The sequence below is a fragment of the Triplophysa dalaica genome, chromosome 3 (genome assembly GCF_015846415.1).
Source record: "Triplophysa dalaica isolate WHDGS20190420 chromosome 3, ASM1584641v1, whole genome shotgun sequence".
NCBI classification, from domain to species: Eukaryota; Metazoa; Chordata; class Actinopteri; order Cypriniformes; family Nemacheilidae; genus Triplophysa; species Triplophysa dalaica.
The window spans coordinates 2,299,485-2,426,572 of NC_079544.1; the positions used below are offsets into that span (position 1 = coordinate 2,299,485).

The 127,088-nt window shown below is 38.7% G+C and overlaps 12 protein-coding genes and 2 long non-coding RNA genes across 28 annotated transcripts; 11 read left to right on the forward strand and 3 right to left on the reverse strand.

The window, feature by feature from the left end:
• Positions 1 to 1,163: 1,163 nt before the first annotated feature.
• Positions 1,164 to 9,113, forward strand: LOC130418011 (CMRF35-like molecule 1). Of its 5 annotated transcripts, none has more exons than XM_056743933.1 (11): positions 1,164 to 1,228; positions 1,372 to 1,683; positions 1,778 to 2,056; positions 5,200 to 5,478; positions 5,580 to 5,613; positions 5,706 to 5,759; positions 5,882 to 5,979; positions 6,089 to 6,135; positions 6,552 to 6,599; positions 6,696 to 6,767; positions 6,848 to 9,113. In XM_056743933.1, the coding sequence occupies exons 1-11, from the start codon at positions 1,168 to 1,170 to the stop codon at positions 6,893 to 6,895; spliced, it is 1,332 nt and encodes a 443-aa protein (XP_056599911.1). In that variant the 5' UTR covers positions 1,164 to 1,167; the 3' UTR covers positions 6,896 to 9,113. The 5 variants fall into 5 exon arrangements, with proteins under 5 accessions (XP_056599911.1, XP_056599907.1, XP_056599910.1 ...); XM_056743929.1 differs by lacking the exons at positions 1,164 to 1,228; positions 1,372 to 1,683; positions 1,778 to 2,056 and adding exons at positions 4,284 to 4,405; positions 4,568 to 4,689; positions 4,794 to 5,105; XM_056743932.1 differs by lacking the exons at positions 1,164 to 1,228; positions 1,372 to 1,683; positions 1,778 to 2,056 and adding exons at positions 4,284 to 4,405; positions 4,568 to 4,689; positions 4,794 to 5,105 and having other exon boundaries at positions 6,851 to 9,113.
• A 5,164-nt stretch (positions 9,114 to 14,277) lies between these two features.
• On the reverse strand, positions 14,278 to 19,573 carry LOC130418034 (cerebellin-1-like). Its single transcript, XM_056743970.1, has 5 exons — positions 18,376 to 19,573; positions 17,484 to 17,546; positions 17,206 to 17,268; positions 16,998 to 17,129; positions 14,278 to 16,913 (listed from the first exon to the last, which is right to left on the reverse strand). Exons 1-5 carry the CDS (start codon positions 18,527 to 18,529, stop codon positions 16,630 to 16,632), a joined length of 696 nt encoding a protein of 231 aa, XP_056599948.1. The 5' UTR covers positions 18,530 to 19,573; the 3' UTR covers positions 14,278 to 16,629.
• On the forward strand, positions 17,582 to 24,933 carry LOC130418053 (uncharacterized). 3 transcript variants are annotated; one of them, XR_008906258.1, is made up of 4 exons: positions 17,582 to 18,233; positions 22,373 to 22,925; positions 23,169 to 23,244; positions 24,796 to 24,933. It is a non-coding gene; the product is annotated as an uncharacterized LOC130418053 (long non-coding RNA). The 3 variants fall into 3 exon arrangements; XR_008906256.1 differs by lacking the exon at positions 17,582 to 18,233 and having other exon boundaries at positions 20,733 to 22,925; XR_008906257.1 differs by lacking the exon at positions 17,582 to 18,233 and having other exon boundaries at positions 20,733 to 22,925; positions 24,679 to 24,806.
• On the reverse strand, positions 23,251 to 27,577 carry LOC130418027 (cerebellin-2-like). Of its 2 annotated transcripts, none has more exons than XM_056743958.1 (6): positions 26,842 to 27,577; positions 25,866 to 25,928; positions 25,584 to 25,646; positions 25,306 to 25,368; positions 25,098 to 25,229; positions 23,251 to 24,998 (listed from the first exon to the last, which is right to left on the reverse strand). In XM_056743958.1, exons 1-6 carry the CDS (start codon positions 26,993 to 26,995, stop codon positions 24,718 to 24,720), a joined length of 756 nt encoding a protein of 251 aa, XP_056599936.1. In that variant the 5' UTR covers positions 26,996 to 27,577; the 3' UTR covers positions 23,251 to 24,717. The 2 variants fall into 2 exon arrangements, with proteins under 2 accessions (XP_056599936.1, XP_056599937.1); XM_056743959.1 differs by lacking the exon at positions 26,842 to 27,577 and adding an exon at positions 26,580 to 26,826.
• A 357-nt stretch (positions 27,578 to 27,934) lies between these two features.
• zgc:66427 (uncharacterized protein LOC406256 homolog) lies at positions 27,935 to 32,287 on the forward strand. Its single transcript, XM_056743957.1, has 5 exons — positions 27,935 to 28,683; positions 29,840 to 29,935; positions 30,038 to 30,143; positions 30,223 to 30,315; positions 30,396 to 32,287. Exons 1-4 carry the CDS (start codon positions 28,179 to 28,181, stop codon positions 30,278 to 30,280), a joined length of 765 nt encoding a protein of 254 aa, XP_056599935.1. The 5' UTR covers positions 27,935 to 28,178; the 3' UTR covers positions 30,281 to 30,315; positions 30,396 to 32,287.
• A 1,968-nt stretch (positions 32,288 to 34,255) lies between these two features.
• Positions 34,256 to 39,148, forward strand: LOC130418019 (protein lifeguard 1-like). The gene is made up of 7 exons (XM_056743947.1): positions 34,256 to 34,409; positions 35,007 to 35,242; positions 35,367 to 35,449; positions 35,522 to 35,722; positions 37,474 to 37,602; positions 38,066 to 38,209; positions 38,394 to 39,148. Exons 2-7 carry the CDS (start codon positions 35,008 to 35,010, stop codon positions 38,544 to 38,546), a joined length of 945 nt encoding a protein of 314 aa, XP_056599925.1. The 5' UTR covers positions 34,256 to 34,409; position 35,007; the 3' UTR covers positions 38,547 to 39,148.
• Positions 39,149 to 42,454: 3,306 nt separating this feature from the next.
• Positions 42,455 to 48,149, forward strand: LOC130415777 (protein lifeguard 1-like). Its single transcript, XM_056741713.1, has 6 exons — positions 42,455 to 42,824; positions 42,976 to 43,058; positions 43,610 to 43,810; positions 44,497 to 44,625; positions 47,510 to 47,677; positions 47,952 to 48,149. The coding sequence occupies exons 1-6, from the start codon at positions 42,455 to 42,457 to the stop codon at positions 48,147 to 48,149; spliced, it is 1,149 nt and encodes a 382-aa protein (XP_056597691.1).
• Positions 48,150 to 58,978: 10,829 nt separating this feature from the next.
• Positions 58,979 to 71,610, forward strand: LOC130415782 (protein lifeguard 1-like). Its single transcript, XM_056741724.1, has 6 exons — positions 58,979 to 59,174; positions 59,365 to 59,447; positions 64,842 to 65,044; positions 66,261 to 66,387; positions 66,689 to 66,832; positions 71,461 to 71,610. Exons 1-6 carry the CDS (start codon positions 58,979 to 58,981, stop codon positions 71,608 to 71,610), a joined length of 903 nt encoding a protein of 300 aa, XP_056597702.1.
• Positions 60,760 to 63,266, forward strand: LOC130418056 (uncharacterized). Of its 2 annotated transcripts, XR_008906264.1 has the most exons (4): positions 60,760 to 61,850; positions 61,926 to 62,054; positions 62,314 to 62,425; positions 62,843 to 63,266. It is a non-coding gene; the product is annotated as an uncharacterized LOC130418056 (long non-coding RNA). The 2 variants fall into 2 exon arrangements; XR_008906263.1 differs by having other exon boundaries at positions 60,760 to 62,054.
• Positions 71,611 to 77,869: 6,259 nt separating the features above from the next.
• LOC130415789 (protein lifeguard 2-like) lies at positions 77,870 to 82,642 on the forward strand. Its single transcript, XM_056741735.1, has 5 exons — positions 77,870 to 77,945; positions 78,185 to 78,264; positions 79,812 to 80,012; positions 82,250 to 82,378; positions 82,637 to 82,642. Exons 1-5 carry the CDS (start codon positions 77,870 to 77,872, stop codon positions 82,640 to 82,642), a joined length of 492 nt encoding a protein of 163 aa, XP_056597713.1.
• A 2,595-nt stretch (positions 82,643 to 85,237) lies between these two features.
• On the reverse strand, positions 85,238 to 90,619 carry parp2 (poly (ADP-ribose) polymerase 2). 2 transcript variants are annotated; one of them, XM_056743894.1, is made up of 17 exons: positions 90,557 to 90,619; positions 90,215 to 90,298; positions 89,803 to 90,006; positions 89,552 to 89,719; positions 89,390 to 89,460; positions 89,211 to 89,261; positions 89,028 to 89,124; positions 88,872 to 88,947; positions 88,514 to 88,616; positions 88,297 to 88,441; positions 87,999 to 88,137; positions 87,714 to 87,912; positions 86,865 to 86,992; positions 86,634 to 86,733; positions 85,980 to 86,078; positions 85,765 to 85,889; positions 85,238 to 85,668 (listed from the first exon to the last, which is right to left on the reverse strand). In XM_056743894.1, the coding sequence occupies exons 2-17, from the start codon at positions 90,285 to 90,287 to the stop codon at positions 85,509 to 85,511; spliced, it is 1,938 nt and encodes a 645-aa protein (XP_056599872.1). In that variant the 5' UTR covers positions 90,288 to 90,298; positions 90,557 to 90,619; the 3' UTR covers positions 85,238 to 85,508. The 2 variants fall into 2 exon arrangements, with proteins under 2 accessions (XP_056599872.1, XP_056599871.1); XM_056743893.1 differs by lacking the exon at positions 90,557 to 90,619 and having other exon boundaries at positions 90,215 to 90,354.
• Positions 90,620 to 90,699: 80 nt separating this feature from the next.
• Positions 90,700 to 96,095, forward strand: mettl17 (methyltransferase like 17). The gene is made up of 14 exons (XM_056743916.1): positions 90,700 to 90,840; positions 91,851 to 91,989; positions 92,074 to 92,223; positions 92,590 to 92,677; positions 92,770 to 92,851; positions 92,939 to 93,012; positions 93,147 to 93,241; positions 93,335 to 93,405; positions 93,501 to 93,608; positions 93,720 to 93,788; positions 94,013 to 94,063; positions 94,185 to 94,277; positions 95,585 to 95,784; positions 95,900 to 96,095. The coding sequence occupies exons 1-14, from the start codon at positions 90,769 to 90,771 to the stop codon at positions 95,991 to 95,993; spliced, it is 1,386 nt and encodes a 461-aa protein (XP_056599894.1). The 5' UTR covers positions 90,700 to 90,768; the 3' UTR covers positions 95,994 to 96,095.
• A 540-nt stretch (positions 96,096 to 96,635) lies between these two features.
• On the forward strand, positions 96,636 to 102,468 carry LOC130415797 (methyltransferase-like protein 17, mitochondrial). The gene is made up of 15 exons (XM_056741745.1): positions 96,636 to 96,647; positions 96,879 to 96,971; positions 97,660 to 97,798; positions 97,883 to 98,032; positions 98,399 to 98,486; positions 98,579 to 98,660; positions 98,748 to 98,821; positions 98,956 to 99,050; positions 99,144 to 99,214; positions 99,310 to 99,417; positions 99,529 to 99,597; positions 99,822 to 99,872; positions 99,994 to 100,086; positions 101,396 to 101,595; positions 101,711 to 102,468. The coding sequence occupies exons 1-15, from the start codon at positions 96,636 to 96,638 to the stop codon at positions 101,802 to 101,804; spliced, it is 1,419 nt and encodes a 472-aa protein (XP_056597723.1). The 3' UTR covers positions 101,805 to 102,468.
• Positions 102,469 to 102,876: 408 nt separating this feature from the next.
• Positions 102,877 to 120,686, forward strand: LOC130417975 (NACHT, LRR and PYD domains-containing protein 12-like). Of its 6 annotated transcripts, XM_056743864.1 has the most exons (14): positions 102,877 to 102,976; positions 103,226 to 103,283; positions 103,680 to 103,790; positions 103,966 to 104,023; positions 104,612 to 104,816; positions 105,144 to 106,911; positions 111,610 to 111,783; positions 111,960 to 112,133; positions 112,429 to 112,602; positions 112,853 to 113,026; positions 113,993 to 114,166; positions 114,627 to 114,800; positions 119,500 to 119,673; positions 119,900 to 120,686. In XM_056743864.1, exons 2-14 carry the CDS (start codon positions 103,258 to 103,260, stop codon positions 119,916 to 119,918), a joined length of 3,405 nt encoding a protein of 1,134 aa, XP_056599842.1. In that variant the 5' UTR covers positions 102,877 to 102,976; positions 103,226 to 103,257; the 3' UTR covers positions 119,919 to 120,686. The 6 variants fall into 6 exon arrangements, with proteins under 6 accessions (XP_056599842.1, XP_056599839.1, XP_056599841.1 ...); XM_056743861.1 differs by lacking the exon at positions 119,900 to 120,686 and having other exon boundaries at positions 115,064 to 119,637; XM_056743863.1 differs by lacking the exon at positions 119,900 to 120,686 and having other exon boundaries at positions 104,615 to 104,816; positions 115,064 to 119,637.
• The last annotated feature ends 6,402 nt before the right edge of the window (positions 120,687 to 127,088 follow it).

Below are 127,088 nucleotides of genomic sequence, written 5' to 3' on the forward strand. Positions count from 1 at the left end.
TTGAAACCCAATAGAAACCATCACAAACATTTATTGATGGTTTATATTATAATACCCTTATGAACCATCAGCTTTTTCCATTTAAACCATTACAAAATTAATTTCTAGTGTGTTTTGGGCATTATTCCAGTGGAATTAAACATCCCACCAATAGATTTCATCATACCAGTAGACACCATTACAGATTACATTAAAACCAATACAAATCCGTTTAAAACCAGTTAAACCATCACCATTTCTTTAATGGTTTCTATGGTTTTTCTCAACAGGGATGAGATTTGTCTCAAAATGCTGGTTGTCATCTGCCAAAATCACAAAGGTTTAGATAAATAATTTGTTGTATTTTCTATGCTTTCTGATTATTTATCAGTCTGTATAGTAAAATATATGTGTGATTTTAGTCATCTCTAATAACTTATTGTGTGGATTATTCTTCAATTCAATGTAATTTCCCATTCAAACTAAATGTGTAAACACAAGCTTCACATGGAAAACAATTCTGTTTAATAAATGATTGTTCAGGAAAATTATGTGCATTGTGTGTCTTTCGTTTTCAGATTTAATTTATCACTCATAAAGTAACATGTCTCTTCGATGTGATAGCAAGAGTTCGATGTTTCATTCCCCAAAACATTCAAAAAGTGCCAAAAAGAAGCGATAGCTGTCTGCATCAAAAGTCTGTGACCCTATAACCTCAACATCATTTCTTATTCTAAAAGGTGTATTTATACTATTGTCTCTGTGAGATCTGTCACTGTAAATGCTTGTATAAAGATTTTTTTTATAGATTTTAAATTGTTTCACATGTTACACCTCTGTTTAATGCACCATCAGGATCTCACAAGAGTTCAGTGGTTGACAGTTTTTGACTTCTTGTGAGACATTAGACTGCTGCTCCGCACGCAACGAAGAGCTCATGAATCTGAATATTTACATAAACACCGATTTTTTATTTACATAAAAAATTGACATGCCTACCAAATTACAAAAAAATAGAATTGACTACACAAATGACTTTCGTCTATATTCTCTGACTGTAGTTAAATGGCTCATAACGTTTTTTTGCTGTGGCTTACAAAAATTACATGATGACAAAAGGGGGAAGTATTATCACTTCTTGTATTCACAGTTGAAAACCAGGATAGAGGAAGGAAATTAAATAACAAAATGGTTGCATACGGAAAAGCAGCTCTTTTCTGCACCCTGATTTGCTTTTGCCTCATTTCAGGTGAGTTTGTTTAATGTTTGCTTTTCAAGACACATTATTAATTCATCATTTTCATAGATAGATATACAATATTTTTTCATGTGATTTATTTGAGGATTGTTCCAGTGCCAACTATGATAATAGTTGATGTGTTGTTTGTTTAGGTACTGAATGCTTAACTAGTGGATCAAACAATACATTTACTGTCCAGCGTGGAGGATCAGTCACTATCCCGTGTTATTATGACAGTAAATACACACAGCAGAGAAAGTTCTGGTTCTCAGAGGCTGATAACTATGCAATATACACAAACTTTACGAGTGAAACTGTGTCAGTAATTGATCATCCTGCTCAGAGTCTCTTTACTATGACTATGAGAAACCTGAAGATGAATCAGTACGGAGAGTTTTATTGTTTTGTGGAGACATATGAAGGAAATAAAACCACCTATGAAGGTCTTCTCGAGATTAAAAATGGTATTTTAAAAGCTATTCATTTTTACAATTCAATGTCAAACTCTCATCTTTTTCTTATGTAAGTTATGATCTCAATCATTTCTTTCATGTTCAGCTCCTGATGTGTCTGTGGTGTCCAGCAGTGTATCTGGAGATGAAGGTGGTAATATCAGTGTAAAGTGTCTCTATAGTTCTGCATATAAGAATAAACACAAACAGTGGTGCAGATATAAAGACAAGAGCTGTTACACATCCCAGAATTCATCAGTTCAGATCAGTGATGATGAGAGAGAATCTTTCACTGTGTTGATGTCTGGACTGATGCTGAGTGATTCTGGCTGGTACTTCTGTTCTGTAGGAGATCGACAGGCTCCTGTTCAACTCACAGTCACTGGTAAAACTCATTCAGTGATCAGTACTTTCTGCATACACAATAAGAAATAACTGAAATTTTCTTTTACTTTTTCTACTTGAAATAGCAGCTATACCCGAAACCCAGAACGACTGGTTAGTATTCAGATTATATTGAGAATAATGTAATGCTTTAGCTGATCATTTCAAGGATGTCTTTTCATGCTTCAGGTGGAGTGTTTCTGTCTGTCTCAAGACCACATGAGTTGTGTTTAGTTAAATGACAGACAGGTAAACTTCATTCTGAGAAGATCTCAGGAGTTTTCCATCTGCATCTATAAATGTGAGGACAGAATGCTACAGGACTCCAAATACACAGTTTATGATGTCACATGTGAATTTTGTGTGATTTGTCTTAGAATGATGGTAAACATACAGCCGTGAAGGATTAGATCAATAGAGAATGTATTTTATCATTATTTTCTGATTTTTTTAAGTTATCAGACCAGATTTACTGTAAAATATTCTTGAAATACTTTCATTTAGCAAATGGTTGGGATTCTGTTTTTCTTTGAAATCAGCAGCATTTACATACAATATGAGTTATATAAAGGAAGTTCTTCATTTTCAGGAAAATAAAAACCAAATAACAATGTCCAAACAGATCTGCTGTACAGTGAGTTTTTTTTACAGAAGTTGATTAATATGAATCGTTCTGACAATCTCAATGATGGTGAGAATTTTAGGAAGTACATAAAAGACAAGAATATCTTTTACATTGACCAGAAACAAAAGTAATGAAGTGTGACTCTAAATTATTTAAAGATTTGCTCTGTCCACCCCTGTTAAAATTTTCTGGGGGTCCCACTGCAAAGATGTGAATTTAATCAACCAATTCAAAGTACATTTGGTGTCAGTGCTGTTAACCGATGTGTTTCTATACAGCGCACATATTCTATGCTTTTCTCATTTTATGTTTGTGTTTCATCTCATGTAGCACCATGGGGATTTAAGAAACTGTGTGTTCACTTACTGTGTAAAGAGCTGTGAGATGAGAATACAGTTTTATCTTAACAAGATGCAATTCTGGATCTAATCTGTACTAATTCTTACACTGCAATGTATTCATCATGTGTATCATTCAGAAAAACTCTCAAAACATAGTACTTCAGAGCTGATCAAATGTTAGGTGTAACATTTACTCTGACTCGCCTTCAGATAAGTATATTGACCCAAGATAGTCAGCAAAGATTCTCTTAACTTCGTAATGTTTCCATTGTTAAAATGTGTAATTCAATGTATCGTTTCTGGTAAAATGCATCATCAGGATCTCACAAGAGTTCGGTGATCGACCATTTTTGATCTCTTGTGTGACATTAGACACCCTCACCCAGTGAGGAGCTCATGAATGTGAATATTAACACAGAGATTGATGTATGTGCACAAAACATGCTTACAGATTTAAAACAAGTTAGAATTTGACTTAAAGGCCCCTAAACTAACCCTGTGACATACATCTTAGAAGTGCCGAGGATGTGTCTGTGAAGTTTCAGCTCAAAGTACACAACAGATCTTTTATTATACGGTGCCCTATATGTAAATTTTTGCCTGCGTGTAAAAACAGGCTGTTTTGATGTGAGTCTCTTTAAATGCAATTCAGCAGCTGTTCACTCCTTTCAAGCGGAAAGAGCAGGGCGGTGTGAGCCGGTGCTTCCAGTAAGAACAAGAGTGAAGAGAATGGCCACTAAGCCAATGAGAGAGACTGTCTCATCTTTAAAAACCAAACACATTGTTTTGTAAAAGTGAGATTACATAACACAAACGCGTTATTTGTTTAAAAGCTGAGCTGTTTTCTGTATGAATGCACAAACAGCTTAAGTCTTTAAATCCAACACATTGACCCTATATTAGTGAAAGTTAACATGATAAATGCATCATATCTATAAAAACTTTTTGTCTTTACAGCTTGCAGATTGTTTCATAAGTGACAATAAATGACCCATTATGAATCCGGCATTTCACTAACATTTGATTTACTAAGTGACTTCACCCGATGTCTTCTGCACATCCCATTGAGAAATAAAACTAATCCACAGCGTCTTCAGAGTCTCAGATAATGGGAGTAAATAAAATACTTATCTTGCATTCAACAACAAACACCTTGTTTTTTTACAAAACATTTGTGTAGCTCAAGTAGTCCAGCGTGAAAACAATAGTGGACAGTGTTCAACTGGATGAGGGCGGAGACAGCAGTCCATAAGCAGTCATAGGCAGGGCTCAATGTGATGTCATGTTACTGAGAAAACACCAAGAGGACAGTTGAGGGTTTATTGGGGATTATTTTTATTTTTTTATCATTCGGTGGTTCTGTATCCACGCTCCTGACACACAGGTATGTTCAAACAACATTTAAAAGTGCATTTTCTGGATAAGGGGGCCTTTGAATGTATATACAGATAACTGGTGTCCATCCTGTCTGAGTCACTCCATTGAGCAATGCATGTTTGAGTATTTTGTCTGCTGTATCTTAAAAATGTTATACGATCACTAAAAGGGAAGTGTCAGTGACTGAAGTCACAGTTAACAACTCAGACACAGGAAGACAAAGTTGCAAAATGGTTGCGTACGGAACAGCAGCTCTTTGCTGCACCCTGATCTGCTTTTGCCTCATGTTAGGTGAGATTCATGTTTATTGATTTACAGTCTTTTTTTTTCATGTGGTTTATTTGAGGGTCTAACCAGTGCCAACTATGATAATAGTTGATGTGTTGTTTGTTTAGGTACTGAATGCTATACTGGTGGATCAAACAATACATTTACTGTCCAGCCTGGAGGATCAGTCACTATCCCGTGTTATTATGACAGTAAATACACACAGCAGAGAAAGTTCTGGTTCTCAGAGGCTGATAAATGTGCAATATACACAAACTTTACGAGTGAAACTGTGTCAGTAATTGATCATCCTGCTCAGAGTCTCTTTACTGTGACTATGAGAAACCTGAAGATGAATCAGTACGGAGAGTTTTATTGTTTTGTGGAGACATATGAAGGAAATAAAACCACCTATGAAGGTCTTCTCGAGATTAAAAATGGTATTTTAAAAGCTTTTAATTTTTACAATTCAATGTCAAACTCTCATCTTTTTCTTATGTAAGTTATGATCTCAATCATTTCTTTCATGTTCAGCTCCTGATGTGTCTGTGGTGTCCAGCAGTGTATCTGGAGATGAAGGTGGTAATATCAGTGTAAAGTGTCTCTATAGTTCTGCATATAAGAATAAACACAAACACTGGTGCAGATATAAAGACAAGAGCTGTTACACATCCCAGAGTTCATCAGTTCAGATCAGTGATGATGAGAGAGAATCTTTCACTGTGTTGATGTCTGGACTGATGCTGAGTGATTCTGGCTGGTACTTCTGTTTTGTAGGAGATCGACAGGCTCCTGTTCAGCTCACAGTCTCTGGTAAAACTCATTCTATCATCAAAACTATCAATTTTATTTCTTTAAAGATAGAATTTGTTAAACGTGTTTTTCTTTTTTCTCACTCTTTGATATTGGAGCAGCTCACACCATAGAGAACAACACTGAGACCACTAAGTTAGTATTCAGATTTTTTGTCTATATTGTGATTATTAAAATGCTTCTGGTGTTTTCAATCCCACTCATGATTTTTTCTGTTTTTGCTAAAGTGATACAGGAAGTTCTGACGGCAGTGGAGAATCAACATTAAATGATCAGCAAAAGTATATGATAGTTTAAATATGATTGTTAAAAACATGAATAACCAATTTACTTCACATGAAAATCTTAATCTGATATATTTTATTTCTAGATTTGTATAAGAATGTTTCCTTCTTTCTGACAGAGAGAAAAATATGTCGCTGTGGCTTCCAGTTTCTGCCGGTCTAATGATGATAATAATTATGGTTGCTGTTTGCACCTGGAAATGGAAAAATAGATCCGGTCAGTTTGCCCTACATATTTGCTACATATTCATTTTTCTTTAAATCCATATTGTACAATGTTATCTAGTCTCTTTGTGGGGTTTGTAAAATTCTTCCACTTTTAACAGCAGAAGATAAAAAACTGATGAAGAATAATGCCCCAGACACTGTCACAGTGAGTCCTTTTATGAGAATTTATAACAATGTGAAATATGTTTTGACAACACATTAATAATTTAAAATGTTCTTTAGTCTTAGCCAAATGTTGAACTATATATGGCTGAATTGCTTATAAAAATTATACGCCGTTTGAAATACTAACTTCCACTCCATTGTTTCAACCCAAAATTCTGGAATTTTTTAATCCATTATTCGTTCAAATATAAACAGTTTAATTAATTTAACCCAACGGTTTGTTCATACTTTTTGAACCAATGGAGAAATGAACCATTTTTACTTACATTTATATATTTGATAAATATTTAAAAGTAGCTTTCTACTATACATTTGTTTCTGACTGTGTGTGATCCCAGGATCAAACCCAAGACCTTGGGGTTGTTAGTACCATCTTGTTTTTTTATTTATTTTCAGGTTGAAGAGACAGTGATATACAGCACTATAAATGATGAAAATCCAAATGTAAATAGACCAGACATTCATTAAAAATTAAGCCATGTCATGAAAAAATATGCCACATTATGCAAGTTAAAAGTAATGAGATATATTTCATTACAGAACATATCTCAGCTGCAATTTAAAGCAAACACAATTTACAGTTCTATGGAAGACCCAGCTGAGTGTGAAGGAGTAAGTTGTACAGACATATTCTAATAGAAATGTATTTGTTAGGAATGTGATGACCATATGAATTGTTTTAATATTTCCAGCAGTCTCCAGCAGGTGGCACTGTCTACAGCACTGTAGCGCCACATTGATCAGCAGCACAGATTCACAGTACAGGAACACAAGTTTGAATCCTACCATAAACCTAATGTTTTGACCCAAAAAATCATCAGGGCCCGTTTCAATAAGGAGGTTCAACCAAGTCTAGGTTAAACCTTGAACTCAGAGTTGGTTTACATAGAAATTAGAAACTTTGCCATCATCATTGAATCTCCGATATGACTTTTAAGCAACATAAGTAACAGGCCAGTGAGCGTTGTGGACCTTTTGGGAAAGGGTTTGAAGGTTAATCCGGAATTTAAGGCAGTTTTAACGTTGTTAGAGTTTACAGGACTAGACCACAGGGTTTAATGTATGAGGATGAGGGTCATGATGCTCCTGCCCCATCTAAGAGGTTGAGGAGACCAGTGCGGAAACTGGAGGAGCTGAACAAGCAGCGCCAGATGAAGCTTGGGCTCTGATCCTCTGAGATGGATGGGGCGTTACAAGGTCCTTTTTTAGCAACACAGATTCATCACCCATGTGCGCAAGATATACAGTAGGTGGCGTTAATACTCCTAAAGAGTGAACAGCCATTCAACCAAAATAAGAAGAAGACTCTCCGATACGACGATTCACCATGGCTACGGCACCAAAAAAAGCAACATGGCGGCAGGAAGCACTTGAGATCGAGGCACACTTTCCTTACAGTGGATTTACTGATGTGCTGAAAATGAATTAAGTTTAAATTAATAAATACATAATTGTACAATTTAACAAATCAATTAATCAATTAATCATTACATGAATGAAACAACAGAAATAAGACAAAATAGATCGTATGTCCTCACTCGCCATCAGTGCTCTAGTTATACAAAAGAAACGTCATAGTGTATAATACGCCTGTAGGGGAAATGACAAAGTTCCACAGGGGTCCTAAATTGCTCTGCAATCAAAGTACACCCTGATGAATTAATGCGGCCTCTTCATGTACTTCCTCTATAAAAGCACATATGACATCTTAGTCAGTGAGATGGTCTCTGTGTGATCAACACGTGTGCCATATTAATGAATGAGGAACACCACTTTCTCTTTAAAAGGGGGAGGAGATCCCGACCAGGTTAGGTTCAGAGTAAGTTACTATTGTTACTGACTCTGAGTATGAGTGACCTCTCCTTTAGAAACGGGCTTGAGTTCCCTCGCTTTCTCGGATTTGACATACCTCACATTCTGAGTTTCCCTCATTTCAGGGTCAATATACTCAGAGTTTCACTAAACCTCCTTTCTGAAACGGGCCCCAGTTTGTCATCATAACAATTCTTGTTCCGGTTACTTGTTCCTATTAAACAGCTCAGCAGCTTTGCTTCATCAGCGGCATCTGCAGCCTAATCTGTATTCAAGTACCTGAATATATTATGCTTTTTTATATTATTTATAATTGGATGTTTTATGTACCCACTTTAATAAAAGACCTATTTTGACATATTAGCGATCACAAATCCAAGGACTGAATGCACTTATGCAGTTAATTTGTTTGCTTTATTTGTACTTGCTAAAAGGTCAAAGTGCACTCTAAAAATGCTGAGTTGTTTTAACACATTGTTGGGTCAGATAAAACATATTTTCTTAAATGAATGTCCCTTTCGAACCCAACATTTTTAGGAAACCCATTTTTTCATATGTCTTTGCACATATCCTTTCTCTTTTTATAAGTACTTTTACTGTTTCATTGCTTTATGTTGAAACTGTCAATGTTTCTGGTTGTGTGCTTTGATTTCATTAGGTGGATTTAACGTTCTTAACAGCTATTCCATAACAACAACACTTCTGGTCCTCCAAAGAAACTTTTAGTTAAAGATTCCCCAAAGAACCATTACTTTCTTATGTTTTTTGCAGTGTGAAGAGCCTTTTTCCACAACAAAGAACCTTGTGTGGAACAGAAAAGTGTGTGAAAGCGTCTTGGAATCATAGCTTAATAATAGAACCTTTTAGCAACATTTATTTTTAGTATAAACCCTCATATATAGTATCTGTATATATAACAACATTATATTTTGTTTGTTTTTTATTCTTGTATTATTTTTGTTGTGTTTATTTACTAGTTGAATTCTTTTGGATGTATTCTTTAAACTTTTTAAACTCTACTTTTTCTCACTTCACACATGAAAGTCACGTCTTTTATGTATGCAATAACATGAAATGATTGTCATTTTAAAACTGTTGAAAGATATTTACAGCCATTTGCTTTAAAATAAATCAGTTTTGTGCTTTCATCGCCCTCTAGTGAAAAAGTTTGGCTTTGCAAAGTTATTTACAGAAGGTCAAACATTGACAGATGCTTTTAATTTTAGCTGGAAAATTATCTCACCACACTGTAAAATAGCGGTAGCTGTATTACCTAGAGGAGATATTTTTACATGACCTAAACATTTAGCTACTGATTGCATTTAATTGGTGAATTTACATAGCATTGGAAAACCAACTTATTTAAAGTTACCACATTTTTACTGAAGTGAAGTAAAAATATAAATGTCATAATGTGCTCAACGTTTAAGTAAACATGATATCTATACGGTGTGTAGTAGTAATATGTGTCTGAGCATGTGTGCGTGGACCAAAGTCTGAACGTCACTGTTGGGAGCAAAATTGAGGTCCCCACTGACAGAAAAGCTTACATATTGTACAGAACGATAATATTTGAAAATCTAAAAATGCTAAAAGTTTTCTACGATCTTTATAGGTTTAGGGGTAGGGGATAAAATATACAGTTTGTACAATACATCTCATTACACCTATAGACTGTCCCCACGGAGATATGTTCTTGTGTGTGTGTGTGTCCATGCTAGTGTGTGTGTGTGTGTGTGCTTGTGCTAACCAACTGTAAAAAAAATAAGTTCAGGTTCCCTGAAAATTTTGATTGAATCTAACTCAAAAATACTGGTCAACACAACTATAAGAATTGTCCTTCCTTCTTCTTAGCTTGTTTTAATCACATCAAGTCAGTGATGAATTAAACAGGAACTGTGTGTTTCTTTTTCCTTGCAAGAAGTGTGTGAAATGTTAATTTGAAGTTCTGTCTTTGACCAACCCGGACCCTCACATGGCTCATCATCTGATTCTCTTTGCTATTTCACTTGTGACAGCAGGTATGTAATTATGTCATTTCTCTTAAAGATCTTAAATCTTTCATGCATGAACTACAACCATGTGGTTTCATTTCTCCTTGCGCACGATCTGAACTTATACCTTAGCTTTACATATTTGTCATGAAGTAAAAGTAAATATCTCTGTTTAAACATGTACTAAAATCATGTTTTTTATTATGTTATTATGTTTTATTGTGTTTAAATCTGTTTTTGAACATGAGTTCTTCAAATATTCCTCATGCTGCTTACTTTAATTCATAATATGCCTATAGTCTCCACATCTGAGTGAAAATGTATGCTATAATGACAAAAGTACAGTGGTTCTTCTTACTTTAAACACTTGTGTTGTGTTGCAGATGCTGAGAGCATTAGGACACTAAAACACATTACTATAAGAAAGGAGGAACAGTAACTATCCTGTGTCTGTATGACAGTCGCTATAAACTAAACCCAAAGTACTGGTGTAGTGGAGCGACATGGGCTCTGTGCAGCATACATGGACATACAAACAGAACTGGGAAATGGCTGATAACTGATGACCCGTCTCAGAACACTTTCACAGTAGAAGTAAAAAAATCTGACAACATCAGACTCTGGAACTTACTGGTGTGCTGTGGACAAGAGCAAGAAACTAGATCACAGAGAACATCTGTATTTAACAGTTGAAGCAGGTAAGAAATATGGTGCTACGCACCTTTTGACTAGTGAGTACAAATTTTAACTATAGTCTGTGTTCTTCTCACCCAACTGTTAAGAATGTTACAGTTAAGAATGTAACTGCTTTCAAATGCATAGAGACTGTGTCTGTCCCCCGAATAATACAACCAAATAATACTTTATTTAAAAGTCAGAGAAAAAATCTTATCATGATCAAACCAAAAGACAATATATTTAATGAGCAAAACCAACGCCTAAAGTTTGGGTTACTTAATATTACATCACTAAATCCAAAGGCAGTTATTGTTAATGAAATGATCACAGACAACATCTTGATTTACATTGCCTCACTGAAACCTGGCTTAAGCCAAATGATTACTTCGGTCTAAATGAGTCTACTCCACCAAGCTACGGTTATATTCATGAGCCACGTCCGGTTGGTCGAGGTGGTGGTGTCGCAACAATCTTTAGAGACTTTCTTACCGTAACTCGGAGAACAGAGCATACATTTAAATCATTTGAAATGCTTGCGTTGACATAACAGTTCGAATCAAAAGTAAAAAACCATTGGTCTCTCTTACATTGGCTACTGTGTATAGACCCCCTGGGCCTTACACTAATTTTCTGATAGAGTTCGCAGACTTCTTATCGGATCTATTGGTTAACGTCAATAAAGTACTAATTGTTGGAGATTTTAATATCCACGTAGATACTGCTAACGATCCATTAGCTGTGGCGTTTAAAGAACTACTTCTCTCTTGTGGTGTAACACAATACATCAATAGACCTACTCATCGACTTAATCATACGCTAGACTTGATTATATCTCACGAGCCGATCTAACCAATATCGATATTATACCTCAAAGCGACGACGTTTCCGATCACCATCTTATAACATGTACACTGCGCACTGCTGAAATCAGTTGTATATCTCGTTATCCACAGGGTAGAACAATCACCTTAACTACTAAAGATAGTTTCGTAAAGAACTTGCCAGATCTGACTCCTTTAATAACCTTTCCAACTAATATAGAATCGCTCCAATACATGACTAGCAACATGGGCACTATTTTCTCTAACACATTAGAAGCGGTCGCACCTATGAAGTCAAAAAGGATTAATGAAAAGATCATAGCACAATGGTATAATAACACCACTCGCGCCCTAAAAAGAGAAACACTGTAACTTGAACGAAAATGGAAACTTTAAAATTGCATGGAAAGAGAGTGCAAGCAATTACAAAAAGGCACTAAAAGCAGCAAAAGCCGAGCACTTCCGTAACATCATAGAAATTAACAAAAACAATCCAAGGTTTTTATTTAGTACAATTGCTAAATTAACAAACAAACAGACTCCACCTGACCTGGGTATTCCGCCGCACCTCGGTAGCAATGAATTCATGAAGTTTTTTACCGAGAAAATCGAAATAATACGAGACAACATAGCTAAAACCAAATCTCCAAGTGTGTCGGAAGAATTAGTATCGACCATCACCCGAAAAGAAAAGCTAGAGTGTTTTTCTCCTATAAATCAGGAAGATTTAATTAAAATTATTGCAACATCCAAACCGACGACATGATTATTAGACATCCGACTACTTTATTAAAAGAGTTACTACCTGCTGTAATTGAGCCCATTTGTAACATAATCAACATGTCCCAGGACCCTTTAAGCTGGCTGTAATAAAGCCTCTTATCAAAAAACCAAACTTAGACCCCAATGAACTTGTAAGCTATAGACCGATTTCAAATCTCCCGTACTTGTCTAAAATACTAGAAAAAGTACTGTCAACTCAACTGTGTACCTTCCTACAAAATAATGACATGAACGAAAAGTTTCAGTCTGGCTTTAGACCGCATCACAGCAATGAAACTGCGCTTGTTAGAATTACAAATGACCTCCTTATTGCTTCAGATAAAGGTAACATCTCACTCTTAGTCCTGCTTGACCTTAGTGCTGCTTTCGATACTGTAGACCATAAAATACTATTAGATCGTTTACACAATTATATCTGTATTCAGGGACAGGCACTGCAATGGTTCAGATCTTACTTAACAGACAGATATCAATACGTCCATACGACCATCCCAGCTCAGACCACTACATCCCCAACCAAGAGCAAAGACGGACTATTTGTCTTATTAATGCTGAATATTTGGTATTAAATGCTAAACCTAAACCACACGTCAGCAGTCTGAGTGCAGCTATGACACGTCAGAGGGGATCTGGCCCTCCCGGTTGAGCCTGGTTTTTCCCGAGGTTTTTTTCTCCATTAATCAATCATTGGAGTTTGGGTTCCTCGCCACAGCAGGGCAGTGTTGGCCTGCTCACCGGGAGACTGCATTCATTCATTTATTTATTTATTTAGAAATTAGATGTTATTTATTAGAATGAACTTACTCGTTGTATAAATACCATGAACTGTGCTGTGTTCTAACTTTTCTGCTTTTCCTGTTTGCCCCTGTAAAGCTGCTTTGAAACAATACACATTGTGAAAAGCGCTATATACATAAACTTGAATTGAATTGATGTAAGAAATGATTCTTGTGTTGATCAAAAGCATATTTATATTAGTTAATCTGAGGTATGTGATATTCTGCTGAAGTCTGACGTAAGCAGCACCAAACAGAGTTGTAATATGGAATCGTGCAATGCCTGTTTCAGAATTCTGCTTTAAGCTTTCCTGTAGCTCAGTAGTCAGAGCATTGCGTTAACAACGCCAAGGTCATGGGTTTGAACAACGGGGATTGCACATACTCAGAGACAAATGTATAGTATAATGGAAGGGAAGTCGCTTTGGATAAAGGCATATGCCAAATGCGTAAATGTAATTTGGAGAATTCAGAATTTAAAGGCTCTTAACTTCCAGAAACAGGCCATTGTCATTTTATTTCCTATTTTATTGGAAGAACTAGAAACGTAATGTCAATTTGACTGTAAGACGATAGACACATTCTTAAAAATAGAGGTGCCTATTTTATAAGATAAGCTGCACTCAATGAATGAGACCTGTCGGGGATCCCTTTGAGTTTCCAGGTGCAGTTGACCGCTATTGGAAGTGCTTCTGGTTTGGATTGATCACTGTTTTCCCTACCTTTTATTCCTTTTGAGATTTGGGTTTTTTATTTTGTTTCTTTGATTATTAATTTTGTTGTGGGTCCATGAACACATTATTAGTCGAACTACCAGGTCAGAGGAAATCCGCTGTGAGTAATACCGTTATCGCCAATAGAGGGGGGAGTTAGTAATTTAAGTCCACGTGTGGGGGTAATGAAGTGACATTTTAGTTGTTTTAACTGTGATACTTGTTGTTCTTTGAAGTGAGTTGTACGTTTTATTTAATTTTTAGAGTGTCTGTACCCTCTATATTGGATGTCATGGTATGTGTCAGCTTTGGCCAAATCTGGACTGATGTTGAACACCAAGAGAATTAACTCAATGATTGTGTTATAGTGATGCTGGCCTAAGTTCATTCATTTGTTTGTGTGGGAACCCGTGATCTCCTACACATTTAACTTGGAGTGGCGTAGTCATAATTAGCTAAACCAGATGTGCATGTGCATATATGTTATATACATATATAACACGGTTACATTTACATTAATCATTTGGGAATTTCCTTTTCAATAATTAATTTATTTAATTACTTTAATCGGTCTCGGACATCCTGTGCATGGCAGGTGATGACAAATACATTTTTAATCGTTCACAAAGATGAAAATAATGGGCTACCTTTTTTGAGCTCCATCCACAGATCTCTATTAATCTGTGCAACAGACATAGAGAAAGAAGACCATTTTGTAGACATGAAATCCCAACCGCTGACCATCACCAATTGGAAAGAAAATGAACCAAATGATCACAATCGGACAGAGGACTGTGTAGTTGTCCTAGTTGGAGAATAGGGTGACATTAACTGTGCTCATAACAGGCTTGTGGTGTGTGAACTATAAACTAAATGGTGAAACTTAAGGATTTGGAGAACTCTGTAGGCTATCTTTGCACATGTCTGAATAGCAGTAGATGATGAAAATTACATTTCATGTGGTGTGTTATGTTGCCGTGTTTGAATGTCTGCCAAGTTGTAAGTCTTACAGTGAATAAATAACAAAGTTATTGGTGAGACGACTCTGAATCACTCAAACGAGACGCGTCTCGACCGCCGCGTATCTACGTCACTGGACATAGTCCCCGCCTACGTTTTGCTGGGACTGCAGCGAAAACTTCACTCTCTCCTTCCCCAAACACTGTCGCTCGTTCGTGATGCGTGTGCCATCTGAAACCAGTGTTGTACTTGCGTATAAATAACACGCGCTGTGCATTATCGTATAATACGGACGCCAAATTGCGATTTTTTTTGCCAATTAGTGTGTTTGAACAGCAATTTGGCTCATCACCCTGTCCCCTAACCCAAACCCTTAACCTAACAGTATTACTTTAATTATTTCAGTGTTCCTCTTCATGTACGTTTTAAAATGGCTGTTCTCCACCCAGGTACAAGCAAACATTGGCGTATCATATGCACGCAAAATCGCAACTTGGCGTACATATTCGATAATGCAACAGCGTGTTATTTATACGCAATTGGTGCGACCAGGTTGGTTCTACGTTGTGAAACTAAGTGCGTATTATTTAAACTACGAAAGGAAGAACTTCTGAGGGGAACAATGGTTACAATTAATTTTCAAATGACACCAAAGGAGTATAAACCCCAGGGTTTTACTGTGCGCAAGTCATTTTACCAAAGATTGCTTCAATAATCTTGACACGTTGCAGGAAATGTTAAAAGACTATCCTTCAAAGGAGGAAATACCAACCATTAGCACCACCGAATCACAATCTGTAAGTGTGACTATTTAATTTTGTCAGAACTTCAAAAAATATTTGTGTACCTTATGTCTGTGTTTAACTAATGCATATAACGTTATCGTTAACATGTACCGTTATTTATCGGGTATTACAGTTTGTTTATCTATTAACTATGCTAATTTAAGTATTCAATCTGTTATTGTCTATCTATTATTTACTATCATATTCGGATGATTCTTCGTCAGTCTCGGGCTCAAACAAAAAAAAAAAAAGTAAAATCCCTCCCATCTCTCTACTCAGTATAATATATAACCTTTAAACCGTAATCCGATGGTTGGCGTTCCATTTGTAAACCGTAAACCGATGGTTGGCATTCCATTTGTGATACATGATGGACGCTGTAACGAATTCAGGGAATGGGAAGGGGGCGGTCACCGGCGAACGTTCAACAACTTTTAATAAAAAAATAGACAAACCACAAAACGAAAGTAAAATGCCTGCAGCTCCCGCACGGTCGACTGCCGGCAAGACAAACATAAAACATAACATAAAATCCAGGCCTGGTCCTCTATCCGGTCGCTCGTCCTTTTATGCTTCCGATCTCCTCCAAAAAGATGTGATACCTGTGCAATGCGCAGCTTACACTTATTATCATAACTCCCTCTCGTCCCGCCTTGCTCGTTACAAACGTGTTTGACCAATCACAGCAGACTTCCCCTCCTGACCAATCACATGACACTAGGCTAGCGGATAGGAGGGGATTCGACGGATGAATCGCGGAACGAATCATTTGAGATTTAGTCAAAGTAATGTTAGAATAATTACCTATTATTACGACATAAGTGTTTTTACCCCTTGTTACATCATGATGGACACTCCATAGACCAAAGTAGTACCTTTAAAATCATTTGCTACTTACTCTTTAAAGGCGTGATCAATTAAAATCTTAAATTTAACCCAAGCTATTGTTATATAAGAGGGAATCATATTCACGCAATATGTAAGTGTAAGAACTGAAAACGCCATTGTTAATGAGATCCGATCTGTTTTTGACACCATGACTTTGGATTTTAATTAGCAAAGCTGTTTTATTGTTTATGTAATATATAAACATTGTTTATATTGTTTATCCAGAATTATTTGCATCCTCTGGTGGGCTAAAGAGTTTGAGATTTATAAAGGGAAAAGCATGAAACCACTGAAACTGGTGAAGCTGGCCTCATCGTCATAAACCCAGCTGTCTTTCCACAGCTCTGTGTGCACCTTATCGGCCTTCTCCAGTGTAAGAACAACACCATTGCTGCCGTTACCATTGGGAGCGCTCTGGGTCTTGTGAAAATACACGGAGCATTGCTGTTCATTATTCTTATAAAGACTGACCGCCATTGTGTTCCCTACATGTGAATGACCATAAAATCTGAAGAAATAGACTCCTTTTACTGGTGCTGTGAAAATGCCTGCAATGACACAAATATGTGAATTTAGAAACCCTGCACAATGCATTTTATTATGTTTTTATCTGTATTTTAAATAAAGATTACCAGTGTTTGAATCATATGCATTTCCAATGTTACTGAAGATTTTTTTGTAGATCAGAGTTCTTGATTCTTCAAATGGTCCAGTGTGTTGTGGTCCAGAGTTTAAAAGTCCAGCGGAAAAGGCAACCTTTCTGGCTGTGAACGGACAAATGAATATAATGGTTTTCTATCAGAAAAATAAAAACATTACAGTAGAATTAATTTTACTCACCTGTATTTTCTGCTTGTAAAGACTGAAGCTTGATTTCTGAGGCTTGTGTTAAACTCCTCAAAGCTGTTCAGAATAAACACATTGTCAAATCTTAAGGTCTTTGCACATACAGTCCGAAATTTTCATACGCAATTTTTCGTATTTGACGCTTGTTTGTACGGTGTCTCTGAATTGTCAAAACGCCTCTCAAAATGCTTTCTGGCTGTGAACAGAGAAATTAATATAATGGTTTTCTCTCGGAAAAATAAAAACATTACAGTAGAATTAATTTCACTCACCTGTATTCTTTGCTTGTAAAGATTCAAGCTTGATCTCTAAGGCTTGTGTGAAACTCCTCAAAGCTGTTCAGAATAAACACATTGTCAAATTTTAAGTTCTTTGCAAATACAGTCCGAAATTTCCATACGTTTTTTTTCGTATTTGATGCTTGTTTGTACGGTGTCTTTGAATTGTCAAAATGAATCTCAAAATGCTGGCTACGGATGTGAAAAACCCAGAAAACCGAATCCTTTCCAAAATTTTTTATGACTGACGAAAATATCGGAGGCAGTATGAAAATGTGATTCACACAACGTGAGGTCGTATTTATTTTTTAACGTTAGACAATTTGTGAGTGAAGTACATTAAATCCTAATGCACCTGACAGCCAGAGGACGCTCTCGTGTAGAAACTCCAAATACGCACTGCAGAAGAAGAACATAACACATGTTCGTGGAAAAGCCTGAGGACATGTACAACTGATCCTCAAGACTCCTCGGGTATTTTCATGATGATAAAGTATTTTTATAATAATCATGTTTGACAGGTGTTGCTTTTTTAAATGCAGGTTACAAGGGACTCAAACTCAATGCTTTTTCTTCTGATCCCAGAGCCTTGCTATGACAAGCAACATGTCAATAAAATAATCAATACCTTGCATCATCGCAGCCAGCTCGGTTTCAGTAGGATTTAATGGTGACCGCGGTTAACCGTGCACTTGTGTGGCGGAAATTTCCGACGCAAATTTCGGACTCAATGTGCTTTACAAGGTAATCCTTGGATTTTATCATTTGAATAATAGAGATTAAAATAAGATTACAATTAGTTTAGATTTAGAATAATTAAAGAAAAGGAGAAAACCTAAACATACATGAACAATAAAGATAGATAATGTTAATTATTTTTATTTACCTTCGTTCTCTCTCTTCAATTCACCCAGAATGGTCTCTGTGACTCTCAGTCTTTCTTCAATATTGTTAAGTTTTTCTGGCGTAATTAAACCATGAGCAAGCGAAGCACCAAAACAGAGCAATAAGAACATATTTAGAGCCGCAGGGATCTTCATTGTTAGCTTACTTTTTCAACTCTATGTCTATCGAAAGTGCTTGTGGTATAAATTCACATTTATTTGGGGCAAGGGGGGTTTAAAGTATGCCATGCTGCTAAAAGTAAACATGAACCTTGCATTGCTGACTGAGAGAAATGTTGGATTACTTTCCTAGTAAACAGACGTTTGGTCAAATCCAGCATGGATTTATACATTTAGTAGACAGGTTTTATCCAAAACGTGCATTGAATACTGTAGTAGGCTATATCTTTTAAGTATGCATTCTTTCTGGTACTCAAACCGACAACTGTGCATGTAGCTTGTTTTGCCCTTTCCAGTTAAATAAGTAAATAACTGTGTACAATGATATTCTTTAAGTTTAACGATCAAATTTACCGAACGATAACAGTACTTTTCAAACGCTTCCCGAACGCGCTCTGTGATTGGTTGAAAATAATTTAATACTGTGACGTCAAGGGATCGGTTGCGTGGAGAATGCGAACTTCCGGTGTGGTCGGTGGTAGAACCACGGGAGTTAACTGGCAGAGATATGCGGTAGACAGTTGTCATAACTAAAAGAATAAATAATAGCGAACATCGCAGTGCTATACGGTTTATAATTCAATGTGTCATGTGATCATATATGGACTGAGGGCTCGAGACGGAAGCGATCGTGTTAGCCGAAAAGTCGATTCGCTATTGAGAAGCGCGCGAGCTCTGTGCGCGGTGAAACATGGGGACGAAATCGAGCCGTTTACACGAGGAGGCGGTTTCCACAGCCTTCCATAAAGATGGCATCAAATGAGTCATCAAACCTGAGTACACTTTTATAGCACTCTTTAAATATAAGAATAAAATGGTTACAATGAAGATGTTGTAATGTACATAAGTGTACGTTTTACTTTTGAAATACCTTTAGTTAAAACAACAGCTTGAACCGATTGTGAACCGGACAGACCGAGTGTATGGAACCCATTCAATGATGATGAAGTCATAAATGTTTTAATAGATTGATGTTTGTCCTTCACATAGATGCCATATTAAAAAAAAAATCTGTCCAGTCTATTAAATGAGTTATAATTGATCTCTTCACAAGGTTTACTTTAAAATTATTTCTAGGAAATGCATACTGTACAAATAATGTAAAAGAACATAACATTTGTAAATCTGTGACTAAACTTAGTCATTTTATTTTTTAAGGTTATCCAACAATTAATTTTAAAAGCAGAACTAATGTAAATAGTCATTTTTGGTTGCTTCACAAAATACTTTGTTGAATGCTTCCCTCACATAAAGAAAAAAAAAATCCCTCACATAATTCACAGAGGAAACGTTTCATGTATTGCTCAATTTTTTTTCTGTTGTCCGTACTGGAACCAATGCTATCTGATAAAAATAAATTAAAATGTTTAACCTGAAGAAAGTGTTTAGAAAGATTGAAAGTATTCCATTGTTTCCGTGTTGAACTGCAGATGGCGATTTTAAAGCAATATTTATGTTCTGCTCCTGATAGCGTTTGGGTTGGATGAACTATGAAATAAAACAGAAAAAATATAATTTTTTAAAGATTTTATATTTAATGTCAATTGAAATACAATGAGTAAAAAGTATGTTTTATGTACTAATTATACTGTTCATCTTTTTAGCCTTAACAGAATGTAAACATGAAGACAACACATGTAATATGTTAACAACACAATCTCACGGCAAAAACTTGATTTTTGAAACTGAATTTACGATGTGGCTCATTTTGGCTAAAGGCCATTGCACATCGCGCGTAATAATATTAATACGACCTCACGTTGTCAATTACATTTTCACACGCTCTCCGATATTTTCGTCTAAAAAAATCCGGACTGGGTTAGATTTTCTACGTTTTTCGCAGCAGTAGAAAGCACTTTGAGAGGCATTTTGACAACTCACACACCGTACAGACGAGCGCCAAAACACAAAAAAAAATTATGTTAAAAGACTATCCTTGAAGTATCCATTATTTAATATCGTCTTCGGATGTTTCTTCGTCAGACTATGCGTTACGTCACCATTAAATGCACAGAAAATGGTATAACATAACATATAAAGAGACCATAGAGACGCAATGATGGTACAAAAAGTTAGTTTAATAAAAGGTAAGATTTTGACAAACAGAGCATGGTGAGGAAAACAACAACAAAAAAAACCCGACTACACATTTCTGAAAGGAAAGATAAAACTTGCCTACCTCCAGTCCAGAACAAAAGTCCGTTGTGAGTCTTCCGGTTCCTCTAGCTGCTACACCAAACTACTGCTAAGATAAACAATATGAAACCCATCACCAAAAATCCCACCAGCTCTCACATAGAGTATAGCAAGACGTACAAGCGAGCCTCCCACGGAACATACATCCGTCTACCGGAAGGAGATGGTAGTTAATGAGAGCGAGCCCTTCCGCCTCCGGACATCAAACAGGGCGTCTTTAAAGCGGTTGCCCAATCAGCGGGACGCAGCACGGCCCCCAGGGGAACAGAAGAAACTGCAGCAGCATAACCACATATAACAGCATAACTACAGTTCACTTCACTCTGCATAGGGCTTAAACTGGTAAAGTGAAATCCCCGCCATTTCTATCTATACACTGTATATAATATACAACCTGTAAACCGTAATCCAGCAATGATGGTTGGCGTTCAATTTGCGACACATGATGAACGCTGTAACAAATTTAAGGAATGAGAAGGGGGCGGTGACCGGCGAACATTCAACAACTTTTAAAAAACGAAAACAAAAACAAACGAAACTAAAATGCCTGCAGCTCCCGCACAGTCGACTGCCGGCCAGACAAACATAAAACATAACATAAAATCCAGGCCTGGTCCTCTATCCGGTCGCTCGTCCTTTTATGCTTCCAATCTCCTCCAAAAAAATGCGATACTCATGCAACGCGCAGCTGACACTAATAATAATAACTCGCTCACGTCCCGCCTTGCTCGTTACAAACGCTTTTGACCAATCACAGCAGACTACTCCACCTGACCAATCACATGACACTACACTGTAAAAACATGTGAAATCTAATAAGGAATTCACTGTGTTCATGCACTGGAAATAACTGTATTAGGGGTCACAGTGAATTACTGTTGTTTCAATGAGAAATTACAATACTGGTCAAAATATTGTGGAAATCACATAAAAGAGGAAATGCTGTACAAAGTCATGGTAATCAGTGCTGTCCTGTAGAAAGTCACAACAAACAAGTACTATGTGAAATTTACAGTAATTCCCTGTGTTCATGCACTGTAAATAACGTATTGGGGGTCACGAGCATTAAAGTGTAAAATGTCTACCTATGTAAAATGTTTAGGATAAAGCAATGTAAGTCGCTTTGGATAAAAGAATGTGGAATTGAGAAACTTTTGTGTGATATTCAGGTCACCTCTGAAATGGGACTTAATCCAAAACAAAGTATGATCATTATTTAAAGGATAAAAATGTCTTGCACAAGCTTTTAATAGCTTTTTTTCTTTTGAGTCTAGCAGAACTAGACATTAAACATTGAACTGTTTTATAAACTTCTGTGAATTGATAGCACCTTTTGACGTGACCAAGTTTTCCGACCACATATTGCGTAGTAGCGGTAAGTTTCTTTGTTTTCTTTGGACTAATCATTGTCACTTCATAACAGAAACAAAACAGTAGTAAGTCGTTGACAGTGCTGGTAGAAGTTTTATCGTTAGGATGTCATCATGGTTTATACGTATAAAGTTTCTGCGTTCAATGCAGCTTCGATTTCTGCAATTATTTGGCATATTAAAATTCACAGAAATCTTGCAAGCATCAGATTTCAGTGTGGGCATGCAGAATGTCCTGTTGCATTTCTAACAGGTTCCTTGTCAGGATTAATCCAGAGTACAGCAAGTCTAGTGCCAAGGTTCAGAGAAGCCAGAAAACTGGAACGTCATTACACCGAAAGAGGTCTTACAATAACCCACGTTTCATTTCCTTCATCAGGGACTTCACAGAGTTTGACTGGCAAAATAACTAGATTAAGGTCAATGTTTATTTTATCTAAATATTTTTTAAATGTATATATTATAATTTACCATTTATTTTTCAGAAATCTTCATGTGGAACAACCCGTTCAGCGGTGAATTATTATTATGTTTCTTTATTATATTTTAGCGTTTTGTTGTTTGTTTAGGAAATGTTTTCAAAGTGTGTTTTACGTTAAAATAGAGACAATGTTTTTGTCATACAGTGTGATCTACTTGTTTAAGTCCAACCATAAAGTGCTGGAACTCCATTGAATTTGTACCGTGTTTTTTTTTTAATGGAATTATTCTTACAGTCAGAAACTTTAGGTCATAAAGATACCAAACCAGAATAAGTGATCTGTGATTCATTTCGGTTTTGGCTGTAGGTTCATCATCCTAAGAATGTAAGTAAACTAAAAGCACATTAATAATTATATTTTAAGTCAGGGGCTGTTTAAAAATCGTCTACATTATCTGTAAAAAAGCACAGTAACTAACTGACAGCCATTGACAAGTATCTTACTGTAAAAAACCATCACAGTAACTGGCAGCCATTGACAAGTAACTTACTGTATTTTTATTATAGTGTATAACTTGTCAATGGCTGACAGTAAATTACTGTTATTCTCACAATATATTTCTTACAGTGTAGGCTAGCGGATAGGAGGGGAGTAGACTTATGTATCGAGGAACGAATCATTTGAGATTCAGTCAAAAAGTAAGGTAAGAATAATTTACTACTATTACAACATAATAGTGTTTGTACAACTTCTATGTACATAAACTTGTTGTTGGACTCTCCATAAACCAAAGTAGGACCTTATCATATGCTACTTACTCTGTAAAGGAGTGATGAATTAAAATCATAACTTTAACCCTAGCAATTGTGATATAAGAGGGAATCGTATTCACACGATATTTAAGTGTTATAACTGAAAAGCCCCTTGTTACTGAGATTACATCTGTTATTAACACCAGGCCCAGCGAGCACCAGGTTCTGGAATGCACCTATCTATGACGACATTAATAGGTTGAACACCCTCTCTATAGAAAAATATCAACGACTACTTCTCCAGTCACGCTCACTGGTTTGCGCATGACAATTCTGACATGACGCAGAACTAGATATAGCGAGCAAGCAATAAACAAACATGCCGTTAAAGATAGCTGAACATTGTGCCATCCCTGGTTGTGGAAAAATACAGTCGTTGCATAACCTTCCTTCAGATTCCGATATTAGTAATAGCTGGTTAAAGTTTATTTTTAAAGACGTTCCAGCTCATGTGGGAAAAACATGAATCGTTTGTATGTTTAACTTCTCCGAGGATTCCTTCGTGAACAAGGCAGAGATCAACATTGGAATTGTGGAATGAATAAAATTAAAAAACAGTGCTGTCGTGAATATTGGATCCAATAGGAATGGTGCAGCAATCTTATGTGAGTAAAATATGTTTGACCTTGCGTCACTTTACGTTGTTAGACATCACCTGATGTGCCCTGCACTATTCACCCAAGATTAGTATTATGGGGACCTCTAGTCATTTGTAATAATTGCAGATGTTGTCTGTGATCTTAAGCCTGTGCGAATATTACGTCTCTAACCATATTTACAGAAGGCTCCAACTACGCAAACTATTATGCAATCAAAGCAGTGGGCGTTTACTTCCCATTAAAACGAAGCGTTTGTAGACCTGGCCTCAAAACCTGGGTAGAAAATAGCCTATTGTTTATTGATTTTGATGTTTTTGGATGTAAAAACCACACAAACGTCATAAGTAGACCTCATATAACAGCATGAAACCATACTGATAGGCTAGATGTTTAAAATTTGTGGTTAAAAAAAACAAAGTTAAGTGTCTCTTTAACGATACAAAAGCATTGTGGGTTTTTAGTTTTTTTTTGTAATAAGATAAGGGAATTGTCACATCATTAGCGGTTCACATCGCTCATAAATGGGCACACGCTCATTCAGTTGTAATAAATACATTCTTTGAGAATTTATTTTTCAAGTTTTGACCGAAAATGTCACATCCATAACGCTGGAATTCATTTATTCATCAACGGTAATAATAAGATGATGCTAAATTAGATTTTTAATTTGCAAGGCTGTTTTATTGTTTATGTAATATATAAACATTGTTAATATTGTTTATCTAGAACTTTTCACATCCTCTGGTGGGCTAAAGAGTCTGAGATTTATAAAGGGAAAAGCATGAAACCACTGAAACTGGTGAAGGTTTGTTCATCGTCATAAACCCAGCTGTCTTTCCACAGCTCTGTGTGCACCTTATCGGCCTTCTCCAGTGTAAGAACAACACCATTGCTGCCGTTACCAATGGGAGTGCTCTCGGTCTTGTCATACACTGAGCATTCCTTTTCATTATTCTTATAAAGACTGACCGCCATTTTTTTAATTGAATGTGAATGACCAGAAAATCTGAAGAAATAGACTCCTTTTACTGGTGCTGTGAAAATGCCTGCAATGACACAAATATGTGAATTTAGAAACCCTGCACAATGCATTTGATTATATTTTTTTATGTGTTTTAAAAACATGTAGGAACACCATAGATTACCAGTGTTTGAATCATATGCATTTCCAATGTTACTGAAGATTTTTTGGTAGACCAGAGTTCTTGATTCTTCAAAGGGTCCAGTGTTCTTTGGTCCAGAGTTTAAAAGTCCAGCTGAAAAGGCAACCTTTCTGGCTGTGAACAAACAAATGAATATAATGGTGTTCTATCAGAAAAATAAAAACATTACAGTAGAATTAATTTTACTCACCTGTATTTTCTGCTTGTAAAGACTGAACCTTGATCTCTGAGGCTTGTGTTGAACTCCTCAAAGCTGTTCAGAATATACACATTGTCAAATTTTAAGGTCTTTGCACATACAGTCCGAAATTTTTATACGCGTTTTTTTGTATTGGACGCTTGTTTGTACGGTGTCTTTGAATTGTCAAAACGCCTCTCAAAATGCTTTCTGGCTGTGAACGGACAAATGAATATAATGGTTTTCTCTCGGAAAAATCAAAACATTACAGTATAAATAATTTTACTCACCTGTATTTTCTGCTTGCAAAGACTGAAGCTTGATCTCTGAGGCTTGTGTTGAACTCCTCAAAGCTGTTCAGAATAAACACATTGTCAAATCTTAAGGTCTTTGCACATATGGTCCGAAATTTTCATATGCAATTTTTCGTATTTGACACTTGTTTGTACGGTGTCTCTGATTGTCAAAACACCTCTCAAAATGCTTTCTGGCTGTGAACGGACAAATGGACGTAATGGTTTTCTCTCGGAAAAATAAAAACAGTAGAATACAGTAGAATTAATTTCACTCACCTGTATTCTTTGCTTGTAAAGATTCAAACTTGATCTCTAAGGCTTGTGTAAAACTCCTCAAAGCTGTTCAGAATAAACACATTGTCAAATTTTAAGGTCTTTGCACATACAGTCCGAAATTTTTATACACGTTTTTTTTCGCATTTGACGCTTGTTTGTACGGTGTCTCTGAATTGTCAAAATGAATGTCAAAATGCTTGCTACGGATGTGAAAAACCCAGAAAACCGAATCCAGTCCGAATTTGTTAATGACTGACGAAAATATCGGAGACAGTGTGTAAATGTGATTCACACATCGTGAGATCGTATTTATTTTTTAACTGGAGATGGTGGTCTGATGGGTTAAACCACTGAACTGGTAAATCAAAGGTTTCCACCACCAGTGTGTCCTTGAGCAAGACACTTTACTCCATGTTGCTCCAGGGGGATTCTCCCTGTAATAAGTGCCACGTAAGTCGCTTTGGATAAAAGCGTCTGCCAAATGATAAATGTAAATGTAACGTTAGACAATTTGTGAGTGAAGTACGTTAAATCCTACTTCTTGGAAAAGCCTGAGGACATGTTTTTTCAACTGGTAAAGTATATTTATAAAAATCATGTTTGACAGGTGTTGCTTTTTTAAATGCAGGTTACAAGGGACTCAAACTCAATGCTTTTTCTTCTGATCCCAGAGCCGTGCTATGACAAGCTACATGTCAATAAAATAATCAATACCTTGCATCATCGCAGTCAGCTCGGTTTCAGTAGGATTTAATGGTGACCGCGGTTAACCGTGCACATGTGTGGCGGAAATTTCCGACCCAAACTTTGGACTCAATGTGCAATGGCCTTTACAAGGCAATCCTTGGATTTTATCATTTGAATAACAGATTAAAAAAAGATTACAATTAGTTTAGATTTAGAATAATTCAAGAAAAGGAGAACAATCTAACCATACATAAACAATAAAGATAGATAATGTTAATTATTTTTTTACCTTCGTTCTCTCTCTTCAATTCACCCAGAATGGTCTCTGTGACTCTCAGTCTTTCTTCAATATTGTTACGTTTTTCTGGCGTAATTAAACCATGAGCCAGCAAAGCCCCAAAACAGAGCAATAAGAACATATTTAGAGCCGCAGGGATCTTCATTGTTAGCTTACTTTTTCAACTCTATGTCTATCGAAAGTGCTTGTGGTATAAATTCACATTTATTTGGGGCAAGGGGGGGTTTAAAGTATGCCATGCTGCTAAAAGCAAACATGAACCTTGCATTCTTTGCATTGTTAAATGAGAGAAATTTTGGATTATTTTCTTAGTAGCAGACGTTTGGTCAAATCCTATTGAAATGCATGTATTTATACATTTAGTAGACAGGTTTTATCCAAGTGTCGAAGTTTTTATTTAGGTATGCATTCTTTCTGGGACTCGAACCGACAACTGTGTGGCTTGTTTTGACATTTTCAGTCAAATAAGTAAAGAACCGAGTACAATGATATTCTTTAGATTAGATTAGATGCAACTTTATTGTCATCACACATATACAAGTACAGTGTAACGAAATGTAGTTTAGGTCTAACCAGAAGTGCAATTAGCAAGTGCAGGATATACCTTGTGAATAAATACAGAATACAATATTAGGAGAATACTGTACAATGGGCATGTACTATGAAAAAACTTTACAGAAGGAATGTTCTATGACAATATGACAGTCGGTATGTACTAGAACAATATATACAGAAGGCTATATACGGTGAACATTAATGTACAGGTGGTTATGAACAGATAACAATATAGACTATACAATAGTGCAAGTGATTTAAGTGTGTATTAATTACAGAGATAGCTATTAAGTTGCAGTGAAATTTGTCTCGATGATAATAGAAATCTACGATGAACAGTTAAATTGTGAATGTAATGTAATATACAAAAAATGATTATTCTGTGTACTATGTTATTGTATTATGTATTTTGTTATTCTTTAAGTTTAACGATCAAACGACAACTACTTTTCAAACGCTTCCCGAGCGCGCTCTGTGATTGGATGATAAATAATTTAATACTGTGACGTCAAGGGGTCGGTGCGCGGAGAAGGCGAACTTCCGGTGTGGTGGTAGAACCACGGGAGTTAACAGGCAGAAATATGCGGTAGGGAATTGTCATAACTAAAAGAAGACGAAGAAGAAAGAAGAAGAACGTACGTCGCAGTGTTATACGGTTTACTATTCAATGTGTGATATGATCATATGGACTGAGGGCTCAGAGACGGAAGCGAGAGTGTTAGCGGAACAGTCCTCCATCGATCGGTATTAAGGAGCTCCGTGCACGGCGAAACATGGGCACGAAATCGAGCCGTTTACACGAGGAGGCGGTTTCCACATCCTTCGATAAAGATGACATCAAACGGGAGACATGTCGCAGCATCCGAAGCGCCAGGCCCACCAGCCTCATGGTGGAGTTTTCCGCTAGTTTCGATCATGATTCGGAGACGAATCGCAGCCGGTCGGAGGAGGGCAGCGACTCGGACACCGGGCAGCAGGCGAGCGGTGACGGCAGTCCCGCCGACCGCACTGCGTCCCCGTCGCTGAGCAGCCAGGCCTCGCCGACCGAAGACAACAGATCCGGTGAGAAACGCGAGGATGACGCCAGTCCCACGGTCCCCGCGAACGGGGAGGAAATAGGCCGCGCACCGCAGCGCACTTTCTCGGAGCGTCTGCCCGGTGCTCGACATTCTTCCGGGAGCGGCGTCACGGCGAGATCCGCCCGGGTGAGAGGGAGTCACGCGCGGCCGGTGTCTGAGGCGTGGATCGGCCTCTACAGAGTCAACAACCGTCACGGTGGTAGGTTTAAAATATGACCTTTATGATGTTTAAATAGTCATTTGAGACGTTAAATGGTTTGACTTCCTCTCGGCTGTTTTGTCACGATAGTCAATAACAACAAAGCAGTCTAGACTCTCGATCATTCAGGAAGTCCCCGTTAGGAAAATATATCATAGTAAACGTGTATAAACCATGTTTCTTCTAGTTAATGTGTATTAATAATGTTTCTTATTCAGGTTGATTTTCATTTATACTAATTTAGTTAAAGAGTAAACTAAAATACAGTTTATGCGAGTAGGCCTTCACTTGGTATACTTCTATATTGTGCATCTAATTTCAGCCATTCAATGTGTACTTAATATACTGAAACGTATTCTTTCTATTCATGGTGTCTCCAGATAGCACACTTCTTCACTTTATCTCAATATATACAGATGTGTGCACAACAAGAGACCACTTTAAGTACATTGAAGTGTACTCCGTTTTCACCTTAGTACAGGTGTCATGGTCAAACGGTGGTTGTTTTGGTGTTATTACAAATTAAACCAATATCCTAGTAACTGTACTTAAAGTGATAGTTCACCCACAAATTCGGTCATCATTTATTGACCCTCTTGTCATTTTAAACCTTTTTAGCTTCTGCATGACACAAAAGCAGATATTTTGAAGAATGTTGGTAACCAAACAGCACTGGCTGTGCATCACCAATGCAAGTGAATGGGGGCCGCTTAACAACATTCTTCAAAATATCATCATTTTATGTTCTGCGGAAGAATGGCAAACGGGTTTGAAGAGCGGGAATTAACGATAACAGATTTTTGTGTGGGGCGAACTGTCACTTTAAACCACAACTTATTTTGCTTCAAACAAGCCTTTCAACAAGACGTTTTTAAAGTTGTTGTCTTTTCCGCGAATGACTCGATTCAAAGCTTCACAATGCACTGATGTGTTTAACATCGCGTCAGAGTCGTGGCCTTGAGCTGGAATGCGGCTTTAGCTATTATGCATTTCATGCATTCATGACAGGATTGATTTGTGGGCGAAGTCCAATCCGCTTTACTGTATTTCACGCCATGATTCAGAAAAATGGACCATGTAGTAGTATACCGACCCATTTGTTGTGGAAGTCTCGAATTACTAAAGTATAATGTAAAAAACATTGCTTTTGTTTCAGCTATTCGTTGCCCTTTCTGTACCAAACCGTTCCCTGGAGGGAGGATCGAGGACCACCTCTTAAGTTGTCTCACCTCCCCACCTCTTCCTTATAACAGTAAGTGTCCCATTTCTTCAAAAACCGTCCGGCCATCATTCTCTCCGGCTTATAAACAAAGTCTTCATTCTGATTCATTATGTTTCTTGTTTTGCACAACAGCGGACGTTCTTGCTAAGGACAGTGGGGAATGTTCCATCTGTCTTGAAGATTTACTGCAAGGAGAGACCACTGCACGACTGGCCTGCCTGTGTGTCTACCATAAGAGGTAATCCAAAATGACACTCACCATATAATAATGTAATCTGTTCATTGACACGCATAACATTGTTGTTTTTATTGAATAGCTGCATTGATAGATGGAGTAAAGTGAAGCCGTGTTGCCCTGAACATCCCTTTGATTGATTCGTATGTCCGTGTGCAATAGCACTTCGACTCAGGTGAGCTTGTGCATTCACTAAACATTTTTATTAATGTTTCGTATCTATGTTGATTCCCCTGTTTGTTTTGTTTTGTTTAGGACACCGTATCCCCCCTTGGCAGGAGCCTATATTTTATGAAATGATTTGCAAGCATCGACACTTGTTGCCAACTGAATAAGTTTGGCTCTGATGTGACTCTTGGCTTTTCTCCGCTCTACGGCACCTGTCTGAACAGCGGGTTTCGCACGGCTTGCCTTTTCTCTCTTAACTCTTTACTAACTAAGCTCGAAGCGAGCCTGTCAACTTGGTCCATCCTATAAGGAAATGTAACCGGAGAGAATGGTACACACTGATCGTCTGGCTTCGTAGGCTTGGGGTTTGGTTTCGTGCGGCATGCTGGGAAGACTGCGGTCGGAGTTGCGCTAGCTTGAATGAACTGATTCTTTAGAGTTTAAGCAGATCCCTGGACGAAAAGAGTTGTACATGCGTAAATATTGCACACGTGTTACCTACGAGCCATGGTGTTTTATGTTTTGGGTGATGCTTAAGATGTTTTTGGGGCTTTTTTGCTATTGGGGACAACACAAACGCACAAAGGCAGAGTGAAAATACCAGAGAGAGTTCATTAAACAAAAGTCATGGTTTTGCGGCGGTAAAGACTCGCTCTTGTTTCCTCAAAGCTTTTTTCGGTTCTCGGTCTGAATACTTCGGCTCAGTTGAACTGTACATTATTTCCAGACCGACTAGTTAGAATAATGGAGGTGTCATCGGTTGAGGTGCAGTGTGTGTGTGTGAGTTTGTGCTAATGTATATCAAGATTCAAGAGTCTGTGTTTTGAGAACAGGTTTGTCAGATTCGTGTGCAGGAGATGAAATGGTGAACGAACATTGTGCTGAAATAGAAATGGGCGATGTAGTAGACTAAAGAAATCCAGTCACTCATCGAGCGCGTGGGAATCCGGCCATCTGTGTGTCGCCATATGGCTCATAGCTTGCCAGAGATGGAGACTAAGAACAGCCGATGGGAAATTATGACTTAATCATCAGCCCTACGGAACAAGTACAGTGGAAATGCTCTATTTTTGGGAGGGATAGGTTTCAAAAAGTCTCGCACAGATATGTTGGTTACATTTGATTTGTGAGCGTTACGTTGATGATTCTCTTGTGTCTTGAAGTGTTGAGTTGGTCTGTTACCGGGGTTTTTTCCTTAGCTTAAGGGTTTATATTTTGTGTGGTAATGATGTCAACTTTCTGGAAAGTATGGAGAAAGGCCTTCAGGGCTTTCCTACCTTACCAGATGCGTTTCATCATCTCGACTTGCTTCTGAAAAGTATTGTAATAGGTTTTGTTTAAAGGAGAGGGTTCTTTTCCGTTTGAAAATGCCAAGTGTGTGTGCGCGAGTCAAGAATCCTCTTTACGGTTACATTTGTTTTGTTTATGGTATCGTGCATTGTGGAGTGGAGGAGTAATGTCCGGGTATTTTGACAATCTTTTGAGCTCTGAACGTTACAGCTTTCACCCTTTGTTTAACTTCTATGGTGCCATACCTCAATATCCATATTTACTATACTATTCTGGGGCTGAGCTAACTCCAAAAGGGGGATTTCCTTGAAAAAATAAAATATAAAGATATATATATATATATATATACATATAGTATAAAAACAAAGTTATGTCATGAATTCAGTGCTAAGGTTTTTTTTACCCTGTTGATCCTGTGTGTTTTGACAGTTGTCTGTCAAATATGAGTGAGTTGGGGATGTTTTTAGGTCAATATGATTTGCATATATACACAACCCCTGACAATCTGCCTTCATTCTGCTAAAGGACAATTGAGTATTTATTTATTAAAAAAAAGTGTAAATATGTATTGCATTACAAAATGGCGTTGTCTTTTGTTTGTCCATGATGCGGTTTCTATGCCAAAATCTTTTGTATGTCTGAAAAAATTGTTTTATATGTATTTTTTACAATAAATATGCTTAAGTGTGCTCGCTAGTTTTCTTTCTTGAAGTGACATTCGCTGTCTTTGAAATGTATGTTAATCTTTCAGACAGCAAACTAACAGATACAAATCATTGAATCATTGTTGAATATGTTTTTTTCAATGTTAACTGCATTGAAAATATCACTTTTGCGCCTGCTATTAATGTTGAAATTTTAACAAACAACCATTATTTACCACCCTCGTTTATCTGAAGCGAATAACAGAGAGTTTAGGGAGCAATAGGTGCAAGTTTTATTGTGATGGGTGTTTGCTTTAGTTGGGCTCTTGACTCTGGACTTTCATTAAGTTCTTGTAATGGTGTTTAATAAAAACGTATACGGTGATGAATCCTAATGAAATCTAAGTTTGTGGTCGTTTGCTTCTATAATATTAGCTGTGATCAACTACACAACCGGCTTCAAATAAAGTAGAAGTTAAGCTTTTTTGCCATATTTGAAATTGTGAGGTTTGTAAAAGCACTGCGAAATAAGTAAACAAAAAACCTCACTGACACTCACACCAGACAGAACAGATCAACTGCAATGCGTGGAGATGCATTGCATGGAGGTACTATGATGTTACCCAGCATGCATCGCAGCATGGAAGTTTCTTTTGTTGATTGTCACCATTGTTGAGTTTCATACACTGATTCATGATATTTTCTAAATTCATTAGTTTAAGAAAACTTTGAATATATTTCGTTCATTTCTAATATGACAGCCATAACACAGCTTTGTTCTCACACTGGTGCACCAGACAACTTCCCCACATCAATACCTCAACACAACCAAAAGTATTTGACTAAAATCACAATAACCTCTCATCCAATTCTCTTTGCCACAACAAATGCATTTTAACACACTGACGGCCAAAGAAAACTTAACATCACAGTACAAGAGTCAAGAGCCCATTTAAAGCAAACACTGATCACAATTATGTTGATTTATTGAAATCTCAACATTTACTCGACATTAATAGGGGGTGCAAAGTGATATCTATTCAATTCAATTAACAATGACATTTCAACAAATTCTAGCTGTAAGCTTGCTGTCTGCTTTGTGAATGAGAAATATCATTTTAGCATCTAATCCTGAGCGCAATATGATCTGAACCTGATTTGTTTTTCAGACAGAGCCACAGTAAAAGTGCGTTTACAAACAGAGTTTTAAAACGCAGCCAATGCAGTTTGCAGCTTCAACCTGGAGCAAAAAAAGAGAAAAGTGAGCAAAGTTGGGTTTTGCCAGGTTGTGTCAAAATCTTGTGTTTCCTGTATTTCAACAACTCGCCACCACCCTACGCGGTGACAAACCTATTTGAGTTTCTTATGTTAGACATTGCAGGACATGTAGGACATCTGTGGCATTCACGCCATGCAATATATTTATGAACTGTCATACGTGTGTTTTTGTTTTAAGTATAAACTCTCAAGGATCTGTTTATTGTTAACACGTTGTGTTATGCATTGTAACACGTTTCATTTTAACACAACATGAGTTGTTTTGTGTCGATTTGCAGTTAAATAAATTAAAGGTCCTAGAAACAACAAATTTAGTTGTTTTAACAAATGTTTTTAGATCATACTCACTGTAAATGGGTTATTGCACCCCTGGGCAAAAACTGACACCTTCTCTTCAGTCATCATTCAACTGCATTATGATTAAAAAATTTAATTAAGTGAAAGGTGACGGAGGCTGTGAGTAGCATGAGCTTTCTCACGTATCATCCAGTAAAATCGACAAGTAAACCAACAAACAAATGATGGACAAATGATCCCCTTAAGTAATTGAATATAGTTTTTGACAGTCATTCTATACCACCCGCTTCTGTACCTCTGTTGAAAATACATAAGAAAATTTATCTAAATGCATCTGAATGTGTGCTTGGCTGTTTGTGAGCAAACTCGATCAGTTTAAACCCATGGGAGAGGAAGCCACTCGTGTGAACTTCTCTGTTCACTTGCACTTTGTAACCAGAACTACTTCACCACAGATTTTCCACACAGGGGTTTTTGTAAGTGACGTTACAAACGGATGCAAAACTTCAGTCTGTGTGAAACAGGTGAAGCCTTGAACATCAGAAACCTCGGTGTGATCAGACCTCAAACTGAACCGGACGGAGGAAGAGAGGTGAGCATTTTACTCAGGTTTACATAGAGCAAATAAATTAAATTACGGTGTTTTGCCAGAAAACATGATCTTATTTTATTGATTCAGTTAAGCTGTTTGAAGTTATCGTCTCAGTTTTTATATTAATGAGAAAAGACAAAAATAGTTTGTCTTAAGTCTTTTATCAGCTTTCAGTCAACAAATTGTGACTTTGTCATTCAATCAGTATTTGATTTATTCAGATGAAATTCGATTGAACGAGAGTGACACAATGTGAAATGCTTTTCATACCATTCAGAATATAAAAATAAAATGTAAACGGAGAAACACTGTAATGAGATGTTGTCTAAAGATACAAAGTGATATCATATTTTATGCAAAGTTATTTTTTTGGGTGGGGGTCAGTTACAGACTTTAGATAAGATAACTATTACAAATTAAATCACAATTTTTTTTAATAATAATTATTTTAATAATATTTATTCTCGGTGTGTTCTACCACTTTTAATTTCTTTAAAACTGTATTTACAATTTTTTGTTTATTTAATTAATTTCTTTAATGAAGTTTCTACCGATGTGTCATCTAAAATTGCAATGTTAACCAACCATGTTGTGTAGGATGACGGACATGGAGAGCCACAATCCAGCATCAGATATTTACCCCAGCTATGGAGTGGCCGGACCGGCTGGACCCGCGTACCCTCCTCCTCCTCCATACATGCCCCCTCCTTATCCCACAGGTCCTGTCACGTACCCTCAACCCATTCCAGCACAAGTTGGCTTTATTGTACCCGACCTCCCGCCGGAGGAGGCAGGCTTCAAGAAAGAAGAAGACCCGAATTCAGTCGTGACAGGTGGTGCACTTTTAATAAAGATCAAATCAAGCAACTTTACAACTGTAAAAGATTTTCGATCTACTGACATACTAAATATTTCACAGGGAATAACAATGTTTTTTTTTTGTGTCCTTTAAAACAGATGCATTGAATCCAGATCAAGAAGGTGAAATCTTCGTATCAGGATTTGAGGACGACACCATCCGCAAAGCGTTTATCAGAAAGGTGGGTATAGTCGGAAGCGCAGGTGTACAATTCTGCATGTCTGGTGTCTTCATTGTCTTTTCAATTGCGCAGGTGTTCAGCGTGGTAACAATTCAGTTACTCGTCACCTTCACTGTGGTGTGTGTGTTCACCTTCTCGAGCACAGTCAAGATGGCGGTTCAGAGGAACTTCTGGGTGTACTTGAGTTCATACATCGTGTTTTTAGTGGTGGCCACGTGTATTGGCTTTTTTTCCACATGTAGCCGCACTCATCCCTGGAATCTGATAGGACTGGTGAGTTTATATCCATACATCATCATACATCGCATTAGATAGGTTTGAAGATGTTACGGTCAACATCAAATTCTGGTTCTCTATTTTGACGAGGATTACTTAAAATAACCAGTTTCATATTTTACCTCTTTAACCTTTAAAGATTAAAAGGAGTTGTTCACTTTCAAAATAAGTGTTCATGATCATTTAATCACCCCATGTCTTCAAAGATGTTTGTATTTGTTTCTTTAGTCGAAAAGAAATGAAGGTTTTTGATGAAAACATTCCAGGATTTTTCTCCATATAATGGACTCTAAATGGCTGAAGGTCAAAATGAGAGTTTCAGTGCAGCTTCAAAGGACTTTAGATGATACCATACAATGAATAAAGATCTTATCTTGCGAAACAATCGCTCATTTAAAAAAAATAAGTATTTTTATTATGTGAAGTCATGATCGCGCATCACAGAACAGAGCAATGAGAGCATTCGTTTTTATAAAGCGTATACATTTTTATTTTAGAAAATGACCAATCGTTTCGCTAGATAAGAACTTTATTCATTGTCTGGTATCATTTAAAGTCCTTTAAAGCTGCACTGAAACTCTCATTTTGACCTTCAGCCGTTTGGAGTCCATTGAAGTCCACTATATGGAGAAAAATCCTGGAATGTTTCATCAAAGACCGTCATTTCTTTTCGACTAAAGAAACAAATACATAAACGTCTTCGATGACATGGGGGTGAGTAAATGATCCTGAACATTTATTTTGAAAGTGAACTACTCCTTTAAGCGCACTATTAACTGAACCTGATTCCTCTTGTTGGTCCCTTTTTAAGTTTTGTTTTGATCTACATTGCTTGACCCATAGACAACATCTCCCACTTCCTCCATGTCAATCATTAGATTTAGCAAGATTGTAATTTCCTTTTTTATGACAGACGGGTATAGCACACTTCCTCTTCACTATGTGCAGTGGCCTGAATGTGTGCTGTACACGTTTGTGTAAGTGATGACAGGATCAACCTGTAACATCAGGCAGAGCGAAAATGTATGTTTATAAAATACATATTTGTATTTATTTATGTAGGCTGTACATTGTGTACTCTGTAAAACTGCTTTGGATATTAATTGTGAAAATCGCTATATAAATAAAATTGAATTGAATTGTAGTTAAACAAGAAATATTCTGTCACCACCAAGATTGGTTCAAACTTGTGTAAATGTCTCCTTTTTTTGCCAAAATGCTAAGTAAGATATTTGTAGGAATTTCAGGAACCCAACAGATCTCATCCACCCACCGCATAGTATTTATTTTACCTACTATGGCAGTAAATGTGAGACTAGTTCTGTTTGCTTACCGGCATTCTTACAAATTTCTTCCTGTGTGTTCAGCAGAAAGACATTTATACAGATATAAAACAACCCAAGGGTGAGGAAATGATGACATAATTTTGATTTTTGGGTGACCTATCCCTCTAAATATTTTTCTATAATGGTTATTATTTTATAATTTACCCAGTAAATTGGTACCTGGCCAATAATTGGTCATTTTATTGTGCATGATTTTAACACAAAAAGAAACAAGGGTCATGAAAAAACCTTTGGAGAAAATATGGTTAAGCAGCATCACACACACTTTGTTGGATGACAAAAGAAAAAGAAGAAAAAAGCTTTACAGTGAGAGATGTATGGAGGGAATTCTCTCTGTGTCGTCTCTGCTTTTCCAAACTAAACCTGTCACCTAAAATGCAACATTTTCTTGTGTGTGTACAGTCAATGGTTACACTGAGTCTGTCTTACATGGTGGGGACTGTGGCTTCATATCACGACACAGCTGCGGTGATCATTGCTTTAGGATCAACTCTGGTCATCTCGTTCACCATCATCATTTTCTCTGCCCAGGTATATCCAGTTTGTCTATGAGTCTAAACAAAAATCTCACATCATGTGATCATGTATATCAAAGCAGAGCAGCAGAGGGCGTTATAACAAACCTGTTTCTTCTTAGCAACGGCCTTCTTCTTTAAAGGCCATTTTCTCAATATTTTGATTTTTTGCACCCTCAGATTCCAGGTTTTCAAATAGTTGTATCTCGACTAAATAGTGTGTTATCCTAACAAACCTTACGTCAATGGATAGCGTATTTATTCAGCTTTCAGACCGGTTCTGTGGTTTGGGGTCACATTTTACATTTAAAATAGACTCTTACTTAATTGTAGTTCCGGGGTATATTAGAATCAGAATGAGCCTTTAACTACAGTTGTTGACCACCAATGTGTTTCATACTAAAACTTACTATGATTTTTCATCTCTGAGGTCAGTTTGTGACTTGTTATGATAATTCTGTGTTGTGATCTGCTTTCAGACGCGTCTGGACTTCACCGTGTGTAACGGCATTTTGCTCGTGCTGTCTGTCGACTTACTCCTGTTTGGATTCTTCAGCATCTTTTTTTACTCCAAGGTCGTGCAGATTGTTTACGGATGCCTAGGAGCTCTTCTGTATGCCATGGTAAGGAATGACAACAAATATTCTTCAGCAACAGCCTCCAATAATACTGACAGCATGCAAGTGCCTCATTTTGGCCCCTTGTGCATGACTAACTATAGTCCAATGGATATTATATTGTATATGTGTTTGTCATTGGATAAAAGCATTTGCTAAATGACCGAATGTGTTTGTATCTCTGCTTTAGTTTCTGGCGGTGGACTGTCAGCTGGTGATGGGCAGGCAAAAATACAATCTGAACCCTGAAGAATACGTGTTCGCTGCTTTAATCATCTACCTGGATATCATTATGATATTCCTATACATACTTATGATTATAGGTGGAGGCTCAAAGAACTAAACTTTGTTTATACAGGACCCTGTTCACATACATGCACAGATGTATTTGACACATGAACAATTAAACACACACTCTGAATAGCACTCGTAATCTGCACACAATACATCTCATTTATGAAACAAATAAAACGTCTGGTGTTCACTGAATGTGCTGCGGCCAGCATCTGCAGTACTTCATATGATACACATCTGCTTTGCTCCCTATGCTGGCTACTGTTGGACAAGCAAAGACTTCGACTGACCACCAGGGGTCAGTGTGTGTCACAGACACTTTGCTGTCCTCCACTCCTAAATGTCAAGCAGCAGAATCCAGGTTTAAGACTTTAAGGTTTTATCTCTTTAACATTTAATTTTGTTGTCTGGCTGTTTCCTTTCCATGTTTTTGTATTATTAATAGTTATTTGATTTGATTCTAGCAGATATTGACGATCTAAATGACATGCTGTCTCTTTGTCGCAATGATGTTTTCCTTCTGTTTTAAAATGTGACAAAGACAAATGAATGATGTTGATCATGAAAACCTCAAACTCTTGTACTACCCTGCAATGTGACCTTTCTTTTTTGCGCTTGTATTAAATCAATAAATTCTGTTTATTTACTTGACATATGTATATATTAGTTTGTGATAACTATAAAAACACACAAAAATTGGTTGTACAGAACTGCAAAAATTGTTATAATTAAATATTAAGAAGAATGAATAAATAATGCATTAAAACTGGTGCCAGAAGTTAAGAAACATTTGTGGATCTGAAAATATATATAACTAATGCAGATCTTATTTTGTTTACTAATACTAGAAAAAGTATGCATTAAAATACTGCCATCTATTTAAGGTTGACTCAGTGTTAAATATAATATACAACAAGCAGACATAAATCACTTAGAAAAGAGCACTAAAGATAATTACAAATTTAATATTTCCTACTACGGTAGCAATTAATGTGCCAGAAATCTAATTTGGTGATATTTTTCCAAATATCTTTCTTTGCGTTCTACAGAATAAAGACATGTATACGGATTTGGAACAAAGAATGACAGAATTTTCATTTTTTGGTGTAGTATGCCTTTAAGTCATGCCCTAAAACAAATCCCACAAAATACTATTTTGTAAATTGTAAGAATGTAAATGTGTTTTTTATATTTCAGTGTCCATGTAATAAGTTATGTTTGTGAAACATCATGTGTTTTTCATGACAAAGGGGTGCCTAAGTTGGAATCCAGACAGAAAGTGTTATTGGCAGTAACTGAAATTATTTTAAGAGATTTTTATGCATAATGCATATACAAAGAATGTGTTTCCTTTAATCTGACTGAGTAGGCAAGCTGGCAACCTATAACTCCACCCCTGTGTAAAGGTTTAAATGTCACAGAGCAGAGAGTGTTCAGGCACAAGACCACACAGAGAAGAAAAGGTAAGAATTTCAAACAATTTTATTTTTTAAAACAATTCAAAATATTTACCTGTCAATGTCAAATTTACATGGATATTTATCTAATGGGCAAGATTATTGATTTTTGCCTGATCTGTTAAAGAATCCTGATCTGATTATAATGAGTATAAATCTTTGGATGAGTTTTCATATATATGAGAACAAAAGACAAACATTCTTTGGCTCAAATATCATTGTGGACTAGTTAGTGTATTTTATTTTATGAAATCTGGTTGAAAAAAATTAAAAAGACTAGATATGAGGAATGTGGCACAGATTTTCCATACTTTGTGTAAATTAAAGGTGAAACTGAATTTTGAAAACCATTTGTTCACTCAGCTTGACTCACTTGAGTTATCTGAACAGAGTCATCAAGAGAATGTTAAATGAACACTGCTCAGTGTGTATTTGAGAGGACACTACAGAGTGTATAATGTGACACACATTAAATCTGTCAAGATCTCACCAGAGGAGAATTAAACAAACAACATTACCATCTCTACTTATTACAGACACATCTTTCACTTTATTTTGTCCTACGTCTCTTCCTGACCATTAAAAATTGCCACTAAATATGAATGAATTGTTAAAAAGGTTTAATTTCAAGTCATCATTATGATACTCATTTTTGTCAGATCACTCAGAAGTGTTTAATGTTTTTTTTTTAATATATGTTGCACAGAATCTAGCAAAAACTCAGGAACAAATGTATTAAAACACAAAGAGTGCAGAGTGTGAGACTCTCACATATAGTGCAGTGGGAAGGCGCCCCATTCACATCATTTACCAACTTTGTCTTTTTTCTCCAAAAAATATTGAACAATGCATAGCCCTCAGTGATTTCATATTCAAACCCATTTAGTAAAAAGGTAATGGTATATGGAAGTAATGGTTAAAATGATATGTGTGTAATATGTGTTTGGCTTGTGTCTAATAACTATTTATATTTTCATTTATATTATTTAAAAACAAGTAGAATTTTATTGTATATTCATTTTTTTAATAATCAATTTGTTGAATTGGTCTTGTAGTTTTGATATCTACCGGAAGTTACGTTTGGTCATGCCCGGTAACATAGGCTAATGTATGTTGCCAGTGAAACCATCTATAGCTAATTCTTAATACCATCTATATTACGTGATAGTTCACCACAAAATAACATTTTTGTCTTCATTCAATCACCCTGTAACATCCCCACAAAGGAAGATATGTTGAAGAATGTTGTTAACTGGCCCCAATTCAATCGCCAGTACTGTTTGGTAAACAACTTTCTTCAAAATATCTCCTCTAGTGATCTGCAGAGGAACGAAAGTCATACAGGTTTGAAATGACATGAGGGAGAATAAATGATGACAGAATTTACTTTTTAGGTGAACTCCCTTTAATGCAGCTCTCTGTATCTAGCATCTCAATAGCCCCATATGCAGATTCATTAAATTAAATTAAAATTTGTTACATCGGCCACAATAGGAAATGGAAAAACAACATCAATAATCTTGCTAAGGTCTTGTGTCTGTTGCCAGTTGGTTTTATAAGTCTTTTAGCGGACATTGGTATTACCACATTTTATATATTATCCACAATGTTTTGCTCTTTCTCTTTAGAGGCGGGTTATTTTCTCACATTTACCCCATGTTGTATTCAACACTTCAGACTGAGGTTTAGCATTATATACTGAGACTCATCTTTGTATAGAGCTGAGACAGCATGTCTTTACCTCGACAGCTCAACAGAGTTATCCGTCTGAGGTTGTGACAGGAAGTCTTCGGGCTGCAGACATGTCTCAGAATATAAGAAAAAAAGTTTCTATTCCAAGCTAATGGTTCAACCGTATACAAATATATTGCTATGGGAATTGAATTAAGAAGAGCAGAAAAGAGCAGAATTGAACAGAAATAAGTGAAGTCTTGACTGATCTGTTAAAAATAACAAAATATGTTGTTTTCATCACAATTGCTTTGTCTTGTTCTTGTTTATATTTTCTTCAGTAATTTTGTTTGTTAACAGCAGGTGTTCATCATTAATTATCAATCATCTCTTCATTCTCTCATTAACTGCTTCAATGTCACTTTAGAGACTCATTTCCTCTGAGCAGCTATAGTGTTCATCTAACACTCTTGGTTTTGTTGTGTTCATCTAAAGCGCATCCTTCACAGTATAGAATCTATAGTGGAGCTGAAACTCAAAAACAGGAAAAGGTATATGTGACCACAAAGAAAGTTTGAGAAACACTTTGATCTATAAATCTGCCACAGTGAAAAATTGCTGAACTCGGTCAAAGACACTCAGATCACAAGAGACCACACTTCACTAAATACCAGTTTACCTTTATGTCTCTTATAAGCTCTCATTGATTAAAGAGGTTTTGCTTTAGTTCATGTTTTATTAAAAATAATACTTTTCTTTGTGGCAGAATCCTGTTCTTTTCATATTCTGAGATCTTAATGACTATTATTGTTTAATATTGTTGTTTAGGATGGGGAACACAGAAAGCTACGATGCTGAAAAAGATAACACGGAAAGCCACAATGCTGAACCTGATAACCCTGTGTCCATACCTACGCCTATGCCAGTGCCTATGCCTATGCCTATGCCTATGCCTATGCCTATGCCTATGCCTATGCCTATGCCTATGCCTATGCCTATGCCTATGCCTATGCCTATGCCTATGCCTATGCCTATGCCCATGCCCATGCCCATGCCCATGTCCCCTCCATATCCTTTAAACCCTGTCATGTGTCCCCAACCGATGCCTGCAGAAGCCGGTCTTATTGTACCCCTTCTGCCACCAGAGGAGACTGTCTTTGGAGAACTGGAAGATTCAAATTTAAATGCTGTTGAGACAGGTGTTCCCCTTAAAAACAAAAATGATCTACTGACATGTTGTCATATAGTGCTGTGAAACAGCTCTGCAGCAAACATTTTGGTTGATGTATGAAGGTAATAGACTCACAATGACAGGATGCGTAAATATTTGTTTTCTCTTAATACACACAGATGCCTCAAATCCAAATCAGGAAGGTGAATTTCATGCGCCAGGATTTGAGGACAAAACCATTCGGAAAGCATTCATCAGAAAGGTGGGTACCCAGTCAATGCAATGGTGCCGAATCAATAATGTGAGGTTTTATTTCTCATTTATGCATTTGGCAGATTTATTTATCCAAAAGCGACATATGAGCAATCCCCTGTGATGGAACACATGACGTTGTGAAAGCTTATGCAATTTATTTTTAAACCTATTTTTAGAAATCGAAAAGCTTCTATATAATGTCAATGTATCTTTGAGTTCATTAGCACTTTGATTGCACACATCAATTTGTCTTTTTTTAAGTTAAGTGAATAACTTGATAAGTAAATATTAACACCTTAAAATGAAAGGCATTTTTCTTCATGTCATTTTTATACGCTTTGTTTTACATTATTTCGCAAAAAAATATCACAACCTTCACAACACTCAAAACGTATGTTCTGAACTTGTTTTTACAATCAATAAAAGGCTCAAAAAGGGGATCTTATAAAGTTCAAATTACCAGTCATTTGTATTATGGGTTCTTAATCGCAAATAATTTTCTTCATTATGAATGTGATGGTCTATTATAGTATTCCATTTGTCTTTTCAAACATGCAGGTGTTCACCTTGCTAACAATTCAGATACTCATCACCTTTACTGTAGTGTGTGTGTGCACCTTCTCCGACACAGTCAAGAAGATGATTCAGGAACATGAATGGGTGCACATTAGTTCCTACATCGTCGTTGGAGCAGTGGACACATTCCTTGCCACGTTCTACAAATATATCCGCATTTTTCCCTTGAACCTGCTGGGACTGGTGAGTTTCATTGGAACCTGCTGGGACCTAATGTTGACATCAAAAACATAAAACTATTATTTTCAACAAAACATCAGGACGTATTACAGAGATGAAGTCAAAGGGGTTTGTAATAAGCGAACAACACAGCATTTATTACATAGTTTCGAAGCTTCGGTAATCAACATCGAATATTCGAAGCTTCGGAGGGAGGAAGCTGAACACATTCTTCTCTATAATGAAGGCAGGAATCTCTGTCTCTGTTCGTCTGTTTGCGTTTGTATAATGTCGCGAACCGTTGATCCAATGGACTACACGCGTGTCTTCTTACTAAATCATGACGTAGAGTAAATTCATTACTATTAAAATGTTATTCTGTAATCGATTTTACAGCAGTTGACAACATTTTACATGAGTTTAAATGATTTTCTTAGATGTGAAGAAATAAGCGTTTGGAGGATATCAGTTTCGCATCAGTTATACGGGTTAGCAGCACCATCTTTAAAAACGTGTACATAAACTCATGACATGAGTGTGCGTATACAATCTTGCTTGAATGTACTGTTAGCTTTTGATAAAAGTGTCTGTCAAATGCTTCAAAATTAGCGCATTAATGAATGAATCAATATTGTTGCAGTTTCAGATTATAAACTGTTGTTTTCGCAAACCTGTCATGTAACATGCAACATTTTCTTGAATGTTTACAGTTAATGGTCACCCTGAGTCTGTCTTACATGGTGGGGACTTTAGCTTCATATTTCAACAAAATCGAAGCGGTCGTTGCTTTAGGATCAACTCTGCTCATCTCATTTTCCATCGTAATTTTCTCTGCCCAGGTGGAGTATATGTTCTGTTTGTCTACAACTCACACAGAGCAAACAAAGTTTTCAACCACAACAGATTCAATTTAGAATAGAAATCGTATCTTTTAAAATGAATGATTCAAGAGTCAGGATCAGTTTTGAACCACAGTTAAAGACCTCCAGGGCCCAGTTTTTCAAAAAATGTAATCTTTTTCAAATTGATAGGGTTTGGAAATTTCATGTTTTGCTTTCCAGGATCAGCTGATCCATTTTACTTTCATGACAGTTTTTTCAAGGAACATTGGATTGGATCACTGTGATCCAAATATCAAATTTCATTATTATCAAATCCTGTCTACCAGAGCCTTAAATTAGAACAGAAACATTTGACATTCCTTATTTTGTTATAATGTTAAATAACAAAACAAGAACAATACAATACAATAGTCAAAAATCATTTACAGGACAGATACCACCTCTTTCCATCTCTGCCTTTAGATTAGATTAGATTAGATTCAACTTTATTGTCATCACACATATACAAGTACAGTGTAACGAAATGTAGTTTATGTCTAACCAGAAGTGCAATTAGCAAGTGCAGGATATACAGTGTGAATAAATACAGAATACAATATTAGGAAAATACTATACAATTGGCATGTACTATGAAAAACTTTACAGAAGGAATGTTCTATGACAACATGACAGTCGGTATGTACTATGAACAATATAAACAGAAGGCTATATACTGTGAACATTAATGTACAGGTGGTTATGAACAGATAACAATATAGACTATACAATAGTGCAAGTGACTTAAGTGTGTATTAATTACAGAGATAGCTATTAAAGTTACAGTGCAATAGATGAGATAATGTGGTTGTTAAAGGTACAGTGCAGAATAAATGAAGTTATTAAGGTTACAGTGCAGTAAATGAGTTAATGCTATTATTGAAGTTATATTGCAATAGATGAGTAGATGCAGTTAATAGAGTTACAGTGCAGTAGATAAGTTAGTGCAGTTATTGAAGTTACAATAAAATAGATAAGTTAATGCGGTTGTTAAAGGTACGTTGCAGAATAAATGAAGTTATTAAGGTTACAGTGCAGTAGATGAGTTAATGCAGTTATTGAAGTTACAGTGCAGTAGATGAGTTAATGAAGTTATGAAAGTTACAGTGCAGTAGATGAGGTAATCCAGTTATAAAAATTACAGTGCAGTAGATGAGTTTATGCAGTTATTGAAGTTATAGTGCAATAGATGAGGTAATGCAGTTATGAGAGTAGTCCATTAGTGCAAATGACCATTCAGTATAATATTCCTGGTTTGCAAGTGAGCAGTATAGAGTGCAAATGATGCTATTTGTGTATGGAAACAGTCAGGTAGAGCAGATAACATGAAGTACTGGTGTCCTTGATAATACTGCGAGCTCGATGCAGACAGCGTTTCTTCTGGATGTCCTCAATGGAAGAGAGTGTAGTCCCTGTGATGCGCTGGGCTGTTTTCACCACCCGCTGCAGTGCCTTGCGCTCAGCAACAGAACAGTTCCCGTACCAGACTGTGACACAGTTGGTCAGGATGCTCTCTATCGTGCAGCGATAGAAGTTCACCAGGATAGTTGAAGACAGTTGGTTCTTCTTCAGTGTCCTCAGAAAGAAGAGACGCTGGTGAGCCTTCTTGACCAGGCATGAGGTGTTGGTGGTCCAGGACAGGTCCTCCGAAATATGGGTCCCCAGGAACTTAAAACTGGAAACATTCAACAGCCATCCCAATAATGTGGATGGGGTCGTGTGTGCCTCCTTTCGCCTTCCTAAAGTCCACGATGATCTCCTTTGTTTTGAAGGTGTTAAGGAGCAGGTTGTTGTTTGAGCAGCATGTGGCCAGGTGCCGGACCTCCTCCCTGTAAGCAGTCTCATCGTTGTTGCTGATGAGACCAATCACGGTTGTATCGTCTGCGAACTTGATGAAGGAGTTAGATCCATTCACAGGTCTGCAGTCTAGTGTGAAAAGGGAGTAGAGAAAGGGGCTCAGTACGCAGCCCTGTGGTACACCAGTGTTGAGGGTGATTGTGGTGGAGCAGATGTTGCCTAACCTAACAAGCTGAGGCCTGTTCGTCAAGAAATCCATAATCCAGTTGTAGGTTGATGTGTTAATGCCTAGGTTTCCAAGTTTGATGATTAGCTTGGAAGGGATGACGGTATTGAATGCAGAGCTGAAGTCTACAAACAGGAGATGTATCTCCGTCTGCACTTTTTTCTGCTGCAGTTGGTTAAGCATGCTTTGTTCTTTACCCAGTTCAATTTGTACTTTTGCTCTTTCGGTTTCCCGTTTCAGAAGCAACTCCTAGCTGTCACCATCCTGGTTTGTAGCTGAGGAACGTTACATGATGAATATATATCATTAGTAAACATTGGTTTTGTGATCATTCACTTAAAAATAACTTCTCTGATGTTACTTGGTTCGAAAAATCACAACTGAATCCATCCTTCTGATGGGATCAGGATAATCCTGTTTTTTTATCAAATAGATCCCAAACCGAGTTTAAAGTTTGAAAAACTCAGAGAACAGGTTTGATCTAGATCACATGGAAAATCGAATTACATGAGCTGATCTTAGTTCGGAATCCCTCTTTTGTTTTTGAAAAACATTTTGATCTAATCTGCGATCCGGAATCCCACTGGATTTCTTTTGAAAAACTTGGCCCAGGATATTTTATTTGCAAATTTAATAATGAATACATTTGTAAGAACTTTCGTAATACTGAAAACATTCACACCTGTAATTCTTAATCTTACTTTTAAATCACTGAAGAGCTGAATAGAAAAGATTTTCTGAATAGAATAACCTCACGTTTAAATCTAATTTCATTGCTTTTAACTAATAATTTCATTTTTATCTGTTTTTATCTGCTTTCAGACATGTGTGAAGTTCAACGTGTTTACCAGCATTCTGTTCGCGATGTTTGTCGACTTGCTTATTTTTGGATTCCTCAGCATATTTAATTTCTATATATTAAAAACTATAATTATACAGGATATCAAAAACATTGTCTATACTTGCTTGGGAGCTCTTCTGTATGCGATGGTAAGGCATAAAAAATATTTATCAGACAAAACAACCAATAATTTTGACAGCATGTGCCTTTTAAAACGTTTCTGTTTGTTGAGATTGCTCAATTGTGCAAGTTTTGGAAAAAAGCTTGAGTATCTCATGCCAATCAACAAAATAATCCTCATTGTGGAAGATTAAGTATATTGGCCTCTTCTACAAAAAAATATTTGTTCCATTTACTTAATTACCTTTGTTAGATGAACATATTTCAGTTGGCTTATTTGTTTGTCATTGTCTTGTCGTCTAGTACCTCTTGGTGGATTGTGAGCTGGTGGTTGGCAGGAAGAAATACAGACTGAATACTGAACAGTACGTCTTTGCTGCTTTAATAATCTACCTGGATATCATTCTCACACTTATAAGCCTGATAGAAAAAAAACCAAAGAAGAAGCTTGAGGGTGTTGAAAAATGTGTTAAAGAAATGTCAGATCTAGAATCGATCTAGCAGCAATGATGCAGGCAATGACTCTAATGAACATCTACTCACGTAAACCTTTCTTTTAAAACATATCAAATTTACAGACATACCTTAAAAAACGCACAATGATTATCTTTAAAGAATGATAAAGAGAAGCATGTATTTGAGTAGTTGTATCGACTTTAATGTCATAAAAAGGACAACATTTGTTTGTTTGCTGAAGATGTTGCTTAAATGTAATTGCAATGCTAATAGAAACTAACTGTAGTAGTGATTTTAACATGGTTGTGGTATTGATGATAAGCAGGATTTTTGATAATGCTTTGCTAGCATGTTTGGTCTTTCCTTTAACAAGTCTGAGCAGGTCGGTTTCAGACTTCAATATTTTGGGCTAAATTATACAGCAAAGTCTTATTGCCATATTTTTTTACAGAAATGGTGCTACTTTTTTAAAGGAATACTTGTGCATATAATACTTTTTACAGTGTAAACGTGTTTATAGAGGTCTGAATACATGTACAGACATATTTTGACACATCAGAATGTGAAATGGACAAACACTTTGTTTATATGTCAGCTAATGGACACACACAAACTTTGACTGACTACCGGGATGCACTTTGTCACAACTTTCCCCGTAAATCACCTTTTCTAACATTGTTATTTTGTTATTTGCTATAATTGTATTTGCATTATGAATAATTAGATGATATTCCACATATGTTTTTATAGACACTCTTTATTGCAATGGTGTTTTACAATATGTTTTTATGTTATAAGCATTACATGTATGTGAGGAAGAAAACCAAGAATCTGTGATAATTTTACTTTTTGTGCATTATAAAATCAAAACGGCTTTGTTTACTTGACATCCACTTCTTATAGTTTGTATAAGGTGAGAATAATTTTCTCAAAAATAAGACTGATAAATTGTTTCAGAGAACTGCACAGAAACAGCAAGAAAAGCATAAGGTACACACAATACTGATATTATTTTCATGAACAATTATATTTTGGTAAATACTTTTATAAAAATGATTTGTTAAGAGTAAGTTAACGCATTAGTTACAATGAACATGTACAGCATTTGTTGATCTTAGTTCATTTCAACATTTACCTTCTGTATATATTCCATACTATAATCAAATTGTAACAGTTAAATTTACTTCATGCACAGTGAACATGAGCAACTGTACATGCATTAAAATTAATAAAGGCTGAAAACTATATTGCTCATTGTTACCTAATTCATTAACTAAGGTTAAGGTTAGGTGCAGTTTCTGGGATTCGTAGTTGAACCTGGTCGCATCCAAATGGACCCCGAGAAGGTGGAAGCGGTAGCGGACCGGCCCACCCCTAAGAACATTAAAGAGGTTCAACGCTTTATCGGGTTCACTAACTTCTACCTTAAATTCATTAAGAACTTCAGCTCGGTGGCAGCTCCTCTCTCAGCATTGACCAAAGGCAACAACAAGAGGTTTCAGTGGAAAAAAGAAGCACCGACGGCTTTCCTGAGGCTCAAACAGTGCATTCTCTCCACCCCCATTCTTATACTTCCCACAACGGACAAGCCATTTGTGGTGGAGGTCGATGCCTCCGAAGTCGGGGTTGGGGCTGTCCTGTCCCAGGGGGCAGAGGACAAGAAGCTGCACCCGTGTGCTTTCTTTTCACACCGGCTCACATCGGCTGAGAGAAATTATGACGTGGGGGATCGGGAACTTCTCGCAGTCAAGCTGGCATTGCAGGATTGGAGACATTGGCTCGAGGGGGCTTCACAACCATTTCAGGTGCTCACGGACCACAGAAACCTGAAATACATGAAGCAAGCTAAGCGGTTGAATACTAGACAAGCTAGATGGTCATTATTCTTTAATCGTTTCCAGTTCATTCTTACCCATCGACCCGGGTCCAAGAACTTGAAACCGGATGCCTTGTCACGAGTATACGCTACTACGATTCGAGAGGATGCTAAAATGCCTATTCTCCCCTGTGTCAAGATCGTGGCTCCAGTTTCATGGCAAGTTGAGGATACCGTCAGACGAGCTCAAGATACAGAGCCAGTCCCGAACTGAGGTCCTATCAATCGGCTGTTTTTCCCCAATACTGTACGGCCCAAGGTCCTTCAATGGGGGCATACCTCCCGCCTCACATGCCGTCACGTGAGCATATTTTAAATCCACCTCCATTGTGCCCATTCCAAAAAATTCCAGCCCGACATGCCTGAACGACTACCGCCCTGTAGCACTCACACCCATTGTTATGAAGTGCTTTGAGCGGCTGGTCCTGTCACACCTAAAGGACTCTCTACCATCCACACTGGACCCATTCCAATATGCGTACCGTAGCAACAGGAGCACAGATGATGCGGTGTCCATGGCGCTGCACTCGGTGCTCACACATCTGGATAATAATGACACTTATGCACGCATGCTGTTTGTAGACTTCAGCTCTGCATTCAATACCGTCATCCCTTCCAAGCTAATCATCAAACTTGGAAACCTAGGCATTAACAATTCAACCTGCAACTGGATTATGGATTTCTTGACGAACAGGCCTCAGCTTGTTAGGTTAGGCCACATCTGCTCCACCACAATCACCCTCAACACTGGTGTACCACAGGGCTGCGTACTGAGCCCCTTTCTCTACTCCCTTTTCACACTCGACTGCAGACCTGTTATTGGATCTAACTCCTTCATCAAGTTCGCAGACGATACAACAGTGGTGGTCTCATCAGCAACAACGATGAGACTGCTTACAGAGAGGAGGTCCGGCACCTGGCCACATGGTGCTCAAACAACAACCTGCTCCTTAACACCACCAAGACAAAAGAGATCATCGTGGACTTTAGGAAGGCGAAAGGAGGCACACACGACCCCATCCACATTAATGGGATGGCTGTTGAATGTGTTTCCAGTTTTAAGTTCCTAGGGACCCATATTTCGGAGAACCTGTCCTGGACCACCAACACCTCATGCCTGGTCAAGAAGGCTCACCAGCGTCTCTTCTTTCTGAGGACACCGAAGAAGAACCAACTGTCTTCAACTATCCTGGTGAACTTCTATCGCTGCACGATAGAGAGCATCCTGACCAACTGTGTCACAGTCTGGTACGGGAACTGTTCTGTTGCTGAGCGCAAGGCACTGCAGCAGGTGGTGAAAAAAGGCCAGCGCATCACAGGGACTACACTCTCTTCCATTGAGGACATCCAAAAGAAACGCTGTCTGCGTCGAGCTCGCAGCATTCTCAAGGACTCCTCTCACCCTGCTCATAGACTGTTTACTCTCCTGCCTTCCGGTAGGCGCTGCAGGTGCCTCCGGACAAGAACCAGCAGACTAGGAAACAGCTTTTTTCCCAGAGCTGTTTCATTATTGAACTCTGCCCCCCACTGATTCCACCACCCCTCATAACTTTAACTTTAATGCTGCTATTACATTGTTTACATTGCACTACAGGGCTGCCATGCATGACCAAACTGTACACAACAGTACTTCATGTATCTGCTCTACCGGACTGTTTACACACGAACAACGTCATTTGCACTCTATACTGCTCACTTGCACACAAGGAAAATTATACTGAATGCTCATTTGCACTAATGGACTACTCTCAAAACTGCATTACCTCATCTACTGCACTGTAACTTCATTAACTGCCCTAACTCATCTATTGCATTGTAACTTCAATAACTGCACTAACTGATATATTGCACTGTAACTCTATTAACTGCATCTACTCATCTATTGCACTATAACTTCAATAACTGCATTAACTTATTTATTGCACTATAACTTCAATAACTGCACTAACTCATCAACGGAACTGTAACCTTAATAGCTAATGTCTATAATTAATGCCCCCTAAGTCAATCTGAAAATATCTAAAACTAATGCAGACCTTATATTTTTTACTAATACTAGAAAAAGTATGCATTAAAATAGTGCCATCTTCTTAAGGGTGACTCAGTGTTAAATAGAATATACAATAAGCAGACATGAATCACTTAGAAATGGGAATGAAAGATAATTTAGGTAAAGGAATACATTGACAACCACACGGGAAAAAATATTTGTGTCCTTTTCCTGTTTTTATTGAACACAAGATAAGATATTTACAAGAATTTGAGGATGCCCTTGGGCACCTCTGAAAATATTTTTTTATATAAATAAAATTATATATTTAATTGTATTTAATATTTCCTACTACGGTAGCAACTAATGTCCCAGAAATCTCATTTGCTGACATTTTCCCAAATATCTTTCTTTGCGTTCTACAGAACAAAGACATGTATGTAGATTTGTAACAAATGATGACAGAATTTTAATCTTTTGGTGTAGTATGCCTTTAAGTCATGCCTTAAAACAAATCCCACAAAATACTATTTTGTAAATTGTAAGAATGTAAATGTGTTTTTTATATTTCAGTGTACATGTAATAAGTTATGTTTGTGAAACATCATTTCTTTTATAATAAAAGGGTGCTTAAGTTGGAATCCAGACAGAAAGTGTTATTGGCAGTTTCTACTGATGTGACGTAACTGAAATTATTTATGCGTAATGCATATACAAAGAATGTGTTTCCTTTAATCTGACTGAGTAGGCAAACTGGCAACCCATAGCTCCACCCCTGTGTAAAGGTTTAAATGTCACAGAGCAGAGAGTGTTCAGGCAAAAGACCACACAGAGAAGAAAAGGTAAGAATTTCAAACAATTTTATTTTTTAATACAATTAAAAATATTTACCTGTCAATGTCAAATTTACATGGATATTTATCTAATGGGCAAGATTATTGATTTCTGCCTGATCTGTTAAATAATCCTGATCTGATTATCCATCCATCCATCCATCCATTTTCTTCCGCTTATCCTGGGCCGGGTTGCGGGGGCAGCAGTCTAAGCAGGGATGCCCAGACTTCCCTCTCCCTAGACACTTCCTCCTGCTCTTCCGGGGGGACACCGAGGCGTTCCCAGGCCAGCCGGGAGACATAGTCCCTCCAGCGTGTCCTAGGTCTTCCCCGGGGTCTCCTCCCGGTGGGACATGCCCGGAACACCTTACCGGGAAGGCGTCCAGGGGGCATCCGGAAAAGATGCCCGAGCCACCTCAGCTGGCCCCTCTCGATGTGGAGGAGCAGCGGATCTACTCTGAGCTCCTCCCGAGTGACCGAACTTCTCACCCTATCTCTAAGGGATCGCCCGGCCACCCTGCTGAGAAAGCTCATTTCGGCCGCCTGTATCCGGGATCTTGTCCTTTCGGTCATGACCCACAGCTCACGACCATAGGTGAGAGTAGGAACGTAGATTGACCGGTAAATCGAGAGTTTCACCTTGCGGCTCAGCTCCTTCTTCACCACGACAGACCGGTACAGCGACCGCAATGCTGCAGAAGCTGCACCGATCCGTCTGTCAATCTCCCGTTCCATCCTTCCCTCACTCGTGAACAAGACCCCCAGATACTTGAACTCCTCCACTTGAGGCAGGAACTCTCCACCTACCTGAAGTGAGCAAGCCACCCTTTTCCGACAGAGAACCATGGCCTCAGATTTGGAGGTGCTGATTCTCATCCCAGCCGCTTCACACTCGGCTGCAAACCGTCCCAGTGCATGCTGAAGGTCCTGGTCTGATGGGGCCAGCACGATGACATCATCCGCAAAGAGCAGAGATGAAATCGTGTGGTCCCCAAACCCGACGCCCTCCGGGCCCTGGCTGCGCCTAGAAATTCTGTCCATAAAAATTATGAACAGAACCGGCGACAAAGGGCAGCCCTGCCGGAGTCCAACATGCACCGGGAACAAGCCTGACTTACTGCCGGCAATGCGAACCAAGCTCCTGCTCCGGTCGTACAGGGACCGGATAGCCCTTAGCAAAGTGTCCCGAATCCCATACTCTCGGAGCACCCTCCACAAGATGCCGCGAGGGACACAGTCGAATGCCTTCTCAAAATCCACAAAACATCCTCAGCTTCCTCAATGGAAGACGTGATCGCAGGATTGAGGAGATCCTCGAAATATTCCTTCCACCGCCCGATGATATCCCCGGTCGAGGTCAACAGCTGCCCCCCTCCACTGTAAACTGCGTTGGTAGGGCACTGCTTCCCCCTCCTGAGGCGCCGGACGGTTTGCCAGAATCTCTTCGAGGCCGACCGATAGTCTTTCTCCATCGCCTCACCGAACTCCTCCGAGGCCCGAGTTTTTGCCTCCCGAACCACCCGGGCTGCAGTCCGCTTGGCCTGTTGGTACCTGTAAGCTGCCTCGGGAGTCCCAGAAGCCAGCCAGGCCCAATAGGACTCCTTCTTGAGCATGATGGCATCCCTTACTTCCGGTGTCCAACACTGGGTTCGGGGATTGCCGCCTCAACAGGCAACGGAGACCTTACGGCCACAGCTCCGAGTGGATGCGTTGACAATGGAGGTGGAGAACATGGTCCACTCGGACTCAATATCTCCAGACTCCCTCGGGATCTGGTCGAAGCTCTGCCGGAGGTGGATGTTGAAGATCTCTCTGACAGGCAATTCGGCCAAACGTTCCCAACAGACCCTCACAGTACGTTTGGGTCTGCAGAGACTGTCCAGCTTCCTCCCCCGCCATCGGATCCAACTCACCACCAGGTGGTGATCGGTTGACAGCTCCGCCCCTCTCTTCACCCGAGTGTCCAAGACATAAGGCCGTAGGTCAGATGAAACAACCACAAAGTCGATCATCGACCTCCGGCCAAGGGTGTCCTGGTGCCATGTGCACTGATGGACACCCTTATGCTTCAACATGGTGTTCGTTATGGCCAAACTGTAACTAGCACAGAAGTCCAATAACAGAACACCACTCGGGTTCAGATCAGGGGGGCCGTTCCTCCTAATCACGCCCCTCCAGGTGTCATTGGCATTGCCCTCGTGGGCGTTGAAGTCCCCCAGCAGAATGACGGAGTCCCCAGTCGGGGCGCTTTCCAGCACCCCTCCCAGAGTCTCCAAGAAGGCCGGGTACTCTACACTGCTATTTGGCCCATAGGCGCAAACGAGAGTGAGAGACCTATCCCCGACTCGAAGGCGCAGGGAGGCGACCCTCTCGTTCACCGGGGTAAACTCCAACACATGGCGGCTGAGCTGGGGGGCTATAAGCAAACCCACACCAGCCCGCCGCCTCTCACCCTGGGCAACTCCAGAGTGGTGAAGAGTCCATCCTCCCTCGAGGAGTGTGGTTCCAGAGCCCAAGCTGTGCGTAGAGGTGATCCCGACTATCTCTAGTCGGAATCTCTGAACCTCACGCACAATCTCCGGCTCCTTCCCCTTCAGAGAGGTGACGTTCCATGTCCCTAGAGCTAGATTCCGTATCCAGGGATCGGGTTGTCGAGGCCCCCGCCTTCGACTATCACCCGATCCACTTTGTACCGGCACCTTACGGTCCCTCCTGTAGGTGGTGGGTCCACGGGAGGGTGGCCCCACGTCGCTCCTTCAGGCTGAGTCCGGCCGGACCCCATGGGGGAAGGGCCGACCACCAGGCGCTCGCATACGAGCCCCAACCCCGGGCCTCGCTCAAGCGTGGGGCCCCGGCTGCGCCATGCCGGGCAACGTCACGGTCCTCGAATGTGTCGTCATCATAAGGGTTTTTTGAACCGCTCTTGGTCTGACCCGTCGCCTAGGACCTGTTTGCCTTGGGAGACCCTACCAGGGACATATAGCCCGAGACAACATAGCTCCTAGGGTCATTTGGGTACTCAAACCCCTCCACCACGGTAAGGTGGCAGTTCAAGGAGAGGCTGATCTGATTATAATGAGTATAAATCTTTGGATGAGTTTTCATATATATGAGAACAAAAGACAAATATCATTGTGGACTAGTTAGTATATTTTATTTTATGAAATCTTGTTGAACAAAAGTAAAAAGACTAGATATGAGGATCGTGGCGCAGATTTTCCTTTGTGTAAATTAAAGGTGAAACTGAATTTTGAAAATCATTTGTTAACTCAGCTTGACTCTCTTGAGTTATCTGAACAGAGTCATCAACAGAATGCTAAATGAACACTGCTCAGTGTGTATTTGAGGGGACACTACAGAGTGTATAATGTGACACATTAAATCTGTCAAGATCTCACCAGAGGAGAATTAAACAAACAACATTACCATCTTTACTTATTACAGACACCTCTTTCACTTTATTTTGTCATAAGTCTCTACCTGACCATTAAAAATTGCCACTAAATATGAATGTATTGTTAATATTCAAACCCAAGGTGAAAAAGCCGGACCCCCACTTAACTTCCGGTTTGTGTTTGGTCTGCGTCTAATGATGTAAATATTTATTTACAAAAAAAAATTGTATCAAATGGATGATTAGTTGAATGGGGTCCAATCGCAGTCAAAGTTCAAAATATTGGAGGCACAAGTTCAGTAAAATAGCGTTCCGTTTGTTAAGATGAAATACAAGTTAAAAGACAGTTTCATCGAATGCCAAGCCTGGACTGAATTAACTTCCCATCACTGTTTGTTTATAGGTCTAGCTAGTGGCTAGCAATTTGATAATTTACATTATATTTAGTTTGTATTAATATTTGGTAGCACTTCAGATTGGGGTCCGATTCTTACGATCAACTAGTTGCCGATTAGCGTGTTCCCACAGTCTGTTTGCGATTGTGTTCCTGAAGCTGCCCACACGAGCAGCGTCACACCAGAAAAACTCTCAGTGCTCCAGACAGACATAGTTTTAACACTTGTGTCAACCCCCACTCTTACACCTAAATACAACTGAAGCATACAAAACGCAACACGTGTGAATGTACTGTAACAGGAATTTTTTGCATAAATTGACAAACAAACAGTATATTAAAAAACAAATCGGATTGCAAACCTTCTGAATGTCACATGTAGCTTGCAGAAGGTCGTCCAAACAAAGGATAAACCAAAATAAGTACTTTAATATAAGGGAAAACGGGAAAACGGGAAAACGGGAAAACGGGGAAAACGGGGAAAACGGGAAAACGGGAAAACGGGAAAACGGGAAAACGGGAAAACAGGAAGCATAAACAATAACAGACAATTAACACTTCCAAGGAGAGAATTTAAATACAACATATAACGAGGGATCAACAGGTGCAGGGGATAAACTAATAATGAGACACAAGTGAAAACTAATGAACTAATAACGAAACACAAGTGGAAACTAATGAACTAATAATGAAATTAATAATAGGAAGAAAAAAGCAAACATAACATAAAACAACTGTGACATTGTTGTGAAGGCAGAGCTCATTAGGACATTTAAATGTGTGTTAAACCCGGAAGTTTACAGGACCTGAATTTACTTGAGATGGTGTTTATTTCAGTGTCTCTTTCTCAAAATCTTTCTCTGTGCGATTGGAATATTTGTATGTTTTGAAAAAGAAGTGTGACTGTGTTATATGCTGTGTTTAACGTTATTCAATAAATAAATGGGCTATGTTGCTTCCTCAAAATGCTTGAATGGTGTCATTTGTAATGTAAATACAGTTCATACTGACAGTTTTAAGTGAAAAATCACACTCCAAGGAAACACTTCACTGGGTCCTATTTGCTCAAATGAGTTGAAGGACTTGTTGCGAAAACGAGTTAACTTGCCTATCAAAAACCACATCAATAATTCTGCTAAGGTCTTGTGTCTGATTCCAGTTGGTTTTATCAGTCTTTTACCGGATTCATTGGTATTACTACAAAACCTTTACTTATCACATTTTATATAATATCCACAATGTTTTCCATTTTCTCTTTAGAGGCGGGTTATTTTCTCACATTTACCCCATGCTGTATTCAACTGTTTGGTGTCAGGTTTAGCATTATTTACTGTTGGCTCATCTTTGTATAGAGCTGAGACAGCATGTCTATACCTGTAACGTTGCTGCAGGCGTATGAAAGTGGCCACAAAAGTATTGAGGGTGAAGGTGAATCCACTTACAATAATCCATCAAACAAGATGTTACTTTAATACCAGACAAAGAACAAGAGCAGGGTGAGAATTTATATTGAGTCCGGTAAAGAGTTTCAGGTGTGATAGTCATTGACGAGGTACATGTGAGTGAGCATGGAGAAATAACGTCCTTGGGTAGAAAGGGGAAATCATATAAGGGACCGACGGAGTGTTACAATAACTCGACAGCTCCACCGAGTTATCCGTCTGCGGTTGTGACAGGAAGTCTCAGATTATAAAAAAAAAAGATTCTATTCCAAGTTTAGGTGTCAACAGTTTACAAATATATTGTTTTGGGAAATTGAAATAAAAAATGAATGAGAGGTTAAATATCTGTTAATTGTCAAAGGAGCAGAATTGAACAGAAATAAGTTAATACGTTTATGGTGTTTGTGTTAAATTCTCCTCTGGTGAGATCTTGACCGATCTGTTAAAAGTAATAGAATATGTTGTTTTAAACACAATTGCCTTGTTCACAATTGTTGTTCTTGTTCTTGTTCATATTTTCTTCAGTAATTTAATTTCCGTCTAATTTTTTCAGTAAACCAATGTCACTAGACTTTGTAGAAACTCATTTCCTCTGAGCAGTGAGCTCTTGGTTTTGTTGTGTTCATCTAAAGCGCATCCTTCACAGTATAGAATCTATAGTGTAGAGGAAACTCAAACAGGAAAAGGAATATGTAACCAAAAGAAAGTGTGAGAAACACGTTGATATATAAATCAGCCAACTCGGTCAAAGACACTCAAATCACAAGAGACCACACTTCACTTATTACCAGTTTACCTCTATGTCTCTTATAAACTCTCATTGATTAAAGAGGTTTTGCTTTAGTTCATGTTTAATAAAAAAAATACATTTATTTTTTGCAGTATCCTGATATTTTAATATTTTGAGATTTTAATGATTATAATTGTATAATTTTGTTGTTCTGGATGCGGGACACAGAAAGCCACAGTGCTGAACCAGATAACCCTGTGCCCATGCCCATGTCCCCTCCATATCCTTCAGATCCTGTCATGAATCCGCAACTCATCCCTTCAGAAGCCGGTTTTACTGTACCCTATCTGCGACCAGAGGAGACTGTTTTAGGAGAACTGAAAGATTCAGATATACATGCAGTTGAGAAAGGTGTTCAACTTAAAACATTTTTTTTAAAGAATATAAGCATCCAAATGATTTTGGCACAAAAATGATCTACTGACATGTTGTCATATAGTGCTGTAAAACTGCTCTGCAGCACAAATACTGGAAGATGTGTCAATATAATATACTCATAATGACAGGGTTAATAATTTTTTTTTTATCGTAATATAAACAGATGCCTCAAATCCAAATCAAGAAGGTGAATTTCTGGCGCCAGGATTTGAGGACAAAACCATTCGGAAAGCATTCATCAGAAAGGTGGGTACCCAGTCAATGCAATAGCACTGAATCAATAATGGGATGTTTTTCATGTACATTCAAGTACTTTAGAAGACTTAAAGCTTCTGTCTATAATTATAATGTATCTTTAAGTTCATTAGAACTTTGAATGCAAACATTGTTTTAACTTTTTATAAGTTAAGTCCTTAAAGAGTACATAACTAGAGATTTTTAAGGTCCTTCTTTGGTTTATGGAGTGTCCAACAACAAGTTTATGTGATTGGTCTACTGTGAAGTTACACACGAGCTAAAGTGTTAGCGGAAAAGATTGAAGTTTTCACGGCAGTTCTCACAAAACGTAGGCAGGGACTATATGTAGTGACGTAAATCTGCGGCGGTTCGCGAATCGGACTAGGGAGGAATCGCTTGCTTGCCCTTGTGAAAAATAAGTGTATTTAATTGTATTGAATGTGTACTTCTAGTGTGCTTTAAATAATCAAAGCACACTTTTTAAAAGTGTATTTTTAGGTAGCATAATATTTCTGACATTGAAGTCAACTTAACTGTCATTCAAGAGAGTACATTTTCATGATCTTTTTTTTAAACACACTTAAGTGCACTTTTTAAAAATGTGCTTTGTAATAATGTACAATTCTTAATGTGCAAGTTTTAATGTGCTTTTAATTTAAGTGAGTTTGAATTTGTAGAATTTGTAGAAAGTGTACTTCTTGACAGAAGTACACTTATAGTGTTGTATTGATTAATAATTCTAAAGCATATGTAGAATAAAGTATTATATTATATATAAGACACAGGTGAAAAATAAGTATAATTAATTGTTTTATAATTATACTTAAATTTCAAGTAGTACGTTTATAATGTAGTTGTATTTTCAACATGCTTATTCGAAGTGCAATTAATATATCCTGAATTGTATTTGAATACATTTGTAAAAAGTCTACTTGAAGTACTCTGGTAATAATTGTATGCTTAATTACAATTTAAAGAAATGCACTATACACAAGCATAATTTCAATGCATTCATAAAAAGTGTACCAGAAGTACATTGGTAATAAATATATGCTAAATTACACTTTCATAAAATGCACTATACACAAGTAACTTCATTATTGTCACTTCAGCGCCAGAGGCATTGCAACTGATGTTATGGCGACGGAAGTAGCAATTATTAATATTATCAATGATAGTTTATACTACTTTTGCACTGAATGCAATTTCGCATTGCATTGACCAATAAGAGTAAAGCATTTCAAATCGTATTTACACTAACTGTCCAATAAGAGACAGCCAATTGAAAACTGACGTTTTGAGCGGTCATTTCGGCTGGGCGACCAACGGAAAAGAAATGTCAGCAGGAGTCATGTCGTTTCCAAAGTATGCTTTGTTTTATTTCCCTGACTCTGATATCGTGAAAGTGGACTGCACCGATATCATTTTAGGAGAGCACAGACTATCGGAGTACGTGGTCGGTTCACGCGAGCAACTTCTAAGCGAAGAGGGATATGTAGAGATGCGCCTGCCAAGTCGCAGCAGACATGGACAGACCAAGACACTGCCAGCAAAAATTCTACTTCTTAGTGGTAAGCTGATTCATTTTATCGATTAGCTTAAATAGCTTAAAGATCATTTTGGGTTTAGAAAGTATTTTCCCACGCAAACATCATTTCAACGTGTGTTAGCTTTTAGGTCAATGTTAGCACGTGGATTACTTACACAATACCAACTTGCAAGCATTAGGACTAGTAAATTTAGGCACCGATTGTTGATGCTTCCTCTAGAAAGTGTCTTTTTTTGTTTGATATAACCGCTATAAAACGTTGTCCACTGTTTGCATGATAAATACTGCTTGCTTATTAATCGGCCTTAAGCCTTGTTACAATAATATAATATTTGATTAGTATATTTATTGTAGGGAAAAAGTATTTATTTATTACAAATATTTTAAAGTATTCAGATTTGTAAAAAAAAAATCCATCACAAATTTTTTTACCTCACATAGTCATACAATAACAAAATACATCTGCATTTGACTATCATGTCCTCTAATGCAATTACCACTTAAAGGTAAACAATCCATTTCAGCTTTTGTCAAGATGTTTTGAATGTACTTCAGAAACACACTAAACTAAAAACAAACTTCACACTTCCTGAATCAAGGGTGAGACACCGACTAAAGGAAACACTAAACACTTTTGTGGTGACTTCTTATTATTTCTGGTTTATTTCACTGATTATTGTTGTTATTTCATTATTAATGAGATAATTAAGTGATGATTGATTACTTAACTCAACCTGACTTAGAGAGACACTCAGGGTGGGGATGAACGTGGACTGGAGTGGTCTATGGAACAAACCTTTTTGCTTGCTGGGTATTAACATAACATTTCATGTCATCAACATTTCAAATCTAAACATACTTAAGTGAGTACAACATCACTAACTTAGTGTAGGTGTTTGTCGAGCCTCTTCTAACCTTGTGTCAAATTTAACACACAGGCTTCAGTGGACAGTGACAACGAACAAGATGGTGATAATGGAAGCAAGGAATTTGAGAACAGTCTTTGCAGAACACACCTCCGCAGAACACCGTCAAGCTTGATGGTGATGTTGTCAAAGCTTTAAAAGGTAAATTATTAGTTAATTGAAATGTAAATATGATGTTTTTATTTAATGATTTAAGATTTAAATTAAAAAAAAGAATTTACAGGTTTTTTTTGTCAATCAGGTGAACTCAATCTGAAACTTACTTTTTAATCTTGTAGAGTTTCCTGTGATAGTATCATCTCTCAAATATGTCTTAGATACCATTAAAAGATGTATGTGAAAGTCCCCAAGAGGATGTATGACAGACTGAATAAGTCACGGGTTTCTCTTTTTGCACAAGATTTAGCAACTCTAATTTTTGGAAAAGATAAACTAGCAAGATGTACTCTTACTGGGAAATCAGGAAACATCAAAAGACCAATTGGACCCTCACAAGGTCACAGTTCTTATTGGTATGTGTACTTCTTGTTCATCATCACTTTTTTGCTCTCTTCACAAGTCAATAGGGACTGATCACAACTTACAATATGCCAAAAAAGATTTGTCATGTATTATACAGTTATTGATGGCAGGGTACTTTTCACTTAAACATTTGAACTAAAACATTTTTTTAATGTTTTTTCAAGAATCAAGTTCACAGTTGTTTAGCAATACTTGTTTTTCCGTCCATTTTACTTTCACTAGCATTTCATATTTAATGTCTATTTTTACATTAAGAAGTGAGCAATACATAAGCTTGCCATGTGAAAGAACATTTCATTTTTATCATTTGAAAAACATAAATTTCAAACATTCTGTTCTGTTGCTAAAATAGTTTTTCTTAAATTGTGCTTTAATATTTAAAAAGTTTATTTTCCTCCTATTCACAGACACTGTGATTAAACAGTTTCCGAACACAGCCATGTCTGAGGTCCGAGCGCTCATTCGCAGGAAATGCAACAACGAGTCAAACTCAAAGAACGGTCGCTCTCCACTGGAAGGATGAAGACAGTGACGTTTCAGATGCCAGTTTGTTAGAATAAATTCAATTTATTGACTCCTGTGGTTCTTCATTTGATTCAGCTGTTTGCAGCTTGTAAAAATGCACTTTGATTTATTTAAGTTTTTATTTGTTCATTTATTTTAGTTTTATTTATCTAAGCCAATTAAGTTTTAAGTTACATATCTGTATGCAACTACATTGTATGTCATTGTGGAGTTTACATTTGCTGGTTTTTAATGTATGCTTGATGTAAAAATGACATACAAGCACTTTGAAACTACAAAACTTTAGTGTAATTTACAGTATTTTTACTGTCTGTTAATGAGTATTTTGCATTATATTTTAATAAATTGAAAATATAAATTGTCATAATAAATAACCATTTGTGTAATACATTTTTAGTATATAAATAGTACCCCTTTAGTGATCTGCAAATACATTATCAAGGAGCTTTAAAGATATTTAAAATATAGTGGTAGCACAATAATGATCAACTGAAATTATATTTTCATTATATTTCTAGTACAGCAATAAAGTGTACTGTAAGTATAATTTAAAGTAATGCAGTTAAATTGCACTAAATGTGTTTAAAATGGGTCCAATTTAACACAATTTCAATAGATTAAATATATTGAAACTAGCTTTAAATTGATTTTTAAACTAACTTTAAGTATACTTAATATACTCAAAGCTGTTCCAAAATAATACCTTTAATATGTACTTATTAGAGTATAATTTAAATATAATAAGTATGTCCAAAAAAGCTCAATTTAAATATATTTCCTTTTCACATATGCAAATTTGAAAGTACACGTAAAAATGTATTAAAGTGCCACTTAAGTTGTTCAAAAAAATCACTCAAAAGTTCAGCTTAATGCCTTTAACACACAATAAAACTGTAATATATTTGAAATAAATTACAGATAATACGTATTTAGATGGTTGAAAACATTACAATTAATTCACAATTAAGTATGCTGTTTTAAAGTACATTATTTACGTAATAAGTACACTTTTAAAAAGCATATTAAAGTGCACTTTTTTTCCACAAGGGTGATTCAGAGTCGACTCCTTTTTTTCCAAGCCAATAAGTTTGTTATTCATTCACATTCAGATTTTCAACTTGGCAGACTGCTCTCTTTCAAACACGCCAAAATTATCCACTGCATGAAATGTCAATTTCATGATCTCATGTTATGTACTCTTCATAATGTTTTACAATTTACATTATAAACACCTTAAAATGCACAGGGCCCATGAAAGGCATTTTTCTTCATGTCTGAATTTTTTTACACTTTGTTTTATCATTATTTTTCTATCGAATATCACAACCTATGCATCATTTGAAAGATAAAACACTCAACATGTATGTTCTGAAATTGTTTTGCAATCAATAAAATGCTCAAAAGGGGCTCTTATAAAGATAAAAAAGTTAGTAATTTGTTTGATGGGGTCTTAATCACAACAATGACATGTGTCTACACCAGACGCGGCGTGACTAGTTTGGACAAACTGTAAAATCATAATAAGTTCTAATGCGTTCTATTGTCTCTAGTCGTGTCTGGTGTTGACACGGTGTAAGCATGTTATTCCAGCCATACTCAACTCTAACGAGAAATACATTTTAACACTTTCTCTGGAATAAAGTCCAGGTTCCTACGTAAATGAACATCTACACTAGACAAAATATTTGACTCTGATTCAATGAATGTTATGCGAGACAGAACCTTTCTCTAAACAGAAAGACATTTGACAGCTTAAAGCTCACTGTCTCAAAACTGCTCTGAATGCAGACAGATCCTTCTATTGTCAATTGGTGATGATTTTTCTTCATTATGAATGTGATGGTCTATTATAGTATTCACTTTGTCTTTTCAAACATGCAGATGTTCACCTTGCTAACAATTCAGATACTCATCACCTTTACTGTAGTGTGTGTGTGCACCTTCTCCGACACAGTCAAGAAGATGATTCAGGAACATGAATGGGTGCACATTAGTTCCTACATCGTCTTCGGAGCAGTGGACGCATTCCTTGCCACGTTCTACAAATATATCCACAAGTTTCCCTTGAACCTGCTGGGACTGGTGAGTTCGATTGGAAACAATGGGGACTTAATGTTAACATCAAAAACATCAAACTATTATTTTCTACAAAATATCAGGACGTATAACAGAGATGAAGTCAAAGTGGTTTGTAATAAGCGAACACAGCATTTAATATCTTTGCACCTTGTAGTGTGGACACATATAAACACACTAAACAGTATTTTTCTCTGAGGTGAAATAGGCTACATGTGTTTGATAAACAAAAACACACAGTGACATCTAAGATTAATGGAAAGAAACTGTAGAACAACATGTAATTTGTCGACTTAGCTGCAAATAGTTTACTATAAAATATAACAGTGAATATAGCCATGTACAATAAAGTCAGGAACAGTGAGTAAACCCAGACGCAGACAGCAGGTGAGGGGTTAACAAAAACTGTTTAATTAATAAAACAATACAAAACCCATGCAGGGGTAAAACAACAGAACAAGGGTAAAAAACACAACGGGACAACAGGAACATTGACCTACTACACTAGACTAGACTAGTCAAGACTAGAGCTGACACAGGAACTTTACCACACGAATCAGAATGAACCAGCACAAGACAGAAAACACAGGGTCATCAAATAGGGAATCAAGTCAAGAGGGGAACAGGACAGGGGCAGGGCATGAAATAATCAAAAGTCAATAATGAGGCAACGAGAGGGCGGGAACAAGGTTGAGGCCAGAGAGAGCTTTTGGCAAGCCAAAACAACAATGAATGTGTCTCTAAACATTAAACACATGGTACTGTCATGATCCTGCCACAATACTAAGAAAACCAAGAATAGGAGAGGCAGAATCATGACAAATAAAACCTCTTGAATAAAAAAAAGTTCAATGGACTCAATGAAATAAGTTGAATTAAGTCAATAACTGATCAGGAGATTAAATTAATTACTATATAAAATCACAGTGTTATTCGGTAAATCATTTTACAGCAGTTGACAACATTTTTCATGGCTTAAAATTAGCATTAGTTTAGCATCAGTTACATGGGTAAGAAGCACCACAGATACGTTTTTTAAAAAAAATTCATGGACTTTTTAAAAACATATACATAAACTCAGGACATGCGTATAAAATCTTCTCTGAATGTACTGTAAGGTGTTGATGTGTCTGTCAAATGCTTCAATATTAGTGCATTAATGAATGAATCAATATTGTTGCAGTTTCAGATTATACACTGTTGTTTTTTTGTATGTGTACACCAATTGGTCACCCTGAGTCTGTCTTACATGGTGGGGACTTTAGCTTCATATCTCAACAAAAATGAAGTTGTCATTGCTTTAGGATCAACTCTGCTCATCTTATTTTCCATCGTCATTTTCTCTGCCCAGGTGGAGTATATGTTCTGTTTGTCTACAACTCAAACACTAAAATTAATGATTCAAGTTTTGAAACATAGTTACAGACCACCAGGATATTTTATTTGTATATTATGTTTAATAATGATACATTTGTAAGAACTTTTGTGATACCAAATACATTCACACTTTAAATTCTTAATCTTAGTACTTTAAAACCACCGAAGAGCTGAATAAAAGAAGCTTTTCTAAATATATTAGCTTTAAAGTTTAACTCTAAATTCTTTGCTTTCAACTGATAATTTAATCTCCATCTGTTCTTATCTGCTTTCAGACATTAGTGAAGTTCAACGTGTTTACCAGCAGTCTGTTCGTGCTGTTGGTCGATTTACTTATTTTTGGATTCCTCAGCATCTTTTACTACTCTGATATAAAAAAGATTGTCTATTCTTGCGTGGGAGCTCTTGTGTTCGCAATGGTAAGGCATGACAAATATTTATTAGTAACAACAACCAATTATTCTGTCAACATGTACCTTTTAAAATGGATCATTTGTCATTCAATTTAGTTGTCAAACCTACATTTGGCCACCCAATATATGAAATATTTTGCACTAGCTTTTTCTTGTTTACTCAACTTTTAATCAAGTAGTTTATCTCAGTTATTACAAAAAAGAAAAATCAACTTAAAATAACTGGATAACATGCAAATTTGTGAGATAATAATGGGTAATTATTCTTACCTTACTTCTTGACTGACCCTCAAATCATTCGTTCCGATTCATCCGTCTAATCCCCTCCTATACACTAGATTAGTGTCATGTGATTGGTCAGATGGTGTAGTCTGCTGTGATTGGTCAAACATGTTTGCAACGAGCAAGGCAGGACGAGAGCCCTGAGGGAATGACGCGAGTGATGATCATGATTTTACCTCACCAGTTTGAGCCCAAGTCTTACGAAGAAACATCCAAATACGATAGTAGATAACAAATAGACAATAATAGATTGAAGACTTAAAATAGTTCATAGCTAGATTAACAAACTGTAGTGCCACAGAAATAACCATATATCTTAACGTTAGCGATAGATGCATTAGCTAAACACAGACGTAAGGTAGACAAATATTTCTTGAGGTTCAGACAAAAATAAATAGTCACACTTACAGGTTGCGATTCGGTGGAGCTTACAGGTCCAAATAAGGTTGGTATTTCCCTCTTTCAAGGATAGTCTTTTAACATATTCTGCAGTGAATGTGCCAAGATTATTAAAGCAATTTTGGGTGAAATGACGCGCGCACAGTAAACCCTGGGGTTATACTCCTTTGGTGTCATTTGAAAATTAATTGTAACCGTTGTTTCCCTCAGAAGTTCTTCCTTTGGTAGTTTAAATAAGACGCACTTAGTTTCAAAAAGTGGAACACAGGTTTCAGACGGCACATGCATCACGAACGAGCGACAGTGTTTTGGGGGAGGAGAGTGAAGCTGTCAGGAATCTCCGAGGAGACAAGGCAGGAGAACCCAAGTGCAGGCAGACTCAGGAACAAACAAGGAGGTGAAGGGGTTAACAGATTTATTAGACACTAAAAAACAGGCAAAACAAAACCCACGAGGGGGAAAACAAGATAGGATAAACAATAATCTTAAACAAGGACAAGAACACTGACTAACTAAACTATAAGAAAACAAACACTTGAATTACACTAACATTAACTATACAGGAACTTCAAAGGACAAGGAACAACTTACAGGCAAGGAAACGCAGCATACAGGTACATACAAACAGGTACTGCATACAATGCAAAGCAAGCAATGAACCGGCACAAGACAAAGAAACATGAGGACTCTTATAGGGAGACAAAACACAGGATAATTAATGGGGACCAGGTGAAACAGATGAAACACTAAGGGGAAGCTAATGACACGGAAAGGGCGGGAAACACAGACGAGACTAGGGGAGAGTATGGAAGGCCAAAAGGTCCAAAATGTCTCTCCCCACATGAAACAGGGAATTCTGTTTTGGTTCTGCCTCAAGACCAAGAATTAGCCAGACAAGATAGGCAGAACCGTGACAGAACCCCCGCCTTAAGGAGCGACATCCTGACGCTCCTCAAGGAGACCCACAGGACAAGACAGACTGGGACATAGACAAGACTAAACAAAACATGGAAAACAAGATAAGGGGCAGACAGGCAAGAATCAACAGGGGATTGGGGTGACTCAACAAAAACAACAAACAAGGGAGGGGGGTGGGGGCAAACAAGACATGGGGGGGAAGTCCAAAAGGGGTAGGGCTGGGTGGGGAAGTCCTTGCCCTGGGGGACGCACCAGAGCGCGGAGCCCCAGGGGGCTTGACAGGGCTTGGCGCCGGCTGATGGGCCGGCACGGCAGGACAGGGCTTGACGGCGGCGGTCTCTGCTGGACCGGGCTTGACGGCGGCGGTCTCTGCTGGACCGGGCTTGACGGCGGCGGTCTCTGCTGGACCGGGCTTGACGGCGGCGGTCTCTGCTGGACCGGGCTTGACGGCGGCGGTCTCTGCTGGACCGGGCTTGACGGCGGCGGTCTCTGCTGGACCGGGCTTGACGGCGGCGGTCTCTGCTGGACCGGGCTTGACGGCGGCGGTCTCTGCTGGACCGGGCTTGACGGCGGCGGTCTCTGCTGGACCGGGCTTGACGGCGGCGGTCTCTGCTGGACCGGGCTTGACGGCGGCGGTCTCTGCTGGACCGGGCTTGACGGCGGCGGCTGGGCAGCGCTCCGACGGCGGCTGGGCAGCGCTCTCCGACGGCGGCTGGGCAGCGCTCTCCGACGGCGGCTGGGCAGCGCTCTCCGACGGCGGCTGGGCAGCGCTCTCCGACGGCGGCTGGGCAGCGCTCTCCGACGGCGGCTGGGCAGCGCTCTCCGACGGCGGCTGGGCAGCGCTCTCCGACGGCGGCTGGGCAGCGCTCTCCGACGGCGGCTGGGCAGCGCTCTCCGACGGCGGCTGGGCAGCGCTCTCCGACGGCGGCTGGGCAGCGCTCTCCGACGGCGGCTGGGCCGGGCTCGGTGCCGGACGGACCGTCACCTTCCCACAGCGCCCCCCCAAAAAATCCCACAGGACTCGGGACCACAGGACTCGGGACCACAGGACTCGGGACCACAGGACTCCTGTCTGCCCTCCGTTGTCTCTTCTTCTTCAGCCGAGCCACCCGCCTGGTGGTTGGCTGAAGGAAGGAGGTGAAGGGCTCGACTGGTTCAGGGTTGGAGGCCTCCGAGGAAGACCCCGAAGAAGATCTCCTCCCCCGCTTGCCACGGAGACCAGTGGGTGGGGGTGAAGAGACTGCAGAGGATGGGGAGAGGCCCATGACCCCGATTTCTAGGGAATGACCCTCGGGGATGGCGGCCAGCGGAGAAGGAGAGCAGGACTCGACTGAGACCCTGGGCTTCGGCCGATTCATGGCGTACCTGATCAGTTCGGTGAAGCCCAGCGGTCTCAGCATCTGCATCTCCTCCCGCGTTAGAGGATGGTTGAGGCCGCCATTGAACAGGACCATCTGTTCCTGCTCATCATGGACCATCTCCCCTGCAGTCTCAAAGAAGCGATCCGCGAAGCCAAGCACGTCGCCGTATCCCTGACGAACAGTACACAGGCGACGTGCCTGACTTGCGCGTCTCGCCTCCATGCCTGCTGGGTTCAATCTTGGCCGGTTCATTCTGTCAGGAATCTCCGAGGAGACAAGGCAGGAGAACCCAAGTGCAGGCAGACTCAGGAACAAACAAGGAGGTGAAGGGGTTAACAGATTTATTAGACACTAAAAAACTGGCAAAACAAAACCCACGAGGGGGAAAACAAGATAGGATAAACAATAATCTTAAACAAGGACAAGAACACTGACTAACTAAACTATAAGAAAACAAACACTTGAATTACACTAACATTAACTATACAGGAACTTCAAAGGACAAGGAACAACTTACAGGCAAGGAAACACAGCATACAGGTACATACAAACAGGTACTGCATACAATGCAAAGCAAGCAATGAACCGGCACAAGACAAAGAAACATGAGGACTCTTATAGGGAGACAAAACACAGGATAATTAATGGGGACCAGGTGAAACAGATGAAACACTAAGGGGAAGCTAATGACACGGAAAGGGCGGGAAACACAGACGAGACTAGGGGAGAGTATGGAAGGCCAAAAGGTCCAAAATGTCTCTCCCCACATGAAACAGGGAATTCTGTTTTGGTTCTGCCTCAAGACCAAGAATTAGCCAGACAAGATAGGCAGAACCGTGACAGAAGCTTTCGCAGTAGTCCCAGCAAAATGTAGGCGGGGACTATGTCTAGTGACGTAGATACGCGGCGGTTAGAGAAACGTCTCGTTTGCGTGATTCAGAGTCGACTACCATTTTCACAAGACAATAACTTTGCGATTTATTCACCTTCGGACTTACAACTTGACACACTGTTTACTTTCAAACACAGCAACATAACACACTGGATTCATGATCTAATGCTACTTACTCTTTAAGCTTTCGTATAATATTTTTTATCTCTAACATGAGTCTAAAGAAGACAGACCAAAACATTGGTTCAGTAACTGCTCAAACAGTTTGTGTTGAATCGACTTTCAGGGGAGTTAAGGATTATACGCTGAGACCTCAACACCAGAAACACAACCATGACAATCATGAAACATCATTCATAAAAAAACTCTTTCCTTGGATTTGAATATGTATACTTCTCCATTAAGAAGCCATGAATGTTATATTTAAGGGGTTAAATGAAACGGCTAAAACTAATATTATTGTTTGTTTTAGATGTAATGCAATGTGTAAATACGATTTAAGGTTAAAAACCTGTATTTTCCACATACGGTACATGTTTGTATCTCTATCTGTCTGAAACGCGCAGATTTTTTACAAAGCTCATCGCTCTGACGACACAATGAGATTTACAAGTGCACCCACTTTACTTGCGTTTAGATTTGGGCGGTCTTCATCAAGTCATGTTACGAAGTGATGTATATTTGTCTCAATTATTTGTTCTAGTTACTTAATTACCTTTGTTAGACGAACATATTTCAGTTGGTGTATTTGTTTGTCATTGTCTTGTTTGTATCTCTTTTAGTACCTCTTGGTGGACTGTGAGCTGGTGGTCGGCAGGAAGAAATACAAACTGAATCCTGAACAGTACGTCTTTGCTGCTTTAATAATCTACCTGGATATCATTCTCTTAACTTATAAGCCTACTAGAACAAAAACCAAAGAAGGAGTTTGAGGGTGTTGAAAAAATTTGTTAAAGAAATGTCAGATCTAGAATCGATTAGCAGCAATGATGCAGACAATGATTCTAATTAACATCTACTCATGTAAACCTTTCTTTTAACACATATCAAATACACAGACATAATTCCGCAGACAATTTTTCTTTAAAGAATAATAAAGAGAAGCATGATTTTGAGTAGTTGTATCGACTTTAATATCTTAAAGGACAACCTGTGTTTGTTTGCTGAAGATGTTGCTTTAATGTAATTGCAATGCTAGTAGAAACTAACTGTAGTAGTGATTTTAACATGGTTTTGATATTGATGATGAGCCGGATTTTTTGTTAATGCTTTACTAGCATGTTTTGCCTTTCCTTTAACCAGTCGCAGGTACATTTTTTGGGATAAATTATACAGGAAAGTGTTATAGCCATATTTTTTACAGAAATGGTGCTACTTTTTTTAAAGGATAATACTTTTTACAGTGTAAACATGTTTATAGAGGTCTGTATACATGTACAGACATATTTTGACACATCAGAATGTGAAATGGACAAACACTTTGTTTATATGTCAGCTAATGGACAAACACAAACTTTGACTGACTACTGGGATGCACTTTGTCACAATTTTCCCCGTAAATCACCTTTTCTAAAATTGTTATTTTGTTATTTGCTATAATTGTATTTGCATTATGAATAATTAAGTGATATTCCACATATGTTTTTATAGACACTCTTTATTGCAATGGTGTTTTACAATGTTTTTATGTTATAAGCATTACATGTATGTGAGGAAGAAAACCAAAAATCTGTGATAATTTTACTTTTTGTGCATTATAAAATCAAAACGGCTTTGTTTAGTTGACTTTAACTTCTTATTGTTTGTATAGGGCAAGAATAATTTGCTCAAAAATAAAAAATAAGACTGATAAAGTGTTTCAGATAACTGCACAGAAACAGCATAAGGAAAAAAAAGCATAAGGTACACACAACACTGATATTATTTTCATGAACATTTATATTTCGGTAAATACTTTTATAAAAATGATTTGTTATGAGTAAGTTAACGCATTAGTTACAATGAACATGTACAGCATTTGTTTAACTTAGTTAATTTCAACAAATACCTAGATCTACAGTAGATATTTTCATATATAATCAAATTGTAACAGTTGAATTTACTTCATACACAGTGAACAACATAAACAACTGTACGTGCATTAAAATAAATAAAGGCTGAAAACTATATTGCTCATTGTTACCTAATTCATTAACTAAGGTTAACAAATACAACCTTATTGTAAAGTGTTAACCAGTGTATTTTAATGATATACTGTATATGTCCAGAACATCTCTATTTCACCTATTTAACCGGCAAGGTACATATACACTATTGGTAAGTATGGGGAGACAGCCTTCTGATGAACAGGTTTGACCACTTCAGTCATATTTGTGAGTATAAGGTCTTAAAGCATATTATACTATAGGGAATTGTAGCACGTTAAAACAGAAAAGAGATCTGCCCAAACAGATACTACAAAATGTAAGCACACAATTCTCTGATGAACACAAAGGAGGACATTTTGAGGAATGCAGGCATGCAATATGTAGATGATAGGCAAACATGAGGTTTTTTGCAGATGTACTGTCACGCTATAACAAAATGAATAATGTTAAATTTTCCAAACAAAGGCACATGCATACAAGTAGAAAATATAACATTACATGTTATTTTGATTACAAATACCAATACTCCTCCTGTACACAGAAACAACATTTTAGTGCTCAAACTAACATAAGTAAACCAAACATCCCATTTGCCTCACCACAACGAGGAGAAATTAATCTGCACACGGAGATATTTCATGGGTGTCTGAGCAGGGTTATAAACGATGTTGTTTGGGTTGGGTGCAGTCTGTCCCAGGCCTTTTGCACTGTGTTTCCCAGAAAGCAGTTGGTCAGCGTTGTAGTTTGCATCCAAAAGCTCATTAATGTCCCCAAGAGCAACCTGTGTGAAGTTGAGACGAACTGACATGTGAGCAATAAAAATCTTGTGATGTTTAGAAATGTGTCGAAAATAAACTGAAGCAGAAAACCTCACTCAGCAACAGAAGTCCCTGGTTGTTCTTCTGATTGGCAAAGCAGTAATTGGCACTTTTTGATGACATGTCTGCAAAGTAGATCCCCTTACCAAACTACACAGACAGAGAGAGTAAAAGATAAATTTGTTAAATATTGACTGCTCATGTCACTGTATTGTATTCCGTATTGGTTTTGCACCCGGTCTACACCGAACGCATTTAATATAGCATTAATTGATTGACGGGAAAATTAGTAACTAAAAGATACAATATAAGTGTTTTGTATTGTTGATGAGTTATCAACAGTAAAAGTGAGTAACAGGAAAACAATGTTTGAGCTTTTTAATGGGATGATCATAAGTGTGATACCATGTGTATGATGTTCAGCACCTGCCCGATCATTTCTGATCACTATATCTTTTCTACAATATCTATCTTTTATAAAAAACAAAATCATGCTTATTTAAAGTTAGATAAACTGAACTTAGCTCTGTATACTGTAGTAGGCTTTATGAGACATGTTTTTAATGCACTTATTCTTTTTGTTGTCCTAATGTTGACCCAACTGCTTCCTTTGTTTACCCAACTTGTAAGTCGCTTTGGATAAAGCGACTTACATCTGCTAGCCAGATGATAGCTGTGCCACAACAGCATCCTAGTGTTCAAATAAATAATAGAGCTTTTGAGCTTCTCAGACAGCTGTTTCGTGAACTTTAATGGTATGCCTTGTGTGTATGAATCACAGAATGACACGAAATAAGTGAGGCCATAACCCTCAAAATCAGTTTAATGTAATTATGGTATATATAAACATAGATCAGGCATGTGATCAGCCAAGGACAAAAAAGAATGAGGACTGCATGCACCCCCCCCCCAAAATAAATGTTTTCTATGTTCCTAATTAAATGTTACATGATTAAAAGCAGGTAACTTTGTGCCAAAAATAGTTGTTTCACACAGCAACACAAAAACAAACTATTATGATTAAAATTATAATTATCCAATTCTGACTGGCAATTTTGAAAATATATGTTCAAATTTTTATTTGTTAAACATTTAAAAAATTTCCTAAATATATCATAACGAAGGTTGATGGGTTTGTGCAAATTGTTTGACATGCACGTAACAAACGATTCTGACTCCGCCTTCACGCAATGACGCTGTATCGGGAGGGGGCGTGGTCAGCTCCAAATGCATTTTCAAGTCCACATTAAATATTGCAACAACCAACCTTGTGAATGAAAATGCAATCCCAAATGTTCAATCTGTTAATGTTAATGCATTTAGGGAAAATAACATTTGAGTTTTCATTTTTTCTGCAGTTTTGCTTGACAAACATATATATATATATAATGAATCCAGGAAATGCATTTTCATTTTGAATTTTTCAACTTTAAGAGCGTTAAAAATATCCATTTAAATAACATATTAAACCTAGTGTAGGAACTGAAGAATGTAATTGATATAATTTATTTTTTTATTTTCATTTTGCACTTAATGTTGCACATATGTTATTTAAAATGTATATTTTAATACACAATTGTATTGACATTTTACATACTGCATTGTAGTTTTGCGTATTGCATTTTAAACTGAAAATAGAAACCAATAAGCTTCCATATACTCACTGAATGTGCTACCAGCATCTGCACTACTTCAAATCATTTACGTCTGTTGTGCTCCCTCTGCTGGCTGCTGATGGACAAGCACAGAGTTTGACTGACCACCAGAGGAGGGTTTTAACCTCAAAGCCCCTTAAACAGGGACAGACACTTTGCTGTCCTCTACTCCTAAATGCAGGTTTAAGACTCATCACATTAACATTTTATTTTGTTGTCTGGCTGTTTGATTTCATTGTTTTTGTATTATGAATAGTTATTTGATATTCCTACGCTTTGTTTTTCTAGCAGATATTAATGATCTGAATGACATGCTGTTCTTTCATCACAATGGTGTTCATACTATTTAAAAATTGAATGTGAGTGACGAAGACAAATGAATGATGGGGATCATGGAAACCTCAAACTCTTGTTCTACCCTACAAAATGTGACTGCTCTTTTTTTACTTGTATTAAATAAATAAATTTTGTTTTGTTATCTACTTGACATTAATATATTAGTTTGGGATGCGTATAAAAATACAAAAAAAAAACTGTTTTACAGAGCAGTGGAGTGTCCCTTTAAATCATGCCACTAAAACAAATTCCACAAAAAAACTATTTTTTTAATTTGAAAGAATGTTAATGTGTGTTTTTTATAATTCAGTGTCCATAAAAGTTATGTTGGTGAAACATCTCATTTGTTTTTCATAACAGAAGGGTGCTGCTATAGTTGGAATCCTTACAGAAAGTGTTATTGGCAAAGATATTAGCAATTTCTACTGATGACGTAACTGAAGAAAAAAATAATATTAAAAGATTTTTATGCACAATGCATATGCAAAGAATGTGTTTCCATTAATCTGACTGAGTATGCAAGCTGGCAATTTATAGCTCCACCCCTGGGAGAAGCTTTATACATTACAGATCAGTGAGTGTTCATACAAGACCAGACAGAGGAGAAAAGGTACGAATTTCACCGAATTTCATTTTTTAATACATTTCAAAATATTTACATTTCAATGCCATATTTCATGGAGATGTATCTAATGGGCAAGAATATTGATACCTGATCTGATTATAATGATAATAACTCCTTGGATAAGTTTGAATATAAATGAGAACAAAAGACAATGTGCTCGACCTGACGCAATGCGCAGCGCAAGTTTTTTTGCTAGTTTCAGTTCTCTTTTTCCCGTCCTGCGCCAAGTTGTTTAAATAGCAGATGCATTTACCCTCATTTGTGCGCCCATGGGCGTGCTGGTCTAAAAAAGAGGTGTTTTCAGGCGCATTGTTGGCGTGTTGCTATTTTGGGGAACTGAAAATAGCGCAGGGCGCAAGTGCACTTAGCGTATGTCCGAATCCACTTTTGCTAGTTTAAGGACGGGAAAAATGGTCAGCGGGCATGGTGTAAACGGGTTGTCACTATGTTCTTAATGAGTTATGGGTGTATTTTGTGCAAAATGTGCAGTAAACCAAGGAGAGTCTCAATTAAGAGCCAGTTGCGTTCGCGCCATGGCGGGTTCACAGACGGCGGAATTTGCAAGAGGACTACTCGTGCTCGAGGTTAAAGTGGGCGAGCAAACCATCTACAGGACAAACTTAATTAGCAAATACACCACAATACACCACAATAGGAATGGAAAACAACATCAATAACTTTGCTAAGGTCTTGTGTCCGATGCTGGTTTTATCAGGCTTTTACCAGATTCATTGTCGCATTGTATTACTACAATACTTTTACTTTTATCCCATGTTATATAATATCTACTTTTTTTTCCTTTTAGAGCAGATTATTTCTCACATTTACCCCATGTTGTGTTCAACATTTCAGTGTGAGCTTTGGCATTATTTACTGTGGGCCGCTGCCTCATCTTTTAATACTGCTGAGATGGGCATGTCTATCCGTCTGCAGTTGTGACGGGAAGTCTTTGGCCTGCAGCCATGTCTCAGAATATAAGAAAAAATGTTTCCATTCCGAGTTCATGTGTCAACAAATCTATATTATTTTAGGGAAATTGAAATAAAACATAAATATCTGTTAATTGTCAATAAGAAATAAGTTTTATTTATTGTGTTTAATTCTTCTCCGGTGAGATTTTGATAGTTCTGTTAAATGTAATAAAATATGTTGCTTTCATCACAATTGCTTTGTCTTGTTCTTGTTTATATTTTCTTCAGTAATTTTGTTTGTTAACAGCAGGTGTTCATCATTAATTAATAATCATCTCTTCATTCTCTCATTAACTGCTTCAATGTCACTTTAGAGACTCATTTCCTCTGAGCAGCTATAGTGTTCATCTAACACTCTTGGTTTTGTTGTGTTCATCTAAAGCGCATCCTTCACAGTATAGAATCTATAGTGTAGATCAAACTCCAAACAGGAAAAGCTATATGTGACCGCAAAGAAAGTTTGATGTCTATATTTCTACACTTCACTTATTACAAACCAGTTTACCTTTATGTCTCTTATAAGCTTGCCAACAGAGGTTTTCCTTTACATGTTTTATAGAAAATAATACATTTGTTTGTTGCAGTATCCTGTTCTTTAAATATTTTGATATGTTAATGATTATAATTTTGCTGTTTAGGATGGGGGACACGGAAAGCCACTATGCTGAACCAGATTACACAGAAAGCTACGAAACTGAACCAGATTACATCGAAAGCAACGATGCTGAATCTGACAACATAGAGAACTGGAATATTCAGATTTACCTGCAGTAGAGAAAGGTGTTCAAATTAATGTAAAGCGACGACATTCCTTTTGCACAAAAGTGATCTACTGACATGTTGTCATATAGTGCTGTAAAACTGCTCTGCAGCACAAATACTGGCAGATGTGTCAATATAATAGACTCATAATGACAGGGTGAATAATTATTTGTTTTCTCTTAATATAAACAGATGCCTCAAATTCAAATCAAGAAGGTGAATTTGCTCGAGGATTTAAGAACGACACCATTCGGAAAGCATTCATCAGAAAGGTAGGTACCCATTCAATGCAAAAGCACTGAATTAATAATGTGATGTTTTTCATGTATTGATTTTCATTTTCAAAGCTTTTTTTAGAAAACTAAAAGCTTCTATCTACAATGTCAATGTTTCTTTGAGTTCATTAGAATTTTGAATGCACACATCATTTTGTCTTTCTTAAGTTAAGTTCTTAAAATGTTTTACAATTTACAATATTAAAGGTTCCGTGTGTAAGATTCAGAGGTAACTATTGCCGATGTAGGGAATCGCAACCTACACCTTCTAACCCCTCCAATTGTGCAGAGTATGTGTGGTCCTCCATTAGCGCAAATTTAGTTTCTTACTGCAACAAAGAACCGTTTCTATTTCTAATAAAACACACGACTAGTCAATTTTGTTCTTGGTCCTCCTCATTTTCTGCAGCTCCTTCTTTTCTGTGCGTTTTCAAGTTGCATGCTGCCTCAAAATACAGCCGAAGAAGAACAACAGAGTCCGTTCATCCTCCGTTTTACGAAACGCACTCAGTTTGTTCGTGTATTGCTACTTTAGAAACATGGTGGTGCAATATAATGAATTACATGTTAGGGTGTGGCCCGTTGTGTATGCACAGAAACATTGCTCATTCTAAGGTAATTGAAACATTTTGGTTTATTTTGAATCGTATTTCTACACCACTCAAAACATAGTTTTGTATTCTATATTACATTTTGGACAACGAAGCCGTAAAAATATTACACACTGGACCTTTAACACCTTAAAATGAAAGATTTTCAACGCTTTGTTTTATATTATTTTTTAATCAAATATCACAACCTATGCATCATTTGAAGTATAAAACACTCAAAATGTATGTTCTTAACTTGTTTTTGCAATCAATAAATTGCTGAGAAAGGGGCTCTTATAAAGGTCGAATAGTTACAAATTTGTTTAATGTCGTCTTAATCGCAACAATTACACCGTGTCTACACCAGATCCAGCGCGGTGCAACCAATGTGGACAAAATGTAAAATTATAATGGGTTCTAATGCATTCTATTGTCTTTAGTTGCGTTGCACTCCGCCTCGCTGCGTCAGGTGTTGACACGGTGTTAGCATGTTATTCTAGCCATACGCATCTCTGAAGAGAAAGACGTTTTACGTTTTCTGTGGAATAAAGTGCAGGTTCCTACATAAATGAACATCTACACCAGACAAAATATTTGACACTGCTTTTTATACTTAACGTGAACAAGAAAAAAATATTCAAACTTAAATATGGAATAAATGTCATACAAAGTATTAAACGTAATTTTATACATGTAAACACATTATTACAACACTATGTTTTAAAACAAATGATAAGTGTACTGTTTGTGATGTATGAAAGTTATTGCTTAAATGAATGTTATGCGAGACGGAACCTTTCTCTAAACAGAAAAACATTTGCCAGTTTGAAGCTCAGTGTCTCAAAACTGCTCAGAATGCAAACAGATCCTTCTATCTACAATTGGTGTTGATTTTCCTTCATTATGAATGTGATGGTCTATTATAGTATTCCATTTGTCTTTTCAAACATGCAGGTGTTCACCTTGCTAACAATTCAGATACTCATCACCTTTACTGTAGTGTGTGTGTGCACCTTCTCCGACACAGTCAAGAAGATGATTCAGGAACATGAATGGGTGCACATTAGTTCCTACATCGTCGTTGGAGCAGTGGACACATTCCTTGCCACGTTATACAAATATATCCACAAGTTTCCCTTGAACCTGCTGGGACTGGTGAGTTTCATTGGAACCTGCTGGGACTTAATATTAACATCAAAAACAAAACATCAGGACGTATAACAGAGATGAAGTCAAAGTGGTTTGTAATAAGCGAACATCACAGCATTTATTACATTTGCTCTTTGTTGTGTGGACACATATAAACACACTAAGCAGGATTTTGCTGTGAGGTTAAATGGGTTATACGTAAAACAAAAACACACAGTGACATGTATCTCAAATCCATTTTTCTAATGTTGTGAGAGATGTGCTTGACCGGACGAGTTAGGAAGAATGTTCCACCAGCAATGAGTTGTGAATAAGAATGAATGGGAAAGCGATTTACTGCCCTTATGGGAAGGCAATACAAGACACCGCTGGTTTGCTGAACGCAGACATGTTGATGGGGTGTAGGAGTGTAGGAGGGTGTAAAAGTATGATGATGCAATTCAAATCAAAACCACGTGATTGAAAACAATCTTGATTCCACAGGCACACCTGTTTCCACTCTCTAGATAATTTCTCCTCTTACTTAATCCTCCTCTTTTTCTCTATCCATCGTCAGATCGTTAGATAAATCTAGCCACCGCGACCTCTAGTCTAGCATACCATTCTTGTCTTGAAAACTCTTGCGTAGTCTGTTTTATAATTTAATTATCTAGTCGCACGTTTACCCTGTCTAGAATCCAGAGCTGTTAGATCGCTGCACAGAATACTTCGCCTTCTATATCTCCCACAGCTGCCCCCGACGACGCCAGCTCACACTCTCTCCTCTATTGGGGGGTTCTCTGGTTCGCTGCTCCAGCGGTGGGCCGGATCTGTTTGCAAATTCTTTTCAATCTCGTGGGAACTCTTCCTAGCGGACAACCGGGTAGTCAAGGCAACCTTCTCACCTGTGGATTATACCTCGTTGAGGATTACTCTTCACTCTCGTTTGAACTTTGTCTTGCAAACTGCCTGGGAGTCTAACAATCTTCTCACCTGTGGATTGTTTCGCCATTGTGGGTTTTCCCCTTGCAAGAGAACTGCATTCCTGAGGGCACTTCGAGATAAGCCAGTTTAATACCAGTAGAGCATTCATTTATCTTGGAGACTTTATATTTTTTCCACTCTCTCTCAAAGTGTGCTTCAGGACTTCCAGGATGCTTTTTCCCTATACATTTTGGCCGAGCGTTTGAGCCTCTAGTTTAGATTCACTCATTACCCTGCTGTTGTATGACTGTTTTGTGTCTCCTGTGACTCAGTGATCCTTCTGATCATTGTGCTGCCCTGTCCTTGGCTTGCTCAAAATAAAGAAGTTCTTTTACCCAGCTTCTGACTCCGGTGTCTGCCGTAACAGAACGGTTACAGTCTCTGAAGCCAGTCCAAATGCGTTTCTCGGAACTGCCATCATGCTGTCAGGGTTCTGCCTCATCATGTCTTATATTTCTTGGTCTTGTGGCAGAACCAGGATGGGATCCCTTGTTTGTTGTAGAGAGAGAGGTTTTTGGACCATTTGTATGCCATACTCTCTCTCTGAGTCTCGTCTGTGTTTCCCGCCTTTTCGACTCATTATTGCCTTTTAATTAGTTATTCCCCACACCTGTCCCCTATTGATTATTCTCACTATTGATAGACATTGTGTTTCTTGTCTTGTGCTGGTTCATTGCCTCTGTTTGTGTTATTGTGGTGAGTTCCTGTTCCTTTTAGTCTTGTTTAGTTATTTGTACTCAGTTAAATGTTATCTTAAGTCTTGTTAGGTTTAGTTAGTCCTTGTTCCTGGGTCCTGTTTAATCCTTGTTTTGTTATGTTACCCCTTTGTGGGTTTTTGTTTTGTCTTTGTTATCATTTATTATTGAAGTCTGTTAACTTACCCGCTGTCTGCACCCGGGTCCTCTGTCCATGTCCTCACCACCCTCGGCCTTGACGCATGTCTAAACAACGCTGCCTCCGAGGTCATTGCCTCATGAGACAGCGAGGCAACAAGTCAGCTACCTAAGCTTTCGGATGCAGCCAACTTGTATCACGTGTCGCAGCACAGTGTCGCCTTTGGTTAGGATACAGTGTTACATTGTATTATACTATACATTGTATCTGACTATGGACAATCCCCTGGGATCGAACCCATGAACTTGGCCTTGCTAGCTCCATGCTCTAACCACTGAGCCATAAGAAATTTAATGAATGAATCAATATTGTTGCAGTTTCAGATTATAAACTGTTGTTTTTGCAAACCTGTCATGTAACATGCAACATTTCTTGTATGTGTACAGTTAATGGTCACCCTGAGTCTGTCTTACATGATGGGGACTTTAGCTTCATATCTCAACAAAAATGAAGTTGTCATTGCTTTAGGATCAACTCTGCTCATCTCATTTTCCATCGTCATTTTCTGTGCCCAGGTGGAGTATATGTTCAGTTTGTCTACAATTCACTCTGAGCAAACAAAGTTTTCTACCAGAACAGATTCAATTTGGAATAGAAAATGTATCTTTTAAAATAAATGATTCAAGATCAGTTTTAAACCACAGTTACAGACCACCAGAATATTTTATTTGTATGTTAGTATTTTAATAATGAATACATTTGTAAGAACTTTAGTAATAGTGAACACATTCACACTTTTTATTCTTAATCTTACTACTTTTAAACCACTGAAGGGCTGAATAAATAAAAGCTTTTCTGAATAGAATAACTTAAGTTTAACTCTAATTTCTTCGCTTTCATCTAATAATTAAATCTCCATCTGTTCTTATCTGCTTTCAGCCCCATGTTGAGTTCAACGTGTGTACCAGCATTACGTTCGTGCTGTTTGTCGATTTATTTATTTTTGGATTCCTCAGCATCTTTTATTACTCCGATATTACAACAATTGTCTATACTTGTGTGGGAGCTCTTTTGTACGCAATGGTAAGGCATAACAAATATTTATTATCTATATTAACCAATAATGTGTCGAAGGTAAATGCACTTATTAATAGTGCTGTGCATGTTAGATGTGTTGTGCTATGCAAGCTGAACTTCAGGGAGGAATTTTCAGGCGCATAATTTAAAACATGCATTCATAACATAGTGCAGCGCTTCGTATAACTATTGGCTTTATCATAATGAAGTATGCGTGGCTGATTTAAAAGCTTACTGAGCGTTTACTCTCATATCGCTCTCGTATGACTATGATATCATAATCTGAGTGGTCTGATAGTGGGCGTTACCAGTAATGCAGAAGCTCATTCACACCCTCTGCCTAACATGCAATTTGCATCACCTAGAAAATTAAAAAGAAAAGAAAATGAAAATGAAAATCAAACTTTACATTTGAATTTGAATTGTGGCAGTATTATTGAGCATTAATAAAAACCTTTGTAACATTTTTTTTGCAATTTCCTTTTAACATTGTTCCTATTGAGAGTTTTGCCTCAAGATTTTTGTGAAAATTAAAATTAAATTGAAAAAATTACAATTGCGTTTTCTTTTTCAATTTGACAGGGACAATGTTATTGTCAGTGTAAAAATGAAAATAAATAATTTTATTATTTATTTTGGCACATTGCACGCACAATTTTTTACAATGAAATTTTAAATCGGAGTGTCATATTCATAGTCTAATTTATTAATTTAAATTTAGCAGGATTAATGTTGACAACATGTGTTGTCAAATCTACATTTGGCCACCCGATATTTGATATTACATATTTGCTGTAAAAAAGTTAGGCCCACACAACAACAAAAAAACTTTTTACCAGTTTGGCCTGGCTTTTTCTTGTATACTCAACTTTTACTCAAGTAGTTTATCTCAACTCAACTCAAGTTTCATCAGTAAATACAAAAAAGAAAAAATCTGTAAATTTGTGAGTTCACTCAACTATGTCCACCCAACTCAAATTATTACGATTCCTTATATTATTTTATTTCATGCTCCAACATAAATCTAATTGATGTTAGACCAATACATTGGTTCAGTAACTGCTCAAGCAGTTTGTGTTGAATCCACAACACTTCTACAAAAAAATATGTGTTCCATTTACTTAATTACCTTTGTTAGACGAACATATTTCAGTTGGTGTATTTGTTTGTCATTGTCTTGTTTGCATCTCTTTTAGTACCTCTTGGTGGACTGTTAGCTGGTGGTCGGCAGGAAGAAATACAAACTGAATCCTGAACAGTACGTCTTTGCTGCTTTAATAATCTACCTGGATATCATTCTCATACTTATAAGCCTGATAGAAAAAGAACCAAAGTTTGAGGGTGTTGAAAAATTTGTTAAAGAAATGTCAGATCTAGAATCGAATAGCAGCAATGATGCAGACAATGATTCTAATTAACATCTAAGCATGTAAACCTTTCTTTTAACACATATCAAATACACAGACATACCTCAAAAAACACAGAAAAAAATTCTCTTTAAAGAATGATAAAGAGAAGCATGATTTTGAGTAGTTGTATCGACTTTAATATCTTAGAGGACAACCTTTGTTTGTTTGCTGAAGATGTTGCTGAAATGTAATTGCAATGCTAATAGAAACTAGCTGTAGTAGTGGCTTTAACATTGTTTTGATATTGATGATAAGCAGGATTTTTTATAATGTTTTGCTAGCATGTTTGGCCTTTAACAAGTCTGAGCAGGTCTGTTTCAGACTTCAATGTTTTGGGCTAAATTATAATGGAACGTCTTATTGCCATGAGTTTTGTTTACAAAAAATGGTGCTACTTTGTTTTTTTTACAGAAAATGGTGATACTTTTTTTCATTTTTTGTTCAGATAATACTTTTTACAGTGTAAAATTGTTTTTACAGGTCTATGTACATATACATGTACAGGAATATTTTGACACATCAGAATGTGAAATGGACAAACACTTTGTTTATATGTCAGCTAATGGACACGCACAAACTTTGACTGACTACCAGGATGCACTTTGTCACAACTTTACCCTTAAATCGCCTATTTCTACATTTTCATTTTGTTATTTGCTATAATTGTATTTGCATTATGAATAATTAGGTGATATTCCACATATGTTTTATAGACACTCTTTATTGCAATGGTGTTTTACAATATGTTTTTATGTTATAAGCATTACATGTATGTGAGAAAGATAAACAAGAATCTGTGATAATGTGACTTTTTATGGATTATTAAATCAATGCATACTGCTTTGTTTAGATGACATCAATTTATTTTCGTGTGTATAAGGTGAGTATAAGTAAGAAAAAAATAGGAATGACAAAGTGTTGTATATTCACAAACAAAAGGCACATGTATACAAGTACAAAATATTACATTACATTTTATTTTGATTACAAATACCAAAACTCCTCCTGTAAACAGAAACAACATTTTAGTGCTCAAACTAACATTAGTAAAACAATATAGAAGTCCTCATGACTTTCCTGATTCTAGTCCCCTTCATGAACGTATGAGCCACACAACACACAACTGTAGTTTAGGTCCTTAACCTCAGATTGGATTAGTTACAGATATAAATATACACATTATAGTCAGTTTGCTCGATGTAAAACATCTCCTTCTGCCTCACCACAATGAGGAGAAATTAAACTGAACACGGAGGAGATATTTCATGCGTGTCTGAGCAGGGTTATAAACGATGTATTCATTATACATGAGCGAGTAGCCTCCTTTCTGACCCACCCCGGTCATTCCACTAGGCCCCATGGGTACTGTCGCACCATCCCTATAAGACAAAAAAAAAAGAAAATGACAAGAGTGTTCACAGTTCTTTAGTACAGGACTTGATTTAAATATTAATGAAATCTAAATGCAAACTCACAGAGTAACATGGTTGTTTGGGTTGGGTGCAGTCTGTCCCAGGCCTTTTGTACTGTGTTTCCCAGAAAGCAGTTGGTCAGCGTTGTAGTTTGCATCCAAAAGCTCATTAATGTCCCCAAGAGCAACCTGTGTGAAGTTGAGACGAACTGACATGTGAGCAATAAAAATCTTCTGATGGTTATAAACGTGTCGAAAGTAAAAGGCAGAAAAACTGACCTCACTCAGCAACAGAAGTCCCTGGTTGTTCTTCTGGTTGGCAAAGCAGTAATTGGCACTTTTTGATGACATGTCTGCAAAGTAGATCCCCTTACCAAACTACACAGACAGAGAGTAAAAGATGAATTTGTTAAATATCGACTGTATTTCGTTTCGGTTTTGCACCTTGTCTACATTGAACGCAAGTAATATAGCATTAACCCTCATATGGTCATCGTTTCCTGTTTACACAACTGGTATTCAAGGTCAGTATGATAGTATGATTTTTTTGGTATATGTATCATATTGACCCCAAATACCAGATAAATGATTTTTCTTTTTACTTACCTTCAAAACAGTAAAAAAAAACCAGTTGTTCTATGTGAATAGAGATATGACATCTAGAAAAGTCACAAAATCGTATTCCACTGAGATGAAGGGAACCATTTTTTTAACTCTGGAAAACTTGATTTGGGTCATTTTGACCCCAAGGAGAGGTTGAGGGTTAAGTTATTGACATAAATTGTGAACCAATAGATACAGAATAAGCTAAAAGTGTTTTGTATTGTTGATGAGTTTATCAACAGTAAAAGTCAGTTACAGGAAAACAATGTTTGACCTTTCTAATGGGATGATCATAAGTGTGATACAGTGTGTATGATGTTCTCTTCTCACCATGTATCCAGTTATAGGAGCCTCCGGTGGTGCCACTCGCAGCCCTTGACTCAAAATCCCCACCCAGTTAGACAGACGAGAGCCGTGCCACAACAGCATCCTAGTGTTCAAATAAATAACAGACCATAAAAAATACATGAAATGGAAGTCACACAAACCAAAAAATACTCAAGAGGTGACTGAGAAAGTGTAAGTGATAAAATATCAAACATGAGAAGTCTGGTTTAGTACCTGTTGTCTAGCTGAGAATGGAAGTCGTCTTTCTCGCCCTCTCTCTCCACGGCAAAGACGTCCATGATGGTCATTGTGTAGTCACTGTGTGTAGGTGCATGAGTGGACTGCAGATACTTCTCGATAACCTTCATACAGACAGAAAGTGATATTGAGCTCAGGACAACTGAGACAAACACAGGTGTGTCCACCAAGTGTTTCAACATCGCCTGTGATTTTTCAACTCACAACGACCGAAACAAAACTCAGAGAATCATCAGCGAACATTAAAGTCCAACTGAAACTTTAAATGATTATTCTCAATTTTTTTATGAAATATTGCAGCGTTTATAGTATACAGCATATCAATGTGGGTCATTTTCTTTTTAAAAAACATGTACCCTCATAATCTTCAGTTAAAATCTGAAAATGCACTTCCATCCTGAAATGACTATACATCTCAAATTATGTGAATTAGACGACTTGGGCGGAGCATCCGTTAACTCCTCCTCTTCAGCTGTCAGTCTGCTGTCAGCTTCAGTTCAAATTGCAACAGCTGTTTTTACACATCCAATCAATTTGCAGTGAAAAACGCAAGCCAAGCCCACTAGTTTCCTATGAACTTGGAAATGTGTCTGAATACAAAAGTAAAAACGATCGCAACTTCCGGTTCTCGGGGACTTTAAGAGCGTGCCGATTCGAATGCATACAATTGACGAAATGTGTTGGCAGCCTTATTAAAATAACATGTTCAGTGGACACATGGCCTAAATGTGAACATCCCAACAGAAATAAAAAAGCACATTTTGTTGGTTTACAACAAATATTTAGTTAAGATTACACTTTACCCATAACAGATGTCTTACGCACCTTATACTCATTGCTGTCAGAATCCAGCGGCTGCAGTTGACACTTCAGAGATTGATACTGTCTGTCTAAAGGATGCTCGTCACTCTGAATGCTCGATTGAACCATTTTCACAGCGATCTGAATGTCACTTAAAGCCTCCAGCAAAGCGATCTTCTCTTTGAGCTCTTCTTCTGAACCAATGATGGGCGGTGTACGCAACCTAAAATCAACAGAACATCCAATAATTTCACATTATAAGCCAAATGAAACGTAACCACTAAATCATTCAATTATAGGTGTTATTACCCAAAGTCATGTGGGATACGAGTGTAAAACTCATTGCATGCCTCCACTAGTTGATTATTTCTGCCCTTCTTTTTTAAACACTCCTCGATCTTCTTCAGAGAGGCGTAACCGGCTCGAATTTGCTCTGAAGTTAGTTTCCCTTTAAGATAGATAAATACCATCAATTATTATCATTTATTACGAATTATTATTTTTCATTTTGTTTGCTGTGCTTTTGTCATTTGTTTAAAACACAAACGTCTTTACAAATAACACTCAATATACTTCAGTCTGGAAAACCAAATGCACACACACTCACCGAGCGGTGCTTTTTTGATGTCAAACTTCATCTCCAGCACACACTCTTCCATAGCTTTCAGGTCACATATCAACTCAAGGAGAGACTGAACCTTGCTGTTTAACTGACAGGGTTTATCTGAAGGAGGAGGGGGTAACTTGTCCTCCTGATGAGAAAACATGAGAATGAAACAAATATTTGTGTGATATTGGGAGGAAAAAAGCAAGCGTCTTCTTACTTTGTCTTCAGCGTTGTAGTCTACAAACACCATGTCGTATTTTCCTGCAACTTTCACGAAATGTGCGCGATGTTCCCATTCGTTCTTGGTCTTGTCAAAGAACCTGCATAATGCAAATAACACAACATACATTTTTCATTTTTGAATAATAGTAAACTCATCAAATGTATTGAATGACAAAAGTAGAACTATAGGAAGTGTGTGAATTTTTTTATATGAGTTATATGTCAGCACAAATATATTTCTTAATTTTTATCTTCAATTTGAAAACATTTTCACATGCATTCAGATCAAAAGATATTTTTTTTAAATCTGACGTTCATAAATTAAAAATCAACAGAAAGGTGAGAGATCTTACTTTTTTTTGAAGGTGTCTTTGGCCTCAGCTAGATTCCCTCCACAGCTGACCAAGCTGTTCTGTCCAACTTTACCAACTGAACACACAAACAACATAAAGGATAAACGTCAAAAACGACTACGTTTTTCAAAAACATGAAATCCCAGTTTGTCATACCTCGCCCCCACCTCAGCCACACACTGTAAACCTTGGCGCTGTCATCCTGGAGGAGCTGGATCAGGTAATATTTATTGTTGTTGAACTGAAGATTAGTCTGCAAATTGAAAGCAAAAAAGAAGTCAGACATTGTCATTCATGGGAAAATTTCTCGAGTGGATAATTTTTTTTCTTAAGACCCACCTGATTCAGCATAACGTCATACACATCATTTCCCTCACTGTAGACGTGGGCCTGCGAATGACCGATGGAAAGAAATATAATCAGAAACATGCTTTAAAGAAACAATATGTGTTTGTGCAGAAAAGAGTTTCTATGTGTTAGATTGCGCAGAATTACTTTGTGTGACTCTTTTACGGTACCTTCCCAATTTTAGCTTTGCATTCTGGGTCAACTGGAGCTTTTCCCTTCATAACCAACGTCTTCACGACCACTGTTTCAACACATGGGTAACAACAACTGGGGTTCAAGTCATCATAAAATGCAATATTTCTGTGTGTCGGCACAAGTTTATTGAGCATCACCTTCATTCTCCTCTTTGGCAACGGGCTTGGCTTTCTTCGCCCTCTGACTCCTCCCCTCATTGCATCTCTTCTTGGCAACCGGCACCTCTTCTTCCTCCTCTTTCTCTTCTTTAATCTGATCTGCACCTGCATTATTCCCATTCAAAGCACTCTCTTCATTCTGATCCTCTGCAACGCGACAATTCACCTTCTGTTAGTTCCTCTACACATGCATCAACAGATACTCAAAACACTGAAAAAACTGAAAGTACCTGACTTCACTTTTTGAAGGCGTATTTTTCGTTTAAACTTAGTGACACTGTTGATCTGAACCATTTTCACAAGATCCACCTCATAGCCAGATCCGAGCGCCAGGGACGCTGACTTTTCACCAGCCTGCTTTGCTGTATCCAGCTGGGCACAGATGTCTGGAGCGTACGGTTCCCACTCGCCATCGTCTCCTTTCCACTGCCAAACTGAAAAATTATAGAAACTATATTTATAATAAATCTCTATTAAACATTAAAATAGCTGTCTCACACACAAACAGCTTTAAAGCTACTGATCTATGTGATGCTGTCTAGTTTTAGTGCATAACTAACAAAACTATAAAACAACAAATAACTTACATATATGATTACAGATAAAGTGTTGTGTTGTTTTGGTGTATTATGATGTATTTACCTGTCTTTTCAACATGAGTTTCACTGCCTGTATTCGTCTCAGCTTTGTTTCGGGAACTTCTCGTTCGTCTCATGCTTTAAACCACTTATATATATATATATTAGGTGATATTATAAGTATAAATTAGCAATGGCCCAACGATAGTTATTTTATAGAAAAGCGTATTGCTAAAAACAGTATGACTGTGACGTAACTACTTCCTCATCTCCACAGGACACGGGCTCATTTTACTGCGTGAAACATCAAACTAGAGCAAATACAGACAATATAGATCGTGCTTTTATTTTACTTAAAACGTAAACTCTCGCGAGCAATATATTTAATATTTCAATCGATACTAACCTGTAATGAAACCCCTTCTGCTTTGTTTGGAATGGCGCCAAAAGTACTACAACAACGCGGAACTGTTGCGTCGGAACGAAATAATCTCAACTTGTTTCCAGACGGATTTATTTTGAAGTCGTTTTCTCGACTCCCACATGAGCACGCGATCGCGCAAGTGATCTCGTGTGTTTATTTCACACACACAGCGTTGTTTATTTAACGCAAATAAAATGTTTGTACTTTGCAGCCGCGTGTATGTCAAATGTTCAAGGTGCCACGTGGGTTGGAAAGAAGCGCGACGGGTGAGTACTTACTAATATTAGTCTAAATAAAAAGCGGAGGGAGAGTAGTCTGAATTGGGTTCTAGCACCTTCTGCTAGCTCACACATTGTACTCATAGCGCCAGCCGCGAGCGTTTCCAAGTCTGCGCGGATCGCATCAGTTGATGTGCTGAAATTTGCGCATTTATCAACGTCTCGTGCGAGGACACCGCGCTGTGACCCACGTTTCTGTGCGCTCGCTCATCTGATCAGATGATGTCCTGTGAGGACAGCGATTGGCTCTTGTCTCAGACCTTCCCCGAGGTGATTGGTCGAGTGATGAACACTCTGCTCGTGACCTCTACAGTGAGCTTCCCTCCGCTCGATTATAAAGTCTTTAGCGCTTCGTTTATATACCGCGTGATCGTGAATACTTTTCGAGAGGTGGTGATGAGGAAGAACGTCACATGTTCATATTTGTGACCTTGTTCTATTTGCTCGAGCAGTTTAGTTTATAACTGGTGTTTATGTCGGACGAATAAGTTGTTTTGAAAGACTTTAAATAATTAGTTTGAACTCCAAGTTCAAGAATGTGAGAATATGTTAATTGCTGTGCAGTGATTGGTCAACCTCCTTTTTTATTTCGTAACTCCTCCTATTCAGACATCACTCATGTCCTGTGAATCATATTGAAGAAAATAAATCCCATCATTTGGTTTTTGATTTAATATGAAGAGTTTGGTTAAGAAATGAGAAAACACTTTTTATATATCAAACATGTTTTTTTTGATGTCAAAATGTTTATAGTGTTTTATTGTGTATTTTTTGTCATTATGGCTTAAATCAAAATAAAACAATTGCAGTTTGATTAATATTAATTGGAATGCACAATAAATAAAACATGATTTTTGAAAAATTAGAAAAATCTTATTTTGGAACCAAATTCTTCATATCGTAGCAAATGCCCCATTTTAAAAATAGATATTTGTTACATAAACCATGTGTCATGATGACTTTAATATTTGTAGCATTTACATTCTGTCTGTTTTTAGCGTCAGAGTACCGTGGAGCCTCTCCTCCAGTCAAACTTCTTGAAAGGTTCTCCTCATAGAAAGCATCCGGGTGTGACGAACCTCAAAACAGTGCGTCTGCCCGAACCGCTGCAGGACGCGGCGCTCTCCGTCTTACAAAGTCAGAGTTATTCATGTTTAACATTTCAAAAAGTACATTTTCATGTCCCGCTTGACTAAGTGAGAATGAAAATGTTGATTTTAGGGGCAGAGGTCAAAGGTCTGACTGAAAGGGCACAAAAACTGGCAAACTTCCTTTGGAGCAGGAAGCGGGCAGCAGAACCCTCACAACTCCGGGAGAAAGCCCGTCTTCTTGAGAGGAAATATCTGGATGAAGAGAGGGATAGCCATAAAGGTGGGTTCAATAGGATGAATAAATTCCATGAAAATGTCAACCATACCACGAAAAAAAATCTGTTTTTTAATATGTTAACAGCACAGATTTTAACATTTGGTGGTTCAAAAACCCATAACGCATGTTTATTTACCTTCTTTTATAATTTTTTTCAAAGACTTACTTTTTTGATCTTAAGACTCTACAAGGGTTCTGTAAAATATAATCAGATGGTTCAATATAATCGTATCAAATTCATTCTCTTAGAATTTTTATGTCACGTCCTTATCGCTGGAATTTCCCAGATGATTATGACAGACGGACAGTGATGTGGTTTAATGTGAACTGAAGACTTTATTCAAACAAGTGAAGAAATAATATTTTCAGATGTTGGTGACCGTCAACTAGAGGCTCGAATTAAAAAGAAAGTGTTATCAGAACTGAGACAAACAACATACCACAGGACTGTCCTCAGGTATAGTTTCTATATTAAGCTGTGCAGAAGTAACGTTTGGTTTTGTAAGCATTATTGGATGCATTTATGGCATCTTGTGTTTATCTTTCAAGATATGATAAAGATCTTGGCTTGCTGTACGCGGCTGCTAGACTCGCAGGTGGTTATGCTGCTGTCCTCCGAGCACTGAATGAGGTATTGTATGCACATTAAGTGTTTTTTTTATGATATATGGTAAACACCCTCTCTAATCTGTCTATATGTCACTGATGTATCTTCTAGATAAAGACGAGAGATAATTTATTTGTACCATATTCTCTATTGGACTTTGGATCAGGACTTGGTTCAGGGGCTTGGTAAGTGAGATATAACAGCATCATTCTGCCATAAACATTTTTGTATTTTAAAGTGAGAGAATCTCCAAGTGGCTTACATTGAAAAGTCATATATAGAGTGCATAAAATCATTTTCTTTATTCTCTTTCATTCAGGGCGTCACACTCACTCTGGGGAGACCGTTTGAAGGAGTATGTTTGCGTGGACAGCTCTGGTGACATGAACACTTTAGCAGAACAGTTAATAGGAGGTCATTTCCAGTGATTTAAACCTCTGGCACAATCATATATAGACACATTTACTGACAAAACTGCGTTTCATGAGGTTTGTTTTGACCAAACAGGTGGTGAGAAAATGGACAATCCAGTGATCAAACAAGTATATTTCCGTCAGTTCCTCCCTGTTTCTCCAAAGGTATCTTTAGTTGCTGTACTAAATGTTTTTCATGTATTTCACGTAGTGCACTGCTTCACACAACAGAATATAATGAAGGTTTCTCATTTCCACAGGTTCAGTTTGATCTTGTGTTAGCTGCTTTCTCTCTGTCAGAACTATCGACTCTGAACGAGCGACTGAATGTTATTCACACTCTTTGGAGAAAAACCAACGCCTACCTTGTGAGTTATGACGCTTGAGATGAAGCAGAACATTAAAGACTAAACTCGGTTCTTGATGATATTGTGACATTGAATTACTGTTTCTGAATGCCGTTCTTAAACTTTGTACAGGTACTTGTGGAGAATGGAACCAAAGATGGTCATCAAATTCTTATGGAGGCCAGAAATGCTATACTGAAGGTATGATATACACTTTCTTCTGTGTTCTCTATTAATAACATTTACTTCATATTGCTTATATTATGAAATGTAAGCTTTTCCCTTACATTTTTTAATTCATGATATAACTTCGCCATTCTTTGGAAATAGAAGTATGATGAGATTTGTCATTTACTCATTCTTTGTCTTTATCCCTGTTAAGAAACTAACTCAAGGACATTCTGTGTTATTGTGTGTAACTGTAGGGAGAAGAGGAGGTTATACATGACATGAGGAGACCAGCTGTATTTGCCCCTGTGCGTCACTAAACCCATCCTTAGTATCCGTATCCCAGTGTGATGTATTGTTATGCTGTTGGTTATTTTTACATTATTTTCAGGTTGGTTTCAGTTTGTAGTTCGTCTTTATTCTGTACAGTGCACTCATGAGCTGACTTGCCCCAAGTTGATCAAGCAACCTGTAGTTCCCTGTAACTTCATCCAGTTCTACGATTCTCTGCCTTTATCCAGGGTGAGTCAACTACAGGGCACTTTTCCAACTCATTTGTTTACTTTGCATTACAAAATCCATCCAGATTAACTACCATTCCTTACACAAAAAGGTTTCAAGTGTAATATTACTATACATCTTTTAAACTAAAAATATAGTCAAATACTATGAAACACAATTATGCGTAAAATACAACATTTTACAGTGTACTTTCTGTCTTCTTTTTTATCTGCTCTCCAGAATGTAAAAGTATACTTTCATAAACTATAAAGTTAGGCCAATTTAGTGTCAGGCAGTATTGAAATAGTACACTTACAAGCATACAACTACTCTAAATCCCCCTTGTCCTGACTTGTGTTGTGTATGGATAAACTTGTGCATGGACTCAATTGTGTGGATTATCTGGTTCTCGCCATAACATTTAGCCTTAGATGCTTGAATGGCGTAAAGGGACATTTCACCCAAAATGTTTAATTCTTTTATCATTTTCTCACGCTTAGATTAATCCAAACCTGTAGAAATGTCTTCGTACTGCTAAACACAAAGGACGATATTTGAAACCATGTCAGTAACCAAACAGATCTCACCCCCCATTGACCCCCATAGTATTTATTTTCTCTACTATGGCAGTGAATGTGGGAGAAGATCTGTTTGGTTACTGACACTCTTCCAAATATCTTCCTTTGTGTTAAGCAGAACGATGAGATGTATACAGGTTTCAGTGAGTAAATGTAACAATTTTAATTTTGGGGTGAACTAGCATGCTACATTGACATGAGTATTCATTTAAAGTATAGAGTAAAATATACTTAAAGTGTATTTAAGTATACACAGAAATTAAAATTGTGATTATTTTCTCGTCCTCAAGTTGTTCCAAGTCTGTATACATTTTATGTAAAGGTATTTGGAAGAATGCTTGTTACCAAAGAGTTCTTGACCACCATTGACTACCATAGTAGGAAAAATCACTTTATCATTTTATGTTCCGTTGAACACAAAAGAAGATATTTTGAAGAATGTAGGACAGCAAACCGTTCTGGAGCACTTATGAATACCATTGTATTTTTTCCTACTATGGTAGTCAATGATGGCCAACTTTTTGGTTACAAGCATTCTTCCAAATATCTTTATATGTTTTCATAATAACAAATACATTTACACAGATTTGGATTTCTAATTCAGTTTAGTAATAATATTGATTTTAAATTCATACATGATCTCCTCTTATTGAGATGTTGAGCAAGATTACTGCCTAACTATTCACAACTAAGGCAAGAAATCTAGTGATGTTTCTCTCTCATCCTTTATCCATTGATCAAACGTCACAGAGCCAAGAAAGACAGCAGGAGAAGTTCAGTTACCTCATCATATCCAGATCAAATGAAGAGAAGACTCTGCAGAATGAGGGTTTTGATATGGGCAGACTCACGGCACAAGTCCGTCGTAGACCCAGACATGTTCAGTGTCAGCTCTGTTGCTCTGATGGAGAACTCAAACAAGTGGCTGTAACAGCTCGTCATCATGGAAAGTATGAAACACATTCATTTCACCAATTGTCCGTAAATGTAGAATTCCTCCAGTTATATGATCTGTGATAGATGAGACTATTTTATCTTTTTTGATTTTCTCGTCCTGTCTTACAGAGACATGTACAGGTGTGCCCGAAACAGTGACTGGGGAGATCTGTTGCCAATGTTTCATGAGGAAGACGAGACAAAAATGAATGAGAATCCATGAAGTTCATCTACTAATGCTGTATTATTATCATTTCTATTTTCCAGTCAAAGCAATTCAATCTTTGTTATATTTATTTGCAAATAAACACATTTATTATTGCAATCTATTTTTCTCTATATCAGTATATCAGTAAAAGAAAGACTTTATTGCAATGAATTGAAAACATAACTTTTTATGAAAATGTATTAATATTAAGCATCAAATCCTCCCTGGTTAGTAGCTGATATACTTGTATGACAATCTTATATTTTATATGTAATTGCACAGTTATGCATCAGTTCTCTCAAGGTTGATCTGAATCTGTTATGGTGCTTTTCTACACAGTGTAACTACAAATATAAAACAGTGCAGAGGATGAGTCTCTGAATTGGGTTTTAGCATCTAGTGTGACTGTGACCCACATTACTGTGCTCGCTCATCTGGTCAGATGAAGTCCTGTGAGGACAAATGCTACACATTTACATTTACGCATTTTGGAAACGCTTTTATCCAAAGTGACTTACATTACATTATAGTAAATTTTTGTTTTGTTTCTGACTATCTGGACCCCCCGGGGATAGAACCCATGACCTTGTCATTGCAAGCTAAAATGTTTGTACTTTGCATCCGAGTGAATACCAAATGTTGAGGTACGTTGGAAAGATGGAAAGACGGGTGAGTACTTACTAATATTAGTCTAAATAAAAAGCGGAGGGAGAGTAGTCTGAATTGGGTTCTAGCACCATCTGCTAGCTCACACATTGTACTCATAGCGCCAGCCGCGAGCGTTTCCAAGTCTGCGCAGATCGCATCAGTTGATGTGCTGAAATTTGCGCATTTATCAACGTCTCGTGCGAGGACACCGGGCTGTGACCCACGTTTCTGTGCGCTCGCTCATCTGATCAGATGATGTCCTGTGAGGACAGCGATTGGCTCTTGTCTCAGACCTTCCCCGAGGTGATTGGTCGAGTGATGAACACTCTGCTCGTGACCTCTACAGTGAGCTTCTCTCCGCTCGATTATAAAGTTTTTAGCGCTTCGTTTATATACCGCGTGATCGTGAATACTTTTCGAGAGGTGGTGATGAGGAAGAACGTCACATGTTCATATTTGTGACCTTGTTCTATTTGCTCGAGCAGTTTAGTTTATAACTGGTGTTTATGTCGGACGAATAAGTTGTTTTGAAAGACTTTAAATAATTAGTTTGAACTCCAAGTTCAAGAATGTGAGAATATGTTAATTGCTGTGTGGTGATTTGTCAACCTTCTTTTTTAATTTCGTAGCTCCTCCTATTCAGACATCAGTCATGTCCTGTGAATCATATTGAAGAAAATCAAATCTCTTCATTTGGTTTTTGATTAAATATGAAGAGTTTGGTTAAGAAATGAGAAAACTCTTTTTATATATCAAACATGTTTTTTATGATGTTGAAATGTTTATAGTGTTTTATTGTGTATTTTTTGTCATTATGGCTTAAATCAAAATAAAACAATTGCAGTTTGATTAATATTAATTGGAATGCACAATAAATAAAACATGATTTTTGAAAAATTAGAAAAATCTTATTTTGGAACCAAATTCTTCATATCGTAGCAAATGCCCCATTTTAAAAATAGATATTTGTTACATAAACCATGTGTCATAATGACTTTAATATTTGTAGCATTTACATTCTGTCTGTTTTCAGCATCAGAGTACCGTGGAGCCTCTCATCCAGGCAAACTTCTTGAAAGGTTCTCCTCATAGAAAGCATCCGGGTGTGACGAACCTCAAAACAGTGCGTCTGCCCGAACCGCTGCAGGATGCGGCGCTCTCCGTCTTACAAAGTCAGAGTTATTCATGTTTAACATTTCAAAAAGTACATTTTCATGTCTCGCTTGACTAAGTGAGAATGAAAATGTTAATTTAAGGGGCAGAGGTTAAAGGTCTGACTGAAAGGGCACAAAAACTGGCAAACTTCCTTTGGAGCAGGAAGCGGGCAGCAGAACCCTCACAACTCCGGGAGAAAGCCCGTCTTCTTGAGAGGAAATATCTGGATGAAGAGAGGGATAGCCATAAAGGTGGGTTCAATAGGATGAATAAATTCCATGAAAATGTCAACCATACCACCAAAAAAAATCTGGTTTTTAATATGTTAACAGCACAGATTTTAACATTTGGTGGTTCAAAAACCCATAACGCATGTTTATTTACCTTCTTTTATAATTTTTTTCAAAGACTTACTTTTTTGATCTTAAGACTCTACAAGGGTTCTGTAAAATATAATCAGATGGTTCAATATAATCGTATCAAATTCATTCTCTTAGAATTTTTATGTCACGTCCTTATCGCTGGAATTTCCCAGATGATTATGACAGACGGACAGTGATGTGGTTTAATGTGAACTGAAGACTTTATTCAAACAAGTGAAGAAATATTATTTTCAGATGTTGGTGACCGTCAACTAGAGGCTCGAATTAAAAAGAAAGTGTTATCAGAACTGAGACAAACAACATACCACAGGACTGTCCTCAGGTATAGTTTCTATATTAAGCTGTGCAGAAGTAACGTTTGGTTTTGTAAGCATTATTGGATGCATTTATGGCATCTTGTGTTTATCTTTCAAGATATGATAAACATCTTGGCTTGCTGTACGCGGCTGCTAGACTCGCAGGTGGTTATGCTGCTGTCCTCCGAGCACTGAATGAGGTATTGTATGCACATTAAGTGTTTTTTTTATGATATATGGTAAACACCCTCTCTAATCTGTCTATATGTCACTGATGTATCTTCTAGATAAAGACGAGAGATAATTTATTTGTACCATATTCTCTATTGGACTTTGGATCAGGACTTGGTTCAGGGGCTTGGTAAGTGAGATATAACAGCATCATTCTGCCATAAACATTATTGTATTTTAAAGTGAGAGAATCTCCAAGTGGCTTACATTGAAAAGTCATATATAGAGTGCATAAAATCATTTTCTTTATTCTCTTTCATTCAGGGCGTCACACTCACTCTGGGGAGACCGTTTGAAGGAGTATGTTTGCGTGGACAGCTCTGGTGACATGAACACATTAGCAGAACAGTTAATAGGAGGTCATTTCCAGTGATTTAAACCTCTGGCACAATCATATATAGACATATTTACTGACAAAACTGTGTTTCATGAGGTTTGTTTTGACCAAACAGGTGGTGAGAAAATGGACAATCCAGTGATCAAACAAGTACATTTCCGTCAGTTCCTCCCTGTTTCTCCAAAGGTATCTTTAGTTGCTGTACTAAATGTTTTTCATGTATTTCACGTAGTGCACTGCTTCACACAACAGAATATAATGAAGGTTTCTCATTTCCACAGGTTCAGTTTGATCTTGTGTTAGCTGCTTTCTCTCTGTCAGAACTATCAACTCTGAACGAGCGACTGAATGTTATTCACACTCTTTGGAGAAAAACCAACGCCTACCTTGTGAGTTATGACGCTTGAGTTGAAGCAGAACATTAAAGACTAAACTCGGTTCTTAATGATATTGTGACATTGAATTACTGTTTCTGAATGCCGTTCTTAAACTTTGTACAGGTACTTGTGGAGAATGGAACCAAAGATGGTCATCAAATTCTTATGGAGGCCAGAAATGCTATACTGAAGGTATAATATACACATTCTTCTGTGTTCTCTATTAATAACATTTACTTCATATTGCTTATATTATGAAATGTAAGCTTTTCCCTTACATTTTTTAATTCATGATATAACTTCGCCATTCTTTGGAAATAGAAGTATGATGAGATTTGTCATTTACTCATTCTTTGTCTTTATCCCTGTTAAGAAACTAACTCAAGGACATTCTGTGTTATTGTGTGTAATTTTAGGGAGAAGAGGAGGTTATACATGACATGAGGAGACCAGCTGTGTTTGCCCCTGTGCGTCACTAAACCCATCCTTAGTATCCGTATCCCAGTGTGATGTATTGTTATGCTGTTGGTTATATTTACATTATTTTCAGGTTGGTTTCAGTTTGTAGTTCGTCTTTATTCTGTACAGTGCACTCATGAGCTGACTTGCCCCAAGTTGATCAAGCAACCTGTAGTTCCCTGTAACTTCATCCAGTTCTACGATTCTCTGCCTTTATCCAGGGTGAGTCAACTACAGGGCACTTTTCCATCTCATTTGTTTACTTTGCATTACAAAATCCATCCAGATTAACTACCATTCCTTACACAAAAAGGTTTCAAGTGTAATATTACTATACATCTTTTAAACTAAAAATATAGTCAAATACTATGAAACACAATTATGCGTAAAATACAACATTTTACAGTGTACTTTCTATCTTCTTTTTTATCTGCTCTCCAGAATGTAAAAGTATACTTTCATAAACTATAAAGTTAGGCCAATTTAGTGTCAGGCAGTATTGAAATAGTACACTTACAAGCACGCTACTACTCTTAATGCCCCTCGTCCTGACTTGTGTTGTGTTTGGATAAACTTGTGTATAGACTCACTTTTGTGTGGATTATCTGGTTCTCGCCATAAAATTTAGCCTTAGATGCTTGAATGGCGTAAAGGGACATTTCACCCAAAATGTTTAATTCTTTTATAATTTTCTCACGCTTAGATTAATCCAAACCTGTAGAAATGTCTTCGTACTGCTAAACACATAGGACGATATTTGAAACCATGTCAGTAACCAAACAGATCTCACCCCCCATTGACCCCCATAGTATTTATTTTCTCTTCTATGCCAGTGAATGTGGGAGAAGATCTGTTTGGTTACTGACACTCTTCCAAATATCTTCCTTTGTGTTAAGCAGAACGATGAAATGTACACAGGTTTCAGTGAGTAAATGTAACAATTTTAATTTTGGGGTGAACTAGCATGCTACATTGACATGAGTATTCATTTAAAGTATAGAGTAAAATATACTTGAAGTGTATTTAAGTATACACAGAAATTAAAATTGTCATTATTTTCTCGTCCTCAAGTTGTTCCAAGTCTGTATACATTTTATGTAAAGGTATTTGGAAGAATGCTTGTTACCAAAGAGTTCTTGACCACCATTGACTACCATAGTAGGAAAAATCACTTTATAATTTTATGTTCCGTTGAACACAAAAGAAGATATTTTGAAGAATGTAGGACAGCAAACCGTTCTGGAGCACTTATGAATACCATTGTATTTTTTCCTACTATGGTAGTCAATGATGGCCAACTTTTTGGTTACAAGCATTCTTCCAAATATCTTTCTATGTGTTCATCAAAACAAATACATTTACACAGATTTGGATTTGTAATTCAGTTTAGTAATAATATTGATTTTAAATTCATACATGATCTCCTCTTATTGAGATGTTGAGCAAGATTACTGCCTAACTATTCACAACTAAGGCAAGAAATCTAGTGATGTTTCTCTCTCATCCTTTATCCATTGATCAAACGTCACAGAGCCAAGAAAGACAGCAGGAGAAGTTCAGTTACCTCATCATATCCAGATCAAATGAAGAGAAGACTCTGCAGAATGAGGGTTTTGATATGAGCAGACTCACGGCACAAGTCCGTCGTAGACCCAGACATGTTCAGTGTCAGCTCTGTTGCTCTGATGGAGAACTCAAACAAGTGGCTGTAACAGCTCGTCATCATGGAAAGTATGAAACACATTCATTTCACCAATTGTCAGTAAATGTAGAATTTCTCCAGTTATATGATCTGTGATAGATGAGACTTTTTTATCTTTTTTGATTTTCTCGTCCTGTCTTACAGAGACATGTACAGCTGCGCCCGAAACAGTGCCTGGGGAGATCTGTTGCCAATGTTTCATGAGGATGACGACACTATAATGAATGAGAATCCATGAAGTTCATCTACTAATGCTGTATTATTATCATTTCTATTTTCCAGTCAAAGCAATTTAATCTTTGTGATATTTGTTTGCAAATAAACACATTTATTATTGAAGTAATTTTTTTCTCTATACGGCACGGTATTTTCTTACAAAATGAATATTTTATTGCTAGGAATGGAAAACATAGCTGTTTATGAAAATGTATCAACATTGAACAATCAAATCTACCCTGGTTACAATCCTATCTTTTGTATTTCAAAATAAAGACCTTATAAAGCCGCACACAATAATGCATCAGATCTTACTGAATCTTTTAAGATGCTTTTTTACACAATGTAACTATTAATATAAAAAAAGGCAGGTTTTTGTTTAGCATCTAGTGTGACTGTGATCACATTACTGTGCTCGCTCATCTGGTCAGATGAAGTCCTGAGAGGACGAATGCTAAACACATGAACATAACTTCTACACTGAGCCTAATACTCACAGGGTGTGTGCTTTTAAATTTTCAAAATCTTGTGTTCTGTGTCCCGTGACTTTTAAGCTAAGATTCTGATTTACTGTTCCGTTTCCAGTGTCCTGGGGACTTTTAATTTATGTCTGTTTTATTCTACTGTTTTAGTTTTTAGTCCTTTGTAGTTTCTTTGTTCATTGGTTCCCCATTGATAAGTCAAACTGTTTCGCATTTGATCATTAAACCTATTGTTCTGCTAATTTAAATCCCAGTGTTTCCTTTGTTTGGTATTGTTGTATTCGGTTCAGATTCCTTGTGTTATTGTCTTTTCTACCTTTGTATGTTTGTATTTCATTAAAGTTCATTAATGCAAATAAATTGTTGAGTGAAGAACTGTGGCCCGGACACTTTGTGTAAATTCAAGGAGAAACGGTGTCTTCTGAACAGAGTCATCTTGTTGCTTTGACTGAGATAAGACACAGAGCAAAATCACTTGTGTTGAATGAACAGGCTTTGTGAGCTGCTATTGAGCCAGAAACATGTTGTCGCCCAAAAACATGTTCATGATAAACTTTGCTACCTGGTGTTACATCATAGCAAAAGCAGGAAATGCATGTTTGTGTGTAATGTTGTCCCATGATGTTTGAGCTCCTCCTCCACAGGTAACATCAGGTGAAAGTTAAACTATTAGAGCAGAAGACATTTTAAGAAGAAAAGGAGAGAAAATACTGTGAGTATCACAAATCTCATCTGTTCAATCATTCACTCGTATTGATTGTGGACTTATAGTTTACAGGTTTATTTAATCAAGAACCTGAAATGTGGTGTGTTACAGTATATTTATAATCAGGAACAAAAATACACCACAGTCCAAAGTTTTAGACCAAAAGCACAAATGTGTTGGAAATGCTGTTGATGGTCTTATTTAAATGAAGTGTGTATTTCTGAGATGACATAAAACACAGTATTTTGTTTGCAGGTAGATACACTTGTCGGGACACTGTGTTCACAATGAATATCTCCAGGAAAATAAAAAGGTGACGCAGTTTCAAGAGTTTAATATAAAAAAGTTAACATGTTTTTACTATAATCAAAACTGAATGTATAGTTATGATCTTAGTTAGTTTAGTTAGTCTTGAGATTAATGTGTTTTTAGGTGGTCTGGCAAATCTGATGGATGTTGTTAAAGAAAAACGAGTAGTTCATTTTGTTTGTTTGGGGTGTTGGGGAGGGACATATAAAATATAAAATGCATACAAGCTTATAAAAAGAATGAAATTGTTGTTTTTGTTGAAGTTGTGTTGTTGTCATAGTTAATAGATGATGTTTCACATTACTGGTATCTATTGTACTGTAGGCCTATGTACTCTGTACTGTATGAACTCTGTACTGTATGAACTCTGTACTGAATGTACTCTTATCTGTTGTTTTAGTTTGACTCGTGGAGAATCTCCTAAACCCAGCTGTGTGTCTATGAAGAGTGATGACTCAATGGATTTTCTACTTAACTTCAGTTCAGGAGACTGTGATGATACAGATGTGAGGTGAGTACAGTCTGATGGTTTAGACGAGTAAATGACTTCATCAGTCTGTATTCTCTGAGTGTGTTCTCAAAGAATGTATTTTTAATGTGTTTCACCGTAATATTTGAATCAGTAGTTACTTGTATTGTTTGAATTTTCTCATACATAAACACATAAATGTGCGATTTCATTACAGTAACACAACAGATGGATCAAAGTCCTTTAAGGGGAAGCTGTTGGATGCTGTTTTTCAGGTATGTTTGTGTATGTGTATTGATTAAGGGCCATATAGCACTTCAAACGAAGGGGAACAAACTTTTCCGTGATTTCCCTTCGGGGATGTCTTTTTTTCAACACAGACAAACACATTGAAAAGACGTCTTTTGGTAATACATTTGCTTTGTGAGATTTTAGTGAAACCTCAATATGCAAAAAACAGTAGGCGACAAATACCCGGATGGTCTACTACTTCCACAGAGATTCTTGAGTGTGGATCAGATAGATAGTTTTCTATCCCATGATGCCACGGGAGCTGACCAAATTTCAAAAGGATATCAAACAAATCTAGAAGAAAACTTTAAGGCAGATGTCCGATTTGAAGTGCCAATTATGATTATGAAGTATTTCAATGTCTCAGTCTGATACATTATGGTAAGAAGCCAGGATTAGATTTCTTATACCCCCAAATTTGTTTAAAGATTATGAGGCCACATGAATTGAAAAAGTCCCACAAAGATGAATAAGTAACAATTAAAATGGCAATATTCCATAAAGAAGAATTAATAATGAATTATAAAAAAAATTATGAGTCAACATAACCTGTGTTTGAACAATGATTTCAGCAGGTTGAGCACAAGCTCGTCTCTCTGATGAAGAAAGAGCTGAAGATCTTCAAGAGTCTACTGGGTCCAGATTACCCACCATGCTCTGAGAGAGAAGAGGAGGATGATGAAGATCAGATCAGAGTCAGAGAGATGTTTCTGAAGATCACACTGAACGTCCTGAAGAAGATGAAGCAGACAGACCTCGCTAACAAACTACAGACCAGTAAGAGCTCTCAGTCATGTGACTATTACATCACTTTACCTTCAGATGAACAGACACAGTGTCTGTATTTACTGATGATTATTAGTGAAAATACATTTACAGTTAATACATCAACAGAATAGAACCATGAAGGTTTTTGTGTTCATCTAATGTCATGATCATCAAAATCTTAAAACACTCTTGAGTCAAATATAATAACAGATTAGACAAAATATTAATTTGGTTTAATAACCATGGCAAGATGTACTATATCAAATTAATATTAATACGAAAAAAATGATACGTTTATTTTTATTTATAAATACATATATTCCCTTTGTTTATCAGTATTTGCCCCGCAATACACGAAGAAACATAAATCGAGACTAAAAGAGCAATTCCAGAGAATGAATGAAGGAATCTCAGCTCAAGGAAGCTCAACACTTGTGAATGAGATCTACACAGAGCTGTACATCACAGAGGGAGGGAGTGAAGACATCAATAATGAACATGAGGTGAGACAGATTGAGACAGCATCCAGAAGATCAGAGACACAAGAGACACAAATCAAATGTAATGACATCTTTAAAGTCTCACCTGAACAAAACAAACCCATCAGAAGTGTGCTGACTAAAGGAGTCGCTGGAATTGGAAAAACAGTCTCTGTGCAGAAGTTCATTCTGGACTGGACTGAAGAAAAAGCAAATCAAGATCTTCACTTCATATTTCCACTTCCTTTCAGAGAACTGAATCTGATCAAACAGAAAAATATCAGTCTGATGGATCTTCTTCATCAGTTCTTCACAGATACAAAAGAACTGAGATCAACAGACTTTGATGATTATAAAGTTGTGTTTATCTTTGATGGTCTGGATGAGTGTCGTCTTCCTCTTGATTTCTCAAAGAATCCGAGTTTGTTTGATCTCAGAGAATCAGCGTCAGTGGATGTGCTGCTGACAAACCTCATCAAGGGGAATCTGCTTCCTTCTGCTCTGATCTGGATCACCTCTCGACCAGCAGCAGCCAATCAGATTCCGCCTGAGTGTGTTGATCTGATCACAGATGTACGAGGATTCAATGACCCTCAGAAGGACGAGTATTTCAGGAAGAGAATCAATGATGAGAGTCTGGCCAACAGAATCATCACACACATGAAATCATCCAGAAGTCTGTACATCATGTGTCACATCCCAGTCTTCTGCTGGATTTCAGCCACTGTTCTCCAGAGAATGTTGAGTGAAGCAGAGAGTCAAGCACAGATCCCCAAGACTCTCACTCAAATGTTCACACACTTCCTGATGTTTCAGATCAAACTGAAGAGTCAGAAGTTTGATGGGAAATGTGAGGTAGATCTTCAGCAGGCTAGAAAGAGTCTTGAGTCACTGGGAAAACTGGCTTTTCAACAGCTGGAGAAAGGGAACCTGATCTTCTATGAGGAGGATCTGAGAGAGTGTGACATTGATGTCAGAGAAGCGTCAGTGTACTCAGGAGTTTGTACTCAGATCTTCAGAGAGGAGTTTGGACTGAACCTGGGGAAGGTGTTCAGCTTTGTGCATCTGAGCGTTCAGGAGTTTCTTGCTGCTTTATTTGTGTTTCTGTCATTTCTTCAGCACACATCAGGACCCATCAGGAGATTGAGATCAAATATGAGTGATTTACTGAAGAGTGAAGTGGACAAGGCCTTACAGAGTGAGAACGGACACCTGGATCTTTATCTCAGATTTCTTCTGGGTCTTTCACTGGAGTCCAGTCAGACAATCTTACGAGATCTGACGACACAGACAGGAAGAAGCTCTGACAGTAAACAGGAAATAGTCGAGTACATTAAGATGAAGATCAGAGAGAATCTCTCTCCAGAGAAATCCATCAATCTGTTTCACTGTCTGAGTGAACTCAATGATCATTCTCTAGTGCAGGAAGTACAAACATATGTGAACAGAGGAGATAAGTCTAGTCTTACTGGAGTCCGTCTCTCTCCTGCTCAGTGGTCGGCTCTGGTGTTTGTGTTACTGAACTCAGAAGAGAAGCTGGATGAGTTTAATCTGAGGAAATATGATCGATCAGATGAATGTCTTCTGAGGCTTCTGCCAGTGATCAAAGCATCCAGAACAGCTGAGTGAGTCAGTTAACTGTATTTTATTCTCAACATTATTCCTTTGATGCCATTTTGCAATAAGGTGCCAGTAAGCTTTACAACAATTTACAAATACACTACAAGGTCATGATCAAAAATATTGTGTTTAGTCTTTGTTTAAGCGGTTGTGGTGTTCATTCAGTTTATATATTAATACTGAGTGATCAGATGCATTTTAAATATTGTAAAAAAAGCTATTCCCCAGATGTCAATCAGATATATTGAACATATGGTGAGTCCTTAAAAGGCGAGTAGAAAGGCAACTCTGAGCACTAATAAGGCAAGAATTAATCACCATCAGTCAGGATGTGGCACAGAAGCTAATGTCCAGCATATCAGAGCAAATTGCAGAGTTTATGAAAAACCTAAAACATTTAATATGCTTATCATTGTTTTCCAGTTTAGTCATTTTGGCCATGACTGTACACTATAAGCACAGGTGCCATAAAATAAATAGAAAATAATGTAAACTTACAGAAAAATTATGATAAACATAAATATTATACAGACTGATGAACAGGTAAGCATGGGGATCAGAGCAATGGCTGTGTTTAAGGTGTGAAGTTCAAAATGTAGGCCTTCCTCAAAATCGTTTTTATGATCTCTAACTGTATACACAGAATCTTTCATATTTTCTTGTATAAAGCATTCGCTCATAAATTACAAGACAGAAACAGATTAAAGCTAAACTTTCATTACGTGACGGCAGATTGAAGTTATAGCTGCACTTTACATCCCTGCCAAAACATTTCTGATATTGGTCACAAAACCAGACCTAACCAAACTAGACCTAAACAACTTCACACAAATGTCAGTTTACTAAATCACCAATAATTCCCTCTCTGTTAATCAAAATCATTTTCTCTGTAACTTTTAATGAAAGTTACTGGGTGCAGTTGTGACAACGTCAAAGAAAAACTGGCTCTTCCAGCTGAGTCTGCTATCTCCCAAGGTTTCTCCATTTATTCATCACTGGCATTTTGGTTCCTCACCACCGTGCTGTGTAGAATTGCTCACCAGGAGACTAAGAGCTCATTTTACATTCAGATTGTCTAACCGTTCTGTAAATTATATTAACATTGCTTTATTAGAATGGCCTTGTAATTTTATTGTTTTGTGTTTTTCTCCTGTAAAGCTGTGTTGAAACAATGCACATTGTAAAAAGCAATTTAAGTGAATAGGAGGAGAGGATAACACAAAGTATAATATAGAGGAAAAATAAATTGTACTTGACTTAATTACAAAAAAAAGAGGGACCACCACCCCGGTCTGCCAGTCCAAGGGCACTGTCCCCGACCGCCACACGGTGCTGCAGAGTGCTTCTTTTTAAGAAGGGGGACCGGAGGGTTTGTTCCAACTATCGGGATAACACTTCTCAGCCTCCCTGGGAAAGTCTCTGCCAGGGTACTGGAGAGGAGAATCCGGCCGATGGTAGAACCTCGGATTCAGGAGGAACAGTGTGGTTTTCGTCCCGGTCGTGGAACACTGGACCAGCTCTATACCCTCTCCAGGGTGCTGGAGGGTTCATGGGAGTTTGCCCATCCAATCCACATGTGTTTTGTGGATTTGGAGAAGGCATTCGACTGTGTCCCTCGCGGCATCTTGTGGAGGGTGTTCCGGGAGTATGGGATTCGGGACCCTTTGCTAAGGGCTATCCGGTCCCTGTACGACCGGAGCAGAAGCTTGGTTCGCATTGCGGGCAGTAAGTCAGACTTGTTTCCGGTGCATGTTGTACTCCGGCAGGGCTGCCCTTTGTCGCCGGTTCTGTTCATTATTTTTATGGACAGAATTTCTAGGCGCAGCCAGGGGCCGGAGGGCGTCAGTTTGGGGACCACATGATTTCATCTCTGCTCTTTGCGGATGATGTCATCATGCTGGCCCCATCAGAACAGGACCTTCAGCATGCACTGGGTCGGTTTGCAGTCGAGTGTGAAGCGGCTGGGATGAGAATCAGCACCTCCAAAGGCCAGTCGGAAAAGGGTGGCTTGCCCACTTCAGATAGGTGGAGAGTTCCTGCCTCAAGTGGAGGAGTTTAAGTATCTGGGGGTCTTGTTCACGAGTGAGGGAAGAATGGAACGGGAGATTGACAGACGGATCGGTGCAGCTTCCGAAGTAATGCGGTCGCTGTACCGGTCTGTCGTGGTGAAGAAGGAGCTGAGCCACAAGGCGAAGCTCTCGATTTACCGGTCAATCTATCTTCCTTCTCTCACCTATGGTCATGAGCTTTGTGGGTCATGACCGAAAGGACAAGATCCCGGATACAGGCGGCCGAAATGAGCTTTCTCCGCAGGGTGGCCGGGCGATCCCTTAGAGATAGGGTGAGAAGCTTGGTCACTCGGGAGGAGCTCAGAGTAGATCCGCTGCTCCTCCACATCGAGAGGGGCCAGCTGAGGTGGCTCGGTTATCTTTTCCGGATGCCCCTGGAGGCCTTCCCGGGAAGGTGTTCCGGGCATGTCCCACCGGGAGGAGACCCCGGGGAAGACCTAGGACACGCTTGAGGGACTATGTCTCCCGGCTGGCCTGGGAACGCCTCTGTGTCCCCCTTGATCAGCTGCAGGAAGTGTCTAGGGAGAGGGAAGTCTGGTCATCCCTGCTTAGACTGCTGCCCCGCAGCATGTATTAACATAATGTGTGTAGCATAACAATATGCACGCACTGGGACATAATAACAGGAAGCAGAAGTAGCCGTTGTTGCCTAGACAACATAGTGGCCATTAACTCTCACACAAAATCAAAATACAGCTATTTTTTCATTTAAGTATTTATTCATTCATTGTTTCATATGATATCTTCACTGTAGAGCAATATTTATCAGTATTAGATGACGGAAAATCACAATAGCATTATTATACCTTAATGTATATTTAAACCTACTGTATACTTTAAAGCTCTTCTCCATTTAACTACACAGTGTGACCGCTGACAGCCTTTCAGCTTGCAAAGATCAATAGCAGATGTTCTTTCGCTCCCTGAAAAAAGTGACTATATCCAAATCTATCCTGGTGGACCCCTGTACTACAAAGTGTGTGTACCTCATCTGACACACTTGATCCAACTCATCAGTTCATTAGTTGAGACAAAAAAATTGGATGTGGCATTTTGGCAGACGGTTTTATCCAAAGCGACTTACATTGCAGTAACCTATTGTAAGAATGTTAAAATTCTTATGTCCCCTTTTCTAAACATTATTCTACGGTTGAAGAATCTAGTCGACGGAACACACAGAGTTTCAGGATCCTGGGAACCAAGAATGACACAGACACAGAAGTCCAGTTCAATCAAAGTCCCAAGTTTATTGTATTAAGGACTAATATTTATATGCTTGAAACAGGAGGTAACATTTGTCATGGAAAACCACCAGAGTGGAAAATCACCAGACATTCTTATTCCTCCTGGGAACAATCCGATATGATATCACAAAGTACGTATTCAATATACCTACTCAATTTTACAATATCAAAACAATTGTCCCTTGACATCATTAGGAACCTTGAGATGGAGACCAACAGATACTTATATCAGCATAAGACAGCATAAGACAGCATACAACTTTCAACGAGGTTAAACAACAGGAAAGTAAGGCACATCTTATGTGAATAGAAGCTAATACTAATAGGAATGAATATGAATGAATACATATGATATATGAATTTTGTATTGTACACAGATGCGATATTTGTAGAGGACAGGACGAAATCCAGATTCTCACACCTATACATTTGTACTTAGGTATGTGCAAGGGGGCTCAAACTTACAACATTGCGTTGTTAATGCAATGCTCTTACCACTGAGCTACAGGAAAGCTACTTACATTGCATTATACAAAACATGAGGGAAACATACAAAATGTGCAGTACTGGGAAACTCCAGGAACCACTTGTCTACAGACTTTTGCAGCCAAACATTCAAGTGACTGAGTGTGTGAAAGAGAATTTCATTATTTTGTGTGATTTTGAGAAAATGCTTGGTTTTATTATTTGAGTCAGTTTTTAAAAGTTGCCAGAAGTTGCCAAAAACATTTAGAAAATAGCTAACTTTGTTGCTCAGTGCTTTTTGAAAAATAAAGTTGTCAAAGCATTCTGAAAAGTTGCTAAATCTAGAAACCAAATGCTAAATTGGCAACATTGAAACTGAGGAATCTGAGGGTGCAAAAAATCGAAATACTGAGAAAATCACATTTAAAGTTATTAATCAGAGGCGTTGTAGCAGGCCGTTGCTAAGAAGAAACTGGTTTGTTTTAACTTACCGCTGCAATGATATTGTGAACCTGAAATTCTAAACTTTACATAGATACCACACTTGAGCTGGTAATTCCCAAATTTGTTGGTGTGGTTCAGACTGTTTCTGTTAGCAGTTTTGCTGCATCCACACAAAAATAAAATTTGTATATATTTAAATATCTTCATGGAACATGATCTTTACTTGATATCCTAATGATTTTTGGCATAAAAGAAAAATAGATAATTTTGATCCATACATGTTTTGTATGGGTCGACACAAATATTCCTTTTCAACTTCAGACTGGTTCTGTGATCCAGGGTCACATATAACTTTAGACTTTTTCAATATTTACAGACTTTTTCAAACTTATACATGAGTTACAGTGGTGTGGATATGTTGGAAGATGGTTTTAGGTGTAACTGTATTTTAACTCACTGTTGTGTTGTTTTTCTCTCTCAGTCTGAGTGACTGTAATCTGACAGAGGAAAGTTGTTCATCACTGGCGTCAGTTCTCAGATCAAACTCCTCAAATCTGACAGAACTGAACCTGAGTCACAATAAACTGAAGGATTCAGGAGTGAAGCTGCTCTCTGATGGACTGAAGAATACAAACTGTAAACTGAAGACACTAAAGTAAGAAAATACTTGAATGTTTGTCTATTAAAGCCCTGATAAAAGTTCAACAGAAGGTTGTGGCCTACTGGTAGGAGAGTCAGACTCGTGACCAGAAGGTCGTCGGTTCGAATCAGTTGTGTCTACAATAATGTATTTTTAAAATAGGCTACATGAAGTGTTTTTTTTCTCTTCAGTCTGTATAACTCCAGTATTGGATCTGAAGGTTGTGTTGCTCTGACTTCAGCTCTGAGATCAAACCCCTCACATCTGACACAACTGGATCTGAGCAGAAATGATCCAGAAGATTCAGGAGTGAAGCTGCTCTCTGATCTACTGAAGGATCCACACTGTCAACTACAGACACTAATGTGAGTTACTGATTCAATTATCATTTTGTCAATTCAAAACTATAACTTAAATATTTTCTGTTTTACTCCAGTGTTTAACTCTTGTTACTGTGTTAATTTGGTGTAGTGGCTCTACTGATGTTGTGTTCTAATGCTGCTTATATTATTTTCATTGGTAAATCCCTTCAGATTAAATCAATTTCAAATAAATGTAAATTAATGATGCGGAAATTTGCTTGAAGTTTAACATTACACAATTTTGTTGTGTTGCTAAATTTTGTATTTATACATTGCCATGTTGTTTTGTCTCTCTCAGTCTGACTGGATGTAATCTGACAGAGGAAAGTTGTTCATCACTGGCGTCAGTTCTCAGATCAAACTCCTCAAGTCTGACAGAACTGAACCTGAGTAACAATAAACTGAAGGATTCAGGAGTGAAGCTGCTCTCTGATGGACTGAAGAATACAAACTGTAAACTGAAAACACTAGAGTAAGAAAATACTTGAATGTTTGTCTATTAATGCTCTGATAAAAGTTCAACAGAAGGATATTTAATAATTTTCATATAGTGTAAGAGACTCAACAGTGACTGTCAGTCAACCTCTCTAATGATTCAGACTCTAGAAACTAGCAGTCAAGATCTCATGATTTACACCTTTGAAATATAAATCTATACATCTGATGTAAATAAAGTATTAAAATTTGATAATGGATATATAAAGTGTTTCTTCTCTTTTCAGGCTGTCTGAGTGCAGTATTGGATCTGAAGGTTGTGTTGCTCTGACTTCAGCTCTGAGATCAAACCCCTCACATCTGACACAACTGGATCTGAGATGTAATAATCCAGAAGATTCAGGAGTGAAGCTGCTCTCTGATCTACTGAAGGATCCACACTGTCAACTAAAGACACTACTGTGAGTTACTGATCCATCCATCCATCCATCCATTTTCTTCCGCTTATCCGGGGCCGGGTCGCGGGGGCAGCAGTCTAAGCAGGGATGCCCAGACTTCCCTCTCCCTAGACACTTCCTCCAGCTCTTCCGGGGGGACACAGAGGCGTTCCCAGGCCAGCCGGGAGACATAGTCCCTCCAGCGCGTCCTAGGTCTTCCCCGGGGTCTCCTCCCGGTGGGACATGCCCGGAACACCTTCCCGGGAAGGCGTCCAGGGGGCATCCGGAAAAGATGCCCGAGCCACCTCAGCTGGACCCTCTCGATGTAGAGGAGCAGTGGCTCTACTCTGAGCTCCTCCCGAGTGACCAAGCTTCTCACCCTATCTCGAAGGGATCCCCAAGCCACCCTGCGGAGAAAGCTCATTTCGGCCGCCTGTATCCGGGATCTTGTCCTTTCGGTCATGACCCACAAAGCTCATGAACATAGGTGAGAGTAGGAACGTAGATTGACCGGTAAATCGAGAGCTTCGCGTTGCGGCTCAGCTCCTTCTTCACCACGACATACTGGTACAGCGACCGCATTACTGCAGAAGCTGCACCGATCCGTCTGTCAATCTCCCGTTCCATTCTTCCCTCACTCCTGAACAAGACCCCCAGATACTTGATCTCCTCCACTTGAGGCAGGAACTCTCCACCCACCTGAAGTGGGCAAGCCACCCTTTTCCGACTGAGAACCATGGCCTCAGATTTGGAGTTACTGATTCAATTATAATTTTGTCGTTTCACAAATGTGTAAATTAGGTGTAGTAGCACTGCTCATATTCTGTTCTTATTTTGTTTGTATTTTTTTCAACTAAATATATTCCAAATAAATGTAAATGAATGATGTGGAAAGTTTTCTCTATTTGCATGAAGGTAAACATTAAACATTTTGTTGTGTTGCTAAACTTTGTATTTTAACTCACTGTTGTGTTGTTATTTCTCTCTCAGTCTGAGTCGCTGTAATCTGACAGAGAAAAGTTGTTCATCACTGGCGTCAGTTCTCAGATCAAACTCCTCAAATCTGACAGAACTGAACCTGAGTCACAATAAACTGAAGGATTCAGGAGTGAAGCTGCTCTCTAATGGACTGAAGAATAGAAACTGTAAACTGAAGACATTTCAGTAAGAAAATCCTTGATGCAATAAGCGTGTGTGTGTGTGTGTGTGCGTGTGTGTGTGTGCTTGTGTGTGTGTGCGTGTGTGTGCGTGTGCTTGTGTGTGTGTGCTTGTGTGCGTGCTTGTAAATTCAGATTTGATGTGGTAGCATTACCTGTATTTTGTTCGTAGATTAACTCATTCTCGTTCTATTATTATAATTTCTCTGTCTTTGAATAAAAGCATTTGCTAAAAGAAGAAATGCAGATGTATAATATGGAAAGTTGCTTTCAATTTGCTTAAAGTTAAACATTAAACAGTTTTGTTGTTTCACTGGACACGTCTCACATTAAATGTTTACTAACGATTGCTGTCACTCTTGTTACTGGACATTGTCAAGAGTTCATAGACTGTGAACGAGATAAAATTTTTTATAATATCTGAGTGTGAGTGCTACTAACATTTTCTCTTGTTATTTCTCTCTCAGTGTGAGTCACTGTTATCTGACAGAGGAAAGTTGTTCATCACTGGCGTCAGTTCTCAGATCAAACTCCTCAAGTCTGACAGAACTGAACCTGAGTCACAATAAACTGAAGGATTCAGGAGTGAAGCTGCTCTCTGATGGACTGAAGAATACAAACTGTAAACTGAAGACATTAAAGTAAGTAAATCTTTAAACCAATACAGTTGAACATGTGTTTGTGTAATGTAAATTGAATAGAGTTCACATAAAAATCCCATGACTTCACCTCTCTAAATGATGTTTTATTAACAAAGTTCGGGAGGAGCACGTGCAAATAATTAAGCAGCTGCACGGCATCAGAAATCACGCAGCTGCCCGGCATTAGCAATCACATCACTTATCCTTCCAAACCAGAACGAGCTCTATAAATCGTGAAACCTCCTTACCTCCTTCATTCATAGATTTTTGAAGCATACAGCAGCATGTCTGAGATCGACAATTCTGAAATGGAAAACAACGACTTCTTTGCCGACCAGGGTCCCTCAGAAAACTCGACCGCTCACCAAAGCACCAGCACAGGACAAGAAGCTGTTACGGGTAAGAGGACAGAGACACCAAGAGGCCGCCAGCCCTCCCGCACCGTCCGTCGCATCCCAAAACGACGAAGCAACACGGCGTCATCTACTCCGCCATCCAGGGCATCAGCAGCTTCTTAAGCCTCTTCCTACACCTCGGCTCAACGCTCGATTCCTGAGATGAGGAAATGGACCGTCGTAACCCTGAGACAGGCTCTAGAAAATGCAGACATCCCTTTCTCCAAGAAGGCAACAAAGGCGGAGTTGTACCACCTATACACCTCCAGCCTGCCCGGAGTTCTAACAACCGCTCCGACATCAAAACTAAAAGCCGCTGACAAGACCTGCAGCACCACAATCCTCCAACACCAGGAATCGTCTACTCCAACCGCGGCTAGGAAGAGGCGCCGTTCACCAAGCAAGCAAGGACGGCACTCGGCCAGCCTAAGCCACGCCCCGGACCACGCGGACACCAGCAACCAGCTGGCTGCAGGATCACCCGAGTCCAGCACCTCCGACGACTCCACGCCGGTCCATCACCACCACGGCGGCGCGAGCACGCGCCCGCCAGCGGCAACCCTCCCTACCCTATCCCACTATCCTCCGTCCCACTTTCCCTCCGGTCTCTGGCCTGCAGCCCCAATGCCTTCAGATACCGCGAGGTTGCCTCCGGCACAGGCGCAGGCCCAAACCTTTTTCAATTTTCCTATTGCCACAGGCTCTGGCATCCGTACGCGGCTCCAGCAGCCGCCCCCTTATTCCACAACACTCTATCCTACCCTAGCCACTGGCCTGCAGCCACACTGCCAATTGATAACGCGAGGCTGCCACCGTTACAGGCACAGGCGCAGGTTCAAGTTTCCACTCCATTTCCTATTGCCTCAGGCTCTGGAGCCGCCCAAAGCGTGATGCTGCATCCGTACGCGGCTCCAGCAGCCGCCCCTTTGTTCCCACACACCACATCCCGTGCCGCCTTCACCATTCACTCCGCAACACCAATAGCCATCCCCCCGAATGCACCAGCCTGGGAACCTCCTCCCGTAGCCAGCAACATCACGGACCAGATATTAGCCGAAGTTCAGGCAGCTAGTTTCAGAAGCAGTCCAACACCCCACCCTAGAACCTCCCTATTCGTAACCAATATTCCCCTAGGCCACCCACTGAAGCCCCTCCTTGACGTCTCTCTCAGCCACATCATCCTCTCAGTCTCCCCCAGGACCCTACAATCTTATCTCACAGCTTGGAAATGTTTCAAATCGTTCCGCTAGATTCATCCTAACATTCCCAGACTTCTCAATGCTAGCCATCACCTCATTCATCTCCCACCTAAACACCTCAAAAAACCTCCAAGCCAGTTCCATTAAAGGATACCTAAGCGGATTACAATTTTTCCACAAACTCATTTTCGGATCACCTTCACCCCAAATAGCCAGCTCACAGACCTCCATGCTGATCAAAGGCATCCAAAGAGCCCACCCCTCCCGCCCTGACCCCAGAAAACCCATAACACTAGAAATACTAACTAAGTGCATAATCACTCCCGCCAAGGCTACCACTCCACGCACACTGCCCGCACACTGGACGCCATGTTCATATTAGCTTTTTTCGGTTTCCTCAGATGTTCAGAACTCACTAACACATCCAAATTCAATCCAGACATCCACCCCACCATTTCAGTTCTCTCCGTAATGGATGACGACACAATATCTTACTTTATTAAACAGAGTAAGACAGACCAAACAAAGAGAGGCCATCTAATATACATATTTAATCTACCGTCAGCTCTCCAACCATACCAAACCCTCCAAGCCTACCTCCAGCTCAGAAGCACACAAACCCTAATCCCCTCCGACCCTCTCTTCGTAGACGATTTCAACCGCCCCACCACGCGTTTCTGGTTCCAGAAACACCTCAAGCTAGTCTTGATCCAATCAGGCATCCCAGCCGATAACTTTTCCAGCCACTCCTTCAGAATCGGAGCAGCCACAACAGCGGCCCAAAAAGGACTCTCCCAGCACCAAATCCAAACACTCGGCCGCTGGTCTTCAGAAGCTTTCAAAAGCTACATTCGTTCCGATCGTTCCCACATTAAAGAACCACACCGAACCCTCATCAACCAAAACCGTTAACCCCAGCCCGCCGGCAATCCCCCACACACACCAGCAGCTCACAACCACAGCCTTTTCCTATTTTTCCACACTGCCGCAGCAGTGCTACCCCAGCAGGGGTCCCTATCCAAATCTCACACTGCAGCAGCAGTGCTACCCCAGCAGGGGTCCTTTCCTATATTTCACACTGCAGCAGCAGTGCTTCCCCAGCAGGGGGGCTTTCGTCTGCATTTCACACCGCAACAGCAGTGACGCCCCAGCAGGGGCTTTTGTCTCTATTTCACACTGCAGCAGCAGTGCCACCCCAGCAGGGGCCTTTACCTGTATTTCGCACCGCAGCAGCAGTGCCACCCCAGCAGGGGTCTTTATCTATATTTCACACTGCAGCAGCAGTGCTTCCCCAGCAGGGGCCTTCACCTGTATTTCCCACTGCACCAGCAGTGACGCCCCAGCAGTGGCTTTTATTTCAACTGCAGCAGCAGTACCGCCTCAGCAGGGGCCTCTGTCTCACACTGCCGCAGCAGTACAACCCCAGCAGGGGTCTTTATCTATCTCACACTGCCGCAGCAGTACAACCCCAGCAGGGGTCTTTATCTATCTCACACTGCCGCAACATTACAACCCCAGCAGGGGTCTTTATCTATTTCACACTGCAGCAGCAGTGCTTCCCCAGCAGGGGGGCTTTCACCTGCATTTCACACCGCAACAGCAGTGACGCCCCAGCAGGGGCTTTTGTCTCTATTTCACACTGCAGCAGCAGTGCCACCCCAGCAGGGGCCTTTACCTGTATTTCGCACCGCAGCAGCAGTGCCACCCCAGCAGGGGTCTTTATCTATCTCACACTGCCGCAGCAGTACAACCCCAGCAGGGGTCTTTGTCTATCTCACACTGCCGCAGCAGTACAACCCCAGCAGGGGTCTTTATCTATTTCACACTGCAGCAGCAGTGCTTCCCCAGCAGGGGCCTTCACCTGTATTTCCCACTGCACCAGCAGTGACGCCCCAGCAGGGGCTTTTATTTCACACTGCAGCAGCAGTACCGCCTCAGCAGGGGCCTCTATCTCACACTGCCGCAGCAGTACCACCCCAGCAGGGGTCTCTATCTATATTTCACACTGCAGCAGCAGTGCTTCCCCAGCAGGGGCCTTCATCTGTATTTCCCACTGCACCAGCATTGACGCCCCAGCAGGGGTTCTACCTATATTCCACACTGCAGCAGCAGCGCAACCCCAGCAGGGGTCTCTCATCTACATTTTCACACCGCAGCAGCAACGCCACCCCAGCAGGGGCCTTTATGCGTTGTTTACACTACCGCAGCAGTGCTACCCCAGCCGGGGCCCCTTTTATCTATATCTAAATCCGCCGCAGCAACGCCGCACCGGCAGTAGCTTTCTACCGCCTCAGACGTAGCGTCGTCCCAGTAGGGGTTCCCATACACGTCGTTTAAACCGCAGCAGCAGCACCTTCCGCACAGGGGCCTCATCCACATTTCCAATGACCACACCAGTATCCGTACCGCACAGAAGCCCACAGAAATAAAACCCCGCAGAGGCTCCAGCAGGGACCCTATTCAAAACGAAGGCCAGCAACTCACAGCTGTAAACCTGGCTAATTTTTGGGGGGGCAATAACGCCCAGCTTTGGCTGCTGTCCTGCACCAGTCGCATTTTTGGGGGAAAGCTCGGGGCACGGGCAAACAGAGACCAGAGCCCTCGCCCCGAACAAAGGGGGAGCGCTCCGGGGTCGGGAGAGAATGCCGACTCCGGAGCCCTCTCCCCGGACAGCACGCCAAATACGCATACTAAATTCTCAGCGTATCCACGCTGCCCCCCCTTTAATTATTTGCTAAGGTGAACTCGTGAACACTGTAAAAAATGCTTTTAATTGTTACTATGGAAAAGCGCTCTCTGTTTCCATTTTTATTTACTGCTCATAATAGTAACAACCGTTTCATTATATTTCATGACTTTATTTGCTGTGAGTGTGATGAGTTTATAATTGAACGTGTGTCTATGAAGGATCTTTAATAATTTTCATATAGTGTAAGTGACTCAACAGTGACTGTCTGTCAACCTCTCTAATGATTCAGATTCTAGACACTAGAAATAAAGAACTCATGATTTATACTTCTGAGAAATGAAAATAAATCTACACATCTGATGTAAATAAAGCATTATAATTTGATTATGGATATAAAGTGTTTCTTCTCTCTTCAGTCTGTATAACTGCAGTATTGGATCTGAAGGTTGTGTTGATCTGACTTTAGCTCTGAGATCAAACCCCTCACATCTGACACAACTGGATCTGAGTTATAATAATCCAGGAGATTCAGGAGTGAAGCTGCTCTCTGATCTACTGAAGGATCCACACTGTCAACTACAGACACTACTGTGAGTTATTCGTTAACTGATTGAATACATTTGTTTAATTATTAACAACTGGCATTAATTACAAATGATTTTCATGTATTCTTTGTCAAATTTGTGCTGTAGTGTTTTACTCTGGTTATTATGTACATCTGATGTGGTACAGTAGCAATACTTTTTAAGGTTTAGGTTTCTGCTTCTATTATTCTCATACGTGTAAAATAATTTCTTTCTCTTCAATCTTTTACAGTATTCAGTCTCATCGATAAAAATCACCTAGGGACAGTGACATTACCACAAAAGTGACAAATTGTCACCCGAGCGCTGCCCATACTACAGATGTATGCACCCTGCAGCAGTCCATCACTGTCTCATTCACTGAAGATAATTTATTCATTTTAAACAGCTGGACAGTGTTTAAAAAAAATGACTAAAAAAAGATTTATTGTCATACAAATACATAACTGTACAATTTTTACTTATGGCTATTAAGAAAAATGATCTATTTACTATTGGATATATAGTTTAGCATACGACAATTAAGCAATGACACAGCGTTGCATGTGCATGTGTTGCATGTGTCTGTCTGTTCTCTTCTTTCTCACGCAGGAACACTGCAGTATTTAAAGTCTATAGTTGTTTAATTTAAACAGAACATGTCATTTATCTCCTTCAGAGTTCTGTCGTTTGCTCTAGAATGTTACATTTCTTCAGCTAATCTGTTTTTTTCCAGCTATTGCTTTCTCCGATCAGTTTGTACTGAATTAAAGATTTTATTTTATATTATTTTGACTCTATTTGAAGATGATGTATCTAGTGATGTTTAGCATATTTCTTATGTCACAGATTGTGTTTGGACATGATCATTTTAGGTTTCAACAGCAACTGTACATTGTAAACACATAAAAGAAAACAACTGAGATGTAGAATTTCAGATATTTAGCTGTTAGAAGTCAGAAATACATTTTGAGGCTGTGTGCAGTCCATTGTCTCATTTACCCTGATAATCATGTGTATAAATACTCCATTGTTTCTTGTGTTCTGTGTTGGTTATTCATTGTTGGTTATTGTCTGAACCCTCGGTGTACGGTTGAAAACTCACTCAGTTTGGAGTCAGTATTTGACTATTAAAGGTACAGTTCAACCAAAAATTAAAATTCTGTCAACATTCACTCGCCCTCAGATTGTTCCAAACCTGTTTAGATTTATTTGTTCTGCTAAACACAAAAGAAGATATTTGGAAGAATGTAGGACAGCAAACAGTTCTGGAGCACTTTTGACTACAATTGTGATTTTTCATATTATGTTACGCATCCGTACGCGGCTCCAGCAGCCGCCCCCTTATTCCACAACACTCTATCCTACCCTAGCCACTGGCCTGCAGCCACACTGCCAATTGATAACGCGAGGCTGCCACCGTTACAGGCACAGGCGCAGGTTCAAGTTTCCACTCCATTTCCTATTGCCTCAGGCTCTGGAGCCGCCCAAAGCGTGATGCTGCATCCGTACGCGGCTCCAGCAGCCGCCCCTTTGTTCCCACACACCACATCCCGTGCCGCCTTCACCATTCACTCCGCAACACCAATAGCCATCCCCCCGAATGCACCAGCCTGGGAACCTCCTCCCGTAGCCAGCAACATCACGGACCAGATATTAGCCGAAGTTCAGGCAGCTAGTTTCAGAAGCAGTCCAACACCCCACCCTAGAACCTCCCTATTCGTAACCAATATTCCCCTAGGCCACCCACTGAAGCCCCTCCTTGACGTCTCTCTCAGCCACATCATCCTCTCAGTCTCCCCCAGGACCCTACAATCTTATCTCACAGCTTGGAAATGTTTCAAATCGTTCCGCTAGATTCATCCTAACATTCCCAGACTTCTCAATGCTAGCCATCACCTCATTCATCTCCCACCTAAACACCTCAAAAAACCTCCAAGCCAGTTCCATTAAAGGATACCTAAGCGGATTACAATTTTTCCACAAACTCATTTTCGGATCACCTTCACCCCAAATAGCCAGCTCACAGACCTCCATGCTGATCAAAGGCATCCAAAGAGCCCACCCCTCCCGCCCTGACCCCAGAAAACCCATAACACTAGAAATACTAACTAAGTGCATAATCACTCCCGCCAAGGCTACCACTCCACGCACACTGCCCGCACACTGGACGCCATGTTCATATTAGCTTTTTTCGGTTTCCTCAGATGTTCAGAACTCACTAACACATCCAAATTCAATCCAGACATCCACCCCACCATTTCAGTTCTCTCCGTAATGGATGACGACACAATATCTTACTTTATTAAACAGAGTAAGACAGACCAAACAAAGAGAGGCCATCTAATATACATATTTAATCTACCATCAGCTCTCCAACCATACCAAACCCTCCAAGCCTACCTCCAGCTCAGAAGCACACAAACCCTAATCCCCTCCGACCCTCTCTTCGTAGACGATTTCAACCGCCCCACCACGCGTTTCTGGTTCCAGAAACACCTCAAGCTAGTCTTGATCCAATCAGGCATCCCAGCCGATAACTTTTCCAGCCACTCCTTCAGAATCGGAGCAGCCACAACAGCGGCCCAAAAAGGACTCTCCCAGCACCAAATCCAAACACTCGGCCGCTGGTCTTCAGAAGCTTTCAAAAGCTACATTCGTTCCGATCGTTCCCACATTAAAGAACCACACCGAACCCTCATCAACCAAAACCGTTAACCCCAGCCCGCCGGCAATCCCCCACACACACCAGCAGCTCACAACCACAGCCTTTTCCTATTTTTCCACACTGCCGCAGCAGTGCTACCCCAGCAGGGGTCCCTATCCAAATCTCACACTGCAGCAGCAGTGCTACCCCAGCAGGGGTCCTTTCCTATATTTCACACTGCAGCAGCAGTGCTTCCCCAGCAGGGGGGCTTTCGTCTGCATTTCACACCGCAACAGCAGTGACGCCCCAGCAGGGGCTTTTGTCTCTATTTCGCACCGCAGCAGCAGTGCCACCCCAGCAGGGGTCTTTATCTATATTTCACACTGCAGCAGCAGTGCTTCCCCAGCAGGGGCCTTCACCTGTATTTCCCACTGCACCAGCAGTGACGCCCCAGCAGTGGCTTTTATTTCAACTGCAGCAGCAGTACCGCCTCAGCAGGGGCCTCTGTCTCACACTGCCGCAGCAGTACAACCCCAGCAGGGGTCTTTATCTATCTCACACTGCCGCAGCAGTACAACCCCAGCAGGGGTCTTTATCTATCTCACACTGCCGCAACAGTACAACCCCAGCAGGGGTCTTTATCTATTTCACACTGCAGCAGCAGTGCTTCCCCAGCAGGGGGGCTTTCACCTGCATTTCACACCGCAACAGCAGTGACGCCCCAGCAGGGGCTTTTGTCTCTATTTCACACTGCAGCAGCAGTGCCACCCCAGCAGGGGCCTTTACCTGTATTTCGCACCGCAGCAGCAGTGCCACCCCAGCAGGGGTCTTTATCTATCTCACACTGCCGCAGCAGTACAACCCCAGCAGGGGTCTTTATCTATCTCACACTGCCGCAGCAGTACAACCCCAGCAGGGGTCTTTATCTATTTCACACTGCAGCAGCAGTGCTTCCCCAGCAGGGGCCTTCACCTGTATTTCCCACTGCACCAGCAGTGACGCCCCAGCAGGGGCTTTTATTTCACACTGCAGCAGCAGTACCGCCTCAGCAGGGGCCTCTATCTCACACTGCCGCAGCAGTACCACCCCAGCAGGGGTCTCTATCTATATTTCACACTGCAGCAGCAGTGCTTCCCCAGCAGGGGCCTTCATCTGTATTTCCCACTGCACCAGCATTGACGCCCCAGCAGGGGTTCTACCTATATTCCACACTGCAGCAGCAGCGCAACCCCAGCAGGGGTCTCTCATCTACATTTTCACACCGCAGCAGCAACGCCACCCCAGCAGGGGCCTTTATCCGTTGTTTACACTACCGCAGCAGTGCTACCCCAGCCGGGGCCCCTTTTATCTATATCTAAATCCGCCGCAGCAACGCCGCCCCGGCAGTAGCTTTCTACCGCCTCAGACGTAGCGTCGTCCCAGTAGGGGTTCCCATACACGTCGTTTAAACCGCAGCAGCAGCACCTTCCGCACAGGGGCCTCATCCACATTTCCAATGACCACACCAGTATCCGTACCGCACAGAAGCCCACAGAAATAAAACCCCGCAGAGGCTCCAGCCGGGACCCTATTCAAAACGAAGGCCAGCAACTCACAGCTGTAAACCTGGCTAATTTTTGGGGGGGCAATAACGCCCAGCTTTGGCTGCTGTCCTGCACCAGTCGCATTTTTGGGGGAAAGCTCGGGGGACGGGCAAACAGAGACCAGAGCCCTCGCCCCGAACAAAGGGGGAGCGCTCCGGGGTCGGGAGAGAATGCCGACTCCGGAGCCCTCTCCCCGGACAGCACGCCAAATACGCATACTAAATTCTCAGCGTATCCACGCTGCCCCCCCTTTAATTATTTGCTAAGGTGAACTCGTGAACACTGTAAAAAATGCTTTTAAATGTTACTATGGAAAAGCGCTCTCTGTTTCCATTTTTATTTACTGCTCATAATAGTAACAACCGTTTCATTATATTTCATGACTTTATTTGCTGTGAGTGTGATGAGTTTATAATTGAACGTGTGTCTATGAAGGATCTTTAATAATTTTCATATAGTGTAAGTGACTCAACAGTGACTGTCTGTCAACCTCTCTAATGATTCAGATTCTAGACACTAGAAATAAAGAACTCATGATTTATACTTCTGAGAAATGAAAATAAATCTACACATCTGATGTAAATAAAGCATTATAATTTGATTATGGATATAAAGTGTTTCTTCTCTCTTCAGTCTGTATAACTGCAGTATTGGATCTGAAGGTTGTGTTGATCTCACTTTAGCTCTGAGATCAAACCCCTCACATCTAACACAACTGGATCTGAGTTATAATAATCCAGGAGATTCAGGAGTGAAGCTGCTCTCTGATCTACTGAAGGATCCACACTGTCAACTACAGACACTACTGTGAGTTATTCGTTAACTGATTGAATACATTTGTTTAATTATTAACAACTGGCATTAATTACAAATGATTTTCATGTATTCTTTGTCAAATTTGTGCTGTAGTGTTTTACTCTGGTTATTATGTACATCTGATGTGGTACAGTAGCAATACTTTTTAAGGTTTAGGTTTCTGCTTCTATTATTCTCATACGTGTAAAATAATTTCTTTCTCTTCAATCTTTTACAGTATTCAGTCTCATCGATAAAAATCACCTAGGGACAGTGACATTACCACAAAAGTGACAAATTGTCACCCGAGCGCTGCCCATACTACAGATGTATGCACCCTGCAGCAGTCCATCACTGTCTCATTCACTGAAGATAATTTATTCATTTTAAACAGCTGGACAGTGTTTAAAAAAAATGACTAAAAAAAGATTTATTGTCATACAAATACATAACTGTACAATTTTTACTTATGGCTATTAAGAAAAATGATCTATTTACTATTGGATATATAGTTTAGCATACGACAATTAAGCAATGACACAGCGTTGCATGTGCATGTGTTGCATGTGTCTGTCTGTTCTCTTCTTTCTCACGCAGGAACACTACAGTATTTAAAGTCTATAGTTGTTTAATTTAAACAGAACATGTCATTTATCTCCTTCAGAGTTCTGTCGTTTGCTCTAGAATGTTACATTTCTTGAGCTAATCTGTTTTTTTCCAGCTATTGCTTTCTCCGATCAGTTTGTACTGAATTAAAGATTTTATTTTATATTATTTTGACTCTATTTGAAGATGATGTATCTAGTGATGTTTAGCATATTTCTTATGTCACAGATTGTGTTTGGACATGATCATTTTAGGTTTCAACAGCAACTGTACATTGTAAACACATAAAAGAAAACAACTGAGATGTAGAATTTCAGATATTTAGCTGTTAGAAGTCAGAAATACATTTTGAGGCTGTGTGCAGTCCATTGTCTCATTTACCCTGATAATCATGTGTATAAATACTCCATTGTTTCTTGTGTTCTGTGTTGGTTATTCATTGTTGGTTATTGTCTGAACCCTCGGTGTACGGTTGAAAACTCACTCAGTTTGGAGTCAGTATTTGACTATTAAAGGTACAGTTCAACCAAAAATTAAAATTCTGTCAACATTCACTCGCCCTCAGATTGTTCCAAACCTGTTTAGATTTATTTGTTCTGCTAAACACAAAAGAAGATATTTGGAAGAATGTAGGACAGCAAACAGTTCTGGAGCACTTTTGACTACAATTGTGATTTTTCATATTATGTTAGTCAATGATGGCCAACTGTTTGGTTACAATCATTCTTCCAAATATCTTTTTCTGTGTTCATCAAAACAAAGACATGTACAGATCATGGTGATGTGTGTCCTAAGGAACAAACAGGACTCTGTCCTGGATCTGATCAGGCTACAAATGGGCATTTACCTGTTGAGACACCTTCAACAGTGAGCAGAATATCTTTAAACCCTCAGTCTGTTATGACCTGCTCTACTGCTGTGGGAATGAGACCATTACAACATTTGCACTGAGACATTTCAAATGATACCAAACATGCATATGAAGATTCTTTGTTCTTATAAGATATGGTGTTTGTCAAATCCAGTTTATAGGAGGTGCTCTGAGGTTTGTAGGAGAGAAAAAGTGAACAGATGTGAAAATGTGAGTTTGCAATCATGCTGTTTGAGATGAAAACTCTGTAGGGAGATCATTATGTTGGCTGAAGCTCCGTGTTTCTTAGGATGTGGTACTTTTTTGGTGTGGACTCCTTGGCTCCGGCCTAAACATAACTTTTTATGAAAATACATCAATATAAAACCACGCTGCTAGCTGATACACCTGTGTAAAAATCGTATCCTTTATGTCAAATTATAAAGACCTTAGACAGCCATACACAATACTGTTCTCTCAAGGTAGATCTTACTGAATCTGTTATAACCTTTTTTCCACAAGGTAACTACAAATATTAAACAGAGCAGAGAATGAGTCGTCTGAATTGGGTTTAACATCTAGTGTGACTGTGACCCACATTACCGTCCTCGCTCATCTGGTCAGATGAAGTCCTGAGAAGCCTGATGATAAACACATAAAAATAACTTCTACACTGAGCCTTCTAACACTTACAGTGTGTGTGCTTTTAAATCTTTACTTGGGACATATTCCATTTCCCGTGGACTTTTATGATAACGTTTTGGTTTTCTGTTCCATTTCCAGTGTTCTGTAGACTTTTAATCTGTATCTTGATTTCATGTTTTAGTTTGTAGTCCTTTTGTAGTTTCTTTGTTCATTGGTTCCCCATTGATTAGTCCTCCTGCTGTTTCTTTGTGTTTCCACACTCATTTGTCCGGTGTTGTTGTATTCGGTTCAGGTTACTGGGTTGTGATGTGGTTCC

Bases quoted from the DNA above. Each gene is read 5' to 3' on its own strand.
- LOC130418011 (XM_056743933.1), top strand. From the start codon at position 1,168: ATGGTTGCATACGGAAAAGCAGCTCTTTTCTGCACCCTGATTTGCTTT. The intron at 1,684-1,777 runs GTATTTTAAAAG...TTTCATGTTCAG, and splicing joins TCTTCTCGAGATTAAAAATG to CTCCTGATGTGTCTGTGGTG. The intron at 6,600-6,695 runs GTAAATAGACCA...ATTTCATTACAG, and splicing joins TAAATGATGAAAATCCAAAT to AACATATCTCAGCTGCAATT.
- LOC130418034 (XM_056743970.1), bottom strand. From the start codon at position 18,529: ATGAAGATCCCTGCGGCTCTAAATATGTTCTTATTGCTCTGTTTTGGT. The intron at 17,269-17,483 runs GTGAGTGAAATT...TATTCTGAACAG, and splicing joins TTTACAAGCAAAGAATACAG to CTTTGAGGAGTTTAACACAA. The intron at 16,914-16,997 runs GTAATCTTTATT...GTGTCATTGCAG, and splicing joins TGCATATGATTCAAACACTG to GCATTTTCACAGCACCAGTA.
- LOC130418027 (XM_056743958.1), bottom strand. From the start codon at position 26,995: ATGAAGATCCCTGCGGCTCTAAATATGTTCTTATTGCTCTGTTTTGGG. The intron at 25,929-26,841 runs GTAAAAAAATAA...TATTCTGAACAG, and splicing joins ATTGAAGAGAGAGAACGAAG to CTTTGAGGAGTTTTACACAA. The intron at 25,647-25,865 runs GTGAGTGAAATT...TATTCTGAACAG, and splicing joins TTTACAAGCAAAGAATACAG to CTTTGAGGAGTTCAACACAA.
- zgc:66427 (XM_056743957.1), top strand. From the start codon at position 28,179: ATGGGCACGAAATCGAGCCGTTTACACGAGGAGGCGGTTTCCACATCC. The intron at 28,684-29,839 runs GTAGGTTTAAAA...CTTTTGTTTCAG, and splicing joins AGTCAACAACCGTCACGGTG to CTATTCGTTGCCCTTTCTGT. The intron at 29,936-30,037 runs GTAAGTGTCCCA...TTTGCACAACAG, and splicing joins CCCACCTCTTCCTTATAACA to CGGACGTTCTTGCTAAGGAC.
- LOC130418019 (XM_056743947.1), top strand. From the start codon at position 35,008: ATGACGGACATGGAGAGCCACAATCCAGCATCAGATATTTACCCCAGC. The intron at 35,243-35,366 runs GTGGTGCACTTT...CCTTTAAAACAG, and splicing joins CCCGAATTCAGTCGTGACAG to ATGCATTGAATCCAGATCAA. The intron at 35,450-35,521 runs GTGGGTATAGTC...TCAATTGCGCAG, and splicing joins GCAAAGCGTTTATCAGAAAG to GTGTTCAGCGTGGTAACAAT.
- LOC130415777 (XM_056741713.1), top strand. From the start codon at position 42,455: ATGGGGAACACAGAAAGCTACGATGCTGAAAAAGATAACACGGAAAGC. The intron at 43,059-43,609 runs GTGGGTACCCAG...TCAAACATGCAG, and splicing joins GGAAAGCATTCATCAGAAAG to GTGTTCACCTTGCTAACAAT. The intron at 47,678-47,951 runs GTAAGGCATAAA...CTTGTCGTCTAG, and splicing joins GAGCTCTTCTGTATGCGATG to TACCTCTTGGTGGATTGTGA.
- LOC130415782 (XM_056741724.1), top strand. From the start codon at position 58,979: ATGCGGGACACAGAAAGCCACAGTGCTGAACCAGATAACCCTGTGCCC. The intron at 65,045-66,260 runs GAGTTCGATTGG...ATGTGTACACCA, and splicing joins TTGAACCTGCTGGGACTGGT to ATTGGTCACCCTGAGTCTGT. The intron at 66,388-66,688 runs GTGGAGTATATG...ATCTGCTTTCAG, and splicing joins TCGTCATTTTCTCTGCCCAG to ACATTAGTGAAGTTCAACGT.
- LOC130415789 (XM_056741735.1), top strand. From the start codon at position 77,870: ATGGGGGACACGGAAAGCCACTATGCTGAACCAGATTACACAGAAAGC. The intron at 78,265-79,811 runs GTAGGTACCCAT...TCAAACATGCAG, and splicing joins GGAAAGCATTCATCAGAAAG to GTGTTCACCTTGCTAACAAT. The intron at 80,013-82,249 runs GTGAGTTTCATT...GTATGTGTACAG, and splicing joins CCTTGAACCTGCTGGGACTG to TTAATGGTCACCCTGAGTCT.
- parp2 (XM_056743894.1), bottom strand. From the start codon at position 90,287: ATGAGACGAACGAGAAGTTCCCGAAACAAAGCTGAGACGAATACAGGC. The intron at 86,734-86,864 runs GTACTAAACCAG...TTTGAACACTAG, and splicing joins CATTCTCAGCTAGACAACAG to GATGCTGTTGTGGCACGGCT. The intron at 86,079-86,633 runs GTGAGAAGAGAA...CTGTCTGTGTAG, and splicing joins CTCCTATAACTGGATACATG to TTTGGTAAGGGGATCTACTT.
- mettl17 (XM_056743916.1), top strand. From the start codon at position 90,769: ATGTTTGTACTTTGCAGCCGCGTGTATGTCAAATGTTCAAGGTGCCAC. The intron at 90,841-91,850 runs GTGAGTACTTAC...GTCTGTTTTTAG, and splicing joins GTTGGAAAGAAGCGCGACGG to CGTCAGAGTACCGTGGAGCC. The intron at 95,785-95,899 runs GTATGAAACACA...CCTGTCTTACAG, and splicing joins ACAGCTCGTCATCATGGAAA to AGACATGTACAGGTGTGCCC.
- LOC130415797 (XM_056741745.1), top strand. The intron at 98,033-98,398 runs GTGGGTTCAATA...TATTATTTTCAG, and splicing joins AGAGAGGGATAGCCATAAAG to ATGTTGGTGACCGTCAACTA. The intron at 98,487-98,578 runs GTATAGTTTCTA...TTATCTTTCAAG, and splicing joins TACCACAGGACTGTCCTCAG to ATATGATAAACATCTTGGCT.
- LOC130417975 (XM_056743861.1), top strand. From the start codon at position 103,258: ATGAATATCTCCAGGAAAATAAAAAG. The intron at 103,284-103,679 runs GTGACGCAGTTT...CTGTTGTTTTAG, and splicing joins ATCTCCAGGAAAATAAAAAG to TTTGACTCGTGGAGAATCTC. The intron at 104,817-105,143 runs GTAAGAGCTCTC...TTTGTTTATCAG, and splicing joins CGCTAACAAACTACAGACCA to TATTTGCCCCGCAATACACG.